We start from the raw sequence: 144,179 nt of genomic DNA, 5'->3' as shown, positions 1-144,179 counted from the left end.
GGAACAGAACTCATTCTACAGCAATTTCCCTGACATGGAGTCAGATTTCAGAAATTTTGGCCCCTGTTCTGGAGTCAGTTTTAAGGCCACTGTTATTCCTATGAGTATATGGACACTGCTTACGTCTTCCCCTGGATGCCTTTACGTGATGACGATTTGAATGGTGTCGATTGCGCAATCACAGGCACTATAAATGAAAAAACCCTGTATGTAGGAACTCTTTTCTTGGTGCGTCATGCGCGCGGAGGATACCGACCCACTGTTTTTCCAAGCACTAGTGAAGCCAGTTATATTTCTCCGGTCATATTTCTACTCGTTATAGGAGTTAAAAACATCATAAGGTAGTTAATTTAAAGCGTTTTATAGCAATTTATATCCGTTTAGTGCGTTTTTGGGACATTTATTTCTGAGACACTGTGAATCTCTGGGCACGCTTCCAGTTCATGCCGAACGCAGTTGGCATTTCCACATGGCAAGAGGACAGCTTTCCACCAAAAGACGATTAGACCCAAGAAAGGATGCTTTGCCCAAGATTCTGATGGAAGAACAGCTCAAAATAGGAACAGTTTATTATGATAAATCGTGTTTCTGTCTAAAAAAGTTAGTGGCTTAGGACGCCATTTTTTTTGACTTAGCTTCGCTTGGCGCAAACTGTATTGAAAAGTAAGGATAATTTAAAAAATGTAATTCCGCGATTGTATTAAGAATTAAATTGTCTATCAATCGCTGTCCACCCTATATTTTTTAGTCACGTTTATGAGTATTTATGTATACGACTAGATCACTGTCTAATATGGCGCACGAACATTTTCTTACCAGCTGGGCTACTTTTCTCATTGTCTAACCATGATTTTGGTGGCTAAATATGCACATTTTCGAACAAACTGTATATGTATGTTGTAATGTGATGTTACAGGAGTGTCATCTGAAGAATTCTGTGAAGGTTAGTGAAAAAAGTAATATATTTTGGCGATGTTTACGTTATCGCTCTCTTTGGCTAGAATCAATGCTGGGGTAATGTTTGCACATGTGCTATGCTAATATAACGATTTATTGTGTTTTCGCTGTAAGACACTTAGAAAATCTGAAATATTGTCTGTATTCACAGGATCTGTGTCTTTCGATTAGTGTATGCTGTGTATTTTTACAAAATGTTTGATGATTAGTAGTTAGGTAAACACGTTGCTCATTGTAATTATTCTAGTCCATTTGTGACGGTGGGTGCAATTGTAAACTATGCCATCTACCTGAAATATGCACATTTTTCTAACAAAACCTATCCTATACCATAAATATGTTATCAGACTGTCATCTGATGAGTTTTTTTCTTGGTTAGGGGCTATCAATATCTTAGTTTAGCCGAATTGGTGATAGCTACTGTTGTTGGTGGACAAAGTAAAGATGGTGGATTATGCTAATGTGTTTTTAGCTAATAGATTTACATCTTTACATATTGTGTCTTCCCTGTAAAACATTTTAAAAATCGGACATGTTGTCTGGATTCACAAGATCTGTGTCTTTCATTAGCTGTATTGGACTTTAATGTGTGAAAGTTAAATATTTAAAAAATATATTTTTTTTGAATTTCGCGGCTCTGCCTTTTCAGTGGGGGTGGGGGGGGTGTGCCGCTAGCGGAACGTGTGTCCTTGAAAGAGGAAAACGCAAAACACCTGCCTCTAATTAAGAGCCATACCAGGCAACCCAAAACCAACATAGAAACAGAAAACATAGACTGCCCACCCAACTCACGCCATGACCAATAAACACATACAAAACAAGAGAAAACAGGTCAGGAACGTGACAACACTGCAACATTTTTAATCTAAGTAAGATTAAATATCTTAAATCAAGGCAATATATGCTTGTTTTTCATCTAACAAGATGTTTCTTCTTATCAGCCAGTTTTTATGTTGGAGCATTTCACTTGTTTCAAGCTTTTTTATCCTTAATTATCTAAATAAGATAACATAACTTGTTACTGAGATTGTATTACTGGTTCTGAGTAACTTCATGCTCGAAACTAGAATTACCAGAATTATAAAGCTGTTTGATCAACACTGACAAGTACAAAACTGCTTTGTCAAAGTCAGAGTTTCTTATGTCAAGAATCTTATCCATTTCATCTCTTCACATATTAAGAACATATAACGACCAAATGGAATTCACTGTTTTATTGTCAATCTTAGACACAGCACAGCAATCTTGTAGACAAAATACAGTACAGAACAAAGACAGTACACTTTTCATATCTGGGGAACACAGATATGAGTCATTTGAATTGTTGTACAATTCTATTACATCCCCAAGATGGTATTTGACTTGTACATAAGTTTGGCTCTTGTTGCTAATTGTGTAATAAGAGGTCAAATCAACCAGTTTTTCAGCATCCACTAACTCAGTGGCCTGTGCAGGGTGTGGGACCTCCACTAACTCAGTGGCCTGTGCAGGGTGTGGGACCTCCACTAACTCAGTGGCCTGTGCAAGGTGTGGGACCTCCACTAACTCAGTGGCCTGTGCAAGGTGTGGGACCTCCACTAGCTCAGTGGCCTGTGCAAGGTGTGAGACCTCCACTAACTCAGTGGCCTGTGCAAGGTGTGGGACCTCCACTAACTCAGTGGCCTGTGCAAGGTGTGGGACCTCCACTAACTCAGTGGCCTGTGCAAGGTGTGGGACCTCCACTAACTCAGTGGCCTGTGCAGGGTGTGGGACCTCCACTAACTCAGTGGCCTGTGCAGGGTGTGGTACCTCCACTAACTCAGTGGCCTGTGCAGGGTGTGGTACCTCCACTAACTCAGTGGCCTGTGCAAGGTGTGGGACCTCCACTAACTCAGTGGCCTGTGCAAGGTGTGGGACCTCAACTTGATAAGCCATGACGTTTCTATCAACGCATATAGTTTGAAATGGTTGATATTCCAAACAATAAAGCTTAGAATCAACAATCATTTTGTTTTTGAATGGCATATTACTATTCAGTACTTTGGCAAAGATCACGGACCTCTGAGTTATGTATTTATTAGAATTTATTACAAGTCATTTGACTGATACAGCATGGTTTACATTGAAACCTAGGGAGTCCCTCAATTTTCCACATAAATATTGTAGTTCTTTAACCTCTGATACAGGTCCCATCTCCCTTTCATTTGAAAAAATTGGGTGAATTGAACAATCAACATTTTGGCAGTTTTCATATATTGGGTTCTGATTGATCAACGACTTGCAAATATAAAAAAAATTGAGCTTAGAAGCCCCTTGTTTAAAGAAACAATGTTTAGACTTGAACCGCATACACATACAGTATGTCTAACCATTGGACCCATTGACTTTATCTGTGATGGCAAATGTATCATATAATGCTGTTTAGGTGTAACATTGCGGTCTGGAAAAAGCTCCTTCCAATGCTTCAAATGATTTTCAAAGATTAACTTCAACCTAGACACAGTCGCAATGGAAAAAACAGGTGCAAATACTATCTGTACCATCTCTATTAGCTCAGTTATCAGTCGTATATATGCATTGACTTCCAAACTCTCCAAAACAAATGGCAATATCCTTAGCAGGACAAGCATCTGCCCAGATGACTGTTTTCATTTACAGTGTGAAACACAGTTAATGTACTAACAGAAATTGGAGATGGCAGATCTCTAACATCTAGAGGGGAATAAGGGAAACCAAGAATAGCAGAATACACTGAGTCCAGATCAATCTGTTCTGACACAACAAGATGATTCAAAACACATTTGATTTCCAATGGGGCTTTGCCCTCCAGAATTACATGCATAATGTCTTGCAGAGTTTGTTGTATGATATCAAAGGCTGGGAATTCAACTAACTTGCTCCTTCTATTGATCACATATGTTGTTCTCAGGCTGTTGCGAAGCACGTCCGTCTTTGCCTTTTCTATTTCATCACACTGTCTGACATGCTTCTCCAATATCCTTTCAGTATATGCATCTTCATTGAAGTGTGAATGCATGTCATCAAAAGAACACTCACAGTGTCTGCACTTACTTTAGGCAAAGCCCACACCCTCTTTGAACCCTGCTAGTTCATGTTGTGCCAGGGTGTCTCCACAGAGAGAGACCATGGCACCATATATCGTTTTCTCTCCGTTAATAGTTAGCATTTTAACCCCACTGTACAATGCATCCATGTCTTCCTTGATTCTATTCAATATTACATCTCCACTAGATTGACGGAGGTCTGCTGATCTAGCCACGGCAAGTAGCCTGATAGCAGCCAGTTTAGACCTGCATTTTGGATGTATATTTCCTAGGGTGTAGTACACTTAACAACTTGTTTTTTGATGTAAAGGATCCTAGTAGATTACAGATCTCTATTTCATCCGTGTACAGAACAATCTGCAATGCCTTTGGTTTTTGTGAAAATAAGGGATATGATTTTAGAAGAGCACCATCAACAATGTCATGAAAAAAACTTTCCCTTCATCTGGGATCCCTTTTCAACCATAGACAAAATCCTTGGGTGTGATAACTGTTCTAGACTTTTGACTAATGGTACATAATAAAATAATTTGTCTTTGATGAAAATGTATTTTGATCCTCCACATTTCATCCTGCATATGGTTCGAGCAACGTGAATTTCCTCTGCGTGCAAACAGCTAAACTGCTTGTTACTAACACTGTCCTGTCTAAATGGTGTTGCAACTCAGGCAAAAGGGTCAATGAGATTGTCAAATATATCCATTGCATCTTTTTCAAGTTGACCTGAACTGAATGCTGTCCTGTGTACCACACATCAAAGAAACAGATTATTTGAAATTGTATTTAGTTTCACCAATAGAGCTATTTAAGTATTTTGTTCCTATTGATTATTTTCACATTAACCCAGCTTCAGCCATAATTTTGCTAAAATTATTTTGCTAAAATTATCGTATAGCCTATGAACAGTATGACTTTGGTCCCTGTATCGTCCGTTCATTAAATTATATTTTTAAATTCAGAAAAACAAATTAAAAATGCTAGCTATCTACTTACTTGTTCCGGTGGTACTTGGCTTTCCTCACATGGCTGTTCATCTGGTCGGGTGCCTTCAAGTAGGTGTTGAAGAGGGTTTCTCTTTACATGATAGAAGGAATGGTACACTCTATATTCCTCAGTGCCTCTGCCAATACCACAGAGCAACCAGAAATCAGGGCTGCGACTGTGCAATCTATTGATATGGATCAATAACAGTTTCAATGAAAAAGAAATAAAAATGCAGCAGATAACGCACTGCAAAAGCATCTTGAACGCTACTAAAAGCAAACGCAAGTAAAACGTTCCCACTGCTTTCGATGAAAATGGCGGAAAGAACTGAAAATGATGTTCACAAGTATTTATAATACCACTAAGTAATTTGATTGGAGGAGAGTATAACAGCACTGGGACTTTTAACTATACATGTATCACTCCGCTTTACATTAACGATCGTTATCTATCTTAAATTGTAACAAACTTTACACCGCAAAGATTAACATATTTCCACAAATAACATTTGAGTTAAATTATGAATGGTCATCAGGAGAGGACGGTAACATGTAGACCTACACAAAGTAGCAGTAGCAAGCTAGTGTGTAGGAAAATGTATATGTGGTGCTTGGCAACAGTCCAGTCCCAGACCAGTTAGGGAACTATGTGTCCTAGTCCAGTTGTGGAACTATGTGTGTTGGCAGAGCCAAACATATTATTAAAGAAATAAACAAATCATAATCTGTTGTCGCTTATTACTGTTAACTAATAAATTGTGCTTGTAGAACTGTTGTCTAAAAGCAATATCACACGAGGTCGTGCTGTTATACTGAATATTATTATCTTTGTCCTGCGGCCTCCTACCTACGACGGATTCACAGCCGTGCTGATATTCAGCACTTCCTCTCGTGTGATATTGCATTACTGACGTACGTTCATCACATTATCTAGCTACATAAGGGAGGCCTATAAATAAAAAGTCAAAGACGGTCCAAATCTTTGAGTCATCTAACAACACCATGAATGAAGATGGAATGGATGACACACATCCAGGCATGGATCATATATCAACCGCAGTATTAAAAGCTAATGTTCATTTGTTTATCCCCATCTACCTTTCTCCTTAGCAAGCTAACGTTAGCTAACGTTAATTTGAATTGGAAAGTTGGCAAACCAAGTTAGCATGCTAATTTTAACCAGGTAGGTGTCACGGTCGTTATAAGGAGTGGACCAAGATGCAGCGTGGTATGTTTCCATCCTTTTATTTGGAAGAGAAACTTAAAGAACAAAAACAATCAAGCGAACAAACAAAATGTGAAGCTCAGAGTAGTGCTCACAGGCAACTATACCTAGACAAGATCCCACAAAGCACAATGGGGAAATGGCTACCTAAATATGATCCCCAATCAGAGACAATGATAAACAGCTGCCTCTGATTGGGAACCATACCAGGTCAACATAGACATATAATTCCCCTAGATAACCCATCCTTAATCACACCCCGACCTAACCAACATAGAGAATAAAAAGCTCTCTATGGTCAGGGCGTGACAGTAGGCTAGTTGAGAACAAGTTCTCATTTACAACTGTGACCTGGCAAAGATAAAGCAAAGCAGTGTGACACAGACAACACAGAGTTACATATGGAGTAAACAATAAACAAGCCAATAACACAATAAACAAGTCAATGATACAGTAGGGAAAAAAATAAAGTCTATATACAGTGTGTGCAAAAGGCATGAGGAGGTAGCAGATTAACACTGGAGTGATAAATGAGCAGATGATGATGTGCAAGAAGAGTTACTGGTGTGCAAAAGAGCAGAAAAGTAAATAAAATAAAAACAGTATGGGGATAAGGTAGGTATATTGGGTGCGCTATTTACAGATGGACTATGTACAGCTGCAGCGATCGGTTAGCTGCTCAGATAGCTGATGTTTAAATTTGGTGAGGGAAATAAAAGTCTCCAACTTCAGCGATTTTTGCAATTCGTTCCAGTCACTGGCAGCAGAGAACTGGAAGGAAAGGCGGCCAAATTAGGTTTTGGCTTTGGGGATGATCAGTGAGATATACCTGCTGGAACGTGTGCTACGGGTGGGTGTTGTTATTGTGACCAGTGAACTGAGATAAGGCGGAGCTTTACCGAGCATAGACTTATAGATGATCTGGAGCCAGTGGGTCTGGCGACGAATATGTAGCGAGGGCCAGCCGACTAGAGCATACAGGTCGCAGTGGTGGGTGGTATAAGGTGATTTGGTAACAAAACGGATGGCACTGTGATACACCGCATCCAGTTTGCTGAGTAGAGTATTGGAAGCTCTTTTGTAGATGACATCGCTGAAGTCGAGGATTGGTAGGATAGTCAGTTTTAATAGGGTAAGTTTGGCGGCGTGAGTGAAGGAGGCTTAGTTGCGAAATAGAAAGCCAATTCTAGATTTGATTTTGGATTGGATATGTTTAATATGAGTCTGGAAGGAGAGTTTACAGTCTAACCAGACACCTAGGTATTTATAGTTGTCCACATATTCTAGGTCGGAACCGTCCAGGGTGGTGATGCTAGTCGGGCGGGCGGGTGCGGGCAGCGAACGGTTGAAAAGCATGCATTTGGTTTTACTAGCGTTTAAGAGCAGTTGGAGGCCACGGAAGGAGTGTTGTATGGCATTGAAAATTGTTTGGAGGTTAGTTAGCACAGTGTCCAATGAAGGGCCAGAAGTATACAGAATGGTGTCATCTGCGTAGAGATGGATCAGGGAATCGCCCCTAACAAGAGCGATATCATTGATATATACAGAGAAAAGAGTTGGCCCGAGAATTGAACCCTGTGGTACCCCCATAGAGACTGCCAGAGGTCCGGACAACATGCCCTCCGATTTGACACACTGAACTCTGTCTGCAAAGTAGTAGGTGAACCAGGCGAGGCAGTCATTAGAGAAACCAAGGCTTTTGAGTCTGCCGATAAGAATACGGTGATTGACAGAGCCGAAAGCCTTGGCCAGGTCGATGAAGATGGCTGCACAGTACTGTCTGATGGCGGTTACGATATCGTTTAGTACCTTGAGCGTGGCTGAGGTGCACCCGTGATCGGCTCGTAAACCAGATTGCACAGCGACGAAGGTATGGTGGGATTCGAAATAGTCAGTGATCTGTTTATTAACTTGGCTTTCGAAGACTTTAGATAGGCAGGGCAGGATGGATATAGGTCTGTAACAGTTTGGGTCTAGGGTGTCACCCCCTTTGAAGAGGGGGATGACCTTGGCAGCGTTCCAATCTTTAGGGATATCGGACGATACGAAAGAGAGGTTGAACAGGCTGGTAATAGGGGTTACAACAATGGCGGCGGATAGTTTTAGAAAGAGAGGGTCCAGATTGTTTAGCCCAGCTGATTTGTACAGGTCCAGGTTTTGCAGCTCTTTCAGAACATCTGCTATCTGGATTTTGGTGAAGGAGAAGCTGGGGAGGTTTGGGCGAGTAGTTGCGGGGGGAGGGGGGCGGAGCTGTTGACCGGGGTTGGAGTAGCCAGGAGGAAGGCATGGCCAGCCGTTGAGAAATGCTTATTGACATTTTTGATTATCATGGATTTATTGGTGGTGACCGTGTTACCTAGAGGAGGTGCTCTTGTTCTCCATGGACTTTACAGTGTCCCAAAACTTTTTGGAGTTAGAGCTACAGGATGCAAATGTCTGCTTGAAAAAGCTAGCCTTTGCTTTCCTGACTGACTGCGTGTATTGGTTCCTGACTTCCCTGAAAAGTTGCATATCGCGGGGGCTATTCGATGCTAATGCAGTACGCCACAGGATGTTTTTGTGCTGCTCAAGGGCAGTCAGGTCTGGAGTGAACCAGGGGCTATATCTGTTCTTGGTTCTGCATTTTTTGAACGGGGTGTGCTTATTTAAGATGGTGAGGAAATTACTTTTAAAGAATGACCAGGCATCCTCTACTGACGGGATGAGATCAATACCCTTCCAGGACACCCGGGCCAGGTCGATTAGAAAGGCCTGCTCACAGAAGTGTTTTAGGGAGCGTTTGACAGTGATGAGGGGTGGTCGTTTGACCGCGGACCCATAGCGGATACATGCAATGAGGCAGTGGTCGCTGTGATCCTGATTGAAAACAGCGGAGGTGTATTTGGAGGTCAAGTTGGTCAGGATGATATCTATGATGGTGCCCATGTTTACGGATTTAGGGTTGTACCTGGTGGGTTCCTTGATGATTTGTGTGAGATTGAGGGCATCTAGCTTAGATTGTAGGACTGCCAGGGTGTTAAGCATATCCCAGTTTAGGTCACCTAACAGAACGAACTCTGAAGCTCGAACTAGCTTGCACTATCTTTTGGTTTAAAGTAATTGATGTCAACGTTGATGATATACTGGTAGTCTAATTTTGTTAGCTAACATTAGCTAGCTTGGTAAATCATTCCTGCATTAACTGGAAAGGGAAGACAGTATGCTAATGTCTCATAACCTATATCAATCTGACACTTCGCGTCTATAAACTATGATTTAGTTGCTAATTACTTAACTATTTACCATGTGGTTAAATGTGTTTTTCAGCTGCTAAAATAAGCACAGACATGCTGCCCAGCCTCTCTAAGGAGGATTTACGTGATCTCTTTCCCGGGCCAGAGCAGTTCTTCAGGAGGAGAACCATTTGGAGATGTACTCATGGTGAAAATGAGGTAATGTTAGATTTTGACATTTGGGAGACATTTAATCTAACCATGCAGACAGTGTTTCCTGTTATCAAATTAGCATTTCCTGGCCATCATTACAATACATGTATCTAAAGATGTAGTTGTTTTGGTGTTTGCTGTTAGGTTGTTGTTACAGTGTGGTGTTCTTTGTTCTTTATAATTACCATTGAATATATGTATGTCTCATACAGGGTCAAGAATCAGACCTGTGTAGACCAGGCACCTCCTCTGGGACCTGTGATTTCAGCCCCACTCCCCCACCCTTTCCCTCCTCCTCCTCCTCCTCCACCCCCTTCCACTCTCCACCCCCCCCCCTTCCTCCACCCTCCTGTCCCCTCCATCCCCCCACCCCTCTCCAAACCCAAGAGACCAACATGGTGCCACCAGAACCGTACAGCTTGTCAGCCCACAGTATGTCTTATACACAGACACAGAGTTGGAGCAATCAAGAAGCACCTTTTTTGAGAAACAGCGTGCTGGACAAGAAGGAGACTATATCCTTTCCAGAGATCTTCTATGTCGCTTCGTCAGGAATACAGTAACAAGCAATATTCCCATTAAGAGAGCTGCAGGCGATGACTTCCAGTATCCATGCAGCCGTGAACTCCCTATAATGGTGAAGCGTCTCATAGAGTACTACCCAATGCTGCGGGACAGATCTACAACCAGTGGAGCTGAGTAGGTAAGTCACAACTCAGGTATTCAACACATGTTTCCAAACACAGCACTGTTGGATACCTGGCAGCCAACGTGCAAACATCTGACTCTCAAAACAGGAGGGATGTGCTTCATCCAGATCAATCATGGAAACATGTGTCGACTTGTATCGTTTCATTTCTTGATTCAATTTTTGTTTAATGTGATTTATAACACAAACAATTTGTTGTTTGTTAGGAATCTGTGAAGAAGCAGCTTTTGAAAAGGATTCAGAATGTGACAACACCCAAAAGGAAGCAGGGAGCGACCCCTTCAAGAAAGAGGCCACGAAGCCCTAGATTTCAGAGCAGCCAGGAGATGTCCACTGATACGACTGACGAATCCACCTCCACAACCCTGATCTTGGAGAGATCCCCACAATCTAGATGCACCACCCCAGAGGTTGAACAGTTGGGTGGTAAGTACACAAATTGAAATAGTGGATAGTGTTTCTTTATAAATTAAACTTCTACTACTACTCTAAATGAGGGACTAGCAACAAAGTGACTATTTAGTCGTCAGTGTTTCCTGTGGAATGAGAGGTTTGGAGGGGGGAGGGGGTAGTAACAGCGGAATCACTGGTCTTAATTTCAGCCTACATTTTTAAATGTTAATTGGTCAGGTTTGTTATGTTTTCTGGCATCAGAAACTACTGAGAGCCTACAGATCCAGGCGAGACATTATAAAACTCTACAGGAGATGTACAAAACCAAGGCCAGACCCAACCAGAAGGATGTTTCCCAGATCCTGGACCTTGAATTCCAAGCAAGATCGGCCTTCATCGACTGTCATGCTACTAAGGAGCAGGACAGACCTACCAAGATACTTCAAGCGTATGTATCCCTGCTTCAGAGAACTGGATCATGTAAGCAAATGTATTCATTTTAAGTAGGCCTATGCTTCTTTAGCCTGGTTAACACCACACCGAATCTCAAATGAGATACAGTGTGGGAACTGAGCAGCGTCAGAAGCCATAGCAGGGATGGGGGTAAACTACTTCGGGTAAATGTAAAACAGTGAGCTCGCGAGAATTCGGTCTGGTAGTAACCAGGCTAATGCTTCCTACGCCTCCAGCTAGATAGACAGACAGAGTCTTACACTATCTGTCTGTCTGTCTATGTCTGTGTGTGTGTTTCAGGTTATGGATGAACTCCGGCGGATCCTCAATCGAGGCAACTCCTGCTTCATACCTGAACTGAAGACCCGCTGGAGGACCTTTTACAACAAGGCATAGTTTTATGGAGTGTTCAAAAAGGTCACAAAGCCACCGCTGCTGGACAAAGGTAATTACTGGCTCTGTTGACAATGGAGAATCCCATGAAGAAATTATTTTTTGTTTAAAACCTTTTGGGGCTCTAGGTGGCGCTTTGGAAAAACTGGAAAATATGTGCAAATTTTCAAACGGCCTCTTAATATATTTTTGCTCTTACCATATGCATATTGTTACTACTGTTGGATAGAAAAGAGTCTATAGTTTCTAAAACCGTTTTAATTTTTTCTCTGAGTGGAACACAAGTCCTTTGGCAGCACTTTCCCCGACCAGGAAGTAAAATGCAAGATGTTTATGCTCGCTTCAACGCTCTGCCTATATATGGTCATGCCACCTATGACCCGAAACACACCTCGTACGCCTTCCTCTGGGTGTCAAGAGGACGTCAGAAGAGAAATCTTGCGTTTATCTTGTTCTGACGTGAAATAAGACCTATTTCTTTGGCGTGACCGTCAATTTCAGGAAGTCAGAAGCGCGCGACTTGGGAGAGATATCATGTTTTGTTTTGCTGCCGTTTCTGATGTGAACTATCTCCAGCTCGGATTTGATTTGATAAATGAGACCATGTCATCGTAATGTATGTTTTTTCAATATAGTTTAATCAGATTATTTGAATTTTTTCGGGAGTTTTGCCGTGTTCTGTAATGTTTCCTTTGTTTACTTTGGAGAGATCCATGCCACTCGACTAGTACCACTGCTAAAGGAAGATGGAAAGTTGCCATTCTGAATGGATTGAACGACTATTCTGGACTAAGGACAACTTGATCAACATTCTGATGAAAGATCAGCCAAAGTAAGACCAAATTTATAATGTTATTTCATATATCTGTCGTGCATGTCAACTGGTCGCGCGCGCCCAAGTGTGTCTGTCTGGCGTGGCTATGCTAATTTAGCGCTACATTTAGTTTTCGATGTAAAACATTTCATAAATCGGAAATATTGTCTGGAATCACAAGAATCCTGTTTTTCAATTGCTGCACAGTATGTATTTCTCCGAAATGTTTTATGAGGAGTAATTAGGTATTTGATGTTGGTGTCTGTAAATGCTATGGCTGCTTTCGGTGCAATTTTTGAGTGTAGCTGAAATGTAATTTATGATTTATACCATAAATATGCACATTAAAAAAAAAAAAAACATATGCTATACAATAAATATGTTATCAGACTGTCATCTTAGGAAGTTGTTTCTTGGTTAGTGGCTATATATATCTTCATTTGGTCGAATTTGTGATAGCTACTGATGGAGTAAAAAACTGATGGAGTTAGAAAAAGTGGTGTCTTTTGCTAAGGTGGTTAGCTAATAGATTTACATATTTTGTCTTCCCTGTAAAACATTTTAAAAATCGGACATGTTGGCTGGATTCACAAGATCTGTGTCTTTCATTAGCTGTATTGGACTTTAATGTGTGAAAGTTAAATATTTAAAAAAAATATTTTTTTTGAATTTCGCGGCTCTGCCTTTTCAGTGGGGGCCAGCCTCAATTAAATAACTGGCTGCAGTAAATCAAATGAAACTTTTTTCGTTTTTAACAGTGAAGCAATCAATCGCCATGATGAAGTCTTTACCAGATATGTTCCCATCACCTGTGGCTCCACCAAAGAAGTTAGGACATGCAAGTGAAGCTTCACATCCTTGAGGTAAGAAATGTGTGCATGTATTAGAATTTTCATTACTTAACCATAACATACAAAGAGTGTGAATTGTCTTTGTGGTCATATTTGTTTTTCTCTTTGTGTTTGTGTCAGTCTGCAGAAGACCCCAACACCTTTCTTCAGGCGAGACCAATTTTCAGCCCTGTCGTGATTGTCTGCGAAACCAACTGCGTACTGGCCATTGGAACCATGCCTGAGGTGACCTTCCCAAAAGAGGACATCTATGCCAGTGTGACGTTTCTCATGGCGTGTCATTACGCCTTTCACCTCACGTATCCTAAGTGCATTGTGACACTCCTCTCTGTGCTGCAGAGAGAAGCCCTCTCGGACGCCATCCACGACCGGGACATGACTTCTTCATAGAAAAAGGCTATGGCCGAGTGGAAAAAGTTCATTACTAACTAGGGTTGCACAATACCATTTTTTCATTTCCGATCTCGATAACAGAACTGTGTGTATTGGCCCATCCGAGAACCGATCCGATAACCTTTAACAAATAGGCAGGGCGTTTGTTGTTTATTATAAGAAGGTTTAAAGCACTGTTATGTTCATCTTCCCATTGGTCTTACATTTTCACCTTGACCACCAATGGCCTTTGTTGTTGTTTTTGCATCCTTTGCTCTGCCCATATTTACATTTACATTTAAGTCATTTAGCAGACGCTCTTATCCAGAGCGACTTACAAATTGGTGCATTCATCAGCCTCTGGATATACCAAGTCCTCAATAAAGAAGTGAAAAGAAATGAGATTCATTCTTTCTTTAAGAAAGCCAAACACATTTCTAGTAGTAATACAAGTACATTTATCTCAGTCAGGATTACTTATTTTAAGCACAATATGCTACTTTTCCTGTAAATTCCTGGGAATATTGCCTTATTTCAAGACGATTGCAATAGCATTGGATTCTAAATTTAAGCACATTTTACTACATATTGAGAAAACAATTCTTAAATATTTTCTTTGTATCCAGACAAATGTACTTGTTTTTAGTGTAGCTGTTTTTAGTTTTAAGATATATTTACTAAACATATAGCCTTATTTCAAGATGATGGCACTAGCTTTTGCTAAATTTAAGCACGTTTTCCTACATATTGAGAAAATGATTCTTAAATCTTTTCTTTCTATCCAGACAAATTACTTGTTTTTAGTCTGAACGCACTAGGTTAAAGATATCTGTGCGTTCTTTGAGACTATATATTTTTACTGGTTTAACTTCTTCTGGCTGCAAGCCCGAGGCCAGCCACAATATGACAACAGCCACTTCAAGTGCAGGGCGCGAAATTCAAAATATATTTTTTAGAAATATTTAACTTTCACACATTAACAAGTCCAATACAGCAAATGAAAGGTACACATCTTGTGAATCCAGCCAACATGTCCGATTTTTAAAATGTTTTGCAGCGAAAACAGCACGTATATTTATGTTAGCTCACCACCAAATACAAAAAAGGACAGACATTTTTCACAGCACAGGTAGCATGCACAAAGCCAACCTAACTAACAAGAACCAACCAAACTAACCAACAAACAACTTCATCAGATGACAGTCTTATATCATGTTTCAATAAATCTATGTTTTGTTCGAAAAATGTGCATATTTCAGGTATAAATCATAGTTTACATTGCATCTACAATCAGAAATTGCACCGAAAGCAGTCATAATAATTACAGACACCAACGTCAAATACCTAAATACTCATCATAAAACATTTCTGAAAAATACATAGTGTACAGCAAATGAAAGACAAGCATCTTGTGAATCCAGCCAATATTTCCGATTTCTTAACCTGTTGAGGATGTGGGCGCTGTTGTCACTATTTATGCTAATCGTGTAATTTTTGAAACGGCTTCCCACAAAATTCTTGATCGTACAATATGCATATTATTATTATTATTGGATAGAAAACAGTCTATAGTTTCTATAGGAGTTGAAATTTTGTCTCTAAGTGGAACAGAAGTCATTCTACAGCAATTTCCCTGACATGGAGTCAGATTTCAGAAATTTTGGCCCCTGATCTGGAGTCAGTTAAAAGGGCACTGTTATTGCTATGAGTATACGGACACTGCTTACGTCTTCCCCTGGATGCCTTTACGTGATGACGATTTGAATGGGGTCGATTGCGCGTTCACAGGCACTATAAATTAAAAAACCCTGTAGCTAGCAAGTCTTTTCTTGCTGCGTAATGCGCCTGGAGGACATTGACCCGCACTTGTTCCAAGCATTAGTGGAGGGAGTAATATTACTCTGGTCATGTTTCTACTCGTTATGGGAGTTAAAAACATCATAAGGTAGTTAATTTAAAGCGTTTTATAGCAATTTATATCCGTTTAGTGCGATTTTGGGACATTTATTTCTGAAACGCTGTGAATTGCTGGGCACGCTTCCAGTTCATCCCGAACGCAGTTGGCATTTCCACATGGCAAGAGGACAGCTTTCCACCAAAAGACGATTAGACCCAAGAAAGGATCCTTTGCCCAAGATACTGATGGAAGAACAGCTCAAAGTAGGACATTTTTATTATGATAAATCGTGTTTCTGTCGAAAAATGTTAGTGGCTTAGGACGCCATGTTTTTTGACGTAGCTTCGCTTGGCGCAAACTGTATTGAAAAGTAAGGATAATTTAAAAAATGTAATTCCGCGATTGTATTAAGAATTAAATTGTCTATCAATCACTGTCCACCCTATATTTTTTAGTCACGTTTATGAGTATTTATGTATAAGAGTAGATCACTGTCTAATATGGCGCACGGACATTTTCTCACCAGCTGGGCTACATTTCACATTGTCTAACCATGATTTTGGTGGCTAAATATAAACATTTTCGATCAAACTCTATATGGATTGTGTAATATGATGTTACAGGAGTGTCATCTGAAGAATTCTGAGAAGGTTAGTGAAAAAATTAATATATTTTGGCGATGTTGACGTTAAAGCTCACTTTGGCTAGAATCAATGCTGGGCTGCTATGTGCTATGTGCTATGCTAATATAACGATTTATTGTGTTTTCGCTGTAAGACACTTAGAAAATCTGAAATATTGTCTGTATTCACAGGATCTGTGTCTTTCGATTAGTGTATGCTGTGTATTTTTACGAAATGTTTGATGATTAGTAAGTAGGTAAACACGTTGCTCTATGTAGTTTTTCTAGTCCATTTGTGACGGTGGGTGCAATTGTAACCTATGCCATCTACCTGAAATATGCACTTTTTTCTAACAAAAAAGAAAAAAAAGAAAAAGAAAGAAGAGGGGTATACTAAATTGATTACATGGTCTGGAAGGTACTCTGTGGTCCTCATGCTACCTCTAACCACCTGTAACCCCATAACAAACCATACAAACACTACACAATTCAGTTTGTAAATATTTTGGCCAACAGGGGTTGGAAGGAGATGTTGGTGCCATTGTATTGATCTCTATTAGACTGGCTAATTAAGACTATCTAAAATTGATATTCTAATAGTGTCAGACTGCTCCACTGCAAAAGTCAGCTCTCAAAAACAGCTGCCAACAGAACAGGATCATTTTATTTGCCAAGATTTTTTAACCTGTTTGGGCTGCAGGGGCAGTATTGAGTAGCCGGATAAAAGGTGCCCATTTCAAATGTCCTCGTACTCAATTCTTGCTCGTACAATATGCATATTATTATTACTATTGGATAGAAAACACTCTCTAGTTTATATTATATTATATCTGTGAGTAAAACAGAACTCCTTTTGCAGCAAACTTCCTGACAGGAAGTGGAAAATCTGAAATCGATGCTCTCTTCTAGGGCCTGCCTATTAAAGTCCTTGATATTTATTCGTTTAGATGCACTTCATACGTCTTCCACTAGATGTCGACAAGCAGTGAGAGAAGAAATGGAGTGTGTAACTTGCTCTTGGCTCGAATAAATGCTCTTTGTATGACGTGTCACCAGTTTCCTGTTTTCTGGAGAGCGCGTCAAGGGACCTGGATTTGCCTTCTGATAAGCTGTGGTTATGGACGACTAATATCTCCGGCTTTGATTTTATTTGATACATGTGACAATATCATCGTAAAGTATGTTTTTTCAATATAGTTTAATCAGATTATTGAAATTTTTTCGGGAGTTTTGCCGTGTTCCGTTCTCTTTGTTTGTCGACGATGGAGAGATTCGCGCCACTTGGCAAGTGTGCTTGCTAAATCGAGAGGGAAAAAGGCCGTTCTAAATCCAAACAACGATTGTTCCCGACAAAGGATCCCTTGTACAACATTCTGATGAAAGATCAGCAAAAGTAGGACCCATTTTATGATGCTATTTCATATATCTGTCGAACATGTTGTGCTAGTCGTTTGCGCCCAGCTTTTGGGTACTCTCTCGCTATACCTAAGCTGGATGTCGTAATGAAGTTATTTTTCAAATTCTAACACGGCGATTGCATTAAGAACTAGTGTATCTATCATTTCCTATACAACATGTATTTTTTAGTTATGTTTATGAATAGTTATTTGGTCAGAATATGTGTGTCAGAAAAAGTGTCCGAAAAATATCCGGACGTTGTGGGATGTTATAGGACTGTCATCTGATGAAGCTTATCAAGGTTTGTCAAAAATTATATATCTTTTGCTGGTTTGTTACGATCGCTAACTTTTGCTACTGGGGAATGGCTTGTGTTTCTGGCTATTATGGTAAGCTAATATAACGCTATATTGTGTTTTCGCTGTAAAACACTTAACCTGTCTAGGATGAGGGTGCCGCTAGCGGCACTCCCCCCCCACCCCCACTGAAAAGGCAGAGCCGCGAAATTCAATTTTTTTTTTTTTTTTAATATTTAACTTTCACACATTAAAGTCCAATACAGCTAATGAAAGACACAGATCTTGTGAATCCAGCCAACAAGTCCGATTTTTAAAATGTTTTACAGGGAAGACACAATATGTAAAGATGTAAATCTATTACCTAAAAACACATTAGCATAATCCACCATCTTTTATTTGTCCACCAACACCAGTAGCTATCACCAATTCGGCTAAACTAAGATATTTATAGCCCATAACCAAGAAAAAAACTCATCAGATGACAGTCTGATAACATATTTATGGTATGGGATAGGTTTTGTTAGAAAAATGTGCATATTTCAGGTAGATGGCATAGGTTACAATTGCACCCACCGTCACAAATGGACTAGAAAAACTACATAGAGCAACGTGTTTACCTACTTACTAATCATCAAACATTTCGTAAAAATACACAGCATACACTAATCGAAAGACACAGATCCTGTGAATACAGACAATATTTCAGATTTTCTAAGTGTCTTACAGCGAAAACACAATAAATCGTTATATTAGCATAGCACATAGCACATAGCAGCCCAGCATTGATTCTAGCCAAAGTGAGCGATAACGTCAACATCGCCAAAATATATTAATTTTTTCACTAACCTTCTCAGAATTCTTCAGATGACACTCCTGTAACATCATATTACACAATCCATATAGAGTTTGATCGAAAATGTGCATATTTAGCCACCAAAATCATGGTTAGACAATGTGAAATGTAGCCCAGCTGGTGAGAAAATGTCCGTGCGCCATATTAGACAGTGATCTACTCTTATACATAAATACTCATAAACGTGACTAAAAAATATAGGGTGGACAGTGATTGATAGACAATTTAATTCTTAATACAATCGCGGAATTACATTTTTTAAATTATCCTTACTTTTCAATACAGTTTGCGCCAAGCGAAGCTACGTCAAAAAACATGGCGTCCTAAGCCACTAACATTTTTCGACAGAAACACGATTTATCATAATAAAAATGTCCTACTTTGAGCTGTTCTTCCATCAGTATCTTGGGCAAAGGATCCTTTCTTGGGTCTAATCGTCTTTTGGTGGAAAGCTGTCCTCTTGCCATGTGGAAATGCCAACTGCGTTCGGGATGAACTGGAAGCGTGCCCAGCAATTCACAGCGTTTCAGAAATAAATGTCCCAAAATCGCACTAAACGGATATAAATTGCTATAAAACGCTTTAAATTAACTACCTTATGATGTTTTTAACTCCCATAACGAGTAGAAACATGACCAGAGTAATATTACTCCCTCCACTAATGCTTGGAACAAGTGCGGGTCGATGTCCTCCAGGCGCATGACGCAGCAAGAAAAGAGTTCCTAGCTACAGGGTTTTTTAATTTGTAGTGCCTGTGAACGCGCAATCGACCCCATTCAAATCGTCATCACGTAAAGGCATCCAGGGGAAGACGTAAGCAGTGTCCGTATACTCATAGCAATAACTGTGGCCTTTTAACTGACTCCAGATCAGGGGCCAACATTTCTGAAATCTGACTCCATGTCAGGGAAATTGCTGTAGAATGGGTTCTGTTCCACTTAGAGACAAAATTTCAACTCCTATAGAAACTATAGACTGTTTTCTATCCAATAATAATAATAATATTCATATTGTACGATCAAGAATTTTGTGGGAAGCTGTTTCAAAAATTACACGATTAGCATAAATAGTGACAACAGCGCCCCCAGCCTCAACAGGTTAAGAAGCTCAAGACCACTTTCGGCAGAGTCTTATCCATCTGGCCGTTCAACACAGACAAGACAAGCCCATCGCCATGAGGACTAAGAGTCTCAGCTTCCCCAGCCCACCATTGCCAGTGTACCGAAGCTAGATAAAGAACCATGGCTGCGTTTACACAGGTAGCCCAATACTGATATTTTTTTCACTAATTGGTCTCTCGACCAATCAGATCAGTTCTGAAAAAGATTGGACGTGATTACGTCAGAATTGGGCTGCTTGTGTAAATGCAGCTAATTATTAAAATCATGTGTGCTAGATTAAGGTTGGAGTGAATACCTACAAGACGGTAGCTCTCCAGGAACAGGGTTGGAAAGCCCTGATGTAGAACCAGCATAAAATAAATCTGGATCTTTTCTATCAATCTTTGAAATTTCTCTGCCCTTATTGAGTCACAGAAAATATTTATATGATATGTACAGGGCTCTTTAGCATCAAACAAATGCTAGACATTCAGATATCCAAAGAATGTTTGTTTATATGTCAAAATCTAAAATACAGGAGAGTGCACACTATTTAATGTTAACTTAAGATAACTGGGAATTCAACAAGAATGTTATATGGTAAAGGTAACATACAAAACAAATTGTATGAACAGTGTAGTACAGTTCAGTGTGTCCAAGGGTATCTCAGGTGTAGAGACACACAAGTGCAGAGAACTGTAATTACAGATTGTTACACCAGATAATGTGGTTAACCCAAAGATTTTTGCTGACATCTTGTCTAGTTCAAGTCTCATTGATCGAGACAGGTGGGTGTCCACCCCAAAGTACTGCATGTCATGGTGAAAGAGATCTGTCTCGATGAGAGACTGGAAATAGATAAGATGGCAGCATACACATTTTTGGAGTACTCTATTTGAAACGGAGCATTTTCTAAATTCAAACTGACCCCTTGCAAATGGACACAGACATTTTACGAGACTCGTGTTTCCCTGAATCGAATACAAAGATGGCATCGCAAAGGTTGGTCAAACATTCCCTGTGCCTCGCCAAACAGTACCTATCCTGTAACTGCCAGGGATGGATACCAAGACATCTTTGGTTAAATCACATTATCTGGTGTAACAATCTGTAGCTAAGAAAACTGGTGATCAGCAGATGATGGGAGAGGTGGACATGATGAAATTGCCATTCTAAAGAAACATAGAGTAAGTTCAGGGAATACTTGTAACGTAGTGGGAGGAGTGTTGCCATGATCAAACTGCCATTCATCTCCTCATGAGGCATCTGCTTGAAATCCAGCATAATGTTTAATCCCTCTAGTGGGATACAGTTCACAGCATGCAGTTCTTCTACAATGACACACAAAGGCAAATTAATTATGTTTCTGTATCTAGAATCCACTTCAGGAAGAAGCCCAGGCACTACACAATATTGTATGTAAAACAAAAAAAAGAGAAATGTATACTCTATTGTACAGTTTGAACAACAGTTGAACCATGCCAAAATAACATCAACATTATGGTAGACTAGTTAAACATGCATACTGTACATGTGCAAAGGCACAGAGATTACCTTTACAACAATATCTACCCTAAGAAATATGGCATAACCCTAAACCTCTGCACAGTGACCAGGCTGTGCAAATGAGCCTAAGTAAGTAGGCAGACAGTATCTACCTACAGCCATGTCTATCAGTCATGCTTAGGCAAATATTTTTGATAGTAAAAACAGCTTCAGTTTTAGAGCTTTACAACAGTAAATTGTTGTATTATTGTTTCTCCTCACTGTTTGCTAGTTAACTTAGCTAGCTAGCTAGCTTGCTGGATATGCAATACTTGTTATTTACATATGTTTGTAATCCTATCTTGTGAGATTGAAATGCATCCACGGTCATAATCCTAACCAATGTCAACCCTTGTCAGTTATGTTACATAGCACATGTTTGTTATCAAGTTACAAATGCGAGGTGTGGCGCATAACAAGTTAGCAGGCGCCAGGCTAACTAGCTAGCCAACTCCACTCATGTGCTAACGTTTGCTAGCATCTTTGTGGCTGAACTTGTAACATGAAATGAGAACTTGTTCTCAACTGGCCTACCTGGTTAAATAAAGGTGAAATAAAAAATAATATATTTTATTTAGCTAAATTCAACTCTTTGTTTCGAATTCTCTTCGCTATATTTCAGTTGAAATATGTATGGTTGAATGTCACCATGTAGCTAATAAATGCTCCTTCGTCGAATTCGTGTTGATGAGAGGAATCACTTGAAGCCATTGCGGTCTGGACGGTCCTTTCAGTGTCTGTCTCCTTTAAAAAAAGCCTGCCTTGGGAGAAGGAATGTGGCCAGAACACGAACACAAGTTGTCTTCTTTCAGAGATCGGAAAGAAATGTGTCTGCTTGTATATTTACTAATGAATCCGCCTATAGGAACATTGCTGAAAGACGTCTAATGGACAGCCATATGCAGTACACACCCACAAAAACGTATAGTGCAATCAGTATAGCATAGAGCCTTTGCAAAATGCCAAAAAGCGGGAGTACATGTATTTTTAGACCTCGCCTCCCCATCAATACACCGGACGCCCGTCATAGGGTGTATCATTCAGCGCGCCAAGCCCTGACCTGCCTTCCTCCTGGGCAATTATGTGTGAAACACATCTCACTGTCCTAGAAAAGCCTCAGCCATGATGAAAACAAGATTCCCCCAGGGTGAAATTCCCCTTTAACACTTTTAGCTTCCAGTTGACAGCGTTGCCTGCCTAGGGACCATAAATCCCAGTACAATCCCAGACATTTGGCTGGCAATATACAGTTTGAAACTCTAATGTGCCGTACCAGTGCATTTCCAACCCAAAAAGTCAAGCCATGGCGTTCAAAGCCATTGAAGACCTTTTTTACTGCACTTTGGCACACTTTGAAAAAGTTCGCTGTCGACTCGCCTCCAACCCCACCGACACAGTCTCGAACAAATCCGGTAAATAGGATTTTGGAAATCGAATAACACACTCCGATGAGAACTCAAACGTTCTCACAGCTTGTCTAGTGTTCTTCTCTTGTTTCACATAAGGATCGTAATGAATGTACTGTAATTGCACAAGCAGGCGATCAAAACACCCCCAAAGGATGTGGTGGGATGATTCTAAACAACTTTGCTTTCTGATGACTAGGAAATGATGTATTCATCATCAGTGGTGAGGGCAAACATCTGATTCCACACATAGCGTGAGGAGACTGAACAAGAGCTGCAGAGACCCACTTGAGTGTTATCAGAGAGAAGAGGTTATGATGAGAGTGGTAGAGGGGGAGTAGGATAGGGAGAGAGAGAGCAAGAGAGGGAGAGACAAGAGGGAGACAGGTGCTAGGTAAAGGAGGAAAGGGGGGATGGGAAAAATGGAGAGAAGGGAAAAAAGGAAGAGTCTACATGGATGTACAGATAGTAGGGTCTTAATTTGATCACTCTTTTGTTGATGAGAATTTTCCTGCACATCAGGAAATGCAAACTTGTAGTATATTCAGGGTTTAAAAAGGCTTCTAAAGTTTGTAATTTCCACTTTAAAATGTCAGACGTGATTTGCCCTAACGGAAAATGTATCAACCCCTACACAAAATGTAAATTTATTCTAATCCACATAATACTTTACATTTTCTGTTGCTGCAGGATTATTTTCTTGCTGTAGCAAACTGGCTCAAATTAAGATTCTACATCTGTATGGTGAAACAGACAATAGTAGGGAGAGAGTTAACCTGAAATAGACGGCAGGTAGCCAAGTGGGCGGCAGGTAGCCAAGTGGTGAGAGTGTTGGACTAGTAACCGAAAGGCTGCAAGATCGAATCCCCAAGCTGACAAGGTAAAAAATCTGTCGTTCTACCCCTGGACAAGACAGTTAACCCACTGTTCCTAGGCCGTCATTGAAAATAAGAATTTGTTCTTAACTGACTTGCCTGGTAAAATAAAAAAGACAGGTACATGGATTGAGGGAGGGATGAGAAAATGGGAGATTGGAAAAAATTATGGGTTTGATATACAGAAGGAGAGAGTTAAACATTGATGGGTAAATGGATTAAGGGAGGGATGGAAAGATGAGAAAGTGTACGGAGAGGAATGGACTATATAGTTTATATTGACTCTGGGGACCAGGGGACATAAACAGATATGTGGCAGAGTAGCCTATGAAGTGTATTCAGTGAAGTGAGGTTTGGGATTAGGGGTTCTATATTCCCTGTGTGTCAGTGACCAAGTTATAACCATGTCATTTAAACATTATATCCTCACACCACAGGAGGTTGGTGGCACCTTAATTGGGGAGGACAGGCTTGTGGTAATGGCTGGAGGGGAATCAGTGGAACAGTATCAAATACATTAAACACATGGTTTCCAGGTGTTTGATGCCATTTCATTTGCTCCGTTCCGGCCATTACGAGCTCCCCTCAGCAGCCTCCACTGACTCACACAGATGACAGACCTAGATTTGATCCCAGACCTCGCATGTGAAATCAAGATCAGCGAACATGATTTTAATAAAAACAGTCATTCCACCATATCTCCAATCGGGTAGATAAATATTTGCCCAGTTTTATAATTAAAAATGTAGCTGATCACACTGTAGATTCAAAGTACTAGCAGCTTAGTTTCACATACAGTCAGCCATTTTAACTCCCCAAAAACCTTATCTGGAATAGAATAGCCTGTTTTACACCGTGACTGTAGCCTGAGAGTGACATAAAATGAAATCAACAGCCAATATCTCCAAAGGTCAACGCTGATAAATCACTCACAGTCCGATTCTAAGTGTTACCGTTTCCTGTCACGGTGACTCTGGCCACAACTTCTACCCACCATCTTACGTGCCAAAGAGTGAATTATCTTGTTACACTTCTGTACATGACGCCTTTCTGGATTTTTCTGTCCTCTCTCTCTCTGTGTTCAGGAGAACATTAGATTATGTAGAACGCGTTAGCGCTTGTCTTCCGGGAGAGCCCCTTACGGGTGTTTACCTAGTTGGAATCTGAGGGCTTTCTGTGCGGAGACTGCCTGCTCTAATAGCCGTCAACAGCCCCACGGATAACAGTAAAACATCCTCTGGGAGCCTTCAGGTGTGTGGGGGGGGGGGGGGGAATTCTCCATGTCAGGGGGTATATAAATATTTCCTTTGTGTTGATTGTCCATTATCCGAGCGCCGTAACGTGTTTTGGGTCGTATTTTTCTCACGTAGCCGTCTGACTCGGGCTTCAACACGGCGAGAGTGCTCTTTTGGGTCTGCTATGTAATCCACTGAAGGACTGACAAGACATGACTGGTCTGGATGGTGTCTGGAAAGACGATGGTGTAGAAGACAGTGGTAACTCCCTTCTACTTACAACTACTATACACAACACTCAAGGTTAAAAGTACAGTTGTAGCTATTCTTATGTAGACTAATTCGCGTTAATGTGAAATCCTCATCACCATCATCATCACTTTTAGAAATGTCACAACCCTGCTATTAATGCATATATATCCTGATTTCCACGGATGCGTCATTGGTCACAACAGTTAGTTGCCTATATTCATGCATTATAATCCCCATATTAGTTCTGACCACCCACACCACCCACACTACTGGTGAATAAACAAATATGCTCTGCTGCACAGGATTCTGGGCCAGTGCTGTCAGGGCCTGGGTAAATATGATATGACCTGACGCTGGGACCTTGGCAGTGCTCATTGGCATGGCTACCTGCTGTGCCCTCTCGCCACGGACACCTCCGGCTGGGGCAGAGTGAGCTGTGAGCTATCAGTGCGTGGTGCTGGCCGATCGGCCTGCCTCCACTTTGACAGACAGCGTGTCCGATTGGCCCCTAGACACAGTGGCCTGGGCCCCGTGCTTCACTCTGGATTATATCTTTCCTGACCATCCACTGTCTAGTTGTCTATACTGCTGCAGTTTCCATACTCAGCATTGTGTTTACAGGAAACTGTGGATTCGAAACGGTGGATGGGGGCCATTGGAGGGCTGCCTGCTGTTGATGATGATTTTTGGACTGTGGCTATAGATGTGCTGTGATATTTTTCTTTCTCGGGTCACTGAAAGTTCCAAAGTCTTTAGGTATGGTCACAGCACAAACACGTTTAGGAACCACTGGGTTATCAGATCAGGACAAAAGAACATCTTCCATTTCTGTATCTACAAGTAAAAATTAATAATTGAAGAATAATGCAAAATAAATACCCATGACATTTTTTAAAAGGAGGACTTTTGAGAATGGTTTATCTCAGGGCATAGCATTTTGAACAAATTGAAAAGTGCACACCGACAGACAAAGCTAATGTCATTTGATTGCATTTGAGTGGCAAAAGCACCACAGCATTTTGACCGCTCAACAGCAGCAACTAAAAATCACATAACTTCGCCAAAAATAGAAATACCGTTTCGCCCTACCTGGACAGTTGACCACGACTATCTGCCCAGCGATAACGCCACCGGTAACTGTAACTATGAACCAGGTAGTCTGTTTTTAGCATGAAGAGAGGACCCATAATCATGATGAAGGAGGTGTCTGCCATGTCCCAGAAGTGCATGGAGCTATGAGAGCATTGTGTCTGTTTACCAGGGATTTCTCCCTATGCCACGGCTCCCTTAGACTGTGATTTATGGCAGGCCCAGGAGGCTGACACTAGTCTTCCTTGGAAGAAAGGAACACGAAGCTCTTTATTTTCACCTCATCAAGCTCACAAGGAATCTGACTCCCCAAAAAAGCTTCTCCCAAGTGGGTGTGACACCTACTCCCGTTGCCTGCTGCACTGCTGATTGGATTCCAACTGGCGATCTGTTTACCGTCTGCCGTTTACCACACTCCCCCCTCTCTCCTGAGCTTTCACTCGCCTCCAGCACACACGCACTGTTTGGAGCGAGTGACTATGAACTTACAACGCCTGGCCCCAAGTCGTTATATTTTTCTCTGGTGCGTTATGCTATTTGCCTCATGACTCTTGCGTGCTTTGTTGACTATGAACTTGCTTGTATAGCCAACCTGCTGGTTTGTTCCCACACTCAGGACTCTGACTCTCTATTGGTTACACGGACTCTTGGCCTACCATCCTATTCTAACCACCTCTCACCGGCTTTGTATTCATGTTACCTGATGCAATTGCTGTACAATATGATCTTGTTGCCATACTTTTTAATTTTTTTATTTAACCTTTATTGAACTATGCAAGTCAGTTAAGAACAAATTCTTATTTACAATGACGGCCTACCCCGGCCAAACCCGGACGACGCTGGGCCAATTGTGCACCACCCAATCACGGCCGGATGTGATACAGCCTGGCATCAAACCAGGAACTGCAGTGACACTGAGATGCGGTGCCTTAGACCACTGCGCCACTTGGGAGCCCACCAATGCACATTCAAATTTTATAAATCAACACTGCAGAGCTCTCACTGTTCTCTGCATTGCCCTGGTTGTATTACTGCTGATTATATCTGGAAATGTGCATATACCCTGGCCCATCTACAGTTGCTAGCCCCAATTCTGATTTGTTCTCTGATATCTGCTTCACTGATTTCTGCTCCCGTAAAAGCCTGGGTTTTCTGCACGCTAACACTAGAAGCTTATTACCTAAAATGGATCAAATGAAAGTGTGGGTTCACAGCTCCAATCCAGATGTGTTGGTCATAACTGAGACATTTATTTTAACTAGGCAAGGCAGTTAAGAACTAATTCTTATTTACTATGATGGTCTACCAAAAGGCAAAAGGCCTCCTGCGGGGATGGGAGCTGGGATTAATAATAAAAATAAAACAAAAATATAAACATAGGACACAACACACATCCCGACAAGAGAGACAACACAACACTACATAAAGAGAGACCTAAGACAACAACATAGGAAGGCAGCAACACATGACAACACAGCATGGTAGCAACACAACATGACAACAACATGGTAGCAACACAACATGACAACAACATGGTAGCAACACAACATGGTAGCAGCACAAAACATGGTACAAACATTATTGGGCGCAGACAACAGCACGAAGGGCAAGAAGGTAGAGACAACAATACATCACGCGAAGCAGCCACAACTGTCATTAAGAGTGTCCATGATTGAGTCTTTGAATGAAGATATTGAGATAAACTGTCCAGTTAAAGTGTTTGTTGCAGCTCGTTCCAGTCGCTAGCTGCAGCGAACTGAAAAGACAAGCGACCTTTAAGGATGTTTGTGCTTTGGGGACCTTTAATAGAATGTGACTGGCAGATCAGGTGTTGTATGTGGAGGATGAGGGCTGCAGTTGATATCTCAGATAGGGGGGAGTGAGACCTAAGAGGGTTTTATAAATAAGCATCAACCAGTGGGTCTTGCAACAGGTATACAGAGATGAACAGTTTACAGAGGAGTATAGAGTGCAGTGATGTGTCCTATAAGGATCATTAGTGGCACATCTGATGTTAAAGAGCTTCTAGCACCTCGAGAGCACCCTTACCTGCCGATCAATAAATGATGTCCCCATAATCTAGCATGGGTAGGATGGTCATTTGAATCAGGGTTAATTTGGCAACTGGGGTGAAAGTGGAGCGATTACGAGTCTAGATTTAACTTTATCCTGCAGCTTTGATATGTGCTGAGAGGACAGTGTACTGTCTAAGTATGAGGTGACTACCTCAAGCTCTAAACCCTCAGAGGTAGTAATCACACATGTGGGGAAAGGGACATTCTTCTTACCAAACCACATTACCTTTGTTTTGGAGGTGTTCAGAAATGGTTTGGAGGTGTTTAAGACATGGTTAAGAAAGAGTGTTTTGAACACTGACGTTAACCTTTCTGGTTATATGCTTTTTCGGCACGACAGATCTTCTAAAGGTGGTGGAGTGGACATCTTTAACAAGGAACAACTTCGCTGCTAGATTGTCTCCACCAAGTCTGTCTCCAATTTGATGTGTTGGTTTTACGCATTAAACTTTCAAATAACTCTTTGTTGACTGTTGCTGGGTGTTATCGGCCACCGTCAGCACCGGCCTGTACCCTAAATGCCCTAAGCTCTCTTCTGGCCCCTTACACTAAGAATTGTTCCTGCTAGGTGACCTAAACTTGGACATGCTTAAACCACCTGATCGTGTCCTAAAGCAATGGGACTCCTTAAATCTTTCTCAGATTCTTACCAATCCCACAAGATATGACACCCAGAAAAGGCTACTCTCCTTGATGTTATCCTTACAAATAATCCTGACAAGTATCAGACTGGTGTTTTCTGTAATTACCTTAGTGATCACTGTTTTACAGCCTGTGTTTATAATGGCCTCCAAAACAAAGGTCATGTGGTTTAGTAAGAAGAATGCCCCTCTCCCCACCGGTGTGATAACTACCTCCTACCTCTTGATAACTACCTCTTGTATGAGGTAGTCACCTCATAGACTTGGTTTCCTCTATCGTAATCACTCCTCTTCCCCCCCTGTTGCCAAACCCTGATTCAGATAACCATCCTACCCATGCTAGACTATGGAGACGTCATTTATAGATCAGCAGGTAAAGGTGCTCTCGAGCAGCTAGATGTTCTTTACCATTCGGCCACCAGATTTGCCACGATACTCCTTATAGGACACATCACTGCACTCTATACTCCTCTATAAACTGGTCATCTCTGTATACCTGTTGCAAGACCCACTGGTTGATGCTTATTTATAAAACCCTCTTAGGCCTCACTTCCCTCTATCTGAGATACCTACTGCAGCCCTCATCCTCCACATACAACACACGTTCTGCCAGTCACATTCTGTTAAAGGTCCCCAAAGCACACACATCCCTGGGTCGCTCCTCTTTTCAGTTCGCTGCAGCTAGCGATTGGAACGAGCTGCAACAAACACTCAAACGGGACCATGTTATCTCAATCTCTTCATTCAAAGACTCAATCATGGACACTCTTACTGACAGTTGTGGCTGCTTTGTGTGATGTATTGTTGTCTCTACCTCCTTGCCCTTTGTGCTGTTGTCTGTGCCCAATAATGTTTGTACCATATTGTGTGCTGCTACCATGTTGTGTTGCTACCATGCTGTGTTGTCATGTGTTGCTGCCATGCTATGTTGTTGTCTTAGGTCTCTCTTTATGTAGTGTTGTGTTGTCTCTTTTGTCATGATGTGTGTTTTGTCCTATGTTTTAATTTTATTTTTTATTTTTCATCCCAGCCCCCGTCCCCGCAGGAGGCCTTTTGCCTTTTGGTGGGCCGTCATTATAAATAAGAATTTGTTAATAAGAATAGTTAAATAAAGGTGAAATAAAAATATATAAATAACAAAAGGAGTGACGGCTACCTGGTGTATGGCTGTGTACTGTAGTACAGTGGAACTGGGATGAGCGGGGGAGGTGAGAAAACAGTTTTAAAATAGTGGACTTCCTGTCTGGTTTGTACAACGCAGCAGCAAATCACAGCACCTGGTACTGTTTTCTGTGTGTTAGGGTTCAAAAATATATTTTTTAAATCTTTCCACCAAAATCAATGTTGTTTCCTAAGTTAATTCTCTCTGTTATATGACGTCTTATAACGCTTTAAAGCTCAACGGGTCAATGGAAAAAACTGGCCCATTCCAGTCCCTACCTCATGTTGCCTCTACTCCACACTTCAGGAGAGAGATATATCTATACCTGTGAGAGGTGTACTGGACATCCCAAAGAGCACCTGCAATTGTGCGGAATGAAAAATCAATAGCGTTGTTCTAGATGAATTACCCGCCCAAAGCAGCCGGAGTGGCGGGAACGGAAAACGACGAGCGCTGTTGGTCGGGGCCCCTCACTTTGTGTATGCGTGTGTTGCAATCTGTACCCTAAACACCAAACTCATTATGGCTCCGATCAATGAACAGGCCTAACGATTGGCTGATTTGTGTTCTGTTTAAGAGATTCCTCCTCTCTATCTCTTCCCCTCCTTTTCCCTCCGTTATGGCTGACGGTGAGCTTTCTAGTAAGGTTATCTAGGCCAGAACTGAACTGCCATGCGACACAGTGACATGCCACTGACTGACAGCTCTCTGTCTTCTCTACTCTGGCCTCTACTCTATGTCTTCTCTACTCTGTCTTTTCTACTCTGTCTTCTCTACTCTGTCTTCTCTACTCTATGTCTTCTCTACTCTATGTCTTCTCTACTCTATGCCTTCTCTACTCTATGCCTTCTCTACTCTATGTCTGCTCTACTCTATGTCTTCTCTACTCTATGTCTTCTCTACTCTATGTCTTCTCTACTCTATGTCTTTTCTACTCTATGTCTTCTCTACTCTGTCTTCTCTACTCTGTCTTCTCTGTCTTCTCTACTCTATGTCTTCTCTACTCTATGTCTTCTCTACTCTATGTCTTCTCTACTCTATGTCTTCTCTACACTCTGTCTTCCCTACTCTATGTCTTCTCTACTCTATGTCTTCTCTACTCTATGTCTTCTCTACTCTATGTCTGCTCTACTCTATGTCTTCTCTACTCTATGTCTTCTCTACTCTATGTCTTCTCTACTCTATGTCTTCTCTACACTCTGTCTTCCCTACTCTATGTCTTCTCTACTCTATGTCTTCTCTACTCTATGTCTTCTCTACTCTATGTCTTCTCTACTCTATGTCTTTTCTACTCTATGTCTTCTCTACTCTATGTCTTCTCTACTCTATGTCTTCTCTACTCTATGTCTTTTCTACTCTATGTCTTCTCTACTCTGTCTTCTCTACTCTGTCTTCTCTGTCTTCTCTTCTATGCCTTCTCTACTCTATGCCTTCTCTACTCTATGCCTTCTCTACTCTATGCCTTCTCTACTCTATGCCTTCTCTACTCTATGCCTTCTCTACTCTGTCTTCTCTACTCTATGTCTTCTCTACTCTGTCTTCTCTACTCTGTCTTCTCTGTCTTCTCTTCTATGCCTTCTCTACTCTATGCCTTCTCTACTCTATGCCTTCTCTACTCTATGCCTTCTCTACTCTATGCCTTCTCTACTCTGTCTTCTCTACTCTATGTCTTCTCTACTCTGTCTTCTCTACTCTGTCTTCTCTACTCTGTCTTCTCTACTCTGTCTTCTCTACTCTGTCTTCTCTACTCTATGTCTTCTCTACTCTGTCTTCTCTACTCTATGTCTTCTCTACTCTATGTCTTCTCTACTCTATGCCTTCTCTACTCTATGCCTTCTCTACTCTATGTCTTCTCTACTCTATGTCTTCTCTACTCTATGTCTTCTCTACTCTATGTCTTCTCTACTCTATGTCTTTTCTACTCTATGTCTTCTCTACTCTGTCTTCTCTACTCTGTCTTCTCTGTCTTCTCTACTCTATGTCTTCTCTACTCTATGTCTTCTCTACTCTATGTCTTCTCTACTCTATGTCTTCTCTACACTCTGTCTTCCCTACTCTATGTCTTCTCTACTCTATGTCTTCTCTACTCTATGTCTGCTCTACTCTATGTCTTCTCTACTCTATGTCTTCTCTACTCTATGTCTTCTCTACTCTATGTCTTCTCTACTCTATGTCTTCTCTACTCTATGTCTTCTCTACTCTATGTCTTCTCTACACTCTGTCTTCCCTACTCTATGTCTTCTCTACTCTATGTCTTCTCTACTCTATGTCTTCTCTACTCTATGTCTTCTCTACTCTATGTCTGCTCTACTCTATGTCTTCTCTACTCTATGTCTTCTCTACTCTATGTCTTCTCTACTCTATGTCTTTTCTACTCTATGTCTTCTCTACTCTGTCTTCTCTACTCTGTCTTCTCTGTCTTCTCTTCTATGCCTTCTCTACTCTATGCCTTCTCTACTCTATGCCTTCTCTACTCTATGCCTTCTCTACTCTATGCCTTCTCTACTCTGTCTTCTCTACTCTATGTCTTCTCTACTCTGTCTTCTCTACTCTGTCTTCTCTACTCTGTCTTCTCTACTCTGTCTTCTCTACTCTGTCTTCTCTACTCTATGTCTTCTCTACTATGTCTTCTCTACTCTGTCCTCTCTACTCTGTCCTCTCTACTCTATACTCTATATCTTCTATACTATATGTCTTCTCTACTCTATGCCTTCTCTACTCTGTCTTCTCTACTGTGTCTTCTCTACTCTGTCCTCTCTACTCTATATCTTCTATACTCTATATCTTCTATACTCTATGTCTTCTCTACTCTATGTCTTCTCTCCTCTGTCTTCTCTACTATGTATTCTCTAGTAGGTCTTCTCTACTCTGTCCTCTCTACTCTATATCTTCTATACTCTATGTCTTCTCTACTCTATGTCTTCTCTACTCTGTCTTCTCTACTATGTCTTCTCTACTCTGTCCTCTATACTCTATATCTTCTATACTCTATATCTTCTATACTCTATGTCTTCTCTACTCTATATCTTCTATACTCTATGTCTTCTCTACTATGGGTGATCATGAACTGTCACACTAACTGAAAAGGACGGTTTGAATACGTCTTTATTTAGGGAGATCTGAAATTAAAGAGGATGTATTTGTACACAGAATGGCCTTCTCATCATTGGTGCCCAATTTGACAGATAAAATATTCATAGAACATTTCTGACAAGACTGTAATACTCCTAATATTTGTAGGTGGATTTCTTTCATTACCTATTCTGTGTGGTCCAATCCGGCTGCTGGTTTCAAATGTACAGTGCATTTGGAAAGTATTCAGACCCCTTCACTTTTTCCACATTTTGTTACATTACAGTCTTATTCTAAAATTGAATAAATCGTTTCTTCTCCCTCATCAATCTACACACAATACCCCATAACGACAAAGTGAAAACAGGTTTTTAGAAATGTTTAGAAATGCTTATTTGAGCTGTTCTTGCCATAATATAGACTTGGTATTTTACCAAATAGGGCTATCTACCTTGTCACAACACAACTGATTGGCTCAAACACATTAAGAAGGAAAGAAATTCCACAAATTAACTTTTAACAAGGCACACCTGTTAATTGAAATGCGTTCCAGGTGACTACCTCATGAAGTTGGATGGGAGAATGCCAAGAGTGTGCAAAGCTGTCATCAAGGCAAGGGGTGCTACTTTGAATAATTTTTGGGGTTACTATATGATTTCATATGTGTTATTTCATAGTTTGTATATGTCTTCCCTATTATTCTACAATGTAGAAAATTGTAAAAATAAAGAAAAACTCTTCAATGAGTAGGTGTGTCCAAACTTTTGACTGGTCCTGTATATATAGATTTAGGACAGACACTTCAAAACCTTGTTATGATTCATTCTTTGACATTTATGAATGTGTTTCTATGGGCTTTAGTAGTAAGGGCCAAAATCCATATTTCGTCAAATCATTTATTTATTTATTTTTGATATCTAAAGGGGTACAAAAATTAAGAATCAAATAGCTAAATGATCCATCGTATGACCATCTTAAAACAATTCCATACGTCAGCATATCTCCTGTGTATCCTTGTCCACTTCAGAGAGTAGCCTACACTTTTAGCTCAATCCTATTCCATGTGAAGACATGGTGAAAATGTGAAGTAGTGGGGAACTGTCCCAGATGTGTCCGCACACATTTGGAGTACACTTCTAATGGACTTACAAGCCGGTGTTTAGTAGAAACAACACTTAACATTTTCAAATCAGCTTGGTTCCACTGGGAACATGTGAAAACGCCCCGAGGACATCTCTCGATGGTGACACACACATTTTCACTAAAGCAGTGGGCAAGATACAGACAGAGCAAATAATGTTCATAGGGTAATACTAAGCATTCCATTAGAATAAAGGCATATTCATGTATGAAACTACTCTGCTTATCTAGAGTGTTTACAGCATCACCAGCCAGCACTATAAGCTGACATGATTGTGGAATGGTTGGCCTGCAGTAACTGCTCTTTAGCACCGGCACAACAAAAAGTATGCCGTAGAAATATAATTACTAAATGGAACAAAGCCCCTCAGACCATGACAATTTCATGGGAACAGTCATGGGTACACTCAATGGGGCCTCCGGTCCACCCATAAAAAAAAAGCTGTTTGCGCTGTTTACTGACTGCTTCGCTCCAACCCCAGTAGGTAAAAGCCTGTTTACTGACTGCTTCGCTCCAACCCCAGTAGGTAAAAGCCTGATTACTGACTGCTTCGCTCCAACCCCAGTAGGTAAAAGCCTGTTTACTGACTGCTTCGCTCCAACCCCAGTAGGTAAAAGCCTGTTTACTGACTGCTTCGCTCCAACCCCAGTAGGTAAAAGCCTGTTTACTGACTGCTTCGCTCCAACCCCAGTAGGTAAAAGCCTGTTTACTGACTGCTTTGCTCCAACCCCAGTAGGTAAAAGCCTGTTTACTGACTGCTTCGCTCCAACCCCAGTAGGTAAAAGCCTGTTTACTGACTGCTTCGCTCCAACCCCAGTAGGTAAAAGCCTGTTTACTGACTGCTTCGCTCCAACCCCAGTAGGTAAAAGCCTGTTTACTGACTGCTTCGCTCCAACCCCAGTAGGTAAAAGCCTGTTTACTGACTGCTTCGCTCCAACCCCAGTAGGTAAAAGCCTGTTTACTGACTGCTTCGCTCCAACCCCAGTAGGTAAAAGCCTGTTTACTGACTGCTTCGCTCCAACCCCAGTAGGTAAAAGCCTGTTTACTGACTGCTTCGCTCCAACCCCAGTAGGTAAAAGCCTGTCAGAAAATAGAAACAGCAAAGTCATAAAAAAAAAAATCTGTATTTTCTGCGTTTGCAGCCAACATGCATGCCCATAGTGCACTCGCACGGTGCCCCCCCCCCCCCCCAACCTAAATCAGAGACGGAAATCCTTTTAATATTTAATGGAATATAATTGAATGGAGCTGCAGCGGATCATTAAAATGATTGTTAAACAAAGCCCAACAGTGTCCTTTGTCACGGGTGCTAACAGGCCTTAGCGCAGAATGCCTCCCCTGGCAGAGAGCTCCATCACCAGAGAGGCAGAGCCCAGATGGGGAGCACTGGAGTGCAGTCAGAGAGGAAGCTGGCAGAGGCCCTTACCCATGCAGAAGACACACAAATGAGTGCTTTCATGCACACTGCAGGAAAACATTCACACACACAGGCATGCAAATGCATGCACGCCACGCACGCACACAATCTCTCTCTCTCTCACACTCACACACACACACACACGCACACACATGCACACACACACACGCATGGTGCGTTCTCCCCCGCCCCAACCTAAATCAGAGCCGGAAATCTGTTGAATATTTCATGGAATGTAATTGAATGGAGCTACAGCGGATCATTAAAATGATTGTTGTGTTTGTGTCTGATGCATATTTTCACCCAACTCATTGTGATGGAATTGCTAGTATGCCATAGAGCCAGCGTAAAAGAGAAGGGAGTGAGAGGGAGAGGAATATTTGTCTCTGTGTCTGAGATGCTAATATGGTGTTTTATTATGGTGTGTGAGAGAGGGAGGAGGGATGTTAAAACAGTGTTACGACAGAGGTAGATCAGAATGTAAGGAATTCCTCCTTTGTGGATCCGTGTGGATTTGTTTGGGAATCCCACCTGCTATTGGTGTACCGGTATACTACAGTATGTAATGGATATAGACTGGCCAGGATTAAATCAGTTCCAGCGTTAATCTGCTATACATAGTATATTGCATAGTATACTACATAGTATATCGCATAGTATACTACATAGTATATCATAGTATATCATAGTATACTACATAGTATATCATAGTATACTACATAGTATATCATAGCTTTTTGTTGGAGGTGTAACTGCGTTGAAGCTATCAAATCCCAGATCATAGGCATGGTATTATATTTTGGCTGATAGCAAGATATGTACAGTATATTTAAAAATCTCCAACTTAATAAAAGACAAGTAATGGTATAAGTATCATGGTTGCTAGTTTCAAGGGTATCCTGTCACGTTCTGACCCTAGTTATTGTCTTAATCCTTTGTTTTGTTGGTCAGGACGTGAGCTGGGTGGGCATTTCTATGTGTTGTGTTTCTATGTTGGGTTAAAGGGTTGCCTGGTATGGCTCTCAATTAGAGGCAGGTGTTTGGCATTTCCTCTGATTGAGAGTCATATTAAGGTAGGTTGTTCTCACTGTTTGTTTGTGGGTGATTGTCTCCTGTGTTTTTCGTGTCTGTGTATGTGCACCACACGGGACTGTTTTGGCTGTTCATTCGTTTGATGTAGTCTGTTCCTGTCCGTGAGTTCTACGTGTAGTTATGTAAGTTCATGTTCAGGTTTCGTCTACGTCGTTTTCTTATTTTGTAATTTTCCAAGTGTTTTCGTATTCGTCTTTGTATTTCAATTAAATTCATTTATGTCTACTTACCTCGCTGCGTATTGGTCCACCGATCCTTCTCTCCTCTCCTCGTCCGAGGAAGAGGAAGACGACAGCCGTTACATATCCCTACCAATAAAACACCTTAAGTAGATTGATAGATAGATTTTCCAATGCCTTTTGGCTAATTAATATTAAGGATAATTTACTGATTAATTACTGCGATAATTAATGGTTCAGATTTCTTTGATTCATTTAGTTATCCAATCCAGATTAATCTAATAGGGACACCATTAAGGGTTGTATATGGAGAAACCCTTGAATCAACATTAACCGTTATACCATTAATCACTGTATCAACAATAGTCCAATCAAGTCAATTTACTATATTATCTTTCTGAACTGCCGTGAACTCTGGAAGTGCAAAAAGCCAGTTGCTCGCAAATGACTTCAATGCCACAAACAATTCATTCAAAGTTGTATTTACTAGACTAGTTGGAAAATTAGGTAAGAGGGCAAAATGGGACACAATATAGTTTTTGAAGTGAGAAGCTTCATAGGTCATTATGAATAGGCTTCCGTACTCAACTCAGGCTAACACAACAACACATTCACAGGAGTTTTGACAATGATCTTAGAAATTGAAAGATAAAATGTGAGAGGGCTACGTCGACATAGGCTTTCACAACTGGGAAACTATAGAGAGCTCACCAACCAGGAATAGACATGGACTCGGCTGCCAGTTAGCATACGATATGGACAGTGCCAGGACAGTATTGATCATTGGTTTGTAAATTAGACCTGTCGTCTTACAATACTCAATGACTTCCACCACTTTACACTTACAGCGCCACTTTCAGAGGGAATTAAGCACGCAATAGGGTAAATTACTTGTATGTTGGTGTTGCCTGCCCAGGTGGATTCCGTTAGGATGGGATGAAGTCGGGATGGAGCCGGGGAAAATGTTTACTGTCCAAGTCTCTCTCGACAGCAGTGCTGAGACCAGCAGGCCGAAGTAGCACACAGCCGAAGCAGCTATTCCCACTTCTCTCTCTCAATTCAATTTCAATTCAAGGGCTTTATTGGCATGGGAAACATATGTTAACATTGCCAAAGCAAGTGAAGTAGATAATAAACAAAAGTGAAATAAACAGTAAAACATGTACAGTTAACATTACACTCACTAAAGTTCCAAAAGAATAAACACATTTGAAATGTCATAGTATGTGCAAATAGTTAAAGTACAACATGGAAAATAAAGAAACATATATGTTTTTACAATGGTGTTTTTTTTCTTCCCTGGTTGCCATTTTCTTGTGGCTTTTCTCTCTCAGTTCTCAGTCCAGGAAAGTAAACGTCTATTAGAGCTTCTCTGTGAATTTGTCCTCTGATTCCAACCGGGATGGATTGTGAACTCAGTCACTTAGGCTTGAATGAGCAGTGCATTCCACAGGATCACCTCTGGGATGATTGCTTCTGTCTTGACTAGAATAGGTCTCGTCAATAGGTGTTTGGTTTCCAAGGAGATGTGGATCATTCGTTCAACTGGCGTGGCCGCACCACAAAGAAACTTGATCTAACCGTCTGTTAGCAAGTCCTGAAAATATAGGGATACTCACAGACGGCAGGCCGATAGGCCGGACAAGGTGTTACCGGACCACCCCGTTGATTAAAATAAAATAAAATAAAACGTTATTGTAACATACACATGGTTAGCAGATGTTATTGCGAGAGTAGCGAAATGCTTGTAGCAAAGTTTCCTAAGGACTAGAAGCGAGGCAGTCCTCTCTGTCAGTGCCATTCTGGTTTATTTCGAAGAATTTCTGATTCTGACAATTCAGCACATTTATGTCCAATGAGATAAATCTGAGATTTACAGTATGTACCTACTGTACAGAAAACAGTTCAACAGTCCCTAGTATGAAATACTTAGCTTCTATGTTAAACAGGCTTTGAGTAAAATACATAAATTCTATCTTACAGCAAATACACATTATATTCCTTTTTAATGACAGAAGAATCCTGAGAAAAATATCAAAGTATGCTTTAAGTTAAATCAACAAGTCCTTCAGTTTGACACAGAAACGGGTTTGAATATTACTGACGTAATTGGTGTTACTTTCCCTCTTGGTACAAGGAATATCAAAGCCTTAACCCCCACTTTCTCGGAATCCACATCTATGCTGCCGGAAGTCTAGTTGGTAATCCCCAGTAACACATGTAAATGTACATGTACATGTTCAGTACAGCACATTGAGATATCAGCTGATGTAAGAAGGGCTTATATAAATACATTTGATTTGATTTGATTTAAAGATGGTCTGCTGAAAATATCTGTTCTTTGACCTCCTTCAGGTGACAGTCAGTCGTAAAAAGGGGAAAGGCAGAGGAGTTATTGTTCTTGTGTTAGAGGATTCTTGTGAGCTACTCAGTGACAGGAAGGACTGAAACCCCTTTGCTCCATTGATTCGTGCATAGGGAACATTTGCTCCTTCATCATTCATAGCTTGAGGAAGGCGCCGTCAATAACAGAACACTTACTCTGGCCTGGAATGTGGTACATAAGGGATATCTATTCTCCACCATTCATAAGTGAAGAGCATTTGTCAACAACAAACTGTAAATCTTTGCCTGGAGGGTACAACAAACGTGAAGCTATGGACACAATACTCAAGAGACGCTGCTGGAGTTGAATCGGAAAATAAGATCTCATTCCAAGAGTAGCAGAAGACAAATGGAGGAGAGGAAGTCCCAAGACAAAATGGCGGAGACCAATGGAGACTGAGATCCATCAACATCAGCAGAGCTGGGTCAGAGTAGAGAAGATGCCCAAAGAACTTCAGAAGTGGAGAGTCTTTGTTGCTTCCTATGCGCCAGCTGGCAGTATGGCGATACGTGGATGAGTACTGTAAGGTATTACATAACTACTATATCTCCTTGTAACAGTACTGTAAGTCATTACATAACTACTGTATCTCCTTGTAATAGTACTGTAAGTTATTACATAACTACTGTATCTCCTTGTAATAGTACTGTAAGTTATTACATACATACTGTATCTCCTTGTAATAGTACTGTAAGTTATTACATAACTACTTTATCTCCTTGTAATAGTACTGTAAGTTATTACATAACTACTGTATCTCCTTGTAATAGTACTGTAAGTTATTACATAACTACTTTATTTCCTTGTAATAGTACTGTAAGTTATTACATAACTACTGTATCTCCTTGTAATAGTACTGTAAGTTATTACATAACTACTGTATCTCCTTGTAATAGTACTGTAAGTTATTACATACATACTGTATCTCCTTGTAATAGAACTGTGAGACTTCAATGAGATGCAATGAAACAACAAAAAACACACATTCAAGTAACATTACCTACGATTTTGAGTTCTAAGGTAGCTAAGTACATTATTCCCTCTGTCCTTGGTAAGTCCGCTCTTTTCTCTGAGACATCACCAGCTTTGTCAGCGGAGTAGGGAGGCATGTTCTGCTGTTTGTGTGACCATATGGGTGCTATTTGAGCGTGAACACACAGGGCTGCTACATTGAACAAAGCCCAACAGTGTCCTTTGTCACGGGTGCTAACAGGCCTTAGCGCAGAATGCCTCCCCTGGCAGAGAGCTCCATCACCAGAGAGGCAGAGCCCAGATGGGGAGCACTGGAGTGCAGTCAGAGAGCAAACTGGCAGAGGCCCTTACCCATGCAGAAGACACACTGCATGCAGAAGACACACACACACACTTCATGCACACTGCAGGAAAACATTCACACACACAGGCATGCAAATGCATGCATGTGTGCATGTCACGCACGCACATAATATCTCTCTCTCACACACACACACACACGCACATATTGAGACACACACACACATATTCAACCATGTGTATGCGACCAACACAATTTGATTTGATTTGATTTGACATTCACACAAGTACAGACACTATGGAGCAGAGAGTACAGAGCGAGATGGTGGGGGGTATAAGTTGACTGTGGGTAGCTGAGAAAGAAAAATACATACACAGTATGAGTCAACCAGAAAGAGAGTGAGATAAATATGTTTTTGGACAAATGAGCACAGATAACACAGTGTATTGTCCCTGGTGTATTGGAAGGGAGCCCATGATGCCAGATGCAGGGGAGAGCCACACACACACACACACACACACACACACACTGAGTGACAGACAAACATCCCTGTAACTACATATGGCCATACAGCACAAACAGCTGCTGCTACCCCCTTCACTTCTTCTATGGTTAATACAGCCCAAACAGCTGCTGCTATCCCCTTCACTTCTTCTATGGTTAATACAGCTGCTGCTACATACTTCACTTCTTCTATGGTATATACAGCCCAAAGAGCTGCAGCTACCCCCTTCACTTCTTCTATGGTTAATACAGCCCAAAGAGCTGCTGCTATCCCCTTCACTTCTTCTATGGTTAATACAGCTGCTGCTACATACTTCACTTCTTCTATGGTTAATACATCCCAAACAGCTGCTGCTATCCCCTTCACTTCTTCTATGGTTAATACAGCCCAAACAGCTGCTGCTATCCCCTTCACTTCTTCTATGGTTAATACAGCCCAAACAGCTGCTGCTATCTCCTTCACTTCTTCTATGGTTAATACATCCCAAACAGCTGCTGCTATCCCCTTCACTTCTTCTATGGTTAATACATCCCAAAGAGCTGCTGCTACCCCCTTCACTTCTTCTATGGTATATACAGCCCAAACAGCTGCCGCTACCCCCTTCACTTCTTCTATGGTATATACAGCCCAAACAGCTGCTGCTACCCCCTTCACTTCTTCTATGGTTAATACAGCCCAAATCAGTGCCATGATGGCCTACTGAGAGACAAGGAGAACTGCCTCTGATAACAATTGACATAAGAACCAATTAAAATCCATTGGAAATTTAACAGAATTAATCCACTAATTTGACTATTTTATGTTGTTATGATTGTTTTTACATTTTGCTTAGCTTTGACAAGAGTGCATTAGGAAGTGTACGACAATGCAACCTGTTGTATTGGGTTTTGTAATAAACTTATGCATGTATGTATATGATGAGTATGTATATGTATGAGTATGTATATGATGTCTTGATTAATATATTCAGGATATAACTGAGCAATGCCTAACTGAGTATATTCATCGTTAACCAAAGTCTGTTCACTAATGTCCACTTTCTGGTTGCTGTCAAATCCAGTTATAGATTTAGGATCTTAATTTAATCACCCTGTTTTTGCAGGAAATGTCCTACCACAGCAGGAAATGCAAGCTTATCGTGTATTCAAGGTTGAAAAATAATTGTAACGTTTGTAATTTCCACTTGAAAATATCAGATTTGATTTGACAAAAATGTTGATTAATCATTTAAATTTTCTGTTGCTGCAGGATTATTTTCCTACTTTTATTTATTTAATTTTTATTTAACCTTTATTTAACTAGGCAAGTCTGTTAAGAACACATTTTTATTTACAATGAAGGCCTACCAAAAAGCAGCAACACATGACAACACAGCATGGTAGAAAAACAACTTGTTAGCAACACAACATGGTAGCAGCACAAAACAGGGTACAAACTTTGTTGGGGACAGATAACAGCACAAAGGGCAAGAAGGTAGAGACAACAATAATCAAGGCAAAGCCTCAATACAGGACTGAGATCGAATCGTATTACACCGGCTCCGACGCTCGTCCGATGTGGCAGGGCTTGCAAACTATTACAGATTACAAAGGGAAGCACAGCCAAGAGCTGCCCAGTGACACAAGCCTACCATAACGAGCTAAATAACTTATATGCTTGCTTCGAAGCAAGTAACACTGAAACAGGCATGAGAGCATCAGCTGTTGCGGACGACTGTGTGATAACGCTCTCTGCAGCCGATGTGAGTAAGACCTTTAAACAGGTCAACATTCACAAGGCCGCAGGGCCAGACGGATTACCAGGACGTGTACTCCGAGCATGCGCAGACCAACTGGCAAGTGTCTTCACTGACATGTTCAATGTATATAATACCAACATGTTTCAAGCAGACCATCATAGTCCCTGTGCCCAAGATCACTAAGGTAACCTGCCTAAATGACTACCGACCCTTAGCACGCCATGAAATGCTTTAAAAGGCTGGTCATGGCTCACATCAACACCATGTCATGACTGGCCTGCTCGGGTCAGGTTACCGTGGACCATAATCCTACAGAGAGATCTCTCACACCCACCAGAGGGAAAGAGATCGAGGGGTATGGAGATGGGAGGTTTTATGACACCTCACGCCCATTGTAAATCTAAGGCAGCAGACAAAATTCCTTTGTCCTCTCACTATGGAGAACCGGCCTCATAACATTAACATGCAATAAATGGACTTTGGGACAATAGGTTTCGTCAGCCACAATGGTGGTAATGACGATAGATGGAATAGGAAAATGTATGTTATTTTTGTTTTGTTATTAAAAGTTAAAGGATGACATTATAACGAAAACATTGTAACTTTAAGACGTTCCCTAGTATGTACTTGATGTTTGCATATTGTACGTTGTGTGGAAAATGTCCAGATCAAAGATAATGTTTTTGTAAAGCGGACATGTGAAGTTAGTTTTCTAAATTGGATCTGAGAAAAATCCAGATATTGCCTTGTAACTTGCTACGCCCAGAGTATTGCCCTAAAGGCAGAAACGCCCATTTCTGACCCGAGGGTATAAAACATGTGAGTTAACTTACATGCCCCTTTTTTCTCCACTTCCTGTCAGTGTGTCTACACTGTTTTCCTTTCCACGCTGGAACCATCCACACGGCTGATTAGCCTTCCCCCGAAAACCCCTTTTCAGAGCCAGGGCGAGGAAACAGACCACTACAATACAGCAAATGAAAGGTACACATCTTGTGAATCCAGCCAACATATCCGATTTTTTAAATGTTTTACAGCGAAAACAGCACGTTTATTTATGTTAGCTCACCACCAAATACAAAAAAGGACACACATTTTTCACAGCACAGGTAGCATGCACAAAGCCAACCTAACTAACCAAGAACCAACCAAACTAACCAACAAACAACTTCATCAGATGACAGTCTTATAACATGTTATACAATAAATCTATGTTTTGTTCGAAAAATGTGCATATTTCAGGTATAAATCATAGTTTACATTGCAGCTACAATCAGAAATTGCAACGAAAGCAGCCATAATAATTACAGACACCAACGTCAAATACCTAATTACTCATCATAAAACATTTCTGAAAAATACATGGTGTACAGCAAATGAAAGACAGACATCTTGTGATTCCAGCCAATATTTCCGATTTATTAAGTGTTTTACAGCGAAAACACAATATAGCGTTATATTAGCTTACCACAATAGCCAGAAAGACAAGCCATTTCCCAGTAGCAAAAGTTAGCGATCGTAACAAACCAGTAAAAGATATATATTTTTTCACTAACCTTGATATTCTTCATCAGATGACAGTCCTATAACATCAGGTTATACATACACTTATGTTTTGTTCGAAAATGTGCATATTTAGAGCTGAAATCAGTGGTTACATATTGTGCTAACTTAGCTACTTTTTCCACAACGTCTAAACAGCAACGATATTTTTCTGACACATTTTCTGACACACATATTCTGACCAAATAGCTATTCATAAACATAACTAAAAAATACATGTTGTATAGGAAATGATAGATCCATTAGTTCTTAATGAAATTGCAGTGTTAGAATTCTAAAAAATAACTTCATTACGACATCCAGCTTCGGTATAGCTGAGTACCCAAACGTTGGGCGCCGACGACTAGTTCACATGCACGACAGATATATGAAATAGCATCATAAAATGTTTCTTACTTTTGGTGATCTTCCATCAGAATGTTGGACAAGGTGTCCTTTGTCAAGAACAATCGTTGTTTGGATTTAGAACATTCATTTTCCCTCTTGATTTAGCAAGCGCGCTAGCCAAGTGGCTCGAATCTCTCCATGTCTACAAACGGAAGAGAACGGAACACGGCAAAACTCCCAAATTTTTTTAAAGAATCTGATGATACTATATTGAAAAAACATACTTTACCATGATATGGTCACATGTATCAAATAAAATCAAAGCCGGAGATATTAGTCGCCTATAACGGCAGCTAAACAGAAGGCAAATCCAAGTCCCCTTTCGCGCCTCCAGAAAACAGGAAATGGGCGGACACGTCATACAAAGAGCCTGTATTCCACTTCAGACCAAGATAAACACTAAATGTCTTCTCTCACCGCCTCTTGACATCCAGGGGAAGGACTATTTGACTATTTGCATTGCCCCCCCCCCCCCCCTTCTACGCTGCTGCTACTCTCTGTTATTATCTATGCATAATCACTTTAATAACTCTACATACATGTACATATTACCTCAATTAACTCGTCACCGGTGCCCCCGCACATTGACTCTGTACCGGTACCCTCTGTATATAGCCCCGCTATTGTTATTTACTGCTGCTCATTAACTATCTGTTATTCTTATCTCTTACTTTTTGGGGGGTTTCTTAGAACTGCATTGTTGGTTAACCTAAGGGCTTGTAAGTAAGAATTTCACTGTAAGGTCTACACCTGTTGTATTCGGCACATGTGAAATAATACAATTTGATTGGATTTAATTTGATCACACAAAGCAGCCACAACTGTCAGTAAGTATGTCCATGATTGAGTCTGCTGTGAGAAACTAGTCAAATTAAGATCCTACCTGTATGTGTCTCCCACACTCCCTGACATGTGTATTCCACCTGATACTGACCCACAAAACCCCAAAACCTGGGAATGACTCATTAAGGATGTGTTTCATATTTGGAATGCCGGTTATCCAAGGGGGTGCATTAAGCAAATAGCTCCTTCTTTTAATCATCCTGTACTCTCATCCCTCTCAGTAGTGGACTGTCTTTGATCACTGTGCTGGAGAGAGAGGGGCACACGTGCATTTTGATATATTTTCTGGCTGAACGAGTCCTTGTGTTACTGTGTATGATGATGTGTGTGTGTGTGTGTATAGTGAAGTATTATAGTATATTGGACTGTGATGTTTGTCATATATGAAGAGAATAAATTATATTCTATGCTATGACACAGAAATAATTTCCGCACAGATACAAGTCATCATCATCATGTCAATTCAAATACAGTGGGCTTCTCTAAAAGTACAGAGACTTCATTTTCTTTGGCAAGTATTTCAGGAACATACATGTCCTCTTACCGGTGACTTTCATCATTCATTCTTCCTCTTTCTCTAACACGGGAGGCAAGGCTTGTCGTTCCAACAAAGAAATCAGTCCAGTGATTAGCCACAGTTTTTACAATGTTTCCTTCCAGGGGAAATTGAGAAGCCATTACCTTGTACAGTCTGAACCTCTGTCTTATGTTCTTCTAACGTCCTGTAGTGGAGAGGATCCATCCTGGTGCTGGAGCGAGAGAGAGGGAGAAGGAAAGATGATGTTATGTTCTTCCAACGTCCTGTAGTGGAGAGGATCCATCCTGGTGCTGGAGCGAGAGAGAGGGAGAAGGAAAGATGATATTATGTTCTTCTAACGTCCTGTAGTGGAGAGGATCCATCCTGGTGCTAGAGCGAGAGAGAGGGAGAAGGAAAGATGATGTTATGTTCTTCTAACGTCCTGTAGTGGAGAGGATCCATCCTGGTGCTGGAGCGAGAGAGAGGGAGATGGAAAGATGATGTTATAGTGTAGGATGAAAGTATACAAATATTGTCAAACGCTGGTCTTTTTTTTGGCTAATGCTTTGTATAAATAATCTGTGAGATTCAATCTCCCCGAAACACTTGACCAGACTTTCTGTAAGCATTTGTAAAGAATGCCTCCAAAAATAAGTCCTCTCAAGGGATGTGGCACAAGAGGGCACGAATTGGTCATACCCTTTTTTTGATGAACAGCAGGAACTAATCAGTCTGACCACAACATGAACAGCAGGAACTAATCAGTCTGACCACAACATTAACAGCAGGAACTAATCAGTCTGACCACAACATGAACAGCAGGAACTAATCAGTCTGACCACAACATTAACAGCAGGAACTAATCAGTCTGACCACAACATTAACAGCAGGAACTAATCAGTCTGACCACAACATTAACAGCAGGTTCTAATCAGTCTGACCACGACAATGACAGCAGGAACTAATCAGTCTGACCACGACAATAACAGCAGGAACTAATCAGTCTGACCACGACAATAACAGCAGGAACTAATCAGTCTGACCACAACATTAACAGCAGGAACAAATCCGTCTGACCAAAAATTCGAATCTACACCTATTAATGTATTCATATATTCCATGAGCATTCATTATTTCTCTCTCTTTCCTTTGGTTAGCTATGAACAAAGGTCACAGAAAAAGAAAAAGTTGAAAGAGAAGAGAGGAGAGAGAAGAACATCTAATTTGTCAGCCTATTCAGACAGCTGGGGCTGAGAGAAGGCAGTTAACATAAAACATGTCAATGGCTCCTCTTTGGTTGGACAGCTCACCTCTTGACTGGTACGGTCACACGTCTGCGACAATGATCGTTAGAGGCGATAGAGCTGTGACGTTGACGTGTCACTAGCACGTCCGGATGCGCTCCTTCTCAGCACAACAGTACGAAACACAAACATTTGTCCAGGAGGTGTTGATAATGGGAGTGGTCTATCTGTGCCCTTTGCCTTCCCACTCGCCATGTGCCCTTTGCATTCCCACTCGCCATGTACCCGTTGCCTTCCCACTCGCCATGTGCCCTTTGCCTTCCCACTCGCCATGTGCCCTTTGCCTTCCCACTCGCCATGTGCCCTTTGCCTTCCCACTCGCCATGTGCCCTTTGCCTTCCCACTCGCCATGTGCCCTTTGCCTTCCCACTCGCCATGTGCCCTTTGCCTTCCCACTCGCCATGTGCCCTTTGCCTTCCCACTCGCCATGTGCCCTTTGCCTTCCCACTCGCCATGCGCCCTTTGCCTTCCCACTCGCCATGTGCCCCTTGCCTTCCCACTCGCCATGTGCCCCTTGCCTTCCCACTCGCCATGTGCCCTTTCGAGTGGTAGAATAATAAAACATTTCATTTATACAGTTTTTGTCGTTGTTGTTCTGAACCCACTGCCCCCAAGTTGTTGTAACGCCGTCAAATTGGCCACTCCCCCACCCATACCCCTACCCCGTCCGCTGCTCTGCCCTGTACGGAGCTTGCGTGCTCCCAGATGTGCCTTTTTCCCAGTCTGCACATCTATGGAGATATGGAGGTATCCAAACATGCAAGCCTTGAGATACGTTCACCGGTCGAGTGTGTGTAGCAAGCTACCTAGTTTCAAATATCAGCCGTACTGCCACAGCAGCATAACATTTGATTGACGCTTGATAACACTTGATTTGCTTAATCATCAATATTGGTTCTGGTTGGCTGTTACGCGCAGCAGAGTGAGGCAGAACGACATAGAGAGGAGCAGCTGCATCTAGGACCCTCCAACCCAACTCCATCCATTCTTCAGTCAGGAGTTGCACATGTGCATCAGGGTAGCAGCAGCACAGGTAGTCTAGACTCTAGCTAGCTACCATATACTAAACTATCCACACAAGCCACTAGCCAGCCGTCCATATACAGTAGCAAGAAAAAGAACATGAACCCTTCGGAATTACCTGGTTTTCTGCATAAATTTTACATCAAATTTGATCTGATCTTCATCTAAGTCACAACAATAGACAAACTCACTGTGCTTAAACTAAGAACACACAAATTATTGTATTTTTCTTGTCTATATTGAATACATAATTTAAACATTCACAGTGTAGGTTGGAAAAAGTATGTGAACCACTAGGCTAATGACTTCTCCAAAAGCTAATTGGAGTCAGGAGTCAACTAACCTGGAGTCGAATCGATGAGACAAGATTGGAGATTTTGGTTAGTGCTGCCCTGCCCCATAAAAAACACTCACAAAATTTGAGTTTGCTATTCACAAGAAGCATTGCCTAATGTATTTGTATTTATTATGGATCCCCATTACTCTTCCTGGGGTCCAGCAAAATCAAGGCAGTTTATACAATTTTAAAAACATTACAATACATTTAGAGATTTCACAACACACTGTGTGCCCTCAGGCTCCTACTCCACCACTACCACATATCTACAGTACTAAATCCATGTGTATATATACAGTGTGTGTGTGTGTGTGTGTGTGTGTGTGTGTGTCTGTGTGTCTGTGTGTGTGTGTGTGTGTGTGTGTGTGTGTGTGTGTGTGTGTGTGTGTGTGTGTGTGTGTGTGTGTGTGTGTGTGTGTGTGTGTGTGTGTGTGTGTGTCTGTGCCAATGTGTTGCTTCAAAGTCCCCGCTGTTCCATAAGGTGTTTTTTTAATCAGTTTTTTAAATCTAATTTTACTGCTTGCGTCAGTTACTTGATGTGGAATAGAGTTTCTTGTAGTCATGGCTCTATGTAGTACTGTGTGCCTCCCATAGTCTGTTCTGGACTTGGGGACTGTGAAGAGGCTTCTTGTGGCATGTCTTGTGGGGTATGCATGGGTGTCCGAGCTGTGCGCCAGTAGTTCAAACAGACAACTCAGTGCATTCAACATGTCAATACCTCTCATAAATAAAAGTAGTGATGAAGTCAATCTCTCCTCCACTTTCAACCAGGAGAGATTTACATGCATATTATTAATATCAGCTCTCTGTGTACGTCCAAGGGCCAGCTGTGCTGCCCTATTCTGAGCCAATTGCAATTTTCCCAATTCCTTTTGTGTGGCACCTGACCACACGACTGAACAGTAGTAAAGGTGTGACAACTAGGGCCTGTAGGACCTGCCTTGTTGATAGTGTTGTTAAGAAGGCAGAGCATTGCTTTATTAAAGACATACTTCTCCCCATCTTAGCTACTACTGCATCAATATGTTTTGACCATGACAGTTTACAATCTAAGAAGTTTATTCATCTCAACTTGCTCAATTTCCACATTTATTATTACCAGAATAAGTTGCGGTATCGGGTTTAGTGATTGTTTTGTTCCAAATAAAATGTTTAGGGCTAACTTATTCCTTGCCACCCACTCTGAAGCTAACTGCAGCTCTTTGTTGAGTGTTGCAGTCATTTCAGTCGCTGTAATAGCTGACGTGTAGAGTGTGGAGTCATCCGCATATATAGACACTCTGGCTTTACTCAAAGTCAGTGGCATGTCGTTTGTAAAAATGGAAAAAAGCAAGGGGCCTAAACAGCTACCCTGGGGAATTCCTGATTCTAACTGGATTATATTTGAGAGGCTTCCATTAAAGAACACCCTCTGTGTTCTGTTAGACAAGTAACTCTTTATCCACAATATAGCAGGTGGTGTAAAGCAATAACACATACGTTTTTCCAGCAGCAGACTATGATCGATAATGTCAAAAGCTGCACTGAAGTCTAACAAGACAGCCTCCACAATCATTTTATCATCAATTTCTCTCAGCTAATCATCAGTCATTTGTGTAAGTGCTGTGCTTGTTGAGTGTCCTTCCCTATAAGCATGCTGAAATGCTGTTGTCAATTTGTTTAATGTGAAATAGCAAAGCATCTGGTCAAACACAATGTTTTCCAGACGTTTACTAAGGGTTGGTAACATGCTGATTGGTGGGCTATTTGAGCCGGTAAAGGGGCTTTACTATTCTTGTGTAGTGGAATGACTTTAGCTTCCCTCCAGGCCTGAGGGCACATGCTCTCTAGTAGGATTAAATTGAAGATGTGGCAAATAGGAGTGGCAATATCATCTGCTATTATCCACAGTAATTTTCCATCCAGATTGTCAGACCCCGGTGGCTTGTCATTGTTGATAGACAACAAAAAAATTTTCACCTCTTCCACACTGACTTTACGGAATTCAAATGTAGAATTCTTGTCTTTCATTGTTTGGTCTGATATACTTGGATGTGTAGTGTCAGCATTTGTTGCTGGCATGTCATCCCTAAGTTTGCTTATCTTGTCAATGAAAAAGTCATTACAGTAGTTTGCAATATCAATTGGCTTTGTGATGAATGAGCCATCTGATTCAATGACTGAAGGAGCCGAGTTGGCTTTTTTCCCCAAAATGCCATCTAAGGTGTCCCAAAGCTTTTTACTATTATATTCTTTATATCATTTATCTTTGTTTCATAGTGTAGTTTCTTTTAATTTTTATTTAGTTTAGTCACATGATTTCTTATTTGCAATACGTTCAATCAGTTGGGCTGCCAGACCTAATTGCCATACCTTTTGCCTCACCCCTCTTAACCATAACATTTTTCAATTCCTCATCAATCCAAGGGGATTTAACAGTTTTTACAGTCATTTTCTTAATGGGTGCGTGCTTATTAGTAACTGGATATCTGCAGCATTGGTAAAGATGTGATCAATACATGTTGATGATTTAATTCCTGTGCTGTTTGTAACTACCCTGGTAGGTTGACTGCCAACCTGATCCAGGTTGCAGGCACTGGTTACAGTTTGATGTTTTTCCTGAGTGGACAGCTTGATGATAGCCAGTCAATATTTAAATCACCCAGAAAATATCTGTTGATATCCCATACATGATCAAGCATTTCACACATATTATCCAGATACTGACTGTTAGCACTTGATGGTGTATAGCAGCTTCCCACAAGAATGGGTTTTAGGTGAGGCAGAGGAACCTGTAGCCATATTACATCAACAGTATTTAACATTACATCCTCTCTAATCTTTACAGGAATGTGATTCTGAAAATAGACCTCAACAACGGCTCCGTTGGGATTTCAGTATATGTTATAACCATGTATTGCTACCACTGTATCATCAAAGGTTTTATCTAAGTGAGTTTCAGAGATAGTCAGAATATGAATGTAATCTGTTACAAGCAAGTTTTTGACTTCATGGACCTTGTTTCTCAGGCTACATATGTTAATATGGGCTGTTTTTTAGCACATTTATCGGGGGGCTTGATTGTTTTTAATGCTTTACTGGGAAGCTTAGAGGTAGACTTACTCATGTTATTTACATTGGAGCTGATAGTGCAGGGTGAGCTGCATAAAGTGGTCTTCCTACTATTGCACACCACCTCAGTGCTAACAGTATAACTCTGGTTTATACGCTCATGATTACTGCTTACAATAGCTGTAGGATAAACAGATGTATTAGGTGAAATTAGGGGTACATTAATTAAATTACTTACATTGTGTTTGCCAATGCCCCTAAGATCATGTACATTTGATGCAGCATTATGACGACTCACTGTCACAATGGTAGGGATTAACTGAGCTGGTCTTGGATAATTTAACAGTCATTTTTCAACACAACCTTGAAATGCGTGGACAGGAGTCCAGGAGCCAAGATGATTTGGATGGACTCCGTCATTCCTGTAAAGTATTTTCTGTTTCCAGAAGGTGTCAAAGTTATCAATAAAAGTGACTCTGTCTTTTAGCCAGATGTGTAATGCCAGCAGTCTGCTGAATCTTTCACACCCGCGGCCCAACAATGGTACTGGACCTGAAATTATTGGCTGTTTTTTGGACTCTTTTAATGCTAAAATCAATGCTAAAATTCTTTAAAATCCATTTTCAAATGTTCCGAGCTAGCCTTCCTGATGTCGTTTGACCCCACATGGACTACGACAGTGTCAGCTCCCGACATCTATGGTAGAACAGTCGGAAACAGCCTTGTGATGTCCTGTACTCATGCTCCTGGGTAGCACAGAGTTGTTGCCTTGGGGACTGAGATGTTTCTCACCATAGAGCTGCCTATGATGACAGCTGGTAATGTTGAATGGGCCGGTTTCTCAGGCAGCCTCACGGTCTGGTGAGGCTGGGAGCTCTGAGGATCTGAAACCAAGTTAGAAGCCACCGGAGAGGGAGACAGACCTGAGGATGAAGACGCAGGTACCTCCGGATCCGATCTTGATTGGGAAGCCACCAAGAACGAAGACGCCGGAACTTCTGGATCCAGGGCGGCAAAGCTGTTTCTAGTCTGTGTCAGTTCCGGGCTCAACATCTCCATGGAGACCCCCGTTGCCAGAGTACGCCTTCCTCGGCGAGTGACGTACCTCCATGGCTGGTTGGTTGCGTTGAGATCAGCTCCGTTCTCCAGGGAAGGAGGAGACACCTTCGGGGGTGGTACCCTGTCTAGCACCGGCCAATCGGCTGTGGAGAGCGGTGGCGAAACTTCCACCAGACCAGAGCGGCGTCCGGCTACTGGGGTGGAAGAAAAATATAAAGTAGGTAGGCATGGGTTCCCCAGTAGCTTATGTAGGTTTGCTACTTGCTTGCTAAGAGTAGCTACTTCGCTCCTGTAGTCCTCCACAAGCATGCAGTTGCTACATTGAAAGTCAGCGCGGTCCACATGTGAATCATGCCTCGAACAAAAGAGATCTCAGAAGACCTAAGATTAAGAGTTGATGCCTTGCATAACATTTTATGCACAATTTATGCAGAAATCCAGGCAATTCTAAAGGGTTCATATACTTTTTCATCCCACTGTATTATGAGTTAGAAGATTATGAATAGTACACCAAATCAAATTGGTCACATACACGTGTTGAGCAGATGTTATTGCGGGTGTAGTGAAATGCTTATGCTTCTAGTTCCAACAGTGCAGCAGTATCTAACAAGTAATATCTAACAATTTCACAAAATATACCCAATACACACAAATCTAAGTAAGGAATGGAATTAAGAATATATAAATATATGGACGAGCAATGTCAGAGCGGCATAGACTAAGATACAGTAGATAGTATAGAATACAATATATACATGATGAGTAATGCAAGATATGTAAACATGATTAAAGTGACACTATTAACATGACTAGTGTTCCATTTATTAAAGTGGCCAGTGACTTAGTCTGTGTACATATATAGGCACTAGATTGAAGATGGTTTTCAGTCTCTCGGTCACAGTTTTGATGCATCAGTACTGACCTCGCCTTCTGGATGATAGTTATTATTTAAGAGCATTGAAGATAAATTGAAGATAAATGACAATCAGTTAAAAAAAATGGTCTGGGAGTAGAAATGATTGGCCAGGCTTCCAGTTTTCGCCATAATGCTCCTTAGCCGCCCTGACTAATGGAAGCGAGGAGAACAGGCCGTAGCTCGGATGGGAGGTCTCTGAGGATCTTCTTGGCTTTCCTGCGACACCTGGTGTTGTAGGTGTCCTGGAGGGCAGGCAGTGTGCACCCAATGGTGCGTTCGGCTGTGCGTACCACCCTCTGAAGTGCCTTGCGGTCTGCGGTGGTGGAGTTGTCATACCAGGCTGTGATGCAGCCCGATCTATGATCAGGGGCAACTCTGTTTGGGGTAAAGGGAAACACACAACAGGACAGTTTGGGCCGGAGAGCATCTAGGAGAGAGATGTCAGCGCAAGATCAGGTGTTCCTCATGGAGCTCCGTAACTAACCTCAATTCTGATTTATCAGCTCTGCTAACCCTAGGACAAGCATAGAAAAAGAAAGAATAGAATGAGAGAGAGAGAGCACCATGGCTGTGGGTAAAAATACAGGGGATATACAGCCGGTGTTGTGTGTCTGTGTCTGTGTACTTACCTCACTAGAGGTCTTCAAACTCAGTGAGCTCTTTGAAGAATCATCATCTTGGGTTGATTGGAACATACAGCATATATCCAATATAGTTTATGAAATCAATTGAGGCATTGAACAATTACAAATAAGACAGCTAGATACACCTTCTTCAAACCCTAGCAAACTAATACATTGCTATAGCATACACAATATCACAGATTATTTTACCAGACTCGCAATGTTTTCCATTCTCGCTAATACTGTAACATTATCGAACAATGTTTTTTAAAATAAACAAATGTTTTGCGGGAGAGGCTATATGGACAATCCTGGCCTACAAAAATATTGAAATAAGAACAAATTCTTATTTACAATGACGGCCTACCCCGGACGACGCTGGGCCAAGTGTGCGCCGCCCTGTGGGATTCATAATCAACAGCCGGATGTGATACAGCCTGGATTCAAACCAGGGACTGTAGGGACTCTTCTTGCACTGAAATGCAGTGCCTTAAACCGCTGCACCACTTTGAGGAGCCCTAAAATATAATAATATAATTTAAGTAGCGCAGTTGAGAACCAAGTGAACTGAATCCCACAGGGTTGTGACAGCTTAGGACACACTGTCATGGTGTTTTAGCCATTGAGTAAAATATATCATGGTGACATGTAGATGGCTACTAATATTAGTTATTTCTTGTGTAGGCTGCTATATTCTACTTGAAATTCTGTATCATCCTGGGACGGAAAACAATTTGCCACGTTACTAGATTCCGCCGCCGACACAATGTAAGACTACAGCTGACCAGTTGCACTGCACCTTAGTTGGCAGGCACCTCAATACAACATGGTGCACTGGTCATTCGCATCAGCTTTAGCGGCTCGCGAGTATGGCCCACAACTTGGTTTATGTGTAAAATGCAGCACGTCAATCCCCCATAATATGGGTCATCTTTTGAACTGCTAGAAACAAGACATTTTCTCTGTAGTAATCGTGGAAACATAACGGTCACGAATCTGCACTCAGTGTATTCTCTATGGCACTCAGAGGCTGCGACACAGCCTATAATCACAATATTCTTTTGAATGATGTTTTTCTAGGTCATTCATTCATTTTAATCTACAGTAGGCATAAGCTATTACTGTAAAGAAATACAGTATGTTAGAGTAATTTTTACAGGATGCTTCCGAATTATAGTATTTTTCAGCATTTTACCCATAATGCAGTGCAATCTAGAGCATGAATGGTGTAAAACAAATGTATGGTACTATACTGTGCATCCTTCAGTGTTTTACTGTTGAAAGTACAGAAAAGTCTTACAGTGTGAGCAAATACACCCTACTGGGTTGGTTCGAAGCAGTGGTGGAAAAAGTACCTAATTCTCATATTTGAGGTAAAGTAAAGATACCTTAATAGAAAATGAATGTAACGGCTTTCCTCCTCCTCTTCATCAGAAGAGGAGGAGCAGGGATCGAACCAAAATGCAGCGGAGTTTGTAGACATGATTTCTTAAAGAAAAAACACGAACTCGACTATACACTAACAAAACAAATAAACGGTGTAGACAGATCTGAATGACGGACTCACAATAACACACGAGAACGCACGAACAGGGAAAAAAGCCTACACATAAATGACACTGAACAAACAAACCGAAACCAGTCCCGTGTGGCGTAATGACATACACAAACACAGGAGACAATCACCCACCACGAACACTGTGAAAACACCTACCTAAATATGACTCTTAATTAGAGGAACGCCAAACACCTGCCTCTAATTAAGAGCCATACCAGGCAACCCATAAACCAACATAGAAACAGAAAACATAGAATGCCCACCCAAACTCACGTCCTGACCAACTAACACATATAACAAACTAACAGAAATAGGTCAGGAACGTGACAATGAAAAGTAAGAGAGAAAGTTACCAAGTAACATACTACTTGAGTAAAACTCCAAAAGTATTTGGTTTGAAATATACTTCAGTATCAAAATTAAATGTAATTGCTAAAATATACTTACGTATCAAAAGAAATTGTAAATCATTCCAAATTCCTTGTAGTAAGCAATCCAGACCGCATCCTTTTCTTTTTTTAAAATGTACGGATAGCCAGGGGCACGCTCCAACACTCAGATATCATTTACAAACAAAGCATGTGTTTAGTGAGTCCGTCTGTCACGGCCGTCGAAAGAAGTGGACCAAAGTGCAGCGTGGTGAGCATACATTCTCTTTTATTTTAGTAAATGTCGCCAACAAAACAAGAAACAAAACGAAGAAACAACCGTGAAGCTCACAGGGCTATAGTGCCAATAACAAAGATAACTACCCACAATCACAGGTGGGAAAAAGGGCTGCCTAAGTATGATTTCCAATCAGAGACAACGATAGACAGCTGTCCCTGATTGAGAACCATACCCGGCCAAAACAAAGAAACACACATCATAGAAATAAAGGACATAGAATGCCCACCCAAATCACACCCTGACTTAACCAAAAAGAGACATAGAAAAGGCTCTCTAAGGTCAAGGCATGACACCGTCAGATCAGAGGCAGTAGGGATGACCAGGGATGTTCTCTTGATAAGTGCTGAATTTGATCATTTTCGAGTCCTGCTAAGCATTCAAAATGCAACGAGTAATTTTGGGTGTCAGTAAAAACGTAAAGACTAAAAAGTATATACATTTCTTTTAGAATGTAGGAAAAAATGTAAAAGTATTAAAAGTACAAGTTGTCAAAAATATAAATAGTAAAGTAAAGTACTGATATGAAAAAACTACTTAAGTAGTACTTTGAAGTATTTTTACTTAAGTACTTTACACCACTGGTTAGAAGTCCTGAAACCCAAATTACTAGTCTAATTTGGGTTTAGGATCTTGCCAAATCTCCCTGTGTATATCCACATATAGCAAATGGCATGCTTCAAGCTGCTTTTGTCAATGTAATTTGGACGTACAGTAGTGGGAGGAATTCTTGTGTACATATCAGGAGTGTGGAGTGTGGAGGCGTGTTCATGCAGAGTTTGTTTGTAATGTTGGACATGAATGTGCGGTCATCTGGTGTGTATATAGACAGGCTGCCTGACAACGTCGCAAAAACAATGCGTGAGTGTCGCAGAGGCAGAATTCCGGGTGTTGTTATGATTCTGGTCGGTCAGATATTTTATTTAACTAGGCAAGTCAGTTATTTACAATTAGCATTAGTGTAGCCAGTAATATTTCTCAGGTCATGTTTTTACTCGTTATAGGAGTTGAAAACATCATACGGTAGTTAATTTAAACCGTTTTAAACCGTTTTATAGCAATTTATATCCGTTTAGTGCACATTTTGGGACATTTATTTCTGAGACACTTTGAAGCGCCGGGCAGGTTTCCAGTTCATGCCGAACGCAGTTGGCATTTCCACATGGCAAGAGGACAGCTTTCGACCAAAAGACGATTAGACCCAAGAAAGGATTCTTTGCCCAAGATTCTGATGGAAGAACAGCTCAAAGTAGGAACAATTTATTATGATAAATCGTGTTTCTGTCGAAAAATGTTAATCGCTTATGATGCCATCTTGTTAGACGTAGCTTCGCTTGGCGCAAACTGTATTGAAAAGTAAGGATAATTTAAAAAATGTAAATCAGCGATTGTATTAAGAATTAAATTGTCTATCAATCGCTGTCCACCCTATATTTTTTTGTCACGTTTATGAGTATTTATGCATACGACTAGATCACTGTCTAATATGGCGCACGACATTGTCTGACCAGCTGGGCAACTTTTGTCATTGTCTAACCATGATTTTGGTGGCTAAATATGCACATTTTCGAACAAACTGTATATGTATGTTGTAATATGATGTTACAGGAGTGTCATCGGAAGAATTCTGAGAAGGTTAGTGAAAAAATTTATATATTTTGGCGATGTTTACGTTATCGCTCTCTTTGGCTAGAATCAATGCTGGGGTAATGTTTGCACATGTGCTATGCTAATATAACGATTTATTGTGTTTTCGCTGTAAGACACTTAGAAAATCTGAAATATTGTCTGTATTCACAGGATCTGTGTCTTTCGATTAGTGTATGCTGTGTATTTTTACGAAATGTTTGATGATTAGTAATTAGGTAAACACGTTGCTCTATGTATTTATTCTAGTCCATTTGTGACGGTGGGTGCAATTGTAAACTATGATATCTACCTGAAATATGCACATTTTTCTAACAAAACCTATCCTATACCATAAATATGTTATCAGACTGTCATCTGATGAGTTTTTTTCTTGGTTAGTGGCTATCAATATCTTAGTTTAGCCGAATTGGTGATAGCACCTGATGGAGTAAGAAACTGATGGAGTTAGAAAAGTGGTGTCTTTTGCTAACTGGTTAGCTAATAGATTTACATATTTTGTCTTCCCTGTAAAACATTTTAAAATTCTGAAATGGTGGCTTTATTCACAAGATCTGTATCTTTCATTTGGTGTCTTGGACTTGTGATTTCATGAACATTTTTTTTTATGATATCCCTGTAACTTTAGGCTAGGCTATGCTAGTCAGCTTTTGTGTTGGGGGGGATCCCGGATCCGGGTTTGGTAGGCGTTCGAGGTTAAGTGAAAAACCTACCAGTGTTGCAGTTCTTGTCACAAACCGGTGTGCCTGTTACCTACTACGATATCCCGTTCAAAGGCACTTACAATTTTTGTCTTGCCCATTCACCGTTTGAATGACACGTAAACACAATCCATGTCTCAGCTGTCTCAAGGTTAAAAGTCCTTCTTCAAACAGTCACCTCCCCTTCATCTACACTGATTGAAGTGGATTTAAAAAGTGACATCAATAAGGGATCATAGATTTCACATGGATTCACCTGGTCAGTCTATGTCATGGAAAGAGCAGGTGTTCTTAATGTTTTGGATACTCACTGTACATTTGGACAGGACACATATTTACATGTTGTCAACAATCCTTTGATTCTAAGCCAACCCGGCCTGTTTAGCTCCAAGGGTTGCTCACTCATTGGTTTTGTTGCTGAACAACTCACCCGTCTATCTGATATGGTTTTAGGTGTGTATGAGTGTACTTAAATTAGTGTACTCCACTGGGATTCTCTGCCTCTGACCCTATTACGGGGGCTGAGTCACTGGCTTACTAGTGCTCTTCCATGCCCTCCCTAGGAGGGGTACATCACTTAAGTGGGTTGAGTCACAGACGTGATCTTCCTGTCCGGGTTGGCGCCCCCTCGGGCTCATGCAGTGGAGGAGATCTTCGTGGACTATACTCATCCTTGTCTCAGGGTAGTAGGCTCGTGGTCTGCGGATATCCCTCTACTGGTGTGGGGGCTGAGCTTTATCAAAGTGGGTGGGGTTATATCCTGCCTGGTTGGCCCTGTCTCGGGGTATCGTCGGATCAGCTCATGCCAGACACCTGACTCAAAGAGCTCTCCTTCCCTCATTCTTCACAGTAGAAGCATCAAACAAGGTTCTAAAGCCTTGACATCTAGTGGAAGCCTTAAGTGCAATATGACCCCAAAGACACTGTATATTGGATAGGCCAACCAAACCTCAGATTTTCCACTTCCTGGTTGGATTTTTTCTCAGGTTTTTCCCTACCACATGAGTTCTGTTATACTCACAGACATCATTCAAACAGTTTTAGAAACTTCAGAGTGTTTTCTATCCAACTAATAATATGCATATCTTAGCTTCTGGGCCTGAGTAGAATTGGGTCAGAAATTTAGAAAAGGAGTTGGTTCATCATTTCCAACCAATGCCTATTCACATAGGTGTAGCCATTGATTGACCCTATTTTACTTATGAAAACAATTCTCTCAAACAAAAATTACATTTAATCTTTTCACAAATAGTTTCATATTTCAACATTTAAATTGCACAACAATTCCATGTGAATGTGTAGACTTTGCAAGATACAGTTTATTTCGTCCTATCATCAGTAATAATGTCTCAGACGACAACTGATCTGGCATCATATTCTTTAAGTACCAACGGACACTTTCAACTGGTTGGATTACATAAAGATTGTTCTTTTCCCCAACCTTTTGAAGTTACAAGAAAAAGGGGGAGAGGTATTTATGGGTGGTCATAAACCTCCCCCAACAGGGCAACATCATGACATGTCTAAAGAGACGAGACTAACAAGGGAAATACATGAACTAATAGTACAGATAGATAGCAATAAATACAGAGATACACAATAGATGAGAGGAAAAACAAAAAGAACTGGAAGAACTTATTCAAGAACGATCTAATTTACTACAAAAAAGCAAAGTGAATGGACTATGGAGAAAAATGCACCAAATTCTTTCTGAATCTCCAACACAGGAATGCTACCTAAAAAAGTTTATAGAAACTCGTTACTAAAGACGGAGTAATCTATGATTCTCCGAATGTCACGATCGTCAAAGGGAGAGAGAGAGGACCAAGGCGCAGAGTGTGCAAAATACATCTTCTCTTTAATTTGAAGAAGAACAAACAAAACAACAAAATGACGAACGTGAAGCTATACAAGAACTAAGTGCAACACATGCAACATAGAACCTCGACATAGACAATTCCCCACAAACAGCTAAAGCCTATGGTTGCCTTAAATATGGCTCCCAATCAGAGACAACAATAACCAGCTGTCTCTAATTGAGACCCAATTCAGGCAACCATAGACTTTCCTAGAACCTACACTCAACCATAGACACAGCTAGACACATTCACTCAACACAAACCCATACACTACACCCTGCTGGAGGTCATTTTGCAGGACTCTGGCAGTGCACCTCCGGTCACAAAGGCGGAGGTAGCGGTCCTGCTGCTGGGTTGTTGCCCTCCTACGGCCTCCTCCACGTCTCCTGATGTACTGGCCTGTCTCCTGGTAGCGCCTCCATGCTCTGGACACTACGCTGACAGACACAGCAAAACTTTTTGCCACAGCTCGCATTGATGTGCCATCCTGGATGAACTGCACTACCTGAGCCACTTGTGTGGGTTGTAGACTCCGTCTCATGCTACCACTAGAGTGAGAGCACCGCCAGCATTCAAAAGTGACCAAAACATCAGCCAGGAAGCATAGGAACTGAGAAGTGGTCTGTGGTCACCACCTGCAGAATCACTCCTTTTTTGGGGGTGTCTTGCTAATTGCCTATAATTTCCACCTTTTGTCTATTCCATTTGCACAACAGCATGTGAAATTTATTGTCAATCAATGTTGCTTCCTAATTGGACAGTTTGATTTCACAGAAGTGTGATTAACTTGGAGTTACATTGTGTTGTTTAAGTGTTCCCTTTATTTTTTTGAGCAGTGTACATAGCATACAGCAAATGAAAGACAAAGATCTTGTGAATCCAGCCAATGTTTCAGATCTATTAAGTGTTTTACAGCGAAAACACAATATAGCATTATATTAGCTTACTACAATAGCCAACCACACAACAGCATTGATTCAGGCCAACAATAGCAATAACGAATAAACCAGCAAAAGATATGAATTTTTTCACTAACCTTCTCAAACTTCTTCAGATGACAGTCCTATAACATCATATTACACAATACATATAGAGTTTGTTCGAAAATGTGCATATTTAGCGGCACAAATCGTGGTTATACAATGAGAAAAGTAGCCAAGCTGCCAACAATATGTCGGGCGAAATCTTGGGAGAGGCACCTAATCTAATCAGTAACTAATCCTAAACTTGACTAAAAAATACAGGTTGGACAGCAAATGAAAGATACATTAGTTCTTAATGCAATCGCTGTGTTAGATTTTTTAAAATTAACGTTACTACAACATACAGCGTGCGTTAAAGCGAGACCGCACCGAGATTAATGGCGGAATATGAGTTTAACATTTTTCAACAGAACAACGAAATAACATCATAAATAGTTCTTACTTTTGATGAACTCCCATCAGAATCTTGGGCAAGTTGTCCTTTTTCCAAAAGAATCGTTTCTCAGTTTTAGATTGTCGTCTTCAACGTTGGAATTAGCAGTAAACATTAGCCATGTGGCAAAGACGTGCCCAACTCACTAAAACGCAGCACTAATAAATATCCAAACATCGCAATATACTGATATAAACTGATATAATTTGGTTTAAAATAACAACATTATGATGTCTTTAACACCTATATCGAATAAAAACAGAGCCGGATATATCTAAGGGCTATAACGGGAGCTTTCTAGAACGACATCCAGAGGTCCTTTTTGCGTCATGGTGAAGAGAAGAAACGACGGACCCCACGTTGCCAGCCCATTTATAAGCTCTCAGATCTGCCTAGCAACACCATTTCAATTCTCACTATTTGCTGACATCCAGGGGAAGGCGTATGCAGTGCATCTCAACCAATAGAAGACAGGCAAATTTATAAAGGGACCTAGATTTCAGCATTCTCACATCCTCATAGGAAAATTGCTCTAACTCCAGTTCAGTTTTACTCACAGATATAATTCAAACGGTTTTAGAAACTAGAGAGTGTTTTATATCCAATAGTAATAATAATATGCATATTGTACGAGCAAGAATTGAGTACAAGGCAGTTTAATTTGGGAACGAAATTATTACAAAGTGCCAACAGCACCCCCTATTGAGAAAAGGTTAAACATGACAGCATAGTTGAACGATATATGGTGCATAGAAATCCAAACAGGATGGCTAGCGGAGATAGGTGGGAGGGGCCGAGGGAAGGTGAGGGTTGAAATGTGGAAATGTAGAAATGGAGACAAGTAGGAGTGGAGTTGCTGGGCTAGAATGACGTCAAAATTGAAGTCATAATAAACATAACAACAAGTAAGTTTGAATGACACTGAGGGGCAGTACTGCTAATGGCTGTTTGCCTGAGGCTGATGCCGTGCAGGTGTTTGTACACATGCATATATACACTCTCTCATTTAAATGCACACACGTTCATATACATGGACATGTACACACATGTAAATAGTGCAATACATGCTCTGAAACATATTCAGTTGGCCTTGCTGTTATGCTTTTTGTTGTCATTGAAGTCTTTCGTTTTTGCATTGTTGTTTTCTGTTTTCCATTGTCTTTTAATTTTTTTTCTCTGTTCATTTTGTTGGTTGTTGGTGCATTGGAGGACGAGGGCTGGGGGGACGGGGGAATGGAATTATTTTATTTTTCGTGTGTGTGGGGGGGTTCAAGGATGGTTGAGGGGCAGCTCTTGGGGGAACTGTGGGGGGGATCTAGGAGGGCTGGTGGTCTGGTGGTTGGAAGTTTGGGCCGGTGGCTGATGGATTGCTGGTTCGGGTCCCTGTTTTTAACTTGGGAAATCTGTTGACGTGCCCTTGAGCAGGGCGTTGACCCTGGTTATTGCTGTGGGTTGCTCTGGATGGGAGTCTGTTAGATGACTAATGGGATGTAGATGTTGAACGGCTTCACTGCAAGTAGATTGTAGGTTTTATATATTCAATAAAATAAAAGATTATTTGATAAATAAATAAAAAAATACAAAGGATCACATTCTTATCATGTAAGTGATTCTAAGGCCTAAGAAATAGTTAGCAGTCTAGTCTTCATGGCTGCTTCACAGTAGCCTGGTCCCAGATCTGTTTGTAGCCTGGTCTCAGATCTGTTTGTAGCCTGGTCCCAGATCGATTTGTAGCCTGGTCCCAGATCTATTTGTAGCCTGGTCCCAGATCTATTTGTAGCCTGGTCTCAGATCTGTTTGTAGCCTGGTCCCAGATCTGTTTGTAGCCTGGTCCCAGATCTATTTGTAGCCTGGTCCCAGATCTATTTGTAGCCTGGTCTCAGATCTGTTTGTTGCCTGGTCCCAGATCTGTTTGTAGCCTGGTCCCAGATCTGTCTCCTAAACTCCTATGGGCATTGTCATGCCTAATGTAGGAGTTGACAAGACAGCACAAACAGATTTGGAACCAGGCTAACTGAACAGGGATGTACAGTAACTTTTACCTCAGCTCAGACCATTACATAACAGAGTCCTGGTGGTGTGTCTGTAGCTCAGAGAACCCAAACAGCAGGGCATGGGGTCATACAACCTGTGTGTTGGTCAGAGAACCCAAACAGCAGGGCAGGGGGTCATACAGCCTGTGTTTTGGTCAGAGACCCCTATCGGTTGAATTAAATTAGAGTCTTTCAACATGTTTGTTCTGGGAGGGCTGAAAACTCTCTCTCGCTCTCTTTCCTTATCGCCATCTCCCTCTCTAGCTTTCACTTCGGTCACTTTCTCTTGCTCTCCCACTCTAGCGCTCCCCTCGCTCACTTTATCTCTCAATCGTTCTCCTCCTTTCTCCTTCCTCTCTCTCTCAATTCCATTCAATTCAAGGGGCTTTATTGGCATGGGAAACATATGTTAACATTGCCAAAGCAAGTGATGTAGATAATTAACAAAAGTTAATTAAACAATAAAAATGAACAACAAACATTACACTCACAGAAGTTCCAAAATAATTTCAAATGTCATATTATGTGTATATACTGTTTTGTAACGATGTGCAAATGGTTAAAGTACAAAAGAGAAAATTAATAAACATTAATATGGGTTGTATATACAGTGGTGTTTGTTCTTCGCTGGTTGCACTTTTCTTGTGGAAACACGTCACAAATCTTGCTGCTGTGATGTCACACTGTGGTATTTCACCCAGTAGATATGGGAGTTTATCAAAATTGGGTTTGCTTTCGAATTCTTTGTGGATCTGTGTAATCTGAGGGAAACATGTGTCTCTAATATGGTCATACATTTGGCAGGAGGTTAGGAAGTGCAGCTCAGTTTCCACCTCATTTTGAGGGCAGTGTGCATTTAGCCCGTCTTCTCTTGAGAGCCATGTCTGCTTACAGCGGCCTTTCTCAATACCAAGGCTATGCTGACTGAGTCTGTACATAGTCAAAGCTTTCCTTAACCTGTTTGGGCTGCAGGGGCAGTATTGAGTAGCCGGATAAAAGGTGCCCATGTCAAACGGCCCCATACTCAATTCTTGCTCGTACAATATGCATATTATTATTAATAATGGATAGAAAACACTCTCTAGTTTCTAAAACTGTTTGAATTATATCTGTGAGTAAAACAGAACTCATTTTGCAGCAAACTTCCTGACAGGAAGTGGAAAATCTGAAATCGATGCTCTGTTCTAGGGCCTGCCTATAAATGTCCTTGAGATATATCAGTATACGTGTCACCAGTTTCCTGTTTTCTGGAGAGCGCGTGAAGGGACCTGGTTTTGCCTTCTGTACAGCTGTCGTTATAGACGACTAATATCTCCGGCTTTGATTTTATTTGATAAATGTGACAATATTATCGTAAAGTATGTTTTTTCAATATAGTTTTATTAGATTATTGAAAATTTTTCGGGACGTTAGGCGTGTTGCTTTGTCTGCGTATGTTCAGGAAGGAGAGCTTCGCGCCACTTTGCTAGCTTTCCGTGCTAATTGACTGGAGAAGAGGACATTCTAATTGGTATGTTGAATTTTATGTTCCTTTTGATTGCATAGAAGGCCCTTCTTGCCTTGTCTCTCAGATCATTCACAGCTTTGTGGAAGTTACCTGTGATGTTGATGTTTAGGCCAAGGTATATATAGATTTTTGTGTGCATTAGGGCAACGGTGTCTAGATGGAATTTGTATTTGTGGTCCTGGAGACTGGATATTTTTTAGAACACAATTATTTTGGTCTTACTTAGATTTACTGTCAGGGCCCAGGTCTGGTAGAATCTGTGCAGACGATTTAGGTGCTGCTGTAGGACGTCTTTGGTTGGTGACAGAAGCACCAGATCATCAGCAAACAGTAGACATTTGTCTTCAGATTCTAGTAGGGTGAGGCCGGGTGCTGCAGACTATTCAAGTGCCCTCACCAATTCGTTGATATATATGTTGAAGAGGGTGGGGCTTAAGCTGCATCCCTGTCTCACCCCATGGCTCTGTGGAAAGAAATGTGTGTTTTGTTTTTGCTAATTGTAACTGCAGACTTGTTTGTGTACATGGATTTTATAATGTCATATGTTTTCCCCCCAACACTATTTTTATCAACAATGCATCAGAAAACTTTGCCTTTGTTTGTTTGTCAGTTAGGGTGTGCAGGGTGAATGTGGTCTGTCGTACGATAATTTGGTAAAAAGCCAATTTGACATTTGCTTAGTATATTGTTGTCACTAAAGAAATGTACAAGACTGCTGTTAATGATATTGCATAGCATAGTTATTGGGGTCAAATATGTCTCCACTTTTGTGGATTGGGGTGATCAGTCCTTGGTTCCAAATATTGGGGAAGATGCCAGAGCTAAGGATGATGTTAAAGAGTTTAAGTATTGGCAGTTGGATTTTGTTGTCTGTATATTTTATCATTTCATTGAGGATACCATCAACACCACGGGCCTTTTTGGGTTGGAGGTTTTTTATTTTGTCCTGTAGTTCATTCAAGGTAATTGGAGAATCCAGTGGGTTCTAGTAGTCTTTAACAGTTGATTCTAAGATTTGTATTTGATCATGTATATGTTTTTGCTGTTTGTTCATTATTGTAGAGCCAAAAAGATTGGAGAAGTGGTTTACCCATACAACTCCATTTTGAATAGATAACTCTTCATGATGTTATTTGTTTAGTGTTATTCAATTTTCCCAGAAGTGGTTAGTCTATTGATTCTTCAATTACATTGAGCTGATTTCTGACGTGCTGTTCCTTTTCAGTAGTGTATTTCTGTATTGTTTTAGTGATTAACCATAGTGAAGGCGTAGACTCAGGTTTTCTTGGTCTCTATGTTTTTGGTTGGACAGGTTTCTCAATTTCTTTCTTAGTTTTTTGCATTCTTCATCAAACCATTTGTCATTGTCGTTAATCTTCTTCGGTTTTCTGTTTGACATTTTTAGATTTGATAGGGAAGATGAGAGGTCAAATATACTGTTTCGATTTTCTACTGCCACGTTTACACCTCCACTATTACAGTGGAACGTTTTGTCCAGGAAGTTGTCTAAAAGGGATTGAATTTGTTGTTGCCTAATTGTTTTTTGGTAGGTTTCCACACTACATTCCTTTCATGTATAGCATTTCTTAATATTACTCAGTTCCTTTGGCTTTGATGCCTCATGATTGAGTATTGCTCTGTTCAAGTAGACTGTGATTTACTGTGATCTGATAGGGGTGTCAGTGGGCGGACTGTGAACGCTCTAAGAGACTGTGGGCTGAGGTTAGTGCTAAAGTAGTCTACAGTACTACTGCCAAGAGATGAGCTATAGGTGTACCTACCATAGGAGTCCCCTCGAAGCCTACCATTGACTATGTACATACCCAGCGTGTGACAGAACAGGAGTTTATTACCCATTTTTGTTGTCATAGTTGTGCCTAGGGCGGCATATGGGGGACGGAACGCTGTCACCTTCAGGCAGGTGTTTGTCCCCCTGTGTGCTGAGGGTGTCGGGTTCTGGCTCCTCTCTCTCTAGCTCCACTTTGATTACTTTCTTTCTCCTCTCTTCCTCCCTCCCTTCCTTCCAGGTGACATCACTATAAACCTGGCTGCTGCCCAGTGACTGTGATTCAAGATGGCTGCTGTCCAGGGCTCCTCCAAGAGCCTGCTGATGATGGACGGGGACACGCTGGGCTTGTGACGTCCCTTCTGTTCCGTCGAGTGGGTCCCACTTATGTACACAACCCCATTCACCGCGCCAGCTTTAAACAGGAGGGAAACGATGGAGGAACACTGATAAACACACACACAGAGTCAGACACACAGACAATGTGAGAGACACACAGACATTGTGGGAGACACCTACACAAACACACACCTTGCATCGCCTCACCGCCACTCTGTGCATTTGTCCGCAGGGCAGGATTACGTGTTCCTACCCAGCGTGGTAAAATATTCATGGGGCTGTCTCTCTCCCCTCCATTTGTGTATCATCAGAGCAAGTTCATGTACGGCAGACGGATATGAAACACAGTCACCTGGATGGCATTATGTAAGGCACAAATGTAGTGCATACTACACTGAGGAGGGTGTACTGCTGCATACTACACTGCCTGATCTAGGCAGGGGAGGGGAGGAGGCGGTGTGTGGGTTTGTAGGGATGCTGTGATGCCCGGTCTGCAGATCTTATTTCTACTACCCCTCAATCTCACTTAAGATCATTTCCTACGATGACTCCATTTAGAAACCTTAAGCAATTGACTCACATGAGTGGTTTGCTTTCTGTTGCTGCCTTCACTAACTGGCTTTTGACATCAGAATGAAAAGCCTTTTCCAACCCCCCTTTTCAATATTGAATAGCTGTTCGGATGGCACTAACATGGGGCTGCGTGAGTACATAAATGTCAAGAGGAAATGTGCTCATGCATTTTGAGTGTTGTGTAAAAAAAAATTGATGAGGACTTTATGTAAAAGCTTGTTGAACCATTGTTAGATGAATATTCAGAACAACCAAAACCCAAATGCCATGAAATAGTGGGTGCTTATATTTGTCCTGTTTCACTGCATGTACAAGTGGGAAACCGGTAAGTGTGAGACACACTCGGCACCCCTGAGACACACTCGGCAAGTGGGGTCATGGACAGGGATCAGCCATTATTGACGGCGAGCCTGGAGCAATTAGGGTTAAGTGCCTTGCTAAAGGGTGGATTGAGATATTTGTTCACCTTGTCAACGCAGGGAGTCAAACTAGCAACATTTTGGTTGCTGACCCAACACTAACCACTAGGCTACCTGCCGCTCACGTATACCTACAGTTGAAGTCGGAGTTTACATACACTTAGGTTGGCGTCATTAAAACTCGTTTTTCAACCACACAAAATTCTTGTTAACAAACTATAGTATTGGCAAGTCGGTTAGAACATCTACTTTGTGCATGACACAAGTAATTTTTCCAACAATTGTTTACAGACAGATTATTTCACTTATAATTCACTGTATCACAATTCCAGTGGGTCAGAAGTTCACATACACTAAGTTGACTGTGCCTTTAAACAGCTTTGAAAATTCCAGAAAATGATGTCATGGCATTAGAAGCTTCTGATAGGCTAATTGACATAATTTGAGTCAATTGCAGGTGTACCTGTGGATGTATTTCAAGGCCTACCTTCAAACTCAGTGCCTCTTTGCTTGACATCATGGGGAAATCAAAAGAAATCAGCCAAGACCTCAGAATAAAAATTATAGACCTCCACAAGTCTGGTTCATCCTTGGGAGCAATTTCCAAACTCCTGAAGGTACCACGTTCATCTGTACAAGCAATAGTACGCAAGTACACTGCTCAAAAAAATAAAGGGAACACTTAAACAACACAATGTAACTCCAAGTCAATCACACTTCTGTGAAATCAAACTGTCCACTTAGGAAGCAACACTGATTGACAATAAATTTCACATGCTGTTGTGCAAATGGAATAGACAAAAGGTGGAAATTATAGGCAATTAGCAAGACACCCCCAATAAAGGACTGATTCTGCAGGTGGTGACCACAGACCACTTCTCAGTTCCTATGCTTCCTGGCTGATGTTTTGGTCACTTTTGAATGCTGGCTGTGCTCTCACTCTAGTGGTAGCATGAGACGGAGTCTACAACCCACACAAGTGGCTCAGGTAGTGCAGCTCATCCAGGATGGCACATCAATGCGAGCTGTGGAAAGAAGGTTTGCTGTGTCTGTCAGCGTAGTGTCCAGAGCATGGAGGCGCCACCAGGAGACAGGCCAGTACATCAGGAGACGTGGAGGAGGCCGTAGGAGGGCAACAACCCAGTAGCAGGGCCGCTACCTCCGCCTTTGTGCAAGGTGGAGCACTGCCTGAGCCCTGCAAAATGACCTCCAGCAGGCCACAAATGTGCATGAAAAATGATTGAAGTATGATTGACTTTGAGTTACATTGTGTTGTTTAAGTGTTCCCTTTATTTTTTTGAGCAGTGTATAAACACCATCGGACCAAGCAGCCGTCATACCGCACAGGAAGGAGACGTGTTGTGTCTTTGGTACAAATCAATCCCAGAACAACAGCAAAGGACCTTGTGAAGATGCTGGAGGAAACAAATACAAAAGTATCTATATCCACAGTAAAACGAGTCCTATATCGATATAACCTGAAAGGTCGCTCAGCAAGGAAGAAGCCAATGCTCCAAAACCGCCATAAAAAACCCAGACTACGGTTTGCAACTGCACATGGGGACAAAGATCATACTTTTTGGAGAAATGTCCTCTGGTCTGATGAAACAAAAATAGAACTGTTTGGCCATAATGACCATCGTTTTGTTTGGAGGAACAAGGGGGAGGCTTGCAAGCCGAAGAACACCATCCCAACCGTGAAGCACCAGGGTGGCAGCATCATGTTGTGGGGGTGCTTTGCTGCAGGAGGGACTGGTGGGAAAGAGGAAGGAAAATTATGTGGATATATTGAAGCAACATCTTAAGACATCAGTCAGGAAGTTACAGCTTGGTCGCAAATTGGTGTTCCAAATGGACATGACGCCAAGCATACTTCCAAAGTTGTGGCAAAATGGCTTAAGGACAACAAAGTCAAGGTATTGGAGTGGCCATCATAAAGCCCTCACCTCAATCCTATAGAACATTTGTGGGCAGAACTGAAAAAGTGTGTGCGAGCAAGGAGGCCTACAAACGTGATTCAGTTACATCAGCTCTGTCAGGAGGAATGGGTCGAAATTCACCCAACTTATTGTGGGAAGCTTATGGAAGGCTATCCAAAACGTTTGACCCAGGTTAAAACTTTTTAGCGATAGGGGGCAGTATTTTCACTTTGGATGAATAGCGTGCCCAAATTGAACTGCCTCCTACTCTGTCCCAGATGCTAATGTATGCATAGTATTATTACTATTGGATAGAAAACACTCTGAAGTTTCTAAAACTGTTTGAATTATGTCTGTGAATATAACAGACCTCATATGGCAGGCAAACTTCCAAACAGGAAGTGGAAATTCTGAGGCTGGTGTTTTTTCTACTCATCGCCTATTCAAATCCCAGGAAGATATGGATTTGTTTGCACTTCCTACGCCTTCCACTAGATGTCAACAGTCGGTAGAACGTTGAATGAAGCTTATGCTGTGTTGTGGGGCCGGATGAGAGGGGAATGAGTCAGTGGTCTGGCAGATTGCCAGTTCCTGGTCATGCGCATTTCTCATGATATCGCCTTGCGTTCCATAACTTTTACAGACAGAAGGAATGCTCCGGTTGGAACGTTATTGGATATATAAGATAACAACATCCTGAAGATTGTTTCTCTACTTTGACCAGTTTATTCTACCTGTTATATAACTTTTTGAAGTTTTCATCCGACGTTATGCGTCACTTGCACGAGTGTTTGGATATGTGTACTAAAAGGGCTAGCAAAAGCAGTTATTTGGACATAAATAATTGACATTATCAAACAAAACAACAATTTATTGTGGAACTAGGATTCCTAGGAATGCATTCTGATGAAGCTATTCAAAGGTAAGGGAATATTTATGATGTCATTTTGTATTTCTGTTGATTCTAACATGGCAGAGAAATGTTATTTATATTTGAGCGCCATCTCAGGTTATTGCATGGTGGCTTTTTCCGTAAAGTTTTTTTGAAATCTGACACAGCGGTTGCATTAAGAACAAGTGTATCTTTAATTATATGTAAAACATGTATCTTTCATCAAAGTTTATGATGAGTATTTCTGTTATTTGACGTGACCCTCTGCAATTTCTCTGGATATTTTGGAGGCATTTCTGAACATGGCGCCAATGTAAACAGATGTTTGGATATAATTATACACATTATCGAACAAAACATACATGTATTGTGTAACATGATGTCCTACGAGTGTCATCTGATGAAGATCATCAAAGGTTAGTGAATCATTTTATCTCTATTTCTGTTTTTGTGACTCCTATCTTTTGCTGGGAAAATGCCTGTGTTTTTTGAACTTGGTAGGGTGCTCTAACAATCATATGTTGTGTTTTTGCGGTAAAGCATTTTTTAAATCAGACACGATGGGTAGATTAACAAGATGTTTATCTTTCATTTGCTGTATTGGACTTGTTAATGTGTGAAAGTTACATATTTCCCAACAATATTTTAGAATATTGCCTTTTCAGCGGAATGTTGTGGGGGGGGGGGGGGGTTCCGCGAGCGGAACGTGTGTCCTAGAAAGGTTAAACGATTAAAGGCAATGCTACCAAATATTAATTGAGTGTATGTAAACTTCTGACCCACTGGGAATGTGATGAAAGAATTACAATCTGAAATAAATCATTATCTCTGCTATTATTCTGACATTTCACATTCTTAAAATAAAGTGGTGATCCTAACTGACCTAAAACAGGGAATTTTTACCAGGATTAAATGTCAGGAATTGTGAAAAACTGAGTTTAAATGCATTTGGCTAAGGTGTATGTAAACTTCTGACTTCAACTGTGTTATGTAAAACAGGCCTACTCACGTGTTACATTATTAAGATAACGCTGCAGCTGAATCCTTTATACATCTATTTCAGCCATTTATTTTAGCCAAAACCACACAGCCATTGAAGAATAGACTGAAATAGATGTTGTTTTTTAGCTAACTAATAAACCTAATGACTCAAAGGTATAATTCACCTCTAAAAAAATTCAAGGTCTAAAAACACATTTCGTACACGCAAACCAAACCATATGGATTGACATGCATGGACGTATGCTTTGAAATAAACTATTCATAGGGATCTGCTTTGTCATTGGCCCTAATTGGTCCAGTTTGGCCCCTGTGCCCCTTATGTGTGAGTGCTCGATGGAATGGGTGGCGTGCTGTGAGGCCGCCGGTTCCTCTCAGAGCCTACTGATTGGACACTCAGCTCTTCTGTCTGCTTGTGCAGGTTTGATGTCAGGAGAGTGTGCAGCAGCGCGGCACGTTCCCTTTCATTAAAACATCCACAAGACTCAGCTGGAAACATGCCTCTAAGCATTCAGTCTGTTTTTCTAGTCGTCCCCCGTCTGCATTTGTACTTTCAAACACAGTAGAAGTACGTTTTGCGTTGTTTGGTGCAAGGTTGTTTATGGCAACATAATGAGAAAATTTGTCTAACAATGGCTGTGCACTACTTTTGACCAGGGCCCATATGGATGCCGACAATGGGCATTGGCCCTATTCATCATTGTTGGCCCTCTGAAAATAACATTATGTCTATGAACAATGAAGGTATTCGGTATTCATATATCTTTGGTCCGTACACTTCTTTGATACATCGATTAGACCTGTCTGAATTACTGGACATTCAGTCTGTTGGAACACTCCAGTCTGTATGAACACTCCAGTCTGTATGAACACTCCAGTCTGTTGGAACACTCCAGTCTGTTGGAACACTCCAGTCTGTTGGAACACTCCAGTCTGTTGGAACACTCCAGTCTGTTGGAACACTCCAGTCTGTTGGAACACTCCAGTCTGTTGGAACACTCCAGTCTGTAGGAACACTCCAGTCTGTTGGAACACTCCAGTCTGTTGGAACACTCCAGTCTGTTGGAACACTCCAGTCTGTTGGAACACTCCAGTCTGTAGGAACACTCCAGTCTGTAGGAACACTCCAGTCTGTTGGAACACTCCAGTCTGTTGGAACACTCCAGTCTGTAGGAACACTCCAGTCTGTTGGAACACTCCAGTCTGTTGGAACACTCCAGTCTGTAGGAACACTCCAGTCTGTTGGAACACTCCAGTCTGTAGGAACACTCCAGTCTGTTGGAACACTCCAGTCTGTTGGAACACTCCAGTCTGTTGGAACACTCCAGTCTGTTGGAACACTCCAGTCTGTTGGAACACTCCAGTCTGTTTACAGTGTGTTCCTTCTCTTCTCTCTAGATAATACTGAGCTGATGTTACAATCCCACCTGCGGGGCCCTGATAATGACACATCTTTACACTACATTACCTAGAGCTTAGTTGAGGAGAAAAAAAGACAAGGCAATTTAAACCAAGCCCCCCCCCCCCCCCCCCCCCCATGTATTCAATCCCATGCCGTGCAGCACAACCTTCAGTCTGATACTCTTAATGTACAATTTGAATGACTATTGTTATTTTGGGAAGAGCATTTTGTCTTCGATCGCTGACAGAGTCATTTAATCTAATTAGCGATAAGACAGCGTGTGTGTGTGTTTGTGTGTTTGTGTTTTCCCACTACCCTCTGTCAGTGATGGTGAGCTTACACTGTAATGTTCTCAGAGAGAGCTGATAAGAGAGAAACCCAGACAACCTGGGGAATTATTGGGTCTCTCCCTGGAGATCTTTGCTCATAAAAAAAGATGGCCGATAGACTTTGCGGGGCTCCGGGGCCTCCTCAAACTACTTTTTACTTGAGTTACGGTGCCTCCGGAAAGTATTCAGACCCCTTGACTTTTTTCACATTTTATTCTAAAATGGATTGAATAAATAAAAATCCTCAGCAAACTACACAAAATACCCGACAATGACAAATTGAAAACAAGTTTTTAGAAATCTTTGTCTATTAAAAAAACTGAAATACCTTATTTACACAAGTATTCAGACCCTTTGCTATGAGACTCGAAATTGAGCTCAGGTGCATCCTGTTTCCATTGATAATCCTTGAGATGTCTCGACAACTTGATTGAAGTCCACCTGTGGTAAATTCAATTGTTTGGACATGATTTGGAAAGGCTCACTGTCTATATAAGGTCCCACAGTTGACAGTGTATGTCAGAGCAAAAAGCAAGGAATTGTTTGTAGAGCTCTGGGACAGAATTGTGTCGAGGCACAAATCTGGAGAATGGTCCCCAAGAACACAGTGGTCTCCATCATTATTAAATGGAAGAAGTTTGGAAACACCAAGACTCTTCCTAGAGCTGGCAGCCCGGCCAAACTGAGCAATCGGGGGGAAGGGCCTTGGTCAGGGAGGTGACCAAGAACCCAATGGTCACTCTGACAGAGCTCCAGAGTTCCTCTGTGGAGATGGGAGAACCTTCCAGCAGCACTCCAACAATATGGCCTTTATGGTAGAGTGGCCACACGGAAGCCACTCCTAAGGAAAAGGCACATGACAGCCCGCTTTGAGTTTGGCAAAAGGCACCTAAAGACTCTCAAACCATGAGAAACAAGATTCTCTGGTCTGATGAAACCAAGATTGAACTCTTTGGCCTGAATGCCAAGCGTCACGTCTGGAGGAAACCTGGCACCATCCCTATGGTGACGCATAGTGGTGGCAGCATCATGCTGTGGGGGTGTTTTTCAACGGCAGGTACTGGGAGACTAGTCAGGATCGAGGCAAAAATGAACAGAGCAAAGTACAGAGAGATCCTTGATGAAAACCTGCTCTAGAGCGCTCAGGACCTCAGACTGGGCCACAGGGTCACCTTCCAACAGGACAACGACCCTAAGCACACAGCCAAGACAATGCAAGAGTGGCCACTCAAGTCTCTGAATGTCCTTGAGTGGCCCAGCCAGAGCCTGGACCTGAACCCGATCGAACATCTCTGGAGAGACCTGAAAATAGCTGTGCAGCAACGCTCACCATCCAACCTGACAGAGCGTGAGAGGATCTGCAGAGAAGAATGGGAGAAACTCCCCAAATACAGGTGTAGCGTCATATCCAAGAAGACGGCCTTGTATACTGTTGTTTAGGGCTGCTCTCATTGTTTGCTTTATTCACTGCTTTAGCACACTCCGCCAACCCTGATGTCCTAGCCGTGTCTGCATCCTGGCTTAGGAAGACCACCAAAAATTCTGAAAATTCCATACCCAATCACAACATTTTCCATCAAGACAGAACTGTTAAAGGGGGCGGAATTGCAATCTACTGAAGAGATAGCCTGCAGACTTCTGTCACACTTTCCAGGTCTATGCCCAAGCAGTTCGAGCTTATACTTTTAAAGATCCATCACTCCAGAAATATGTCCCACACTATTGTCACTTGTTATAGACCCCCCCCCCCCACCCCCAGGGCTGTGCCCTGGACACCATATGGGAATTGATTGCCCCCCATCTATCGTCAGAGTCATCGGAGTTCATACTGCTAGGTGACCTAAATTGGAATATGCTTAACACCCTGGCCTACATAATAAGATAGATGCCCTCAATCTCACACAAATGATCAAGGAACCTACCAGGTACAACCCCAAATCTGTAAACATGGGCACCCTCATAGATATCATCCTGACCAATTTGCCCTCTAAATACACCTCTACTGTTTTCAACCAGGATCTCTGCGATCACTGCCTCATTGCCTGTGTCCGTTACGGGTCCGCGGTCAAACGACCACCCCTCATCACTGTCAAACACTCCCTAAAACACTTCTGCGAGCAGGCCTTTCTAATCGACCTGGCCCGGGTATCCTGGAAGGATATTGACCTCATCCCGTCAGTAGAGGATGCCTTGTTGTTCTTTAAAAGTGCTTTCCTCACCATCTTAAAGAAGCATGCCGCTTTCAAAAAATTTGAACTAAGAACAGATATAGTCCTTGGTTCACTCCAAACTTGACTGCCCTTGACCAGCAGAGAAACACCCTGTGGCGTACTGCACTAGCTTCGAATAATCCCTGCGATATGCAACTTTCAGGGAAGTCAGGAACCAATACACACAGTAAGTTAGGAAAGCAAAGGTATCTTTTTCAAACAGAAATTTGCATCCTGCAGCACTAATTCCAAAAAGTTTTGGGACGCTGTAAAGTCCATGGAGAATAAGAGTACCTCCTCCCAGCTGCCCACTGCACTGAGACTAGGAAATACTGTCACCACTGAAAAATCCATGATAATCAAGAATTTCAAGAACCATTTCCCTACGGCTGGCCATGCTTTCCACCTGGCTACTGTGACGTCCCTCCCACTCTGTGTGCCGTATTCTCTCTCTTTGCTCTTGTTTCCTTATTAGGATGCCGGTGGGCGGAGCCGGGAGGTTTGCCAGCGACATGGGAAACACTTGGGCCCGGGTGTGTCCCAGGATAAATATACCTCTTCCACATTCATTGGGAGACTCTCTCCACGCAGACACACTATTGTTTATTTGTACAGTGGGGCAAAAAAGTATTTAGTCAACCACCAATTCTGCAAGTTCTCCCACTTAAAAAGATGAGAGAGGCCTGTAATAGGTACACTTCAGACAGACAAAATGAGAAAAGAAAATCAAGAAAATCACATTGTAGGATTTTTTATGAATTTATTTGCAAATTATGGTGGAAAATAAGTATTTGGTCAATAACAAAAGTTTCTCAATACTTTGTTATATACCCTTTGTTGGCAATGACAGAGGTCAAACGTTTTCTGTAAGTCTTCACAAGGTTTTCACACACTGTTGCTGGTATTTTGGCCCATTCCTCCATGCAGATCTCCTCTAGAGCAGTGATGTTTTGGGGCTGTTGCTGGGCAACATGGACTTTCAACTCCCTCCAAAGATTTTCTATGGGGTTGAGATCTGGAGACTGGCTAGGCCACTCCAGGACCTTGAAATGCTTCTTACGAAGCCACTCCTTCGTTGCCCGGGCGGTGTGTTTGGGATCATTGTCATGCTGAAAGACCCAGCCACGTTTCATCTTCAATGCCCTTCCTGATGGAAGGAGGTTTTCACTCAAAATCTCACGATACATGGCCCCATTCATTCTGTCCTTTACACGGATCAGTCGTCCTGGTCCCTTTGCAGAAAAACAGCCCCAAAGCATGATGTTTCCACCCCCATGCTTCACAGTAGGTATGGTGTTCTTTGGATTCAACTCAGCATTCTTTGTCCTCCAAACACAACGAGTTGAGTTTTTACCAAAAAGTTATATTTTGGTTTCATCTGACAATATGACATTCTCCCAATCTTCTTCTGGATCATCCAAATGCTCTCTAGCAAACTTCAGACGGGCATGGACATGTACTGGCTTAAGCAGGGGGACACGTCTGGCACTGCAGGATTTGAGTCCCTGGTGGCGTAGTGTGTGACTGATGGTAGGCTTTGTTACTTTAGTCCCAGCTCTCTGCAGGTCATTCACTAGGTCCCCCCGTGTGGTTCTGGGATTCTTGTGATCATTTTGACCCCACGGGGTGAGATTTCGCGTGGAGCCCCAGATCGAGGGAGATTATCAGTGGTCTTGTATGCCTTCCATTTCCTAATAATTGCTCCCACAGTTGATTTCTTCAAACCAAGCTGCTTACCTATTGCAGATTCAGTCTTCCCAGCCTGGTGCAGGTCTACAATTTTGTTTCTGGTGTCCTTTGACAGCTCTTTGGTCTTGGCCATAGTGGAGTTTGGAGTGTGACTGTTTGAGGTTGTGGACAGGTGTCTTTTATACTGATAACAAGTTCAAACAGGTGCCATTAATACAGGTAACGAGTGGAGGACAAAGGAGCCTCTTAAAGAAGAAGTTACAGGTCTGTGAGAGCCAGAAATCTTGCTTGTTTGTAGGTGACCAAATACTTACTTTCCACCACAATTTGCAAATAAATTCATTAAAAATCCTACAATGTGATTTTCTGGATTTTTTTCTTCTCATTTTGTCTGTCATAGTTGATATATGATGAAAATTACAGGCCTCTCTCATATTTTTAAGTGGGGGAACTTACACAATTGGTGGCTGACTAAATACTTTTTTGCCCCACTGTATATAGGTTACCTTAGTTAATAAATATATTTTGTTATTCCTTGTCTCCACTTTGTTTCCCATTTGTTACGGGCTTCGAGCCTGTTTTCGTGACACTACCCCAACCCTGGGCAACAGCTTTGCACCCCCCGCAGCTGATGTTCTGAAAGAGCTGCAAAATCTGGATCCCTTCAAATCAACTGGGCTAGACAATCTGGACCCTCTCTTCCTAAAATTATCTGCCGCCATTGTTGCAACCCCTATTACTAGTCTGTTCAACCTCTCTTTCGTATCGTCTGAGATTCCTAAAGATTGGAAAGCGTGGCATTCCTTGGCCTCCAACTGCTCTTAAATGCTAGTAAAACGAAATGCATGCTCTTCAACTGATTGCTGCCAGCACCCGCCCGGCCGACTAGCATCACTACTCCGGACGGTTCTGACTTAGAATATGTGGACAACTATAAATAGCTAGGTGTCTGGCTAGACTGTAAACTCTCCTTCCAGACTCACAATAAGCATCTCCAATCCAAAGTTAAATCTAGAATCGGCTTCCTATTTCGCAACAAAGCCTCCTTCACTCATGCTGCAAACATACCCTCGTAAAACTGACTATCCTACCGATCCTTGACTTCGGAGATGTCATTTAAAAAATAGACCAACACTCTAGTCAGCAAATTGGATGTAGTCTATCACAGTGCCATCCGTTCTGTCACCAAAGCCCCATATACTACCCACCACTGCGACCTGTATGCTCTCGTTGGCTGGCCCTCACTACATATTAGTCGCCAAACCCACTGGCTCCAGGTCATCTATAAGTCTTTGCTAGGTAAAGCTCCGCCTTATCTCAGCTCACTGGTCACTATAGCAACACCCACCCGTAGCACGCGCTCCAGCAGGTATATTTCACTGGTCCTCCCCAAAGCCAACATAACCTTTGGCCGCCTTTCCTTCCAGTTCTCTGCTGACTGGAACGAATTGCAAAAATCACTGAAGTTGGAGACTTATATCTCCCTCACTAACTTTAATCGTCAGTTCTCAGAGCAGCTTACCGATCGCTGCAGCTGTACACAGCCCATCTGTAAATAGCCCATCCACCAACTACCTACCTCATCCCCATATTTGCTTTTGTTTTTCTGCTCTTTTGCACACCAGTATTTCTACTTGCACATCCTCATTTGCACATATATCACTCCAGTGTAAATTGCTAAATTGTAATTACTTCGCCACTATTGGCCTAGTTTTTGCCTTACTTCATTTGCACACAGTGTATACAGATTTTTATATTGTGTTATTGACTGTATGTTTGTTTATCCCATGTGTAACTCTGTGTTGTTGTTTGTGTCGCACTGCTTTGCTTCATCTTGGCCAGGTCGCAGTTGTAAATGAGAACTTGTTCTCAACTGGCCTACCTGGTTAAATAAAGGTAAAATAAAATAAAAGTATATATAAAAAAACTCAAGGCTGTAATCGCTGCAAAAGGTTCATCAACAAAGTACTAAGTAAAGGGTCTGAAGACTTATGTAAATGTGATATTTGTTTTTATATTTTTTGTAAATTTCTTAAAACCTGTTTTTGCTTTGTCCGTTATGGGGTATTGTGTGTAGATTGATGAAGATTTTATTTTTTTAATCAATTTTAGAATAACGCTGTAACCGCACAAACTGTGGAAAAAGTCAAAGTGTCTGAATATTTTCCGAAGGCACTGTAAATTCCTTTGTATTTCAGTACCTGCCATCCATCGCTAAAAGGTCATGCTAAAAGGTCTTGCTAATAGTTAGTGATGAAACTATTTACTATTCAATTCAGTCAACAATAATGATTGTTTAATGGATAATAGAGTATTTAAGTTGTAATCATAGATGCTGCTGACGGGACTGTATGCCACATCTGCGTCTACTGCATTTTAACGTTATATGCAATTTTGATGCATGTAATTATCACATTGCTAACTTTTGGTTTGTTTACTTAATGGAGACAGACGTCTATTGAGGGCGATGGTGGTACTGTGAGACCGTACCACATCTCATTAGGCCACACTAATTATTCATCAGATCTATGAGCTTGACTGGTAACAAATGCTTCTTTGCTTAGCAACAGTACGTCCACTTCTCTGCAACTCTTTGGCCGGCACTTGGTTGGGTTGGAGTCTTGAGTCTTTTTTGTCTTGTTACGCAATAACAATCTCCTCTTGTTGAAAACAAACGATTAGAATAGATCAGCTCTGCGGAGGAAAACAGCGGACAGGTTGATTGAGGGACGAAGATGGCACGTTTTCGCTGGAGGGATGTCAACTACACTTGCAGTTGTACAGTATGGGTTCTAGTAGTAATCGAAGAATCTTTTTGAAAAATCATGTTCAAATCTGAGATACACACACACACACACACACACACACACACACACACACACACACACACACACACACACACACACACACACACACACACACACACACACACACACACACACACACACACACACACACACACACACACACACACACATACATTGCTCAATAGCACAATGGCATGAGATAGCATCTAGAATTATGATGCTGGAAACCCTTAATTTCCCAGCAGATTACCAAACAGGTTCAAACTGAGGGGTCAAATAGAACCAGAGTGAAGGGAGAGACATGTAAGATGTAAGTCAACATGGAACACCATCCAGTTGTTTCTGCTCCTCCATATTCATTTGAGCGATAATAATCTGAAGACAGAGCAGTCCTGTGAGAGCACTAATTAGTTCCACTGCAGGAGCCCAAGCTGAGCCTAATCGTGACCTGATATTTGCCTGTGTGTGATGGGTTGAAAGATGGCCGCAGGGCTGGCTTTAATTGCTGTGCCACTGGAACGTGTTATAACCTCATATGTCACCCGATAAAAGGACCACAAGCAGAGACGCTCCCCTGGAAGTTCAGTGCATTACTAAAGAGGAATGTGACAACGGTGGAAACAGGCAAGCAGAATAGCAAGTCACAATCAGGGATACTGTAGGCCTACAGCTTCCAGTGCTGAGGGGATGTCACCGCATAGCAACCAGATAAGAGAGACGTGTGTGTGTGTGTGTGTGTGTGTGTGTGTGTGTGTGTGTGTGTGTGTGTGTGTGTGTGTGTGTGTGTGTGTGTGTGTGTGTGTGTGTGTGTGTGTGTATGTGTGTGTGTGTGTGTGTGTGTGTGTGTGTGTGTGTGTGTGTGTGTGTGTGTGTGTGTGTGTGTATAGTATGTGTATGTATGTGTGCGCCCGTGTGTGTGTCTGTGTGTGTGTGTGTGAAGAGGGGTGGAAAGAAACATTCCTTGAGTGAATGAATAATTCCCCCCACCCCAAAGAGTTGGCGCAGTGGTGAATTATTGAAGAGGAGGTAACTAGAGGAGTTGGCCAGGTGTGGGGTTTCAAAGGTACAGAGAGGACTGGCTGGATGAGAGGGGCTGGGATTAGGGGGCATTGTCAAGACTAGGCTTCTGGCAAACACAGCAGAAATGTTATTATTACCCACCCATCAACATCAACCCAGTATGGTCACACACACACACACAGACACAGCTCTGGGAATTGTAAAGAGGATAAAATAAATAAAGTATCTTGACGGGTTTCATTTCCAAACAGTGCATGTAAGAAACAGTAGGGGGTCTTTAACTCAGGGAAAGGTGCAAGTGATTACTCCAGATGCTGAATTAGCAGTAACCTAAATAATAGCGCAGGCAGATTGACAAGATTGAGGAAAATCTACTTTTGAGACCCATGGCGATAGAAGTCGCCATAGCAACAGACAAGGAGCGGATTTTGGGGTGGATTTCATGAAAGACAAAAGATTAGGTCACAGGAGGGCTGTCACGTTCTGACCTTAGTTCCTTTTTTATGTCTTTATTTTAGTTTGGTCAGAGCGTGAGTTGGGGTGGGCATTCTATGTTGTTTTTTCTATGTTTTGTTATGTTGTTCTATTTCTATGTGTTTGCCCTAGTATGGTTCTCAATCAGAGGCAGGTGTCAGTCGTTGTCTCTGATTGGGAGCCATATTTAGGTAGCCTGTTTTCCTTTGTGTTTTGTGGGTGGTTGTTTCCTGTGTCTGTGTTTGCACCATACGGGACTGATTCAAATTTTGTTTGTTCTTTCACTTTGTTATTTTGTATTTTTGTACTGTTCAGTTTTACATATTAAAATGGACACTTACCACGCTGCAAATTGATCCGATATCTCTTACTCCTCGTCAGAAGAAGAGGAAAGTCGTTACAAGGGCCGATAAAAAGAATCTCTCCTCTGCTCATTAACTCAATCAAATCCCATCCCTGTCAAATCACAGGTATCCATTTTGAAAAGAGAGAAAACTTCAGGGGAAATGAAAACAGAAGCGGATTGAGCAAACCCAATGCCAATGGAGAATCCAAAGAGGAGAACAAACAGCTGGGCCAGGAGAAAGAGGATGGAGGAGGACAAACAGCTGGGCCAGGAGGAAGAGGGTGAAGGAGGACAAACAGCTGGGCCAGGAGAAAGAGGATGAAGGAGGACAAACAGCTGGGCCAGGAAAAAGAGGATGGAGGAGGACAAACAGCTGGGCCAGGAAAAAGAGGATGGAGGAGGACAAACAGCTGGGCCAGGAGAATTAGGATGGAGGAGGACAAACAGCTGGGCCAGGATGAGAGGATGGAGGAGGACAAACAGCTGGGCCAGGATGAGAGGATGGAGGAGGACAAACAGCTGGGCCAGGATGAGAGGATGGAGGAGGACAAACAGCTGGGCCAGGAGGAAGAGGATGGAGGAGGACAAACAGCTGGGCCAGGATGAGAGGATGGAGGAGGACAAACAGCTGGGCCAGGAGGAAGAGGATGGAGGAGGACAAACAGCTGGGCCAGGAGAAAGAGGATGAAGGAGGACAAACAGCTGGGCCAGGAGAATTAGGATGGAGGAGGACAAACAGCTGGGCCAGGATGAGAGGATGGAGGAGGACAAACAGCTGGGCCAGGAGGAAGAGGATGGAGGAGGACAAACAGCTGGGCCAGGAGAATTAGGATGGAGGAGGACAAACAGCTGGGCCAGGATGAGAGGATGGAGGAGGACAAACAGCTGGGCCAGGAGGAAGAGGATGGAGGAGGATAAACAGCTGGACCAGGAGAAAGAGGATGAAGGAGGACAAACAGCTGGGCCAGGAGGAAGAGGATGAAGGAGGACAAACAGCTGGGCCAGGAGGAAGAGGATGGAGGAGGACAAACAGCTGGGCCAGGAGAAAGAGGATGGAGGAGGACAAACAGCTGGGCCAGGAGAATTAGGATGGAGGAGGACAAACAGCTGGGCCAGGATGAGAGGATGGAGGAGGACAAACAGCTGGGCCAGGAGAATTAGGAAGGAGAAGGGCGGGGCAAAAGGCTGGCATATGAAGGGTTAACTACAAAGACAGTCAGCAGGAGTAGAGCTTTTCCAGCAGGAAATATGAAACGGCAAGGAGTAATATTTGTCCCAAGAGGCTGTTAGGGAACAACGCTGCTGGCAGCTGGGAAAGTCGAATGTCTCACCTGAAGAGCTGGTTCACAAGGAGTTCAATGAGACTGACAACAGCCTCTTCCTCTTGAAATGGTCACACTCACATGGTTTGGCGTGAAAACACAGCAGGATGTGTTGTTTTTTAGAATTAAAACGGGAGTTGGACGACAGGAGTTTTTGGACATATTAAGTGTTAAGTATGTCATATTAAGTGGCCTATGTATTTGTATTTATTATGGATCCCAATTAGCTGCTGCCAAGGCAGACTACCGGCAGTCTGCCCTGTAGAAGGAAAACTGAAGGGACATGAATTCAATCCACTGCCCTCTATGGTGAGATATGTGTACCATAAGCAAATATATACAGTACAACATTAGTTCATGCTAATACATGTAATACTATTGTAAAGTGTTACCGATTAGTTGATTGATGAAGGCAAATTCAATCCATCCATTAAATTTGTTTTTTAAACCATCGTTTAAGTTCCATCAGTGTGTTCCAAGAGACTGCATACCAGGCTCACATAAACCACATCCCCTGTAATTCAATCTGAACTCTGATTCAAAGTGATGTCCTTTGTCAGCCCTATTGAAAGACTCATAAATCACCAGCTGAGCAGTTCTCTCTGATGTAACTAACTCAAAGTCATTCATTTAGACAGAGATGATTCGGGGATATTGCATTTGAAGGAATGGGGTTGACATCCTGGAGATCATTGATACTCCAACAGGAGATAAGTGAAACTCTAAGGGGCCAAGGCTAACCCAATACGACTTCACCTGAGGCCTGCAACTTTGTAAACATAACATACACTGAACTCTTATTTTAAAACAGTAAAAAAAAATATCAAAATGAATTGATGCATAGACAAGAGTGAGTGGCCAAGTAGAAATAATTTAAAAAGTAAATATTATGGCACAGAGGAGAATAATTGGTTGACATGTGTTAATTATTTAATTGATTGGTTGATACTATATCATCATAGTCTATATATATATATATATATATATATATATATATATACATCAAGGGGCTTCATTGGCATGGGAAACATATGTTAACATTGCCTAAGCAAGTGAAGTACTATAATATACAAAAGTGAAACAAACAATAAAAATGTACAGTAAACATTACATTCACAGAAGTTCCAAAAGAATGAAGACATTACAGATGTCATATTATGTATATATACAGTGTTGTAACGATGTGCAATTGGTTAATGTACAAAAGGGAAAATAAATAAACATAAATATGGGTTGTATTTACAATGGTGTTTGTTCTTCACTGGTTGCCCTTTTCTTGTGGCAACAGGTCACAAATCTTGCTGCTGTGATGTCACACTGTGGGAATTCACCCAGTAGATATGGGAGTTTATCAAAATCATTTTCGAATTCCTTGTGGATCTGTGTAATCTGAGGGAAACATATGTCTCTAATATGGTCATACATTTGGCAGGAAGTTAGGAAGTGCAGCTCAGTTTCCACCTCATTTTGTGGGCAGGGTGCACATAGCCTGTCTTCTCTTGAGAGCCAGGTCTGCCTCCGGCGGCCTTTCTCAATAGCAAGTCTATGTTCACTGAGTCTGTACAGTCAAAGCTTTCCTTAAGTTTGGGTCAGTCACAGTGGTCAGGTATTCTGCCACTGTGTACTCTCTGTTTTGGGCCAAATAGCATTCTAGTTTGCTCTGTTTTTTTGTTCATTCTTTCCAATGTGTCAAGTAATTCTCTTTTTGTTTTCTCACAATTTGGTTGGGTCTAATTGTGTTCTCTCTCTCTCGTAATAATGTACATATTGCCAAGCGTGCTTTGGAGATTAAGTGATTCATTTACAATAATAACATAATTAAAATAACGATGATCATGATTTTCAACGGGACAATTAGTAACAACTATAGTCAAGGGTCAAAATAACCATACAATAGGGCCTCCCGGGTGGCGCAGTGGTCTAGGGCACTGCATCGCAGTGCTAGCTGCGCCACCAGAGTCTCTGGGTTCGCGCCCAGGCTCTGTCGCAGCCGGCCGCGACCGGGAGGTCCGTGGAGCGATGCACAATTGGGCTAGCATCGTCCGGGTAAGGGAGGGTTTGGCCGGTAGGGATATCCTTGTCTCATCGCGCTCCAGCGACTCCTGTGGCGGGCCGGGCGCAGTGCACGCTAACCGAGGGGGCCAGGTGCACGGTGTTTCCTCTGACACATTGGTGTGGCTGGCTTCCGGGTTGGAGGCGCGCTGTGTTAAGAAGCAGTGCGGCTTGGTTGGGTTGTGCTTCAGAGGACGCGTGGCTTTCGACCTTCGTCTCTCCCGAGCCCGTACGGGAGTTGTAGCGATGAGACAAGATAGTAATTACTAGCGATTGGATACCACGACAATTGGGGAGAAAAGGGGATAAAAAAATAAAAATAAATAAATAACCATACAATGGACAATAACAACGATGGCATAGTTGACATGTGCAGATTGGTCTGTCAGACACTGTCCCTCATCTTTTAGCAGGCAGCAATGTAGTGCTGCCAACCCACAGCTCTCTGCGTCCTCCCCCAACAGGAAGGGTAGCTTATTCTCATCAATAAATTGGATGCAGTCTATCACAGTGCCATCCGTTTTGTCACCAAAGCCCCATATACTACCCACCACTGCGACCTGTACACTCTCGTTGGCTGGCCCTCGCTTCATACTCGTCGCCAAACCCACTGGTTCCAGGTCATCTACAAGACCCTGCTAGGTAAAGTCCCCCCTTATCTCAGCTCGCTGGTCACCATAGCAGCACCTACCTGTAGCACGCGCTCCAGCAGATATATCTCTCTAGTCACCCCCAAAACCAATTCTTCCTTTGGACGCCTCTCCTTCCAGTTCTCTGCTGCCAATGACTGGAACGAACTACAAAAATCTCTGAAACTGGAAACACCTATCTCCCTCACTAGCTTTAAGCACCAGCTGTCAGAGCAGCTCATAGATTACTGCACCTGTACATAACCCATCTACAATTTAGCCCAAACAACTACCTCTTTACCTACTGTATTTATTTATTAATTTATTTTGCTCCTTTGCACCCCATTATTTCTGTCTCTACTTTGCACTTTCTTCCAATGCAAACCAACCATTCCAGTGTTTTTTTTTTTTTTTAGTTTTTTTTTAGTTTTTTTTTTACTTGCTGTGTTGTACTCACTTCGCCTCCATGGCCTTTTTATATTTTTATTTATTTATACATATATCTGTTTGCCTTCACCTCCCTTATCTCACCTCACTTGCTCACATTGTATATAGACTTATTTTTTTTCACTGTATTATTGACTATATGTTTGTTTTTACTCCATGTGTAACTATGTGTTGTTGTATGTGTCGAACTGCTTTGCTTTATCTTGGCCAGGTCGCAATTGTAAATGAGAACGTGTTCTCAATTTGCCTACCTGGTTAAATAAAGGTTAAATAAAATAAAAATAAAAATAAATAAATAGAGGTCTTTGAAATGTTGAATAAGGGTTTCAAATTTGGGCAAATTACATTCTCAATTGTTTTCTATTTTTGATATTGTGTCAGGAAATGCACCTCTGATCAGGTTCTGTTGTTGTGCAGTGGTTGCACAGCCTTTCCTCTACAGGGAGACAGGTTTTCCTGTGTCTACCCTTCTCAATGGCAAGGCTGTCCTCACTGTGACTGTACTTTGTCATGGTTTTTCTAAGGTTTTGATCGGTAACCATGGTCAAATACATTTGACATGTTGTACTGTCGATTTAGGGCCAGATAGCACTGCATTTTGCTTTGGCTTGTATTTCCCAACAGGTAATGTAGTTTTGTTTTGACTGTGTTGTAATTTGTTTTATCCTGATTGATTGGATGTTCTGGTCCTGAGGCTTCAGTGTGTTAGTAGAACAGGTTTGTGAGCTCGGCCCCAGGACCAGCTGGATGAGGGGACTGAGGCTTCAGTGTGTTAGTTGAACAGGTTTGTGAACTCAGCCCCATGACCAGGTGGATGAGGGGACTCTTTTCTTTGCTCAGCTCTTGGCATAGCAGGACTTGGTAATGATATGAGAGGGGGTATTTTAGATGTTTCCCATACTTAATTGCTGTTTTTTTTAATTATTATTAGTGGATATTGACCTAATTCTGCCCTGCATACATTGTTTGTAGTTTTCCACTGGACATGTAGGATAATCTTATAGAACTCAGCATGTACGGTTTCAATGGGGTGTTTGTTCAATTGGGTGGACCCACACCTCAGTGCCATAAAGTGCAGTTGGTTCAATGACGCATTCAATTCGTTTTAGCCAAATTGTATTAGTTATTTCAATTTGAATTAGTTTTTTAATGGCGTAGAATGCCCTCAGTGCATCTCTCTCAGTTCATTCACTTCCTCATTTAGTTGTCCAGTTGAGCTTATTTTTAAACCTAAGTAATTGTAGTGTGTGCAGTACTCTATATATTTTGTACCAATTGAGAACTTTGGTCTAATTCCCTGAGATCTGGACCTTTAGAAAATCATTATTTTAGTATTTTTGGGGTTTACTAACAGGGCCCAGGTCTGGCAGTACTGCTCTAGCAGGTCCAGGCTCTGCTGTTGAACATGTGCTGTGGGTATGGTATCTAGAAAGTTATCTAAGAGTGTTTGGATTTTTTGGTTATTGGTTACTTTCTGATATTCTTCTGTGCTGTTTTGGACCTGTCTGTATGCATTTCTGATGTTGTACATCTTACTGGGATGTGAATGTGTGGTAATTTCCATGTCTGTTATTTTGAGGAACTGTCACGATCGCTGTCGTCGTGGAAATGACCGGACCAAGGTGCAGCATGGTGAGCGTACATTTCTTTTATTTATAAATGTCGCCAACAAAACAAAGAACAAGGAAACAACCGTGAAGCTTACTTAGGCTATAATGCCACTAACAAAGACAACTACCCACAAATACCAAAAGGAAAAAAGTCTGCCTAAGTATGATTCCCAATCAGAGACAACGATAGACAGCTGTCCCTGATTGAGAACCATACCCGGCCAAAACATAGAAACAAAGAACATAGAGTTTCCCACCTGAGTCACACCCTGACCAACCAAACATAGAGAATAAAAAGATCTCTACGGTCAGGGCGTGACAGGAACAAGGTAATTTGGCTGTGATCAGACATATGTGTTAGTGGTTTGACGGTGAATGAGCTGAAAGAGAAAGGGTCAATATCTGTAATAATGTAGTCTACTGTGCTGTGGCCAAGAGGTGAGCAATAGGTGAATCTCCCCAAAGAGGCCCCCGTAACCTACCATTGACAAAGTACAGACCCAGGCTTCAACAGAGCTGCAACAGACCCACTCCGTTTTTGTTGATGTTGTTGTCACTGTTGTTTCTATGGTGGAGATTAACTTCTTCTTAATAGGGGGGCGCTGTTTTCACTTTGGAAAAAATCGTGCCCAAATTAAACGGCCTCGTACTCTGTTCTAGATCATACAATATGCATATTATTATTACTATTGGATAGACAACTTTCTAAAACTGTTTGAATTATATCTGTGAGTACAACAGAACTCATTTGGCAGCATACTTCCATACAGGAAGTGAAAATTCTGAAAATGAGGCTCTGTGTCAGGGCCTGCCTATTCAACTGGCTTTTATTTATGGATCTGTATGCACTTCATACGCCTTCCACTAGATGTCAACAAGCAGTAGAAGGTTGAATGGCGTGTCTAGCTTGATGTGAGGCCGAATAAGAGCTTTTGGAGTGACAGGTTTGCTCTTTTGTCAGTTTTCAACTGCGCGCCCGGGGAACCTCACATTGTCTTCTGAAAAACGTTCTGTATACACGACAAATTGCTCCGGCTCTGATTTTATTGGATACATGAGAAGAACATCATAAAGTAGGATTTTCACCCGAGTTTGACCAGTTTATTCAACGTTTATTGGGAATTTTGGAATTTTCGTTCCAGGCGCCAAGAGTTGATGGGCATGTTCGCGCCACAATGCTAGCCAAAGTTGCTAATTCGACAGAAGAAATGGACATTCTAAAACCAAACATCGATTTACTCTGGACCTAGGACACCTTGCACAACATTCTGATGGAAGATCAACAAAAGTAAGAGAATATTTATGATGTTATTTCGTATTTTTGTGTAATATGTTGGCTCCAACACGGCGGAGAATAGGTGAGCGCTGTCTCACAATAATACATGCTGTATGTTGTAGTAAAGTTATTTTTAAAAATCTAACACAGCGGTTGCATTAAGAACCAGTGTATCTTTCATTTGCTGTACAACATGTATTTTTTAGTAAAGTTTATGATGAGTTCTTTGGTTAGATTAGGTGAGTGTCCAAAATATCTCTGGACATTTTGGTGAATTGTTGCTAAGTATTCACAATGTATAACCATGATTTGCAGCTCTAAATATGCACATTTTCGAACAAAACATAAATGTATTGTATAACATGATGTTATAAGACTGTCATCTGATGAAGTTGTAGTAAGGTTAGTGATTAATTTTATCTCTATTGCTGGTTTTTGTGAAAGCTATGTTGGCGGTGAATAAATGGCGTTGTGTGTTTGGCTATTGTGGTGAGCTAATAGAAATATATATTTTGTTTTCGCTGTAAAACACTTAAAATATTGGAAAAATTGGCTGGATTCACAAGATGTTTATCTTTCATTTGCTGTACACCATGTATTTTTCATAAATGTTTGCTGTAGGGCATAAACCAGACATAAAATAACGTAATATATGTCACAACGTGTCTAAATATGTGTCATGGCAGTGTTATGACTATATAATAAGAGGTTATGACATAATGGCATGATTATGACCGTAAAGTGTAACCAATATTTTCTTGAAAATGAGAGATGAACGTGGCGATTATGGTGAGGCACACACCCGAAGGTACACAAAACACAAACACAGAAAGACACACAGGGGAAACTGTATAACAAAGATGCTGCAAGTTACAATGCCCCTATTCTCCACTTCTTCCATACTAGAACACAATAGAGTACAAACTTAGCTAGTGAGGCAAACATATATTTGTATGAAAGTCAACAGCTTTTAAACTCCACAAGTCTATATTTAGGTCCAATTTCCCTTAGACCCCCTCCCCCCCTGACCTCCCCCTTGTTTTCGAGTGTGGGGGAGTGTCCCAAGAAAACGAAGCAACTAGTGGTAGGGAGAGATAAATGAAATATGAACCTGTGAAATAGGACATCACTACATCACGAACAGCAGAAGCGGCCTACGGATAGCCTACCATAAAATTGACTTACAACGAGCAATGTGTTTTTAACAATGCCTGTACTGGCGGCACATCAAATTAGTCACATACACATAGTTAGCAGATGTTAAAACTTCTTATGGCTGGGGGCAGTATTGAGTAGCTTGGATGAATAAGGTGCCCAGAGGTGCCCAGAGTAAACGGCCTGCTACTCAGTCCCAGTTGCTAATATATTCGTATATTTGGATAGAAAACACTCTGAAGTTTCTAAAACTGTTTGAATGATGCCTGTGAGTATAACAGAACTCATATTGCAGGCAAAAACGTGAGAAAAAATCCAACCAGGAAGTGGGAAATCTGAGGTTGGTCGTTTTTCAACTCATTCCCTATTGAAGATACAGTGGGATATTGGTCATGTTGCACTTCCTAAGGCTTCCACTAGATGTCAACAGTCTTTAGAAACTTGTTTTAGTCTTCTACTGTAAAGAAGGGGCTCACAAGGGCTCTTTGAGTCAGTGGTCTGGCAGAGTGCCACTGGCTCAACTCTCGTTCACGTGAGAGGTAGCTCGCGTTCCATTTCTTTTCCATAGACAAAGGAATTCTCCGGTTGGAACATTATTGAAGATTTATGTTAAAAACATCCTAAAGATTGATTCTATACATCGTTTGACATGTTTCTACGGACTGTAACGGAACTTTTTGACATTTCGTCTGATCCTAGTGAACGCGCTTCGTGACTTTGGATTTGTTTCCAAAATGCGCTAACAAAAGTAGCTATTTGGACATAAATGATAGACATTATCGAACAAAACAAACATTTATTGTGGAACTGGGATTCCTGGGAGTGCATTCTGATGAAGATCATCAAAGGTAAGTGAATATTTATCATGTTATTTCTGACTTCTGTTGACTGCACAATATGGTGGATATCTTTTTGGCTGATTTGGGCTCTGAGCGGCGTACTCAGATTATTTTATGGTTTGCTTTTTCTGTGAAGATTTTTGAAATTTGACACAGCGTTTGCATTAAGGAGAAGTGGATCTAAAATTCCATGCATAACAGTTGTATCTTTTAGCAATGTTTATTATGAGTATTTCTGTAAATTGATGTGGCTCTCTGCAAAATCACAGGATGTTTTTGGAACTACTGAACCTAACGCGCCAATGTATACTTAGATTTTTTTTATATAAATATGAACTTTACCGAACAAAACATGCATGTATTGTGTAACATGAAGTCCTATGAGTGTCATCTGATGAAGATCATCAAAGGTTAGTGATTAATTTTATCTGTATTTCTGCTTTTTGTGACTCCTGACTTTGGCTGGGAAAATGGCTGTGTTTTTCTGTGACTTGGCGGTGACCTAACATACTCGTTTGTGGTGCTTTCGCTGTAAAGCCTTTTTGAAATTGGACACTGTGGTGGGATTAACAACAAGATTACCTTTAAATGGTATAAGATACTTATATTTTTGAGGAATTTTAATTATGAGATTTCAGTTGTTTTAAATTTGGCGCCCTGCACTTTCACTGGCTGTTGTCATATCGATCCCGTTAGCGGGATCTCAGCCATAAGAAGTTAACGCGAGTGTAGCGAAATGCTTGTGCTTCTAGTTCCAACCATGCAGCAATATCTAACAAGTAATCTAAACTAACAATTTCACAACAACTACCTTATACACACAAGTGTAAAGGAATAAGTAAGAATATGGACATGAAAATATATGAATGAGTGATGGCCGAACGGCATAGGCAAGATGCAGTAGACGGTATAGAGTACAGTATATACATATGAGATGAGTAATGTAGGATATGTAAATATTATATAAAGTGGCATTGTTTAAAGTGGCTAGTGATACATTTATTACAACATTTTTTCCATTATTAAAGTGAGCTGGAGTTGAGTCAGTATGTTGGCAGCAGCCACTCAATGTTAGTGATGGCTGTTTAACAGTCTGATAGCCTTGAGAAAGAAGCTGTTTTTCAGTCTCTCGGTCCCAGCTTTGATGCACCTGTACTGACCTCGCCTTCTGGATGACAACGGGGTGAACAGGCGGTTGTTGGGTAGTTGGTGTCCTTGATGATCTTTATGGCCTTCCTGTGACATCAGGTGGTGTAGGTGTCCTGAAGGGCAGGTAGTTTGCCCCCGGTGATGCGTTGTGCAGACCTCACTACCCTCTGGAGAGCTTTACGGTTGTGGGCGGAGCAGTTGCTGTACCAGACGGTGACAAGCCAAATTTCTTCAGCCTCCTGAGTTTGAAGAGGTGCTGCTGCGTCTTCTTCACCACGCTGTCTGTGTGGGTGGACCGTTTCAGTTTGTCCGTGATGTGTACGTCGAGGAACTTAAAACTTTCCACCTTCTCCACTGCTGTCTCGTCGATGTGGATAGGGGGCTGCTTCCTCTGCTGTTTCCTGAAGTCCACAATCATCTCCTTTGTTTTGTTGACATTGAGTGTGAGGTTATTTTCCTGACACCATACTCCGAGGGCCCTCACCTCTTCCCTGTAGGCCGTCTCGTCGCTGTTGGTAATCAAGCCTACTACTGTAGTGTCGTCTGCAAACTTGATGATTGAGTTTGAGGTGTGCATGGTCACGCAGTCATGGGTGAACAGAGAGTACAGGAGAGGGCTGAGAACACACCCTGGTGGGGCCCCAGTGTTGAGGATCAGCGGGGTGGAGATGTTGTTACCTACCCTCACCACCTGGGGGCGGCCTGTCAGGAAGTCCATGACCCAGTTGCACAGGGCGGGGTCGAGACCCAGGGTCTCGAGCTTAAGGCCGAGTTTGGAGGGTACTATGGTGTTTAATGCTGAGCTGTAGTTGATGAACAGGATTCTTACATAGGTATTCCTCTTGTCCAGATGGGTTAGGGTAGTGTGCAGTGTGATTGCGATTGCATCGTCTGTGGACCTATTTGGGCGGTAAGCAAAATTGGAGTGGGTCTAGGGTGTCACGTAGGGTGGAGGTGATATGGTCATTGACTAGTCATTGACTAGCTGTTTGGGGTTTTAGGCTGGGTTTCTGTACAGCACTTCGAGATATTATCTGATGTACGAAGGGCTATATAAAATAAAATTGATTGATTGATTGATTGATAGTCTCTCAAAGCACTTCATGATGCCGGAAGTGAGTGCTACAGGGCGGTATTCATTTAGCTCAGTTACCTTAGCTTTCTTGGGAACAGGAGCAATGGTGGGAACAGCCAACTAGGATAAGGCTTGATTGAATATGTCCGTAAACACACCAGCCAGCTGGTCTGCACATGCTCTTGAGGACGCAGCCAGGGATGCCGTCTGGGCCTGCAGCCTTGCAAGGGTTAACACGTTTAAATGTTTTACTCACGTTGGCTGCAGTGAAGGAGAACCAGCAGGTTTTGGTAGTGGGCCGTGTCAGTGGCACTGTATTGTCCACAAAGCGAGCCAAGAGGTTGTTTAGTCTGTCTGGGAGCAAGACATCGTGGTCTGCGACAGGGCTGGTTTTCCTTCTGTAGTCCGTGATTGACTGTAGACCCTGCCACATACCTCTCGTGTCTGAGCCAGTAATAGCTTTCCATTTATTTCTTATGCAACAAATACGTACTTACCATATGAGCAGCACATGAGAACAGCAGAACAACAATGTTCCTGTAATGTACCCACTCTCTGGCTGTGGTTCAATGTGGAGTAGCAATTTAGCCATCCTCTGGCTGTGGTTCAATGGGGAGTAGTAATTTAGCCATCCTCTGGCTGTGGTTCAATGTGGAGTCGTAATTTAGCCATCCTCTGGCTGTGGTTTAATGTGGAGTAGTAATTTAGCCATCCTCTGGCTGTGGTTCAATGTGGAGTAGTAATTTACCCATCCTCTGGCTGTGGTTCAATGTGGAGTAGTAATTTACCCATCCTCTGGCTGTGGTTCAATGTGGAGTAGTAATTTACCCATCCTCTGGCTGTGGTTCAATGTGGAGTAGTAATGTACCCATCCTCTGGCTGTTGTTCAATGTGGAGTAGTAATTTAACCATTCTCTGGCTGTGGTTCAGTAGCGTTAAAAGCTTTAGCTAGATTCTTTACATCCACTGGGTTTCACAAGATGATAGCCTGGCTTGCTCAGGAGTTCCTAAAACATTAAACCACACAAATAAACATTCAACAAATGTCAAACGCCCAAATAGCAAGATAAATGTATAGCTAGCTGGCATATGTTAGCTTAGATATGTTGTTAAATAGCAATTTTCGTAAATTAATATTATGACAAAAAATGATGTATAACAATCTATCTCTACATTAACTGACATATTCCTCTTAACTGTATATTTGTTTGCATGATTCGTTATGAAGTTATAATTACGTACATTTGCTTTCATCCCAGTATTTTTGTCAGCCAATAATCTTGAAGCAACTACCCGGTATGAAAGAGTTGGGTTGGCTAGCTAGCTTCTTCCCTCATGGCAACATTAATAGAACTGCAGGAAAGCAGTGCTCGGCAGGCGGGGGCACTGCCTACTGGTGTCCCCTAGTTAGTTAGCTAGCTTGCTGGGTCCTTCTTTTTCAGTGGGTTTTTCGGGGGATGGCATGTAAAATTGGTGCATTACCGCCACCTACTGTGCTGGAGTGTGGACTTTATTCTCTGTTATTAACAAAAGTTAAAGGTGCATGCCGCCACCTACTGTACGGGAAAGGGGAAAAACACAACATCATATTCAATACAAAAATAAAATGAATCCAAAAACCCATCCCACTCCCTCAGTCATAGTCCAGATCACATCCCTACACAGGCTCAGGGGGCTTCGAGGATGGAACATTTTCCCCAATTGCTCAGTTTGGATGGGCGGACAGTTTTAGGAAGCGTCTTGGTGGTTCTAAACGTCTTCCATTTAAGAACGATGGAGACCACTGTGTTCTTGGGGACCTTCAATGCTGCAGACATTTTTTGGTACCCTTTCCCAGATCTGTGCCTCGACACGATCCTGCCTCGGAACTCTACGGACAATTCCTTCAACCTCATGGCTTGGTTTTTGCTCTGACATTTTTTTTAATTTTATTTATTTTACCATTATTTTACCAGGTAAGTTGACTGAGAACACGTTCTCATTTGCAGCAACGACCTGGGGAATAGTTACAGGGGAGAGGAGGGGGATGAATGAGCCAATTGTAAACTGGGGATTATTAGGTGACCATGATGGTTTGAGGGCCAGATTGGGAATTTAGCCAGGACACCGGGGTTAACACCCCTACTCTTACGATAAGTGCCATGGGATCTTTAATGACCTCAGAGAGTCAGGACACCCGTTTAACGTCCCATCCGAAAGACGGCACCCTACACAGGGCAGTGTCTGGGGCATTGGGATATTTTTTTAGACCAGAGGAAAGAGTGCCTCCTACTGGCCCTCCAACACCACTTCCAGCAGCATCTGGTCTCCCATCCAGGGCCTGACCAGGACCAACCCTGCTTAGCTTCAGAAGCAAGCCAGTAGTGGTATGCAGGGTGGCATGCACTGTCAACTGTGGGACCTTACATAGACAGCTGTGTGCCTTTCCAAATCATCTCCATTCAATTGAATTTACCACAGGTGGACTCCAATCAAGTTGTACAAACATCTCAAGGATGATCAATGGAAACAGGATGCACCTGAGCTCAATTTCGAGTCTCAAAACAACGGGTCTGAATAATTATGTAAATAAGGTATCTGTTTTACATTTGCATTTACATGCATTTACATGCAAATATTAGCAACTATGACTGAGGAGCAGGCCGTTTGATATGGGCACCTTTCATCCAAGATACTCACTACTGCCCCTTCAGCCGTAATAAGATAACTATTTCTACTTTCAGGACAATGGGAGATGCGCAGTCCAACCCAATTTAAGTGTTGGTGTTATCTGGAATCTCTTTACACTGTACATGTCCCTTTTAGGACTCATTTGGTGGAGATAGGCAGGCGTTAAGCTTTTATTGGTTGAGGAGAAGTATAATTAGCGTTTGTTACAGATTGCACATTGACCAACTGAGACAGGCTCTAATACCATATAGACAACAAGATTGCACTTGCAAGTGGGTATAATACCTTATTCCACTCACGGGAGTCATTCACCCTCAAAAAAGTTGGAGAATTTAGCATTTTTTAAACACCAAAAAACAGCTTTTTCCTGCAATCTACAGCCATAATCATTATGCTTAATATGTATATTTTTCTGTATATCTAAGCATACCTCTTAAGCTGACTGTAAGAGGGCGCCGGAGAAGAAGGCTGACGTTTTAGGTGTTCCTATCCAATTGTGTTTTTGTTCGTTTCTTTGTGTTGTTTGTAACTTATTTTTGAACTTATTTTGTACATAATGTTGCTGTTACAATCTCTTATGACCGAAAATAACTTCTGGACATGAGAACTGCGATCACTCACCACGAGCTGGCAGAATCCTTTTTTCAATTAACGAGTCCGACGAACCCAACACACTGCTTTCCGGGGAACAGGCCCAGTTCCTCGTCATTTGCGTGAAGAGAAGGCGGAGAAAAAGAGGCCGGAGGGAGGGCTGCCTTCTGAGAATTCATAGGCGATCGAATAAACCCCCACTTTTGTAAATAACAGCTGGTGCACGATATCTAAGGAAGAGTTTTCATCTGTATTTTTCGTAGCTGTCTATATACCACTACAGACTGATGCTGGCACTAAGAAGGCACTCAATGAGCTGTATTCCGCCATAAGTAAACAGGAAAACGCTCACCCAGAGGCGGTGCTCCTAGTGGCCGAGGACTTTAATGCAGGGAAACTTTAATCGGTCTGACCAAATTTCTATCAGCATGTTAAATGTGCAACCAGAGGGAAAAAACTCTGGACCACCTTTACTCCACACACAAAGCTTTCCCTGTACCGGTACCCCCTGTATATAGTCTCGCTATTGCTATTTTACTACTGCTCTTTAATAACTTGTTACTTTTATTATTTTTTTAACTGCATTGTTGGTTAAAGGCTCGTAAGTAAGCATTCCACTGTAAAGCTGTTGTATTCGGCGTATGTGACTAATAAAAATTGATTTGATCCTCCTGACTGGTGGTTCTTTATTTTTAAGAAACGAAATATGCTTCTCTGCTAAAGTCTGGATAAAGTATTGAAAGGAATGTGAGTCTTACTCAGTACATTTAGTTATTGCTTGCTTTTCTAAAGTCTACCAACCTTGCCAGCAGGCTTGCCAGCTAAGATAGTCCGTTTTAGGGATGAGGAGGGGATGAGTACAGTGGTCCAGCTCCCTTCTTCCATTCCTCCATCTCTCTCTCTCTAGCTATATTTCTCTTTCTCTCGGAATACAGGCTGTTTGCTTTAAAGGCGCTCCAGACTTTGACAAGCACCAGCATGGATGCGCCAGAGCTGCCTACTATCCCCATCTGGCCCCCCCGCCATTGTTACTGTGGGGCCCAGGGAAAACACACCAATACCACCAACATCAGCTACATACACACACAGACACACAGACACGGAAACACACATGCAGAGAAACACACACGCGCAGTCAGATGCACGCACACGCGCACGTAAATGCCCATGCGCGCATACGCATGCACATACACACACTTTGGCCAATGTAAATCCAAACACAGCACTCCTTATCAGTCTATACAGCTGAGAGAGCAACTGCTCTGGTGTCCATTTCTGTCCTTCTTGGTCTGCCACTGTTCTCTCTCTCTCTCCCTTCCTCATATGATGTCTCTCTGGTTAAAGGATGAATAGTGAAACAGTTAGTATATATATTTTCATACCTGTTTGAAAATGCAGAGGAAATTCAAAATCACAAATCAAAAAGATTTGCTCAATTGGAAACCCTGTATCCAAAATAGAAGATGAGTCTTCCTGACCTTTTCTGCGGCTATATGAGAATATAAGTCGCTAACTCCAAGTCACAGATTAAAGTAACTTTAAAAAAGCATGACTATCAGATACATACATAATATTCAAACTTGACATTTGAATTGGGAGGCTTCACATTTACAGAATGCCCCATTGCTATGGTGTAGCAATAATGTGCTGAATGTTAAATGAGTGGCAAGGAGGATGCTAGTTAGGCATCCAAAAATAGCTGCCAATTTTACAGTTTGAAATGTAACCAAAAATGCAGGCTGATTGGCGTGATTCAGGCTTTTTTATCGCTGTTACAAAGCAACATAAAATACCAAAATATGATTCCTTCCATCTTTTGGCAGGAATGCTCAATGAATCACGGGCATTATTGAATTGGCATAAAATACATTTGATTCGGTTGGCTTGACAAAAGTTTGTCTAAAAGCATATTATTTCACGAAAGCATGCTTCAATGGTTCCACTGGTTATACTACAACTACGACGGCCTATCAAAAGTGTCAGACCTGTAATCTCAATCGTGTTACTCGGCAGGTAGCCTAGTGTTTGGACTTGTAACCGAAAGGTTGCAAGATTGAATCCCCAAGTTGACAAGGTAAAAAGCTGTCAGTCTGCCCTCGAACAAGGCAGTTAACCCACTGTTCCTAGGCCGTCATTGAAAATAAGAATTTGTTCTTGACTGACTTGCCTAGTAAAATAAAGGTTAAATAAAAAATATATAAATAAATCCTTGTTGCAGGATCTAACAGGTATAGTCTTAGCTGCCAATCCTTAGCAGTTGTGGGTTAAGGAAATGCCCATCCTTAGCAGGTGTGGGTTAAGGAAGTGCCCATCCTTAGCAGGTGTGGGTTACGGAAGTGCCCATCCTTAGCAGGTGTGGGTTAAGGAAGTGCCCATCCTTAGCAGGTGTGGGTTACGGAAGCCTGCTGCTGAGGAGGGAACGACTCATAATAATGGCTGGACCGGAACAAATGGAAACCATGGAAACCATGTGTTGTATCAATCAATCAATTTTATTTTATATAGCCCTTCATACATCAGATAATATCTCGAAGTACAGAAACCCAGCCTAAAACCCCAAACAGCTAGAATGCAGGTGTAGAAGCACGGTGGCTAGGAAAAACTCCCTAGAAAGGCCAAAACCTAGGAAGAAACCTAGAGAGGAACCAGGCTATGAGGGGTGGCCAGTCCTCTTCTGGCTGTGCCGGGTGGAGATTATAACAGAACTATGCCAAGATGTTCAAAAATGTTCATAAGTGACAAGCATGGTCAAATAATAATCATGAATAATTTTCAGTTGGCTTTTCATAGCTGATCATTAAGAGTTGAAAAACAACAGGTCTGGGACAGGTGGCGGTTCCATAACCGCAGGCAGAACAGCTGAAACTGGAATAGCAGCAAGGCCAGGCGGACTGGGGACAGCAAGGAGTCACCACGGGCGGCAGTCCCGACGCATGGTCCTAGGGCCCAGGTCCTCCGAGAGAAAGAAAGAGAGAAGGAGAAAATTAGAGAGAGCCAAGATTTTCAGAATGTTCATAAAGGACAAGCATGGTCAAATAATAATCAGGAATAAATCTCAGTTGGCTTTTCATAGCCGATCATTAAGAGTTGAAAACAGCAGGTCTGGGACAGGTAGGGGTTCCATAACCGCAGGCAGAAGAGTTGAAACTGGAATAGCAGCAAGGCCAGGCGGACTGGGGGCAGCAAGGAGTCACCACGGCCGGTAGTCCCGACGTATGGTCCTAGGGCTCAGGTCCTCCGAGAGAAAGAGAGAAGGAGAAAATTAGAGAGAGCCAAGATTTTCAAAATGTTCATAAATGACAAGCATGGTCAAATAATAATCAGGAATAAATCTCAGTTGGCTTTTCATAGCCGATCATTAAGAGTTGAAAACAGCAGGTCTGGGACAGGTAGGGGTTTCGTAACCGCAGGCAGAAACAGTTGAAACTGGAATAGCAGCAAGGCCGGGCGGACTGGGGACAGCAAGGTGTCAGCATGCCCGGTAGTCCTGACGTATGGTCCTAGGGCTCAGGTTCTCAGAGAGAAAGAGAGAACGAGAGAATTAGAGAGAGCATACTTAAATTCACACAGGACACTGGATAAGACAGGAGAAGTACTCCAGGTATAACCAACTGACCCCAGCCCCCCGACACATAAACTACTGCAGCATAAATACTGGAGGCTGAGACAGGAGCGGTCAGGAGACACTGTGGCCCCATCCGAAGAAACCCCCGGACAGGGCCAAACAGGAAGGATATAACCCCACCCACTCTGCCAAAGCACAGCCCCCACACCACTAGAGGGATATCCTCAACCACCAACTTACAATCCTGAGACAAGGCCGAGTATAGCCCACAAAGGTCTCCACCACAGCACAACCAAGGGGGGGCGCCAACCCAGACAGGAAGTTCACGTCAGTAACTCAACCCACTCAAGTGACGCACCCCTCCCAGGGACGGCATGAAAGAGCACCAGCAAGCCAGTGACTCAGCCCCAGTAACAGGGTTAGAGGCAGAGAATCCCAGTGGAGAGAGGGGAACCGGCCCTGGAGAGACAGCAAGGGTGGTTCGTTGCTCCAGAGCCTTTCCGTTCACCTTCACACTCCTGGGCCAGACTACACTCAATCATATGACCTACTGAAGAGATAAGTCTTCAGTAAAGACTTAAAGGTTGAGACCGAGTCTGCGTCTCTCACATGGGTAGGCAGACTGTTCCATAAAAATGGAGATCTATAGGAGAAAGCCATGCCTCCAGCTGTTTGCTTAGAAATTTTAGGGACAATTAGGAGGCCTGCGTCTTGTGACCGTAGCGTACGTGTAGGTATGTACGGCAGGACCAACTCGGAAAGATAGGTAGGAGCAAGCCCATGTAACGCTTTATAGGTTAACAGTAAAACCTTGAAATCAGCCCTTGCCTTAACGGGAAGCCAGTGTAGGGAAGCTAGCCCTGGAGTAATATGATCAAATTTCTTGGTTCTAGTCAGGATTCTAGCAGCCGTATTTAGCACTAACTGAAGTTTATTTAGTGCTTTATCCGGGTAGCCGGAAAGTAGAGCATTGCAGTAGTCTAACCTAGAAGTAACAAATGCATGGATTAATTTTTCTGCATCATTTTTGGACAGAACATTTCTGATTTTTGCAATGTTACGTAGATGGAAAAAAGCTGTCCTTGAAACAGTCTTGATATGTTCGTCAAAAGAGAGATCAGGGTCAAGAGTAACGCCGAGGTCCTTCACAGTTTTATTTGAGACGACTTTACAACCATCAAGATTAATTGTCAGATTTAACAGAAGATCTCTTTGTTTCTTGGGACCTAGAACAAGCATCTCTGTTTTGTCCGAGTTTAAAAGTAGAAAGTTTTCAGCCATCCACTTCCTTATGTCTGAAACACAGGCTTCTAGCGAGGGCAATTTTGGGGCTTCACCATGTTTCATTGAAATGTACAGCTGAGTGTCATCCGCATAGCAGTGAAAGTTAACATTATGTTTTCGAATAACATCCCCAAGAGGTAAAATATATAGTGAAAACAATAGTGGTCCTAAAACGGAACCTTGAGGAACACCGAAATGTACAGTTGATTTGTCAGAGGACAGACCATTCACAGAGACAAACTGATATCTTTCCGACAGGTAAGATCTAAACCAGGCCAGAACTTGTCCGTGTAGACCAATTTGGGTTTCCAGTCTCTCCAAAAGAATGTGGTGATCGATGGTGTCAAAGGCAGCACTAAGGTCTAGTAGCACGAGGACAGATGCAGAGCCTCGGTCTGACGCCATTAAAAGGTCATTTACCACCTTCACAAGTGCAGTCTCAGTGCTATGATGGGGTCTAAAACCAGACTGAAGCATTTCGTATACATTGTTTGTCTTCAGAAAGGCAGTGAGTTGCTGCGCAACAGCTTTTTCTAAAATTTTTGAGAGGAATGGAAGATTCGATATAGGCCGATAGTTTTTTATATTTTCCGGGTCAAGGTTTGGCTTTTTCAAGAGAGGCTTTATCCCTGCCACTTTTAGTGAGTTTGGTACACATCCGGTGGATAGAGAGCTGTTTATTATGTTCAACATAGGAGGGCCAAGCACAGGAAGCAGCTCCTTCAGCAGTTTAGTAGGAATAGGATCCAGTATGCAGCTTGAAGGTTTAGAGGCCATGATTATTTTCATCATTGTGTCAAGAGATATAGTACTAAAACACTTAAGTGTCTCTCCCGATCCCAGGCCCTCGCAGAGCTGTGCAGATCCAGGACAGCTAAGCCCTGGAGGAATACGCAGATTCAAAGAGGAGTCCGTAATTTGCTTTCTAATGGTCATGATCTTTTCCTCAAAGAAGTTCATGAATTTATTACTGCTGAAGTGAAAGCCATCCTCTCTTGGGGAATGCTGCTTTTTAGTTAGCTTTGCAACAGTATCAAAAAGAAATTTTGGATTGTTCTTATTTTCCTCGATTAAGTTGGAAAAGTAGGATGATCGAGCAGCAGTGAGGGCTCTTCGGTACTGCACGGTACTGTCTTTCCAAGCTAGTCGGAAGACTTCCAGTTTGGTGTGGCGCCATTTCCGTTCCAATTTCCTGGAAGCTTGCTTCAAAGCTCGGGTATTTTCTGTATACCAGGGAGCTAGTTTCTTATGACAAATGTTTTTCGTTTTTAGGGGTGCAACTGCATCTAGGGTATTGCGCAAGGTTAAATTGAGTTCCTCAGTTAAGTGGTTAACTGATTGTATGTGTTTGATACCATTACACCTATACTGCTCCAGCCATTAACACGAACCCATCCTCCCTAATTAAGGTGCCACCAACCTCCTGTGGAAGCCTGCTATCATTAGTAGGTGTGGGCTTCTGAAGCCTGCTATCATTAGTAGGTGTGGGCTTCTGAAGCCTGCCAACTCAAACATACTATGGCAGTGTATTCCAGGTATTCATGGGTAAAACAAACAAAAAAATACATTTTAGTGTTCATGACTGACACATTTTCATCAATGGTTTTCATAGGGCACTACAGGTGAAAGGGGAGCAATGAATAGAGTGAGATAATATACCCATCTAAGAAGAGATTACACACTTAGCACAGACGTCAGTTCAACGTCTCATACTGTAGCTACTATAGGCCAGTCACATACTGTAGTTACTATAGGACAGTCTCATACTGTAGCTACTATAAGCCAGTCTCATACTGTAGCTACTATAGGCCAGTCATATACTGTAGCTACTATAGGCCAGTCACATACTGAAGTTACTATAGGCCTCTAAATACTGTAGCTACTATAGGCCTCTAAATACTGTAGTTACTATAGGCCAGTCTCATACTGTAGCGACTATAGGCCAGTCTCATACTGTAGCTACTATAGGCCAGTCTCATACTGTAGCGACTATAGGCCAGTCTCATACTGAAGTTACTATAGGCCAGTCTCATACTGTAGCTACTATAGGCCAGTCTCATACTGTAGCTACTATAGGCCAGTCTCATACTGTAGCGACTATAGGCCAGTCTCATACTGTAGTTACTATAGGCCAGTCACATACAGTAGTTACTATAGGCCTCTAAATACTGTAGCTACTATTGGCCAGTCTCATACTGTAGTTACTATAGGCCAGTCTCATACTGTAGCTACTATAGGCCAGTCTCATACTGTAGCGACTATAGGCCAGTCTCATACTGTAGTTACTATAGGCCAGTCTCATACTGTAGCCACTATAGGCCCGTCTCAAACTGTAGCTACTATAGGCCAGTCTCATACTGTAGTTACTATAGGCCAGTCTCATACTGTAGTTACTATAGGCCAGTCTCATACTGTAGCTACTATAGGCCAGTCACACACTGTAGCTACTATAGGCCAGTCTCATACTGTAGCTACTATAGGCCAGTCTCATGCTGTAGCTACTATAGGCCAGGCTCATAATGTAGCTACTATAGGCCAGTCTCATACTGTGGTTACTATAGGCCAGTCACACACTGTAGCTACTATAGGCCAGTCTCATACTGTAGTTACTATAGGCCAGTCTCATACTGTAGTTACTATAGGCCAGTCTCAGACTGTAGTTCACTATAGGCCAGTCACATACTGTAGTTACTATAGGCCAGTCTCATACTGTAGCGACTATAGGCCAGTCTCATACTGTAGCTACTATAGGCCAGTCTCATACTGTAGTTACTATAGGCCAGTCTCATACTGTAGCCACTATAGGCCCGTCTCAAACTGTAGCTACTATAGGCCAGTCTCATACTGTAGCTACTATAGGACAGTCTAATATTGTAGCTACTATAGGCCAGTCGCATACTGTAGCTACTATAGGCCAGTCTCATGCTGTAGCTACTATTGGCCAGTCTCATACTGTAGCTACTATAGGCCAGTCACATACTGTAGCTACTATAGGCCAGTCTCATACTGTAGCTACTATAGGCCAGTCACATACTGTAGCTACTACAGGCCAGTCTCATACTGTAGCTACTATAGGCCAGTCTCATACTGTAGCTACTATAGGCCAGTCACATACTGTAGCTACTACAGGCCAGTCTCATACTGTAGCTACTATAGCACAGTCTCATACTGTAGCTACTTTAGGCCTCTACATACTATGGTTACTATAGGCCAGTCACACACTGTAGCTACTATAGGCCAGTCTCATACTGCAGCTACTATAGGCCAGTCACATATTGTAGCTACTATAGGCCAGTCTCATGCTGTAGCTACTATAGGCCAGTCTCATACTGTAGCTACTATAGGCCAGTCACATACTGTAGCTACTATAGGCCAGTCTCATACTGTAGCTACTATAGGCCAGTCACATACTGTAGCTACTACAGGCCAGTCTCATACTGTAGCTACTATAGCACAGTCTCATACTGTAGCTACTTTAGGCCTCTACATACTATAGATACTATAGGCCTCAACATACTGTAGCTACTATAGGCCAGTCACATACTGTAGTTACTATAGGCCTCTAAATACTGTAGCTACTATAGGCCTCTAAATACTGTAGCTACTATAGGCCTCTAAATACTGTAGTTACTATAGGCCAGTCACATACTGTAGCTACTACAGGCCAGTCTCATACTGTAGCTACTATAGGCCAGTCTCATACTGTAGCTACTATAGGCCAGTCACATACTGTAGCTACTACAGGCCAGTCTCATACTGTAGCTACTATAGCACAGTCTCATACTGTAGCTACTTTAGGCCTCTACATACTATGGTTACTATAGGCCAGTCACACACTGTAGCTACTATAGGCCAGTCTCATACTGCAGCTACTATAGGCCAGTCACATATTGTAGCTACTATAGGCCAGTCTCATGCTGTAGCTACTATAGGCCAGTCTCATACTGTAGCTACTATAGGCCAGTCACATACTGTAGCTACTATAGGCCAGTCTCATACTGTAGCTACTATAGGCCAGTCACATACTGTAGCTACTACAGGCCAGTCTCATACTGTAGCTACTATAGCACAGTCTCATACTGTAGCTACTTTAGGCCTCTACATACTATAGATACTATAGGCCTCAACATACTGTAGCTACTATAGGCCAGTCACATACTGTAGTTACTATAGGCCTCTAAATACTGTAGCTACTATAGGCCTCAACACACTGTAGCTACTATAGGCCAGTCTCATACTGTAGCTACTATAGGCCAGTCTCATGCTGTAGCTACTATAGGCCAGGCTCATAATGTAGCTACTATAGGCCAGTCTCATACTGTGGTTACTATAGGCCAGTCACACACTGTAGCTACTATAGGCCAGTCTCATACTGTAGTTACTATAGGCCAGTCTCATACTGTAGTTACTATAGGCCAGTCTCAGACTGTAGTTCACTATAGGCCAGTCACATACTGTAGTTACTATAGGCCAGTCTCATACTGTAGCGACTATAGGCCAGTCTCATACTGTAGCTACTATAGGCCAGTCTCATACTGTAGTTACTATAGGCCAGTCTCATACTGTAGCCACTATAGGCCCGTCTCAAACTGTAGCTACTATAGGCCAGTCTCATACTGTAGCTACTATAGGACAGTCTAATATTGTAGCTACTATAGGCCAGTCGCATACTGTAGCTACTATAGGCCAGTCTCATGCTGTAGCTACTATTGGCCAGTCTCATACTGTAGCTACTATAGGCCAGTCACATACTGTAGCTACTATAGGCCAGTCTCATACTGTAGCTACTATAGGCCAGTCACATACTGTAGCTACTACAGGCCAGTCTCATACTGTAGCTACTATAGGCCAGTCTCATACTGTAGCTACTATAGGCCAGTCACATACTGTAGCTACTACAGGCCAGTCTCATACTGTAGCTACTATAGCACAGTCTCATACTGTAGCTACTTTAGGCCTCTACATACTATGGTTACTATAGGCCAGTCACACACTGTAGCTACTATAGGCCAGTCTCATACTGCAGCTACTATAGGCCAGTCACATATTGTAGCTACTATAGGCCAGTCTCATGCTGTAGCTACTATAGGCCAGTCTCATACTGTAGCTACTATAGGCCAGTCACATACTGTAGCTACTATAGGCCAGTCTCATACTGTAGCTACTATAGGCCAGTCACATACTGTAGCTACTACAGGCCAGTCTCATACTGTAGCTACTATAGCACAGTCTCATACTGTAGCTACTTTAGGCCTCTACATACTATAGATACTATAGGCCTCAACATACTGTAGCTACTATAGGCCAGTCACATACTGTAGTTACTATAGGCCTCTAAATACTGTAGCTACTATAGGCCTCTAAATACTGTAGCTACTATAGGCCTCTAAATACTGTAGTTACTATAGGCCAGTCTCATACTGTAGCGACTATAGGCCAGTCTCATACTGTAGCTACTATAGGCCAGTCTCATACTGTAGCGACTATAGGCCAGTCTCATACTGAAGTTACTATAGGCCAGTCTCATACTGTAGCTACTATAGGCCAGTCTCATACTGTAGCTACTATAGGCCAGTCTCATACTGTAGCGACTATAGGCCAGTCTCATACTGTAGTTACTATAGGCCAGTCACATACAGTAGTTACTATGGGCCTCTAAATACTGTAGCTACTATTGGCCAGTCTCATACTGTAGTTACTATAGGCCAGTCTCATACTGTAGTTACTATAGGCCAGTCTCATACTGTAGCCACTATAGGCCCGTCTCAAACTGTAGCTACTATAGGCCAGTCTCATACTGTAGTTACTATAGGCCAGTCTCATGCTGTAGTTACTATAGGCCAGTCTCATACTGTAGCTACTATAGGCCAGTCACACACTGTAGCTACTATAGGCCAGTCTCATACTGTAGCTACTATTGGCCAGTCTCATACTGTAGTTACTATAGGCCAGTCTCATACTGTAGTTACTATAGGCCAGTCTCATACTGTAGCCACTATAGGCCCGTCTCAAACTGTAGCTACTATAGGCCAGTCTCATACTGTAGTTACTATAGGCCAGTCTCATACTGTAGCTACTATAGGCCAGTCACACACTGTAGCTACTATAGGCCAGTCTCATACTGTAGCTACTATAGGCCAGTCTCATGCTGTAGCTACTATAGGCCAGGCTCATAATGTAGCTACTATAGGCCTGTCTCATCCTGTGGTTACTATAGGCCAGTCACACACTGTAGCTACTATAGGCCAGTCTCATACTGTAGTTACTATAGGCCAGTCTCATACTGTAGCTACTATAGGCCAGGCTCATAATGTAGTTACTAGAGGCCAGTCACATACTGTAGCTACTATAGGCCAGTCACATACTGTAGTTACTATAGGCCAGTCTCATACTGTAGTTACTATAGGCCAGTCTCATGCTGTAGCTACTATAGGCCAGTCTCATACTGTAGCTACTATAGGCCAGTCACATACTGTAGCTACTATAGGCCAGTCTCATACTGTAGCTACTATAGGCCAGTCACATACTGTAGCTACTACAGGCCAGTCTCATACTGTAGCTACTATAGCACAGTCTCATACTGTAGCTACTATAGGCCAGTCTCATACTGTAGATACTATAGGCCTCAACATACTGTAGATACTATAGGCCTCAACATACTGTAGATACTATAGGCCAGTCTCATACTGTAGATACTATAAGCCAGTCTCATACTGTAGTTACTATAGGCCAGGTTCATACTGTAGCTACTATAGGCCTCTACATACTGTAGTTACTACAGGTCAGTTAAATACTGCAGCTACTATAGGCTAGTCTCATACTGTAGCTACTATAGGCTTCTACATATTGTTGCTACTATAGGCCAGTCATATACTGTAGTTACTATAGGCCAGTCTCATACTGTGGTTACTATAGGCCAGTCACATACTGAACTTAATATAGGCCAGTCACATACTGTAGTTACTATAGGCCAGTCACATACTGAACTTAATATAGGCCAGTCACATACTGTAGTTACTATAGGCCAGTCTCATACTGAACTTAATATAGGCCAGTCACATACTGTAGTTACTATAGGCCAGTCACATACTGTAGTTACTATAGGCCAGTCACATACTGTAGTTACTATAGGCCAGTCACATACTGTAGTTACTATAGGCCAGTCTCATACTGTAGCTACTATAGGCCAGTCTCTTACTGTAGCTACTATAGGCCAGTCACATACAGTAGTTACTATAGGCCAGTCTCATACTGTAGTTACTATAGGCCAGTCTCATACTGTAGTTACTATAGGCCAGTAACATACTGTAGCTACTATAGGCCAGTCTCATACTGTAGCTACTATAGGTCAGTCACATACTGTAGTTACTATAGGCCAGTCTCATACTGTAGTTACTATAGGCCAGTCACATACTGTAGCTACTATAGGCCAGTCTCATACTGTAGCTACTATAGGTCAGTCACATACTGTAGTTACTATAGGCCAGTCTCATACTGTAGTTACTATAGGCCAGTCTCATACTGTAGCTACTATAGGTCAGTCACATACTGTAGTTACTATAGGCCAGTCTCATACTGTAGTTACTATAGGCCAGGTTCATACTGTAGCTACTATAGGCCTCTACATACTGTAGTTACTACAGGTCAGTCACATACTGCAGCTACTATAGGCTTCTACATACTGTAGCTTCTATAGGCCAGTCTCATAACGTAGTTACTATAGGCCAGTCTCATACTGAACTTAATATAGGCCAGTCACATACTGTAGCTACTATAGGCCAGTATCATACTGTAGTTACTTTAGGCCAGTCTCATACTGTAGTTACTATAGGCCAGTCTCATACTGTAGCTACTATAGGTCAGTCACATACTGTAGTTACTATAGGCCAGTCTCATACTGTAGTTACTATAGGCCAGGTTCATACTGTAGCTACTATAGGCCTCTACATACTGTAGTTACTACAGGTCAGTCACATACTGCAGCTACTATAGGCTTCTACATACTGTAGCTTCTATAGGCCAGTCTCATAACGTAGTTACTATAGGCCAGTCTCATACTGAACTTAACATAGGCCAGTCACATACTGTAGCTACTATAGGCCAGTATCATACTGTAGTTACTTTAGGCCAGTATCATACTGTAGTTACTATAGGCCAGTCTCATACTGTAGCTACTATAGGCCATTCTCATACTGTAGCTACTATTGGCCAGTCTCATACTGTAGCTACTATAGGCCAGTCTCATACTGTAGTTACTATAGGCCAGTCTCATACTGTAGCTACTATAGGCCAGTCTCATACTGTAGTTACTTTAGGCCAGTCTCATACTGTAGCTACTATAGGCCAGTCTCATACTGTAGTTACTATAGGCCAGTCTCATACTGTAGCTACTGTAGTTACTATAGGCCAGTCTCACACTGTAGATACTATAGGCCAGTCTCATACTGTAGCTACTATAGGCCAGTCACATACTGTAGTTACTTCAGGCCAGTCTCATACTGTAGCTACTATAGGCCAGTCTCATACTGTAGTTCCTATAGGCCAGTCTCATACTGTAGCTACTATAGGCCAGTCTCATATTGTAGTTACTATAGGCCAGGTTCATAGTGTAGCTACTATAGGCCTCTAAATACTGTAGTTATAGCCTCTAAATACTGTAGTTACTATAGGCCTCTAAATACTGTAGTCACTATAGGCCAGTCTCATACTGTAGTTACTATAGACCTCTACATACTGTAGTTACTATAGACCTCTACATACCGTAGTTACTATAGGCCTCTAAATACTGTAGTTACTTAAGACCTCTACATACTGCAGTTACTATAGGCCTCTAAATACTATAGTTACTATAGTTCAGTCTCATACTGTAGCTACTATAGGCCAGTCTTGTACTGTAGTTACTATAGACCTCTAAATACTGTAGTTACTATAGACCTCTACATACTGTAGCTACTATAGGCCAGTCTCATACTGTAGTTCCTATAGGCCAGTCTCATACTGTAGCTACTATAGGCCAGTCTCATATTGTAGTTACTATAGGCCAGGTTCATAGTGTAGCTACTATAGGCCTCTAAATACTGTAGTTATAGCCTCTAAATACTGTAGTTACTATAGGCCTCTAAATACTGTAGTCACTATAGGCCAGTCTCATCCTGTAGTTACTATAGACCTCTACATACTGTAGTTACTATAGACCTCTACATACCGTAGTTACTATAGGCCTCTAAATACTGTAGTTACTATAGACCTCTACATACTGTAGTTACTATAGGCCTCTAAATACTATAGTTACTATAGTTCAGTCTCATACTGTAGCTACTATAGGCCAGTCTTGTACTGTAGTTACTATAGACCTATAAATACTGTAGTTACTATAGACCTCTACATACTGTAGTTACTATAGACCTCTACATACTGTAGTTACTATAGACCTCTACATACTGTAGTTACTATAGACCTCTACATACTGTAATTACTAGAGGCCTCAATTTTGCAGTTACTATAGGCCAGTCTCATACTGTAGTTACTATAGACCTCTGCATACTGTAATTATTATACGCCTCTACATACTGTAGCTACTATAGGCCAGTCTCATACTGTAGTTACTATAGGCCTCTACATACTGTAGTTATTATATACCTCTACATACTGTAGTTACTATAGGCCAGTCTCATACTGTAGCTACTATAGGCCAGTCTCACACTGTAGCTACTATAGGCCAGTCACATACTGTAGTTACTATAGCCCAGTCTCATACTGTAGTTACTATAGGCATCTACATACGGTAGCTACTATAGGCCAGTCTCATACTGTAGCTACTATAGGCCAGTCACATACTGTAGTTACTATAGGCCAGTCTCATACTGTAGCTACTATAGGCCAGTCACATACTGTAGCTACTATTGGCCAGTCTCATACTGTAGCTACTATAGGCCAGTCTCATACTGTAGTTACTATAGGCCAGTCTCATACTGTAGCTACTATAGGCCAGTCTCATACTGTAGTTACTTTAGGCCAGTCTCATACTGTAGCTGCTATAGGCCAGTCACATACTGTAGTTACTCTAGGCCAGTCTCATACTGTAGCTACTATAGGCCAGTCTCATATTGTAGTTACTATAGGCCAGTCACATACAGTAGTTACTATAGGCCTCTAAATACTGTAGCTACTACAAGCCAGTCTCATACTGTAGTTACTATAGGCCAGTCTCATACTGTAGCTACTATAGGCCAGTATCATACTGTAGTTACTTTAGGCCAGTCTCATACTGTAGCTACTATAGGCCAGTCTCATACTGTAATCACTATAGGCCAGTCTCACACTGTAGTTACTATAGGCCAGTCACATACAGTAGTTACTATAGGCCAGTCTCATACTGTAGTTACTATAGGCCAGTCTCATACTGTAGCTACTATAGGCCAGTCTCATACTGTAGCTACTATAGGCCAGTCACATACTGTAGTTACTATAGGCCAGTCTCATACTGAATCTACTATAGGCCAGTCTCATACTGTAGTTACTATAGGCCAGTCTCATACTGTAGTTACTATAGGCCAGTCTCATACTGTAGCTACTATAGGCCAGTCACATACTGTAGTTACTATAGGCCAGTCTCATACTGTAGCTACTATAGGCCAGTCTCATACTGTAGTTACTATAGGCCAGTCACATACAGTAGTTACTATAGGCCAGTCTCATACTGTAGTTACTATAGGCCAGTCTCATACTGTAGCTACTATAGGCCAGTCTCATACTGTAGTTACTATAGGCCAGTCACATACTGTAGTTACTATAGGCCAGTCTCATACTGTAGCTACTATAGGCCAGTCTCATACTGTAGTTACTATAGGCCAGTCTCATACTGTAGCTACTATAGGCCAGTCACATACTGTAGTTACTATAGCCCAGTCTCATACTGTAGCTACTATAGGCCAGTCTCATACTGTAGCTACTATAGGCCAGTCACATACGGTAGTTACTATAGGCCAGTCTCATACTGTAGCTGCTATAGGCCAGTCACATACTGTAGTTACTCTAGGCCAGTCTCATACTGTAGCTACTATAGGCCAGTCTCATACTGTAGTTACTATAGGCCAGTCACATACAGTAGTTACTATAGGCCTCTAAATACTGTAGCTACTACAAGCCAGTCTCATACTGTAGTTACTATAGGCCAGTCTCATACTGTAGCTACTATAGGCCAGTATCATACTGTAGTTACTATAGGCCAGTCTCATACTGTAGCTACTGTAGTTACTATAGGCCAGTGTCATACTGTAGATACTATAGGCCAGTCTCATACTGTAGCTACTATAGGCCAGTCTCATACTGTAGTTACTTCAGGCCAGTCTCATACTGTAGCTACTATAGGCCAGTCTCATACTGTAGCTACTATAGGCCAGTCTCATATTGTAGTTACTATAGGCCAGGTTCATAGTGTAGCTACTATAGGCCTCTAAATACTGTAGTTATAGCCTCTAAATACTGTAGTTACTATAGGCCTCTAAATACTGTAGTCACTATAGGCCAGTCTCATACTGTAGTTACTATAGACCTCTACATACTGTAGTTACTATAGACCTCTACATACCGTAGTTACTATAGGCCTCTAAATACTGTAGTTACTATAGCCTCTACATACTGTAGTTACTATAGGCCTCTAAATACTATAGTTACTATAGTTCAGTCTCATACTGTAGCTACTATAGGCCAGTCTTGTACTGTAGTTACTATAGACCTCTAAATACTGTAGTTACTATAGACCTCTACATACTGTAGCTACTATAGGCCAGTCTCATACTGTAGTTCCTATAGGCCAGTCTCATACTGTAGCTACTATAGGCCAGTCTCATATTGTAGTTACTATAGGCCAGGTTCATAGTGTAGCTACTATAGGCCTCTACATACTGTAGTTATAGCCTCTAAATACTGTAGTTACTATAGGCCTCTAAATACTGTAGTCACTATAGGCCAGTCTCATACTGTAGTTACTATAGACCTCTACATACTGTAGTTACTATAGACCTCTACATACCGTAGTTACTATAGGCCTCTAAATACTGTAGTTACTATAGGCCTCTACATACTGTAGTTATTATATACCTCTACATACTGTAGTTACTATAGGCCAGTCTCATACTGTAGCTACTATAGGCCAGTCTCACACTGTAGCTACTATAGGCCAGTCACATACTGTAGTTACTATAGCCCAGTCCCATACTGTAGTTACTATAGGCATCTACATACGGTAGCTACTATAGGCCAGTCTCATACTGTAGCTACTATAGGCCAGTCACATACTGTAGTTACTATAGGCCAGTCTCATACTGTAGCTACTATAGGCCAGTCACATACTGTAGTTACTATAGGCCAGTCTCATACTGTAGCTACTATAGGCCAGTCTCATACTGTAGCTACTATAGTTCTCTACATACTGTAGCTACTATAGGCCAGTCACATACTGTAGTTACTATAGGCCAATCACATACTGTAGTTCCTATAGGCCAGTCACACACTGTAGTTACTATAGGCATCTACATACTGTAGCTACTATAGGCCAGTCACATACTGTAGTTACTATAGGCCAGGTTCATACTGTAGTTACTATAGGCCAGTCTCATCTGTAGTTACTATAGGCCAGTCACATACTGTAGTTACTATAGGCCAATCACATACTGTAGTTCCTATAGGCCAGTCACACACTGTAGTTACTATAGGCATCTACATACTGTAGCTACTATAGGCCAGTCACATACTGTAGTTACTATAGGCCAGGTTCATACTGTAGCTACTATAGGCCAGTCACATACTGTAGTTACTTTAGGCCAATCACATACTGTAGTTCCTATAGGCCAGTCACACACTGTAGTTACTATAGGCATCTACATACTGTAGCTACTATAGGCCAGTCACATACTGTAGTTACTATAGGCCAGGTTCATACTGTAGTTACTATAGGCCAGTCTCATCTGTAGTTACTATAGGCATCTACATACTGTAGTTACTATAGGCATCTACATTCTGTAGTTACTATAGGCCAGTCTCATACTGTAGCGACTATAGGCCAGTCTCATACTGTAATCACTATAGGCCAGTCTCACACTGTAGTTACTATAGGCCAGTCACATACAGTAGTTACTATAGGCCAGTCTCATACTGTAGTTACTATAGGCCAGTCTCATACTGTAGCTACTATAGGCCAGTCTCATACTGTAGCTACTATAGGCCAGTCACATACTGTAGTTACTATAGGCCAGTCTCATACTGAATCTACTATAGGCCAGTCTCATACTGTAGTTACTATAGGCCAGTCTCATAGTGTAGCTACTATAGGCCAGTCACATACTGTAGTTACTATAGGCCAGTCTCATACTGTAGCTACTATAGGCCAGTCTCATACTGTAGTTACTATAGGCCAGTCACATACAGTAGTTACTATAGGCCAGTCTCATACTGTAGTTACTATAGGCCAGTCTCATACTGTAGCTACTATAGGCCAGTCACATACTGTAGATACTATAGGCCAGTCTCATACTGTAGCTACTATAGGCCAATCACATACGGTAGTTACTATAGCCCAGTCTCATACTGTAGCTACTATAGGCCAGTCTCATACTGTAGTTACTATAGGCCAGTCTCATACTGTAGCTACTATAGGCCAGTCACATACTGTAGTTACTATAGGCCAGTCTCATACTGTAGCTACTATAGGCCAGTCTCATACTGTAGTTACTATAGGCCAGTCAAATACAGTAGTTACTATAGGCCAGTCTCATACTGTAGTTACTATAGGCCAGTCTCATACTGTAGCTACTATAGGCCAGTCTCATACTGTAGTTACTATAGGCCAGTCACATACAGTAGTTACTATAGGCCAGTCTCATACTGTAGTTACTATAGGCCAGTCTCATACTGTAGTTACTATAGGCCAGTCTCATACTGTAGCTACTATAGGCCAGTCTCATACTGTAGTTACTATAGGCCAGTCTCATACTGTAGCTACTATAGGCCAGTCACATACTGTAGTTACTATAGCCCAGTCTCATACTGTAGCTACTATAGGCCGGTCTCATACTGTAGCTACTATAGGCCAATCACATACGGTAGTTACTATAGGCCAGCCTCATACTGTAGCTACTATAGGCCAGTCACATACTGTAGTTACTCTAGGCCAGTCTCATACTGTAGCTACTATAGGCCAGTCTCATACTGTAGTTACTATAGGCCAGTCACATACAGTAGTTACTATAGGCCTCTAAATACTGTAGCTACTACAAGCCAGTCTCATACTGTAGTTACTATAGGCCGGTCTCATACAGTAGTTACTATAGGCCAGTCTCATACTGTAGTTACTATAGGCCAGTCTCATACTGTAGCTAATATAGGCCTCTACATACTGTAGTTACTATAGGCCAGTCTCATACTGTAGCTACTATAGGCCAATCATATACTGTAGCTACTATAGGCCAGTCTCATATTGTAGTTACTATAGGCCAGGTTCATAATGTAGCTACTATAGGCCTCTAAATACTGTAGTTATAGCCTATAAATACTGTAGTTACTATAGGCCTCTAAATACTGTAGTCACTATAGGCCAGTCTCATACTGTAGCTACTATAGGCCAGTCTCATACTGTAGTTACTATAGACCTCTACATACCGTAGTTACTATAGGCCTCTAAATACTGTAGTTACTATAGGCCTCTAAATACTGTAGTTACTATAGGTCTCTAAATTGTGTAACTACTATAGACCTTTACATACTGTAGTTACCATAGGCCTCTAAATACTGTAGTTACTATAGGCCTCTAAATACTGTAGTTACTATAGTTCAGTCTCATACTGTAGCTACTATAGGCCAGTCACATACTGTAGTTACTATAGGCCAGGTTCATACTGTAGTTACTATAGGCCAGTCTCATCTGTAGATACTATAGGCATCTACATACTGTAGTTACTATAGGCCAGTCACACACTGTAGTTACTATAGGACTCAACATACTGTAGTTACTATAGGCCAGTCTCATACTGTAGCGACTATAGGCCAGTCTCATACTGTAATCACTATAGGCCAGTCTCACACTGTAGTTACTATAGGCCAGTCACATACAGTAGTTACTATAGGCCAGTCTTATACTGTAGTTACTATAGTCCAGTCTCATACTGTAGCTACTATAGGCCAGTCTCATACTGTAGCTACTATAGGCCAGTCACATACTGTAGTTACTATAGGCCAGTCTCATACTGAATCTACTATAGGCCAGTCTCATACTGTAGTTACTATAGGCCAGTCTCATAGTGTAGCTACTATAGGCCAGTCACATACTGTAGTTACTATAGGCCAGTCTCATACTGTAGCTACTATAGGCCAGTCTCATACTGTAGTTACTATAGGCCAGTCACATACAGTAGTTACTATAGGCCAGTCTCATACTGTAGTTACTATAGGCCAGTCTCATACTGTAGCTACTATAGGCCAGTCACATACTGTAGTTACTATAGGCCAGTCTCATACTGTAGCTACTATAGGCCAGTCACATACTGTAGTTACTATAGCCCAGTCTCATACTGTAGCTACTATAGGCCAGTCTCATACTGTAGCTACTATAGGCCAGTCACATACGGTAGTTACTATAGGCCAGTCTCATACTGTAGCTGCTATAGGCCAGTCACATACTGTAGTTACTCTAGGCCAGTCTCATACTGTAGCTACTATAGGCCAGTCTCATACTGTAGTTACTATAGGCCAGTCACATACAGTAGTTACTATAGGCCTCTAAATACTGTAGCTACTACAAGCCAGTCTCATACTGTAGTTACTATAGGCCGGTCTCATACAGTAGTTACTATAGGCCAGTCTCATACTGTAGTTACTATAGGCCAGTCTCATACTGTAGCTAATATAGGCCTCTACATACTGTAGTTACTATAGGCCAGTCTCATACTGTAGCTACTATAGGCTAATCATATACTGTAGCTACTATAGGCCAGTCTCATATTGTAGTTACTATAGGCCAGGTTCGTAATGTAGCTACTATAGGCCTCTAAATACTGTAGTTATAGCCTATAAATACTGTAGTTACTATAGGCCTCTAAATACTGTAGTCACTATAGGCCAGTCTCAAACTGGAGCTACTATAGGCCAGTCTCATACTGTAGTTACTATAGACCTCTACATACCGTAGTTACTATAGGCCTCTAAATACTGTAGTTACTATAGGCCTCTAAATACTGTAGTTACTATAGGTCTCTAAATTGTGTAACTACTATAGACCTTTACATACTGTAGTTACCATAGGCCTCTAAATACTGTAGTTACTATAGGCCTCTAAATACTGTAGTTACTATAGTTCAGTGTCATACTGTAGCTACTATAGGCCAGTCTTGTACTGTAGTTACTATAGACCTCTAAATACTGTAGTTACTATAGACCTCTACATACTGTAGTTACTATAGACCTCTACATACTGTAGTTACTATAGACCTCTACATACTGTAGTTACTATAGGCCTCTAAATACTGTAGTTACTATAGTTCAGTGTCATACTGTAGCTACTATAGGCCAGTCTTGTACTGTAGTTACTATAGACCTCTAAATACTGTAGTTACTATAGACCTCTACATACTGTAGTTACTATAGACCTCTACATACTGTAGTTACTATAGACCTCTACATACTGTAGTTACTATAGACCTCTACATACTGTAGTTACTATAGACCAGTCTCATACTGTAGTTACTATAGGCCAGTCTCATACTGTAGTTACTATAGACCTCTACATACTGTAATTACTATACGCCTCTACATACTGTAGCTACTATAGGCCAGTCTCATACTGTAGCTACTATAGGCCAGTCACATTCGGTAGCTACTATTGGCCAGTCTCATACTGTAGTTACTATAGGCCAGTCTCATACTGTAGCTACTATAGGCCAGGCTCATAATGTACCTACTATAGGCCAGTCACATACTCTAGTTACTATAGGCCAGTCTCATACTGTAGTTACTATAGGCCAATCACATACTGTAGTTACTATAGGCCAGTCACATACTGTTAGTTACTATAGGCCAGTCTCATACTGTAGCTACTATAGGCCAGGCTCATACTGTAGCTACTATAGGCCAGGCTCATACTGTAGCTACTTTAGGCCAGTCTCATACTGTAGCTACTATAGGCCTCTACATACTGTAGCTACTATAGGCCAGGCTCATACTGTAGTTACTATAGGCCAGTCTCATACTGTAGCTACTATAGGCCAGGCTCATACTGTAGCTACTTTAGGCCAGTCTCATACTGTAGCTACTATAGGCCTCTACATACTGTAGCTACTATAGGCCAGTCTCATACTGTAGCTACTATAGGCCAGTCTCATACTGTAGCTACTATAGGCCAGTCTCATACTGTAGCTACTATAGGCCAGTCTCATACTGTAGCTACTATAGGCCAGTCACATACTGTAACTACTATAGGCCTCTACATACTGTAGCTACTATAGGCCAGTCTCATACTGTAGCTACTATAGGCAAGTCTCATACTGTAGCTACTATAGGCCAGTCTCATACTGTAGCTACTATAGGCCAGTCTCATACTGTAGCTACTATAGGCCAGTCTCATACTGTAGCTTCTATAGGCCAGTCTCATACTGTAGCTACTATTGGCCAGTCTCATACTGTAGCTACTATAGGCCAGTCTCATACTGTAGTTACTATAGGCCAGTCTCATACTGTAGCTACTATAGGCCAATCATATACTGTAGCTACTATAGGCCAGTCTCATATTGTAGTTACTATAGGCCAGGTTCGTAATGTAGCTACTATAGGCCTCTAAATACTGTAGTTATAGCCTATAAATACTGTAGTTACTATAGGCCTCTAAATACTGTAGTCACTATAGGCCAGTCTCATACTGGAGCTACTATAGGCCAGTCTCATACTGTAGTTACTATAGACCTCTACATACCGTAGTTACTATAGGCCTCTAAATACTGTAGTTACTATAGGCCTCTAAATACTGTAGTTACTATAGGTCTCTAAATTGTGTAACTACTATAGACCTTTACATACTGTAGTTACCATAGGCCTCTAAATACTGTAGTTACTATAGGCCTCTAAATACTGTAGTTACTATAGTTCAGTGTCATACTGTAGCTACTATAGGCCAGTCTTGTACTGTAGTTACTATAGACCTCTAAATACTGTAGTTACTATAGACCTCTACATACTGTAGTTACTATAGACCTCTACATACTGTAGTTACTATAGACCTCTACATACTGTAGTTACTATAGGCCTCTAAATACTGTAGTTACTATAGTTCAGTGTCATACTGTAGCTACTATAGGCCAGTCTTGTACTGTAGTTACTATAGACCTCTAAATACTGTAGTTACTATAGACCTCTACATACTGTAGTTACTATAGACCTCTACATACTGTAGTTACTATAGACCTCTACATACTGTAGTTACTATAGACCTCTACATACTGTAGTTACTATAGACCAGTCTCATACTGTAGTTACTATAGGCCAGTCTCATACTGTAGTTACTATAGACCTCTACATACTGTAATTACTATACGCCTCTACATACTGTAGCTACTATAGGCCAGTCTCATACTGTAGCTACTATAGGCCAGTCACATTCGGTAGCTACTATTGGCCAGTCTCATACTGTAGTTACTATAGGCCAGTCTCATACTGTAGCTACTATAGGCCAGGCTCATACTGTAGCTACTATAGGCCAGGCTCATACTGTAGCTACTTTAGGCCAGTCTCATACTGTAGTTACTATAGGCCTCTACATACTGTAGCTACTATAGGCCAGGCTCATACTGTATTTACTATAGGCCAGTCTCATACTGTAGCTACTATAGGCCAGGCTCATACTGTAGCTACTTTAGGCCAGTCTCATACTGTAGCTACTATAGGCCTCTACATACTGTAGCTACTATAGGCCAGTCTCATACTGTAGCTACTATAGGCCAGTCTCATACTGTAGCTACTATAGGCCAGTCTCATACTGTAGCTACTATAGGCCAGTCTCATACTGTAGCTACTATAGGCCAGTCACATACTGTAACTACTATAGGCCTCTACATACTGTAGCTACTATAGGCCAGTCTCATACTGTAGCTACTATAGGCAAGTCTCATACTCTAGCTACTATAGGCCAGTCTCATACTGTAGCTACTATAGGCCAGTCTCATACTGTAGCTACTATAGGCCAGTCTCATACTGTAGCTTCTATAGGCCAGTCTCATACTGTAGCTACTATTGGCCAGTCTCATACTGTAGCTACTATAGGCCAGTCTCATATTGTAGCTACTATAGGCCAGTCTCATACTGTAGCCACTATAGGCCAGTCTCATACTGTAGTTACTATAGGCCAATCACATACGGTAGTTACTATAGGCCAGTCACATACTGTTAGTTACTATAGGCCAGTCTCATACTGTAGCTACTATAGGCCAGGCTCATACTGTAGCTACTATAGGCCAGGCTCATACTGTAGCTACTTTAGGCCAGTCTCATACTGTGGCTACTATAGACCTCTACATAGTGTAGCTACTATAGGCCAGGCTCATACTGTAGTTACTATAGGCCAGTCTCATACTGTAGCTACTATAGGCCAGGCTCATACTGTAGCTACTTTAGGCTAGTCTCATACTGTAGCTACTATAGGCCTCTACATACTGTAGCTACTATAGGCCAGTTTCATACTGTAGCTACTATAGGCCAGTCTCATACTGTAGCTACTATAGGCCAGTCTCATACTGTAGCTACTATAGGCCAGTCTCATACTGTAGCTACTATAGGCCAGTCACATACTGTAACTACTATAGGCCTCTACATACAGTAGCTACTATAGGCCAGTCTCATACTGTAGCTACTATAGGCAAGACTCATACTGTAGCTACTATAGGCCAGTCTCATACTGTAGCTACTATAGGCCAGTCTCATACTGTAGCTACTATAGGCCAGTCTCATACTGTAGCTACTATAGGCCAGTCTCATACTGTAGCTACTATAGGCCAGTCTCATACTGTAGCTACTATAGGCCAGTCTCATATTGTAGCTACTATAGGCCAGTCTCATACTGTAGCCACTATAGGCCAGTCTCATACTGTAGCTACTATAGGCCAGTCTCATACTGTAGCTACTACAGGCCAGTCTCATACTGTAGCCACTATAGGCCTCTAAATAAGAAAAGCACAGACAGACTTTTTTTCTAAGAGAAATAGAGACACAGACACTGATTGAGAAGCAGCAATCAGGATTTCAGGAGACCAGGGGAGTCTCTCAAGTTGGATTCAATTTAATTAGATTGAATTAAATGTACCTTGAAAATTGCATCTCATTCGTGTAGGCTATTAGCCTGACAAAAAAACTGTTGAGTTCAACAATAAATAGTTGAGCGTTATGCAACAAGGTCTCTGTCTGCCAACACACATAGCGTTTATGGGGCTATATGCAACAAGATCTCCCAGTCTGCCAACACACAGAGTGTTTATGGGGCTTTATGCAACAAGGTCTCCCAGTCTGCCAAACACACAGAGCGTTTATGGGGCTATATGCAACAAGATCTCCCAGTCTGCCAAACACACAGAGCGTTTATGGGGCTTTTTACAACAAGGTCTCCCAGTCTTTGTTCTCTTGTCACTCATCTCTCTTTCTTTACATTTCTCTCTCTTTCGTTCTCTCCATCCCTCTCCCCCGGATGGCCCTGTCAGAGGTAGACTCGGCACCTCAGTCAGCGCCCAGGCGTTCCCTGGAGGCAACAGGTCTGTTCGTTAAAAAGAGGGACACATGTACCATGGAGAGTGCTCTTAAAACGGGGTGTGTGTGTCTCCGCCAGTCTGTTCTTTTCTGCTGGTGTGTGTTTCTACGCTGCTGTGCGGAACTGTGTGTGGTGACTGGCAACCCTATAATGCTGCTCCCTCACAAATAATTACCATGGCGGGCAAATTACAGACCCTTTGCCACAACAACCTAATTACAAAAGTGTAGCATTGCTTTCGTTAATTACTATATGCAAAGATGAGTGGGAAGACTACAGCAGTTCAAAGTTTGTCAAAGAATATTTGTCTGATTTTCCCACTCAAGGCCAATGTAAACTCTCAGGGATACCCACACCTTACTCATTATGCTTAGTAGTTGTAATCATCATCAGCATACATCATGATGCACACAGAAATAAACTGTACTGTGCATTTGGAAAGTATTCAGACCCGTTGACTTTTTCCACATTTCGTTGCGTTACAGCTTTATTCCAAAATTCATGAAATTAATTGTTTTTCTCATCATTCTACACAGAATAGCCAAAATTGACAAAGCAAAAACAGGTTTCTCGAAATTTGTGCACATTTATTAACAATAATAAACAAAAATATCTATTTACATAAGTGTTCAGACCCTTTGCTATGAGACTCGAAATTGAGCTCAGGTGCATCCTGTTTCCATTGATCCTCCTTGAGATGTTTCTACAACTTGATTGGAGTCCACCTGTGCTAAATTCAAATGATTGGACATGATTTGGAAAGGCACACACCTGTCTATATAAGGTCCCAAGGCTGACAGAGCATGTCAGAACAAAAACCAAGCCATGTGGTCGAAGGAAATGTCTGTAGAGCTCCGAGACAGGATTGTGTCAGGGCACAGATCTGGGGAAGGGTACCAAAACAATTCTGCAGTATTCAAGGTCCACAAGAACACAGTGGCCTCCATCATTCTCAAATGGAAGAAGTTTGGAACCACCAATACTCTTCCTAGAGCTGGCTACCAGGCCAAACTGAGCAATCGGGGGAGAAGGGCCTTGGTCAGGGAGGTGACCAAGAACCCGATGGTCACTCTGATAGAGCTCCAGAGTTCCTCTATGGAGATGGGAGAACCTTCCAGAAGGACAACCATCTCTGCAGCACTCCACCAATGAGGCCTTTATGGTGGCCAGATGGAAGCCACTCCTCAGTAAGGCACATGACAGCCGGCTTGGAATTTGCCAAAATGCACCTAAAGGACTCTCAGACCATGCGATACAACATGCTCTGGTCTGATGAAACCAAGATTGGACTCTTTGGCCTGAATGGAAAACGTGGCACCATCTGTACGGTGAAGCATGGTGGTGGCAGCATATTTTTCAGCGGCAGAGACAGGGAGACTAGTCAGAGAGATCCTTGATGAAAACCTGCTCCAGAGAGCTCAGCACCTCAGACTGGGTCGAAGGTTCACCTTCCAACAGGACAACAACCCTAAGCACACAGCCAAGACAACGCAGGAGTGGCTTCGGGACAAGTCTCTGATTGTCCATGAGTGACCCAGCCAGAGCCCTGACGTGAACCCGATCGAACATCTCTGGAGAGACCTGAAAATAGCTGTGCAGCAACGCTCCCCATTCAACCTGAGAGAGCTTGAGAGAATCTGCAGAGAAGAATGGGAGAAACTCCCAATATACAGGTGTGCCAATCTTGGAGCGTCATAGCCATTAAGACTCGAGGGTGTAATCGCTGCCAAAGGTGCTTCAACAAAGTACTGAGTAAAGGGTCTGAATACTAATTTAAATGTGATATTTTACTTGTGGTTTTCTTATACATCTGCACACATTTCTAATACCAGTTTTTGCATTGTCATTATGGAGGATTGTCTATGGATTGATGAGGGAAATAAACTGTTTAATCAATTTTAGAATAAGACTAACGTAACAGAATGTGAAAAAAGTCAAGAGGTCTGAACACTTTCCGAATGCACTGTATATGTAGAAAAGCTTCTGCAATTCCAACATGAACTCAAATAATAATGTTGAATAAATAACTTTTGGATTTATTTGGCATAAATACTGTATTTATTTAACATAAAGCGAACACATTCTGAATTTTTTTTGATTTTTTTTTGCCACTGAAGATGTATATAAACATACGGCATCATTCTGATTTCTGATGTCAGAAAAAAAACAAAAAAAGCTTTGACCTTGGTCAATGTTGGTGATAGAGCTTGTATCATGGTAGGAATAAAAGCCTGGACATGTTTAGGACTGGAGGGCAATATGGTGGCGACTCCTGCTTCAATGTGTTTTAACACTGAGTACTGCCTCCGGATAGGCATTAGCTATAAAAAGCCTTGCTCTCTCCTCCTCCCTCAACTTGGAGGTGTAGCCAAACTGTGCATCAGGAGGGTATGAGGGAAGGCCCACAGATTGTTAGAAGAGAAAGCGCGTATGTGTAATAATGTGGTTGGTGCTTATATTTGTCCTAGTGTGTAATACGCAGGCTCTGCCATTATGTCTCCAGGGTCAGCGTTGATTAGGGCAGGGTGGGTAATTCCAGTCCTCGAGGGCCTGATTGGTGTCAGTTTTGCCCCAGCCCCAGCTAACACACCTGACTCCAATAATCACCTAATCATGATCTTCAGTTTAGAATGCAATTTGATTAATCAGCTGTGTTTGCTAAGGATGGAGAAAATGTTTGACACAAATCAGGCCCTCGAGTTGCCCACCCCTGCATTAGGGTGACGTGCCTTGCTCAAAGGCAATGCACCTTGTTGATTTAGGGATTCGAACTAGCAACCTTGCAATTACTGGCCCAACGCTCTAACGGCTACCCGCCGACGTGTCTGTGTATGTGTGTGTGCGCATATGCGTGTGTGCGTGCCACAGAGGTTCTGTTGAAGTGCATTGGACCAAAGAGGCCTTTTCTACCCTCAAGGTCAGAGCTATAATAAGGTTTAATGGCTACAGGAAAATAAATTAGTGGAAGTCGTCAATGTACTATAGTGCTGCACAAAGGAAACAACCATTACACTGTAAAGCATACTGTCAGTGACATGAGATGAAATTCTACATAATAGGTTACACAATACTACACACCGGACTGCTGAGGGGAGGAGCTTTTTTTATTTTTTTATTTCACCTTTATTTAACCAGGTAGGCTAGTTGAGAACAAGTTCTCATTTGCAACTGCGACCTGGCCAAGATAAAGCATAGCAGTTTGAACAGACAACAACACAGAGTTACACATGGAGTAAACAATAAACAAGTCAATAACATGGTAGAAAAAAAGAGAATCTATATACAATGTGTGCAAAAGGCATGAGGTAGGCAATAAATCGAGTAATTACAATTTAGCAGATTAACACTGGAGTGATAAATCATCAGATGATCATGTGCAAGAAGAGATACTGGTGTGCAAAAGAGCAGAAAAGTAAATAAATAAAAGCAGTATGGGGGGTGAGGTAGGTAAATTGGGTGGGTAGTTTACAGATGGACTATGTACAGCTGCAGCGATCGGTTAGCTGCTCGGATAGCAGATTTTTAAAGTTGTTGAGGGAGATAAAAGTCTCCAACTTCAGAGATTTTTGCAATTCGTTCCAGTCGCAGGCAGCAGAGAACTGGAAGGAAAGGCGTCCAAATGAGGTTTTGGCTTTAGGGATGATCAGTGAGATACACCTGCTGGAGCGCGTGCTACGGGTGGGTGTAGCCATCGTGACCAGTGAACTGAGATAAGGCGGCACTTTACCTAGCATAGCCTTGTAGATGACCTAGAGCCAGTGGGTCTGACGACGAACATGTAGCGAGGGCCAGCCGACTAGAGCATACAGGTCGCAGTGGTGGGTCGTATAAGGTGCTTTAGTAACAAAACGGATGGCACTGTGATAAACTGCATCCAGTTTGCTGAGTAGAGTATTGGAAGCTATTTTGTAGATGACATCGCCGAAGTTGAGGATCGGTAGGATAGTCAGTTTTACTAGGGTAAGTTTGGCGGCGTGAGTGAAGGAGGCTTTGTTGCGGAATAGAAAGCCGACTCTAGATTTGATTTTGGATTGGAGATGTTTGATATGAGTCTGGAAGGAGAGTTTGCAGTCTAGCCAGACACCTAGGTACTTATAGATGTCCACATATTCTAGGTCGGAACCGTCCAGGATGGTGATGCTAGTCGGGCGTGCGGGTGCAGGCAGCGAACGGTTGAAAAGCATGCATTTGGTTTTACTAGCGTTTAAGAGCAGTTGGAGGCCACGGAAGGAGTGTTGTATGGCATTGAAGCTCGTTTGGAGGTTAGATAGCACAGTGTCCAAGGAAGGGCCGGAAGTATACAGAATGGTGTCGTCTGCATAGAGGTGGATCAGGGAATCGCCCGCAGCAAGAGCAACATCATTGATGTATACAGAGAAAAGAGTCGGCCCGAGAATTGAACCCTGTGGTACCCCCATAGAGACTGCCAGAGGACCGGACAATATGCCCTCCGATTTGACACACTGAACTCTGCCTGCAAAGTAGTTGGAAGGGAACCCATGTGTTTCATGTATTTGATACCATTCCACCTATTCCGGTCCAGCCATTACCATGAGCATCTCCTCCCAAATTAAGGTGCAACCAGCCTCCTGTGGTAACACAATATGTGACTGCTAATGAAGGGAATTTATCAAGTTCTTGTGACTTGTACTGCCCCTTCAGTATGAACTCATGATAACATGTTACAATTCACAGTAAGCTTGTTCCTCAGTCTTTTCTGAATCTGTATATATCAAATCAAGTTTATTTTATATAGCCCTTCGTATATCAGCTAATATCTCGAAGTGCTGTACAGAAACCCAGCCTAAAACCCCAAACAGCAAGCAATGCAGGTGTAGAAGCACGGTGGCTGGGAAAAACTCCCTAGAAAGGCCAAAACCTAGGAAGAAACCTAGAGAGGAACCAGGCTATGAGGGGTGGCCAGTCCTCTTCTGGCTGTGCCGGGTGGAGATTAAAAACAGAACATGGCCAAGATGTTCAAAATGTTCATAAATGACCAGCATGGTCAAATAATAATCAGGAATAAATGTCAGTTGGCTTTTCATAGCCGATCATTAAGAGTTGAAAACAGCAGGTCTGGGACAGGTAGCACGTCCGGTGGACAGGTCAGGGTTCCATAACCGCAGGCAGAACAGTTGAAACTGGAACAGCAGCAAGGCCAGGTGGACTGGACACAGCAAGGAGTCATCATGCCAGGTCGTCCTGAAGTATGGTCCTGGGGCTCAGGTCCTCCGAGAGAGAGAAAGAAAGAGAGAAGGAGAGAATTAGAGAAAGCATACTTAAATTCACACAGGACACCGGATAAGACAGGAGAAGTACTCCAGATATAACCAACTGACCCTAGCCCCCCGACGCATAAACTACTGCAGCATAAATAATGGAGGCTGAGACAGGAGGGATCAGGAGACACTGTGGCCCCATCCGATGATACCCCCGGACAGGGCCAAACACGATGGATATAACCCCACCCATTTTGCCAAAGCACAGCCCCCGCACCACTAGAGGGATATCTTCAACCACCAACTTACAATCCTGAGACAAGGCCGAGTATAGCCCACAAAGATCTCCACCACAGCACAAACCAAGGGGGGACGCCAACCCAGACAGGAAGATCATGTCAGTAACTCAACCCACTCAAGTGACGCACCCCTCCTAGGGACGGCATGAAAGAGCACCAGTAAGTCAGTGACTCAGCCCCTGTAATAGGGTTAGAGGCAGAGAATCCCAGTGGAGAGAGGGGAACCGACCAGGCAGAGACAGCAAGGGCGGTTCGTTGCTCCAGAGCCTTTCCGTTTACCTTCACACTCCTGGGCCAGACTACACTCAATCATATGACCTACTGAAGAGATAAGTCTTCAGTAAAGACTTAAAGGTTGAGACCGAGTCTGCGTCTCTCACATGGGTAGGCAGACCATTCCATAAAAATGGAGATCTATAGGAGAAAGCCCTGCCTCCAGCTGTTTGCTTAGAAATTCTAGGGACAATTAGGAGGCCTGCGTCTTGTGACCGTAGCATACGTGTAGGTATGTACGGCAGGACCAACTCGGAAAGATAGATAGGAGCAAGCCCATGTAACGCTTTATAGGTTAACAGTAAAACCTTGACATCAGCCCTTGCCTTAACAGGAAGCCAGTGTAGGGAAGATAGCACTGGAGTAATATGATCAAATTTCTTGGTTCTAGTCAGGATTCTAGCAGCCGTATTTAGCACTAACTGAAGTTTATTTAGTGCTTTATCCGGGTAGCCGGAAAGTAGAGCATTGCAGTAGTCTAACCTAGAAGTAACAAATGCATGGATAAATTTTTCTGCATCATTTTTGGACAGAACATTTCTGATTTTTGCAATGTTACGTAGATGGAAAAAAGCTGTCCTTGAAACAGTCTTGATATGTTCGTCAAAAGAGAGATCAGGGTCAAGAGTAACGCCGAGGTCCTTCACAGTTTTATTTGAGATGATGACTTACAACCATCAAGATGAATTGTCAGATTCAACAGAAGATCTCTTTGTTTCTTGGGACCTAGAACAAGCATCTCTGTTTTGTCCGAGTTTAAAAGTAGAACGTTTTCAGCCATCCACTTCCTTATGTCTGAAACACAGGCTTCTAGCGAGGGCAATTTTGTGGCTTCACCATGTTTCATTGAAATGTACAGCTGTGTGTCATCCACATAGCAGTGAAAGTTAACATTATGTTTTCGAATGACATCCCCAAGAGGTAAAATATATAGTGAAAACAATAGTGGTCCTAAAACGGAACCTTGAGTAACACCGAAATGTACCGATTTGTCAATTACTCGATGCCGACACATCTTTCTAGCTGATTTACACGCTGAAGCTATGTTGCGCTTGGTGACCTCTGACTGTTTCATCCTAACATCGTTGGTGCCGACGTGGATAACAATATCTCTATACTCTTTACACTCGCCAGTTTTAGCTTTAGCCAGCACCATCTTCAGATTAGCCTTAACGTCAGTAGCCCTGCCCCCTGGTAAACAGTGTATGATCGCTGGGTGATTCGTTTTAAGTCTAATACTGCGGGTAATTGAGTCGCCAATGACTATGCTTTTCAATTTGTCAGAGCTAATGGTGGGAGCCTTCGGCGTCTCAGACCCCGTAACGGGAGGAGTAGAGACAAGAGAAGACTCGGCCTCAGACTCCGACTCGCTACTTAATGGGGAAAACCGGTTGAAAGTTTCTGTCTGCTGAATGAGCGACACCAGTTGAGCATTCCTACAGCATTTCTCTCCAGAAGCCATGAGAAAGTTGTCCGGCTGCTGGGACTGTGCGGGGGGATTTATACTAACGTTACTATCTGTACTTACTGCTGGCACAAACGCTGTTTCATCCTTTCCTACACTGAAATTACCCTTGCCTAACAATTGCGTCTGAAGCTGGGCTTGCAGCACAGCTATCCTCGCCGGAAGGCGATCGTTCTCCTGTATAATATGAGTACAGCGACTGCAATTAGAAGACATCATGTTAATGTTACTACTTAGCTTCGGCTGTTGAAGGTGCTGACGAACCATGTCCAGATAAAGCGTCCGGAGTGAAAAAGTTGAATGAGTAAAATAAGTTGAGGGAAAAACTAAAAATATAAACGGTAATTAAAAAGTAAAAAGAAAAAAACGTAAAGTTGTTAGCTAGCAAAGTAAGGTTGGCAACAAAACGCACAGCAACACGTCTGCAAGTTCAAGAGGAAGTGAACACTGAACAAACTAACAAAATTAACAAAACGAAACGTGAAGCTATATGAATAGTACAGACAGGCAACTAAACATAGAACAAGAACCCCATTGGGACAAATAAACATCAAATCCATCTTGGCCCATACATTTGTCAAGTCCTTTTCATTTTAGCTGGAATTTTAAAACAGCAGATCATTTTATTTTTATTTTTTTAAATGTAAAGCAAAATTGAAGCCATAGTTCATAATTAAGCACCTGAAACACATGGGAGAAAAAAAAGCAGCTTACGACGTAATTCCATTTAGTAAATTAGGCAATGTTTGTGCCCGGGCACGATGCACGCACTTTAACAAGATGAAAAGGTGGAGGCAGAGGGATATTTTAGAGGCAGAGAGAGAGTTAATGAGGAGACAACTGGACCAGAGACCAAAGGATGGGTGCAAGTGAACCACATTAAAAAGTACAGTCTAGGCACCTCCAGATTGCTTAGTATGTAGGTACAAAATGTAATCCGTAACCAAAGAGCAATACAACATCCCAACATTTGGAAATTGTTCCCTCTCCTCATCTCATTTTATGTGACCTAACTAATATGGCAATTCACAAGCTGACTAGGTCAGGATCCTGTCACCGGTCAGCGATCACAAAGGAAAGAAGGAAGACATTTTATGGTTCCAATCATTGGATTTCTAAAAAAAGTTGGTATAAGGCTGCAGTTACAAGCTGTAGTGCCATGCCCTGTCTCTGTCCGTACACCTCGGCTGTCCATCTCTGTCGGTCCATGGCCCTCAGACAAGTACGTCTAATAAAAGACTAGCCTCCATTGATTTTACTGCACAGTTGAGGATACCGGGTGTTGTGGTCCCTTGTTTACCTAGGCGACTGGACAGCAGATAAGCCATTCTCTTCCTCTTGACAGGGGGGGGGGGGGGGGAGCATGGAAACGGAGGGATGGGATGGGGGGAGGCTAGAGAGTGGAGATGCAAGGGGCTTTGGAGGTGGAGGAGTGGAGAGTAGGGTTGGAGATAGAGAAGAGTGGAAAAGGGAGTTGGAAAAGAGTGGTGAGTTGGGTTGGAGGTGGAGGTGGAGAAAAGAAGGGTGGAGAGTTGGGTTGCAGGTGGAGAAGAGAAGAGTGGAGAGTTGGGTTGGAGGTGGAGAAGAGTAGAGAGAGGAGTTGGAGTTGGAGGTGGAGGTGGAGAAGAGTGGAGATTGGGGTTGGAGAAGAGTGGAGAGTAAGGTTGGAGGAGGAGAAGAGTGGGTTGGAGATATAGAAGAGTGGAGAGGGGGAAAAGAGTGGAGAGTGGTTTGGAGGTGGAGAAGAGTGGAGAGTGGGTTGGAGATATAGAAGAGTGGAGAGGGGGAAAAGAGTGGAGAGTGGTTTGGAGGTGGAGAAGAGTGGAGAGGGGGGTTGGAGGTGGAGAAGTGTGGTGAGCACTAGTAACCGACCCAATCGATAAATAGATAATAGATATGTCAAGTTAAGATATCAAGTTAAGATGTCAAGTTAAATTCTATACTAAAAAACACGAGAGAAGGGAGGAATGGAGAGAGCGCTCGAGGGCCAACACACAAAGAAGTGACGAGCGCTTTTTCCAAATGCATGGAGTAAAGCTCACTGCTTCGGCTGAATTCATAAGGTGACGTTTCAATGGGAGATGTGGTGTTGGGTCTGAGTTTCAACCGAGACAAACAGAGAAAGGAGTAACGAAACTGTATTAAAACAATCTAGCAAGTACTTTCTATTGGAGGTGCATGAAAACACAGTGATAAGCATCTCAGTCTTGTCACTTCAGGAGGTTGGCAAAATAGACATCTAGGCCAGGAGCTGAGGGAGAGAGAGTACTGTAGCTATATGGGAAGAGACTCCTTTATGGAGTAGGAGACCCTCTAGGCCAGGAGCTGAGAGAGAGAGAGTACTGTAGCTATATGGGAAGAGACTCCTTTATGGAGTAGGAGACCCTCTAGGCCAGGAGCTGAGAGAGAGAGTACTGTAGCTATATGGGAAGAGACTCCTTTATGGAGTAGGAGACCCTCTAGGCCAGGAGCTGAGAGAGAGAGAGTACTGTAGCTATATGGGAAGAGACTCCTTTATGGAGTAGGAGACCCTCTAGGCCAGGAGCTGAGAGAGAGAGAGTACTGTAGCTATATGGGAAGAGACTCCTTTATGGAGTAGGAGACCCTCTAGGCCAGGAGCTGAGAGAGAGAGTACTGTAGCTATATGGGAAGAGACTCCTTTATGGAGTAGGAGACCCTCTAGGCCAGGAGCTGAGAGAGAGAGAGTACTGTAGCTATATGGGAAGAGACTCCTTTATGGAGTAGGAGACCCTCTAGGCCAGGAGCTGAGAGAGAGAGTACTGTAGCTATATGGGAAGAGACTCCTTTATGGAGTAGGAGACCCTCTAGGCCAGGAGCTGAGAGAGAGAGAGTACTGTAGCTATATGGGAAGAGACTCCTTTATGGAGTAGGAGACCCTCTAGGCCAGGAGCTGAGAGAGAGAGAGTACTGTAGCTATATGGGAAGAGACTCCTTTATGGAGTAGGAGACCCTCTAGGCCAGGAGCTGAGAGAGAGAGTACTGTAGCTATATGGGAAGAGACTCCTTTATGGAGTAGGAGACCCTCTAGGCCAGGAGCTGAGAGAGAGAGAGTACTGTAGCTATATGGGAAGAGACTCCTTTATGGAGTAGGAGACCCTCTAGGCCAGGAGCTGAGAGAGAGAGTACTGTAGCTATATGGGAAGAGACTCCTTTATGGAGTAGGAGACCCTCTAGGCCAGGAGCTGAGAGAGAGAGAGAGTACTGTAGCTATATGGGAAGAGACTCCTTTATGGAGTAGGAGACCCTCTAGGCCAGGAGCTGAGAGAGAGAGAGTACTGTAGCTATATGGGAAGAGACTCCTTTATGGAGTAGGAGACCCTCTAGGCCAGGAGCTGAGAGAGAGAGTACTGTAGCTATATGGGAAGAGACTCCTTTATGGAGTAGGAGACCCTCTAGGCCAGGAGCTGAGAGAGAGAGAGTACTGTAGCTATATGGGAAGAGACTCCTTTATGGAGTAGGAGACCCTCTAGGCCAGGAGCTGAGAGAGAGAGAGTACTGTAGCTATATGGGAAGAGACTCCTTTATGGAGTAGGAGACCCTCTAGGCCAGGAGCTGAGAGAGAGAGTACTGTAGCTATATGGGAGGAGACTCCTTTATGGAGTAGGAGACCCTCTAGGCTAGGAGCTGAGAGAGAGAGTACTGTAGCTATATGGGAATAGACTCCTTTATGTCACATCAGTAGCCGGCAGCCAACAATAAAGTTTAAACTAAAACCATACAGAAGCTGACGATGTAAAATTATATTTTTTTGTACAAGCTTGCATTATAACGTCCCTTCAGTTAAAATTAGATTTTTTTTTATTTATGGGATCAAACTTGTTTTAGCCTGCCATAAGAAGGTAATGACTTTAACAGTTCCTTTTTACAACTTAAATTGCTCAGTTCAACTTAACCAAGCGCTTCTACAGTACACAGTCTGAGGAGATCTGAGGTGAAAAGGATGTTCATAAGATGATACCTGGTGACATTTGTGACATGTTGCAAACTTGCCACACCACCCCAAATCCTTTCCCCCCCACTCCCTGTACCACTGTCCCAACTACTGCAGAATGCGGCCCTGCCTGGCCCTAGGCCTCTCGGGAAGAGGGCCTGTCATGCCAAATAGTGTCCCCCTGCGTCACAATGGGATTCGATGAGTTCTAGCTACTGTTGCTAGGGCTGTTGCTAGAACTTGCAAAATTCTGACCGGATTACATCATGCACCAAAGTAGCCGTTGCTATGCTGGTTGCTTGGCTCTATTTACCTCGTAGCGGTCACGAAGGAAGGAGGACACGGGCAGTTCTGGTTCTTTTTCACCTCAGAAACGCTCGCACAGTCCACGCAAAATTATTACCTCAGAATTGCTCTCCAAGGACTGTGTTTTCGACGGTGACAACCTGCTGACAACCTGCTGACTACTTGCTGACTACTTGCTGACTACCTGCTGACTACCTGCTGACTACCTGCTGACTGCCTGCTGAGCTCCTGTATCAACTGCTATTTGCCATCTGAGTGCCTTCCTCTCCCCTGGATCCCAGGAGCCAAGCACCTGTCTGACAGTTCCACACAATTCGAAATGACAGGTTAAGTGGCTTACCTCTCCTCTGGGCCTCCGCTAATACAAGAGGCAAAGAACCTGCTGGAATCTCAAATGCTCCTCATGCTTTCTGCATGAGGGGAAGGAGGCTGGTGGATGGCAGGGGTCCTGGTGCTGATGTAGTGGGGGTGGAGGAGAGAAGGGGAGGTGGAGGATGGACATGCCAGGGGGAAAGGGAGAGGGTGGAGACCTGCGCTTATTGATCGCTCTCAATATTGCAGTGACACACTCCAGACATGACACATGACACACTCTCCTCTCACAGAGACTAGTCAGATCTCACAACACCACATACCAGATATCTCCATCCAGTCTAATGGCCAAACTGAGGTTGAACCAATGGGTCAGATGTTTCTCCTTTTTTTCGATCGTGTGGTGGTGTAATTACAAGGAGCATTTGATGGCATCTTGACGGGTGCTCTGAGGTCTTGCCGGAGCATGTCGCCGGGTCAAACACAAAAGCAAACACATAGATGAAACATCGGTCTGGATCCCTCAAGGTCGGCCTGAGATGCTACCATCTCAAATCACTGATATCTTGTTCAAATCAGAATTTCAAGAGCCACGATTAACAATCTTTGATGATTGTTCAAAGACAAAAAGCAACAAAGTTAAAATTCTAGGATCAAACCAGGTATATCTGGGCTTACCATGTGTGTTGTGTGAGGACTTTGATGGATAGTTGAGTGAGAAATAAAACGTGTTGAAGGAATGGTGACATGAAACACCTTCCATCCATGGCTGGTCTGTGTAAATGTTTGTTAAGTGACACATTTTTACAGTTTTACAAGTGTATACCGACAGAGGGAAATCCTGGTAATCACATCTAAGCGGTGCGTAAATCTCCTGAGATGCAGATTGTCTGTTATTATTAAAGGCTTTACACCTGTATGAAGAGAATTAAACCCTATCACTTTATGTGATATTGATGATTATGATGCAATGGGGAATGTAGCAATGGGGAATGTAGCAATGGGGAATGTAACAATGGGGAATGTAACAATGGGGAATGTAACAATGCACAGTGTGTTTATGACTATTCGATAAACTTCCACATGAAGGTAGATGGACTTGGAGTTGACCCTTGTGGTTATAATGGCATGGGGCCAATTATGGGGTAACATTTGTCCATATTTGTATATACAGTATATAACCTGCAATAGTTTTCCCCCTATGTTAACAGTGGTTTTCAATTCCAATTCAAGGAATAATGCCTTTCAGGTAAAATTCCTTGAAACTCCAACATGTATTCTTTCTCAAACACGAAGGGAGTTTTAGTAATCTATAATTAAAGGAAATTGAGGGACTAACAGTACAGATAGATAGCAATAAAAACTGTACCATAAAGGCACAGAATAAGTTACAGGAAAAACTAAAAGAAATGGAGGCACTTATTCAAGAAAGATCAAGTGTAATATATTATTTTTTTAAAGCAAACTGGATGGAATATGGGGAAAAATACATTTTTATTCAATCTTCAACATAGAAATGCTACCAATTTTTTTTCCTGAAACTTGTTACAAATTACAGAGTCATCCATGATTCACCAAACAATAAAAGCAAAGTACTTTAAGCCATATATTTTCGTTTCAGTCACCCCCATCTCCACTAACCGAATATAATTATAAGGATTTTTCCCCCCTATTAATAATGTACAATTAACAGCTGTAGAAAGACTAATGTGAAGGCCAAATTACAGAAGAGGAACTTCTTGACGCAATTAAAGCCTTTAAGTTCGGGAAAACTCCAGGGCTGGATGTTACCAGTTGAGGTACACTACACTTTTTTTTAGGTACTCAGAGGACAGTTATTAGCATGTTTTAACCACTCCTATAAAAATGGTAGATTATCAGGCATTCAACAACAAGGTCTGATTTCATTATTACTGAAACAGGACCCAAGTAGTAAATATAAAGAATCCAGTCCATTAAAAAAATTGGAGTCCCCTTACACTTCAGTGTTGTGATGCAAAAAACTCTAGCAAAGTGCATAGCGATTAGAATTAAAAGGTATTTTTGGGATATTATTCATCCTAATCAGACATGTTTTTTTTACATGGACATACATTGGATAATACAAGACAAGTACTGTAAACAACAGAAAACAGTGAAAATACTGGGAAACCAGGTGTGGTTTTCAAAGCTGACTTTGAAAAGGCTGTTGATAAAGTATGACTGGAATTTATATAGAAATGCCTGGAATATATACATTTTGGAGAATCTCTTATACATTGGTTTAAAGTTATGTATAGTAACCCTAGGTGAAAAATAGTAAACAATGGTTACTTCTAAGAAAGTTTTAAACTGTCAAGAGGAGTAAAACAAGGTTGTCCAGTATCATCATGTCTATTCATTATGGCCATCGAAATGTTAGTTACTAAAATCAGATAAAAACAAAGATGTCATTGTATGCTGATGATTCATGTTCTTTTAAATCCACAATGTGGATCCCGCCACAGCCTCATAGAGGATGTAGATATGTTTTCTAACCTCTCTGGATTAAAACCAAAGTATGATTAGTGTACTATATTATGTATTGGATCACTAAAAAATACAACTTTTACATTACCGTGTAGTTTACCAATAAAATGGTCTAACAGTGAAGTGGACATACTCAGTATACATATCCCGAAAATAAAACAAATATCTGATTACAATACATTTTAATATAAAGGTACCAAAAATAGATAAGATCTTGATACCGTGGAAAGGAAAATACCTGTCTATTTGTGGAAAAATCCACCTGATTAACTCTTTAGTCATATCTCAGTTTACCTATTTGCTTATGGTTTTGCCTACACCTAGCGACATGTTTTTAAAATTATATGAGCAAAAAATATTCAATAAAAAAAAAACTACAAGTCAAACAAAATTGAATGGGCCTATTTATATAATGAATATGAATTCAGAGGGCAGAACCTATTAAATATGAAAGCATTAGACCTCACTAAAGGCTTCAGGCATTCTAAAGTTATACTTAAATCCAAACTGGTGCTCTAGCAGATTAGTAAGAATGTCTCACCCCATGTTCAAGAATGGCCCTTTACCCTTATTCAGATTACAACGTCTCCCTTTCGGTTATTTGAAAATGAAATCATCACCAAATATTGTTATTTTTAAAACAAGCCACAGAACGTTGGTTGCAATTTCAGTTTAATTCACCAGAAAAGACAGAACATACAGTTGAAATCGGAAGTTAACATACACCGTAGCTAAATACATTTAAACTCAGTTTCACAATTCCTGACCTTTAATCCTAGTAAAAATACACTGTCTTGGGTCAGTTAGGATCACCACTTTATTTTAAGAATGTGAAATGTCAGAATAATAGTAGGGAGAGTGATTTATTTCAGCTTTTATTTCTTTCATCACATTCCCAGTGGGTCAGAAGTTTACATACACTCAATTAGTATTTGGTAGCATTGCCTTTAAATTGTTCAACTTGGGTAAAACGTTTTGGGTAGCCTTCCCACAATAACTTGGGTGAATTTTAGCCCATTCCTCCTGACAGAGCTTGTGTAACTGAGTCAGGTTTGTAGGCCTCCTTTTTCAGTTCTGCCGACAAATTTTCGATAGGATTGAGGACTGGGCTTTGTGATGGCCACTCCAATACCTTGACTTTGTTGTCCTTAAGCCATTTTGCCAGAACTTTGGAAGTATGCTTAGGGTCATTGTCCATTTGGAAGACCCATTTGCGACCAAGCTTTACCTTCCTGACTGATGTCTTGAGATGTTGCCACATAATTTTCCTGCCTCATGATGCCATCTATTTTGTGAAGTGGACCAGTCCCTCCTGCAGCAAAGCACCCCCACAACATGATGCTGCCACCCCCATCCTTCACGGTTGGGATGGTATTCTTCGGCTTGCAAGCTACCCCCTTTTTCCTCCAAACATAACGATCATCATTATGGCCAAACAGTACTATTTTTTATTTCACCAGACAAGAGGACATTTCTCCAAAAAGTACGATCTTTGTTCCCATATGTAGTTGCAAACCGTAGTTTGGCTTTTTTATGGCGGTTTTGGAGCAGTGGCTTCTTCCTTGCTGAGCGGCCTTTCAGGTTATGTCGATATAGGACTTGTTTTACTGTGGATATAGATACTTTCGTACCTGTTTCCTCCAGCATCTTCACAAGGTCCTTTGCTGTTGTTCTGCGATTGATTTTCACTTTTCGCAACAAAGTACGTTCATCTCTAGGAGACAGAACGAATCTCCTTCCTGAGCGGTATGAGGGCTGCGTGGTCCCATGATGTTTATACTTGCGTACTATTGTTTGTACAGATGAATGTGGTCCCTTCGGGCATTTGGAAATTGCTCCCAAGGATGAAGCAGACTTGTGGAGGTCTACACATTTTTTTCTGATGATTTGGCTGATTTCCTTTGATTTTCCCATGATGTCAAGCAAAGAGGCACTGAGTTTGAAGGTAGGCCTTGAAATACATCCACAGGTACACCTCCAATTGACTCAAATGATGTCAATTAGCCTATCAGAAGCTTCTATAACCATGATATAATTTTCTGGAATTTTCCAAACTGTTTAAAAGGCACAGTCAACTTAGTGTATGTCAACTTCTGACCCACTGGAATTATGATGCAGTGAATTATAAGTGAAACAAATCTGTCTGTAAACAATTGTTGGAAAAATGACTTGTGTCATGCACAAAGTAGATGTCTTAACCGACTTGCCAAAACTATAGTTTGTTAACAAGAAATTTGTGGAGTGGTTGAAAAACGTGTTTTAATAACTCCAACCTAAGTGTATGTAAACTTCCGACTTCAACTCTATATTATAACAAATGTTAAGGTTAAACTCAAATATACTACAGTAACAGTCAAAAGGTTGGACACACCAACTCATTCAAGTGTTTTTCTTTATTTTTATTATTTTATACATTGTAGATTAATAGTGAAGACATCAACACTATGAAATAACACGTACGGAATCATGTAGTAAACCAAAAAATTGTTAATTCAAAATATGTTTAATATTTGAGATTCTTCAAAGTAGCGACCCTTTGCCTTGATAAAAGCTCTTCACACTCTTGGCATTCTCTCAACCAGCTTCATGAGGAATGCTTTTTCAACAGTCTTGAAGGGAGTTCCCACATATGCTGATTACTTGTTGGCTGGTTTTCAATTGGGTTGAGGTTGAGTGATTGTGGAGGCCTTGTCATCTGATGCAGCACTCCATCACTCTCCTACTTGGTAAAAAAGCCCTTACACAGCCTGGGAGGTGTGTTTGGGTCATTGTCCTGTTGAAAAATAAATTATGGTCCCACTAAGCGCAAACAAGATGGGATGGGGTGTCGCTGCAAAATGCTGTGGTAGCCATGCTGGTTAAGTGTGCCTTGAATTCTAAATAAATCACTGACATTGTCACCAGCAAAGCACCCCCAAACCATCACACCTCCTCCTCCATGCTTCACGGTGGAAACCACACACGCAGAGATAATCCATTCACCCACTCTGTTTCTCACAAAGACAATCTCAAATTTGGACTCCTCAGACCAAAGTGGTTTCTTTGCATCAATTCGACCATGAAGTCCTGATTCACACAGTCTCCTCTGAACAGTTGATGTTGAGATGTGTCTGTCTTGAACTCTGTGAAGCATTTATTTGGGATGCAATCTGAGGTCCAGTTAACTCTAATGAACTTATCCTCTGCAGCAAAGGTAACTGGGTCTTCCTTTCGTGTGGCGGTCCTCATGAGAGCCAGTTTCATCACAGCCCTCGATGGTTTTTGCGAATGCACTTGAAGAAACTTTCAAAGTTCTTGCAAATTTCCATATTGACTGACCTTCATGTCTTGAAGTAATGATGGATTGTCATTTCTCTTGGCTTATTTGAGCTGTTCTTGCCTTAACCTGTCTAGGATCAGCGTGGCGCTAGCGGCACACCCCCCCCCCCCCCACTGAAAAACCGATTTTTAAAATGTTTTACAGGGAAGACACAATATGTAAAGATGTACATCTATTACCTAAAAACACATTAGCATAATCCACCATCTTTTATTTGTCCACCAACACCAGTAGCCATCACCAATTCGGCTAAACTAAGATATTTATAGCCCCTAACCAACAAAAAAACTCATTAGATGACAGTCTGATAACATATTTATGGTATGGGATAGGTTTTGTTAGAAAAAAGTGCATATTTCAGGTAGATGGCATAGTTTACAATTGCACCCACCATCACAAATGGACTAGAATAATTACAATGAGCAACGTGTTTACCTAACTACTAATCATCAAACATTTCGTAAAAATACACAGCATACACGAATCGAAAGACACAGATCCTGTGAATACAGACAATATTTCAGATTTTCTAAGTGTCTTACAGCGAAAACACAATAAATCGTTATATTAGCTTAGCACATAGCAATTAGCAGCCCAGCATTGATTCTAGCCAAAGTGAGCGATAAAAGTCAACATCGCCAAAAGATATTAATTTTTTCACTAACCTTCTCAGAATTCTTCCGATGACACTCCTGTAACATCACATTACAACATGCATATACAGTTTGATCGAAAATGTTTATATTTAGCCACCAAAATCATGGTTAGACAATGTGAAATGTAGACAAGCTGGTAAAGAAAAAGTCCTTGCGCCACTTAGACAGTGATCTACTCTTATACATAAATACTCATAAACGTGACTAAAAAATATAGGGTGGACAGGGATTGATAGACAATTTAATTCTTAATACAATTGCGTTATTACATTTTTTAATTTATCCTTACTTTTCAATACAGTTTGCGCCAAGCGAAGCTACGTCAAAAAACATGGCGTCCTAAGCCACTAAAATGTTTCGACAGAAACACGATTTATCATAATAAAAATGTCCTACCTTGAGCTGTTCTTCCATCAGTATCTTGGGCAAAGGATCCTTTCTTGGGAGAAATCGTCTTTTGGTGGAAAGCTGTCCTCTTGCCATGTGGAAATGTCAACTGCGTTCGGGATGAACTGAAAAGCGTGCCCAACTTTTCACATCGTTGCAAAAATAAATGTCCCAAAATCGCACTAAACGGATATAAATTGCTATAAAACGCTTTAAATTAACTACCTTATGATGTTTTTAACTCCTATAACGAGTGAAAAGATGACCGGAGAAATATAACAGGCTAAACTAACGCTTGGAACAGGTGCGCGCCGGTGTCCTCTAGGCTCATGACGCAGCTCCCAAAGAATGACTAGCTTCAGGGTTTTTTCATTTGTAGGGCCTGTGAACGCGCAATCGACCCCGTTGGAATCGTCATCACGTAAAGGCATCCAGGGGAAGACGTAAGAAGTGTCCGTATAGTCATAGCAACGACAGTGCCCTTTTAACTGACTTCAGAAGAGTGGCCAACATTTCTCAAATCTGACTCCATGTCAGGGAAATTGCTGTAGAATGGGCTCTGTTCCACTTAGAGACAAAATTTCAACTCCTATAGAAACTATAGACTGTTTTCTATCCAATAATAATAATAATATGCATATTGTACGATCAAGGATTTTGTGGGAAGCCGTTTAAAAAATTAGCCAAATTAGCATAAATAGTCTAAACAGCGCCCCCATCCCCAACAGGATAATATGTACTTGGTCATTTACCAAATAGGGCTATCTTCTGTATGCTACCCCTACCTTGTGAAGCTCCAAGGTGGCTTAGCAGTTCAGACGTCTTTTCCGAATTGTCTTGTCTTGTCCTGTATATATATATATATTTACACCTTTTCTTCACATATCTTTTATTTATTTTATTATCCAAGAACTCAACTACAAAAGCTTTCCTGCAAAAGCTTTCCTGCAACCCGCTTCACCAATTACAATAAGTATTAATTATCTCAATCTGAAAATCCATCGTGGAAGATAGCCAGGGGCTAATTCAGAAGCTAGCCTGATAGCTAACCAGAAGCTACTCCGATAGCTAGCCAGAAGCTAATCTGTAGCTGCCCCGAAATTAGCCGGTTTGCTAGCTAGCGTTGGTGTTTCAGCTGCCCACGTTTTGCGGTCATCAGCTATTCCTTTAGCTCGATAATCTACCGGCACTTTTGTGCAACGCGACTCGGACCGGAGCATTCCGGGACTTTTTTTTCTCTCAGTTTCCCCGGATTCCAACCGCAGGCTCTGGACACTTGCACCTTGATTTCGCAGCTAGCTAGCTGCATACCGTGTGACTATTGGCTTACGTCGACCCCGGAGCAAACTCAAATCATGCTGGAGCTAGCCAGCTGAGGAGTTCCATCACCATCCGGACCCGTTTCTTTTGTTGCTGCTGCAGATACGGAACCCCACCGGGCCTTCACGACTGACTGCCGACGTTATCTGCCCGAGGGATTTATCCAACCGGCAAATCCGTCCCGACGTTACCTGAACGCTCACCTGAGGCCCGCTAATCGTTAGCTGTCCTATCGGCTGCTATCTGAACAAAACCCCACTACACGGAACCTACCGACGGAAACGCACGAGGTATCTACAAACAGACCTCCATCCTATGCTGCTACCGATAGCCATATACCCGGCCAGCTGTCTGGATCGCCACGACCCCAACCAACCTCTACTCACTGGACCCTTACTGATCACTCGATTAAGCATGCCTCTCCTTAATGTAAATATGCCTTGTCCATTGCTGTTCTGGTTAGTGTTTATTGGCTTATTTCACTGTAGAGATTCTAGCCCTGCTCTCTATACCATATCCAACCTATCAGTTCCACCACCCACATATGCGATGACATCACCTGGTTTCAATGATGTTTCTAGAGACAAGATCTCTCTCATCATCACTCAATACCTAGGTTTACCTCCACTGTATTCACA

Source organism: Salvelinus fontinalis, chromosome 12, assembly GCF_029448725.1.
Source record: "Salvelinus fontinalis isolate EN_2023a chromosome 12, ASM2944872v1, whole genome shotgun sequence".
In the NCBI taxonomy this organism is placed as follows: domain Eukaryota; kingdom Metazoa; phylum Chordata; class Actinopteri; order Salmoniformes; family Salmonidae; genus Salvelinus; species Salvelinus fontinalis.
The sequence above is the reverse complement of the archived record's forward strand: the minus strand, read 5'-3'. Positions refer to the sequence as shown.